The 144179-nt window shown below is 33.8% G+C and overlaps 8 protein-coding genes and 3 long non-coding RNA genes across 17 annotated transcripts; 3 read left to right on the forward strand and 8 right to left on the reverse strand.

The window, feature by feature from the left end:
* Positions 1-11566: 11566 nt before the first annotated feature.
* LOC148772694 (uncharacterized) lies at positions 11567-12815 on the reverse strand. Its single transcript, XR_016032470.1, has 3 exons — positions 12728-12815; positions 12086-12198; positions 11567-11977 (listed from the first exon to the last, which is right to left on the reverse strand). It is a non-coding gene; the product is annotated as an uncharacterized LOC148772694 (long non-coding RNA).
* A 1591-nt stretch (positions 12816-14406) lies between these two features.
* On the reverse strand, positions 14407-15489 carry LOC148772695 (vesicle-associated protein 1-2-like). Its single transcript, XM_088820753.1, has 4 exons — positions 15289-15489; positions 15102-15172; positions 14929-15010; positions 14407-14621 (listed from the first exon to the last, which is right to left on the reverse strand). Exons 1-4 carry the CDS (start codon positions 15338-15340, stop codon positions 14407-14409), a joined length of 420 nt encoding a protein of 139 aa, XP_088676879.1. The 5' UTR covers positions 15341-15489.
* A 13105-nt stretch (positions 15490-28594) lies between these two features.
* LOC148772696 (uncharacterized) lies at positions 28595-29350 on the reverse strand. Its single transcript, XR_016032481.1, has 2 exons — positions 29274-29350; positions 28595-28910 (listed from the first exon to the last, which is right to left on the reverse strand). It is a non-coding gene; the product is annotated as an uncharacterized LOC148772696 (long non-coding RNA).
* Positions 29351-60924: 31574 nt separating this feature from the next.
* Positions 60925-63202, reverse strand: LOC105963334 (vesicle-associated protein 1-2-like). Its single transcript, XM_088821074.1, has 5 exons — positions 63120-63202; positions 62930-63000; positions 62762-62843; positions 62342-62454; positions 60925-61087 (listed from the first exon to the last, which is right to left on the reverse strand). Exons 1-5 carry the CDS (start codon positions 63169-63171, stop codon positions 60992-60994), a joined length of 414 nt encoding a protein of 137 aa, XP_088677200.1. The 5' UTR covers positions 63172-63202; the 3' UTR covers positions 60925-60991.
* Positions 63203-73108: 9906 nt separating this feature from the next.
* Positions 73109-73765, forward strand: LOC148772697 (uncharacterized). Its single transcript, XM_088815870.1, has one exon. It carries the CDS (start codon positions 73109-73111, stop codon positions 73763-73765), a length of 657 nt encoding a protein of 218 aa, XP_088671996.1.
* A 7406-nt stretch (positions 73766-81171) lies between these two features.
* LOC148772698 (uncharacterized) lies at positions 81172-84886 on the reverse strand. The gene is made up of 11 exons (XM_088821075.1): positions 84234-84886; positions 83599-83776; positions 83411-83509; positions 83227-83304; positions 83113-83142; positions 82770-83011; positions 82438-82662; positions 82243-82335; positions 82083-82166; positions 81626-81963; positions 81172-81512 (listed from the first exon to the last, which is right to left on the reverse strand). Coding segments are annotated over exons 2-11 (1353 nt in total). The 5' UTR covers positions 83762-83776; positions 84234-84886; the 3' UTR covers positions 81172-81511.
* A 2169-nt stretch (positions 84887-87055) lies between these two features.
* LOC105949753 (uncharacterized) lies at positions 87056-91611 on the forward strand. Of its 3 annotated transcripts, none has more exons than XM_088818861.1 (4): positions 87056-87343; positions 87584-89871; positions 90027-90489; positions 90625-91611. In XM_088818861.1, exons 2-4 carry the CDS (start codon positions 87599-87601, stop codon positions 91396-91398), a joined length of 3510 nt encoding a protein of 1169 aa, XP_088674987.1. In that variant the 5' UTR covers positions 87056-87343; positions 87584-87598; the 3' UTR covers positions 91399-91611. The 3 variants fall into 3 exon arrangements, with proteins under 3 accessions (XP_088674987.1, XP_088674992.1, XP_088674983.1); XM_088818866.1 differs by lacking the exon at positions 87056-87343 and having other exon boundaries at positions 87355-89871; positions 90625-90814; positions 91049-91611; XM_088818857.1 differs by lacking the exon at positions 87056-87343 and having other exon boundaries at positions 87355-89871.
* A 574-nt stretch (positions 91612-92185) lies between these two features.
* Positions 92186-94178, forward strand: LOC105949770 (uncharacterized). 5 transcript variants are annotated; one of them, XR_016031498.1, is made up of 5 exons: positions 92186-92482; positions 93269-93386; positions 93525-93803; positions 93894-94049; positions 94125-94178. It is a non-coding gene; the product is annotated as an uncharacterized LOC105949770 (long non-coding RNA). The 5 variants fall into 5 exon arrangements; XR_016031500.1 differs by having other exon boundaries at positions 94133-94178; XR_016031497.1 differs by having other exon boundaries at positions 93525-93606; positions 93678-93803; positions 93894-94178.
* A 3800-nt stretch (positions 94179-97978) lies between these two features.
* Positions 97979-100284, reverse strand: LOC148772699 (vesicle-associated protein 2-1-like). Its single transcript, XM_088821076.1, has 7 exons — positions 100060-100284; positions 99847-99917; positions 99652-99733; positions 99383-99495; positions 99080-99154; positions 98657-98769; positions 97979-98372 (listed from the first exon to the last, which is right to left on the reverse strand). The coding sequence occupies exons 1-7, from the start codon at positions 100103-100105 to the stop codon at positions 98144-98146; spliced, it is 729 nt and encodes a 242-aa protein (XP_088677202.1). The 5' UTR covers positions 100106-100284; the 3' UTR covers positions 97979-98143.
* A 2967-nt stretch (positions 100285-103251) lies between these two features.
* On the reverse strand, positions 103252-106968 carry LOC105963331 (uncharacterized). Its single transcript, XM_012987723.2, has 4 exons — positions 106753-106968; positions 106123-106641; positions 105022-106038; positions 103252-104940 (listed from the first exon to the last, which is right to left on the reverse strand). Exons 1-4 carry the CDS (start codon positions 106966-106968, stop codon positions 103252-103254), a joined length of 3441 nt encoding a protein of 1146 aa, XP_012843177.2.
* Positions 106969-113150: 6182 nt separating this feature from the next.
* On the reverse strand, positions 113151-113798 carry LOC105963384 (proteinase inhibitor). The gene is made up of 2 exons (XM_012987779.2): positions 113694-113798; positions 113151-113536 (listed from the first exon to the last, which is right to left on the reverse strand). Exons 1-2 carry the CDS (start codon positions 113710-113712, stop codon positions 113343-113345), a joined length of 213 nt encoding a protein of 70 aa, XP_012843233.1. The 5' UTR covers positions 113713-113798; the 3' UTR covers positions 113151-113342.
* Positions 113799-144179: the final 30381 nt, after the last annotated feature.

Below are 144179 nucleotides of genomic sequence, written 5' to 3' on the forward strand. Positions count from 1 at the left end.
ATGTTTAATATTTTTAATTTCAAATTTCTATTTTATATCACATTTATTAAATTGTCTAATATTGACCAAAATCTTAAAAGCAATAAATCTAACATAATAATCTAATTTGAACTATTTTAATTTTAAGACATACATCCTAAATATTTGGACGATTATTATTTGTTGAACATTTATATTTAATTGCATTACATATGGCACGTAATGTTTTGATTTTTTTTATTTGAATATTATTGAACAATTTATATTTAATTTATAAAAATATAGCATTGTAACAACTAATAAAATATTAAAAAAAAATTAAAAAATATTTAGATGGATGACCCATCAACCAAACCATCAACTGACTCACTAAATTGATTTCCAACCATCACCCAACCCATGTAAATTGGGTCGATAACGGTTTCCAATATTTACTAATTAAAGTTGGTTGGATGGGTTGAGTTGGTTTTATGGCGGGTTTTTAACCAAACCAACCAACGCACAACCCTAATTATCGGACGCTATTCATCAGTTGACATGTGGAGACATTTAAGTGAAAAATAAATTATGAACTAATTATTTTCTTTTCCTTTTATTGTTTTCTCTCCCTCCTTTTACCCCTTTTCATTATTTTTTTAAATATATATTTTCTTGCACTTTGACTCATCATCTTAACTTAGTTTTTCAATACTATTTCTACAAAATTAATGTGTAATTTTGAAAAGAATCTGATATTAATGATGAACATTTGCTAAACTGATAAGTATGGTTTCACTGGAAAACTAATATATGTATTAGTTAAATGTTAGATTAGTTTTATGGGTAAAAATTAGAACGAAGGTTTCGAATCATGTAATTTCGATGAAAAAAATTCCAATTTTGGGACAATAACTTTCATTCAAATCTCTAAAAAATTCATTGTCGGATTTTCAGTTTTTCTTTTATCAGAACATATATGAGATTCCGATTTTCGATAAATTTGAATTTCCACAATAATACTAAAATTCAAAATTACACTTACAATGCATGTTTTCATAATATCAAATTTATTATATATTTCATGTTATAGGTGAATTTTTTTTAAATTTATTGTTTTCACGTGAAAATAATTCTATTAACTAATAAAAAGATTATAAATACAAAATTCAATCAATTAAGAGCCTGATTTTGTAAAGGGGTGCCTTGGACCCTAATGATACAATGCATATTCATGTGCCTAATTGAACTTTAACCCAAAAAGCCCAAGAGGCTCATTAAAAGAAAAAGCCCAATACAAAGGCATTAATTAAGAACTTTATAAGAAGCTCATGGGAAGAAAGCTAATGTTTTTTGTCCCATATTGGTTTTCTACAAGAAAATCATATCAAACTCCACCTATAAGTATGTGTTATCAATCACATAACAAGGTAAGTACTATTTAGGCAATTAATTAATATTATTTGCTTATATTGTGATAGTTTTCTGACTTGAGCGTCGGAGGACAATCGCCGGGCCACCCCGGCGTGTCACCTAGTGTTTTCAATTGTTTTGTAGGTTAACGAGTGGAGCGATCCCTTCGACTACCTCGGACACGTGGCAAGGACTCTCGGCATTCCCGATATTGGGCTTGAAGATTCCCGGACTTAGGAGACCTGTGGGCTTCAAGACCATTGGGCTGATCCAACATTTTGGAGCAACATCATTTTGGCGCCGTCTGTGGGAAAGCAAACAAGATCGCGTGTCATGAACGGAGGTGGTCAAGGCGATCTCAACCAGCTTCCTTGAGGAAGCGACGGAGTCTCAGAGCCGCCTCGAGGTAGCGGCAGAGTCTCAGAGCCGCCTCGAAGCAAAAGAACTATGAGAGCGGCCAACGAAGAGGTCAAGGCAATCTCAACCAGCTTCCTCAAGGAAGCGACGGAGTCTTAGAGCCGCCTCGAAGCAAAAGAACTACGAGAGCGGTCAAGACGATCCCAACCAACCGCCTCGAGGAAGCGACGGAGTCTCAGAGCCGTCTCGAGGTAGCGGCAGAGTCTCAGAGCCGCCTCGAGGTAGCGACAGAGTCTTAGAGCCGCCTCGAGGAAGCGAAGGAGTCTCAGAGCCGCCTCAAGGAGCGGTACAGTCTTAGAGCCGACTCGAAGCAAAAGAACTACGAGAGCGGCGAACGAAGAGGGTCAAGGCGATCCCAACCAACCACCTCGAGGAAACGACGGAGTCTCAGAGCCGCCTTGAGGTAGCGGCAAAGTCTTAGAGCCGCCTCGAAGCAAAAGAACTACGGGAGCGGCCAACGAAGAGGGTCAAGGCGATCCCAACCAACCGCTTCAAGGTAACAGCGGAGTCTCAAAGCTACGGATAAGGAAAAGAACTACGGAAGCAGCCAACGGAGGTGATGAGGGCAATCTCAACCAACAGCCTCGAAGTAGCGGCAGAGTTCCAGAGTCGCCTCGAACGAAAAGAACTACGGGAGCGGCCAACGAAGGTGGTCAAGGCGATCTCAACCAACCGCTTCAAGGTAGCGCTGGAGTTATCGAGCCACCTCGAAGGAAGAGAGGCCAACCTTGCGGGATCTTCAGCGCCAGTCATCTAGATGACTGCAGAAGAATTACAAGCCTTAATGGAGAAGACGGCGGCCAAAGTAGCATCTTGGGCAGCGACGAACGCTGTAGCTCAGTATATCACTGCTCAAAGCACATCTGAGTTTGAAGAAACTATTCATATGGGAAGCGATCCTACGGATTCCGTGCATGACCATACCACTCCGCCAATTGTGGAGCTCCATGACTCAGATGAAAGAGTATCGCTCGACGGCCAAAGTTATTTCTCCGAACGGGCTCATCGAAGATACGATCACCACCACATGCCTCAGTGTAGCGCATCCTCAGACCGTGAGCCTCGAAGATACGATCACCACCACTCGCCTCAGCGTAGCACATTCTCAGACCTCGCGCCTCGAAGAAACACTCACCGCCACTCGCCTCAGCGTAGCACATCCTCAGACCACGCGCCTCGAAGATACGCTCACCACCACTCGCCTCAGCGTAGCATATCCTCAGACCACGCGCCGCGAAGAAACGCTCACCGCCACTCACCTCGGCGTAACACATCCTCAGACCGCGCGCTTCGAAGGAAAACTCGTCGCCAATCACAGCGTCCACTAAGGCAAAGAGCCCGAGCCCCTTTAAGGGAGAGAGCGACGCAAAGCCGCGGTTATTCCCGATCGTATGACTATCGTCAAAGGCCTCGAGGCGGGCGACACCACGAATATGCGAACCGCCGCGAAAACTCCCCTCGAAAATAACTCAGAAGTAGAGCTTCCCGGCACCAATAAGCAAGAAGGCATCGACTGGGCTCCGACGACTGCAATTAAATGAGTCATCGACGAGAAGCCTCGAGGTCGACGGCCGCTCACTTTGGGGCATTGTCCACCCGAATTACCCATTTATTCGTGCTATTATGGAAGAAGTGTTGCCTCTCGGATTCAGGATCCCAATCTCCCCCAATTCGACCAAATCGGGGATCCCAAAGATCACTTAAATAATTTTTACGCCAAGATTGACCTCTACGGTCTTAATAACGCAGCTCACTGCAAGATTTTTCGGACCACGCTAGCTGATCAGGCACAAATTTGGTTCATCGACTTGCCCGGATGGTCCATAGACAATTTGGACCAACTAGCGACAGTTTTCCATCACCAATACTCTATAAGCAAGATATACGCCAAAACTGGCCGTATATCTTCAAGGTCATACAACTGGACGGAGAGTCGCTCATGAATTACCTGCAACGATTTGTCAAAGCAGTACATAAAGTGCCTCTCCTTAATCATGAAATGTTAACCAACATACTGCAACACAATTTGAAGTATGTTCGTTTCCAAGAGTACATCGCAGGCCGGCCCTCTATGACCCTAGAGAAGCTCACGAATCGCACTGAGAAGTACGTTCGGATTGAGGAGACTGCAGAAATGGAAGCCACAACTATAATAGAAAAGAAGAGAGGCGTCCCGCAAAAAATCGCACATTCGAGAAGTTCTCACCTCTCAAGGATAAGCTTGTTGACATGATGATCATCGCCGAGCAGAAATGAATTCTACAACCACCGAGATGGATGAAAGAGAATCCAGAACGACAAAATTCGGATGATTAATACTGTGAATAACGCAGAGCTCGAGGTCACACTATTGAGTAGTGTTTTCAGCTTATGCGAGCGCTCAGAAGAATTGTCCTAAATGAGCACTTGAGGAATTCCTAGAACAATCGCAATCGTGAAGAAATACTTTACTTAGTATTTACTATTGCCCCACGCGGGCCCCATGTAATTTATTTTCAGCAATAAGTCGGTGGCATACCGCCCCCCGCACAATATTTTCAAGGCATACCGCCAGTCGCATGATTCTTAATAAACTATTTTAGTCGGTGGGATATCGCCACCGTTATTTCTACATCAACCATTTGTCTTCTCTACGCGTTTTCGTTCAAGGCATCTACAATCGATTTAACAAAAAATCAATAGACTCAAAAAATAGTTAAAGGAAAAGATACCAGGGATCACAAAGGGTCTGGCCAACCCGAACCTTGGTTTCTCGCTCTCCAAAGCTCCAGAAAATAGAGCAACTAAAGCTCAGGGGAGTCTTACCCGCCCCAAAAAACTTAGGTAAACGGGCAGACTTCCTACATAAAAAACTTGAGGGTCTGATCAACCACCAAGTGTAAAAATATGGACTTCCCACTAGGCGTTAAAGCCAAGGGATACCGTCTTACCTGAAAAGATATAGTAAAAGCTTATTCTTTACGAGAGTCGAGCCTCCCACTAGGCGATATAGCCAAGGGATACCGTCTTACCGAAAAAGATGAAGCATAACTCATTCTTTACAAAAATAGGGACTTCCCACTAGGCGTTAAAGCCAAGGGATACCGTCTTACCTGAAAAGATATAGTAAAAGCTTATTCTTTACGAGAGTCGAGCCTCCCACTAGGCGATATAGCCAAGGGATACCGTCTTACCGAAAAAGAGGAAGCATAACTCATTCTTTACAAAAATAGGGACTTCCCACTAGGCGTTAAAGCCAAGGGATACCGTCTTAGCTAAAAAGATAAAGTAAAAGCTTATTCTTGACGAGAGCCGAGCCTCCCACTAGGCGATTTAGCCAAGGGATACCGTCTCACCGGAAAAGATGAAGCATAACTCATTCTTTACGAAATGCGTGCTTTCAACTGGGCAATAAAGCCAAGGGATTTCTCCCCGCTAAAAAGATAATGTAAAGCTCATTCGTTCCGAGAGACGGATCCCCCACTAGGCGATATAGCCAATGGATACCTTCTCATCGGAAAAGTTGAAACATAACTCATTCTTAAGAAAATACGCGATTCTCACTAGGCAACAAAGCCAAGAGATATCACAACTTCTTCCAATAATTTTGGCGACTGATCGCCGCCGTACAACAAATGGGCCTCCCTTAAAAAAATATCATCGCCTAACTGCAGCGCCCGCCTCTGCGAGATTCCTGTAGCCGACTTCAAAATGCCCTCCTACCTTGAAACTCAAGGAAAACAAAAAAAAAAATTCGTCTTCGAGCGACTATTCCTAATTACTCCCAGGCAGACCCACGGGCCCGTGGCTCAACCTGGGAGTGGGGGGCTTAATGATGTGCCTAATTGGACTTTAACCCAAAAAGCCCAAGAGGCTCATTAAAAGAAAAAGCCCAATACAAAGGCATTAATTAAGAACTTTATAAGAAGCTCATGGGAAGAAAACTACTGTTTTTTGTCCCACATTGGTTTTCTACAAGAAAATCATATCAAACTCCACCTATAAGTATGTGTTATCAATCACATAACAAGGTAAGCACTATTTAGGGAATTAATTAATATTATTTGCTTATATTGTGATAGTTTTCTGACTTGAGCGTCGGACGCGTGGCAAGGACTCTCGGCATTCCCGATATTGGACTTGAAGATTCCCGGACTTAGGAGACATGTGGGCTTCAAGACCATTGGGCTGATCCAACATTTTGGAGCAGTATCACATATGATGGGGTTCCTCAAATAATCCACCTTTTCGAAGCAACATTGGTGAATCCACAGAATCAACATTCCTGTTAATCTTCTGATTATCAGAATGGAGGAAGAAGAAGATGATAGAGAGAAGAGGGAAAAATCTTGTTCATTCAACAGAAAAAATGAAAGTTACCGTTACAAGAGATATGAGTTGGATATTTATATCCAACTATACAAAAGCGTGTTTTTAACTAAAGGGAAGAAGTGCTATTTGGAAAATAACAACTTCTATATGACATGAAAGTAAAACTAAATCTACATTTATCAATATGAAATATATATATATATATATTAACATATATATATATTAACACCCCCCCCTCAAGATGGAGAGTAAATATCCTTAACATCCATCTTGACCATAAGATGATTGAAACTTGAAGATGGTAAAGCCTTGGTGAACAAATCAGCCAATTGATCTTTGCTTGAAACTGGCATTAGTTTAAGAATGCCAGACACAACTCTTTGTCTCACAAAATGGCAGTCAATTTCGATGTGCTTAGTCCTTTCATGAAATGTTGGGTTGGAAGCAATGTGTACAACAGCAAGATTGTCACAGAATAGAAGAGAGGACTTAATAGGTATGTGGAAGTCTTGAAGAATCTGAAGAATCCAGATGATCTCACTGGAAGTCATGGATAAAGCTCTGTATTCAGCTTCTGCAGAACTCTTGGACACAGTAGCTTGCTTCTTGGCTTTCCAAGATATGAGAGAATCTCCAATGAAGACACAAAAACCTGTGGTGGACTTCCTAGTGTCTGGACATGAGCCCCAATCTGCATCTGCAAAAGCTTTAACAGTAAGAGATGATTTTGCAGAATAAAAAATGCCCTTACCAGGAGCAGACTTGAGATATCTCAAGATGTGATGAATGGCATGAAGATGAGGCACCCTAGGCTTTGCAACATACTGACTGAGCTTATGCACAGCATAAGTAATATCTGGCCTGGTAATGGTTAAATAAAGTAGCCTGCCAACTAATCTCCTATACTCAGAAACATCCTCCAAAAGATCCCCATCTTCATTATTGATCTGAGCCTTGGGATCCATGGGCAACAAGGCTGGCTTACAGCCCAAATAACCAGCATCTTCCAATAACTTAAGGACATACTGCCTTTGAGAAAGAACAATGCCAGTAGAATTCCTAGCTATCTCAATACCAAGAAAAAATTTGAGCTTGCCCAAATCCGTGAGTTTAAAAAATGAGTGCAGCTGAGTTTTAACCTGCTGTATCTCAGTGGAAGAGGGACCTGCAATAATCATATCATCCACATATACAATTAAAGCAATAAATTGAGAAGAAGAACCTCTAGTAAATAATGAATAATCAGAAGGAGACTGAGAAAAGCCAATGGAAGTCACTGCCTCAGTGAACTTTTGATTCCATTGTCTTGAAGCCTGTTTCAAACCATATAAGGACTTGTGCAACTTGCAAACCATTCTAGATGTAGATAAAGCAACAGAGGAATGCTTATAGCCTGGAGGAATATCCATAAAGACTTCTTCCTTAAGATCCCCATTCAAAAAAGCATTATTTACATCTAATTGGTGAAGCTCCCAATTATTAATAGCAGCTAAAGCCAAAAGAATTTTAACTGTAACTAACTTAGCAACAGGGGAAAAAGTATCAATAAAATCTACCCCTTCTTGTTGAGTAAAACCTCTAGCAACCAATCTGGCTTTATATCTATCCACAGAGCCATCTTGCTTTCTTTTAATTTTATACACCCATTTACAACTTACAGTGTGTTGATGAGCAGGCAATGGCTCTATAGTCCAAGTATGATTATCTTCCAAGGCTTGAAGCTCAGCATCCATGGCTTGGATCCACAAAGGATTCTTCACAGCTTGTTTATAAGTAGATGGCTCAGTTTCAGCTGAAAACTGCATAATATAATCAAAATGATCTGCAGAAAGCTTATTATAAGCAACATGACTAGAAATAGGATAAAGAGAATTGAATCCAATAGAAGAATTGCACTGAAAATCAGCCAAATAGGCAGGAGGCTTAATGGCTCTGGAAGACTTCCTAGTCTGAGTAGGAACTGAGCCATTTGCCTGAACTGAGCCATTAGCCTGTGGAGCAACAGAACTAGGGAGATAATCAACATCAAGAGCAGAGTCAGTAGAAATGGGCACAACAGAAGGTGGAACAGAATAATCAGGAGCTGAATATTTATCAAAATTCATAGTTTGATCACCAAAAGGAAAAATGTGTTCATGAAACACAACATCCCTAGAAATGATGACTTGATGAGACTGCAAATCATAAAGTTTGTAACCTTTGATGCCAACAGGATACCCCAAGAAAATACAAGGTTTGGCTCTAGGCTGAAATTTTGACCTCTGAGCTGGTAAGGATGAAGCAAACACTAAACACCCAAAAACCCTGAGAGAATTATAATCAAAGAACTTACCAGGGTACAACAGCTCAAAAGGAGAGAGATTATCAAGCTTAGCTGCAGGAGTTCTATTGATCAAGAAAACTGCAGTAGAAATACACTCATTCCAAAAAGTTAGAGGCATATGAGACTGAAACAATAAAGATCTGGCAACATTAAGAATGTGTTGGTGCTTTCTTTCAACTACAGCATTCTGCTGAGGTGTATAAACACAAGAAAACTGATGAAGAACACCAAGCTTAGCAAAAAGCTGAGTGAATTGTAACTCATGAGCATTATCAGACCTGAACACCTTAATAGTACAATTAAATTGAGTGTGAACCATATGAAAGAAAGAAGGAATGACAGTTAAAACATCAGATTTGGACTTGAGAAAATGAACCCAAGTAAACCTAGAATAATCATCAACAAGAGTAACAAAATATTTGTATCCATTGTGAGATTCAACTCTATAAGGCCCCCAGATATCACAATGAATAAGATCAAACATTTTTGAAGAAACAGTAGAACTAATAGGAAATTTCAAACGTTTTTGTTTTGCCATAGGACAAATATAACAACAAGAATTGCTCTTAGGCTTATCCATGCCTAAAGAATACTTAGTAGACAAAAGGTCTAACTTCAACTGAGGGATATGCCCAAGCCTATTGTGCCAAACAGTGGCAGAAACTTTATTACAAAAAACATCAATAGACCTAATGTGAGGCTGAAGAACATATAAACCATCAATTTTGCTACCCTTGCCAATCTTCTTCAAGAACTTGTCCTGAATAAGAAAAGAATTAGAATAAAAAATAACTGTGTGAGGCAAATTGTCAAGCAAGGCACTGACAGAGATTAAGTTGAACTTAAAAGAAGGAACATAAAAAACATTTTTCAAAATCAGATCATCTGACAAACATACATCTCCCATATACTCAACAACAACTAAAGAACAATCTGGTAAGATAACTCTAGCAAAATTTACTTTATGAAGAGAAGAGAAAAGAGTTCTATCATTACAAATATGACGAGAAGCCCCAGAATCAATGATCCAAAAATGAGGCTGAAAAGATGCATGAAGAGAAGCTGCTAAACATATACCTGACACACAAGAAATGTGTGCAGCTTCAACCTCATCACCCTGAGACTGTTGAGCAGAAACCTGTTTCTTGGCAGCCATTTGATTAGAGAAATATGCCATCAATTGCTGACATTGAGCAGCAGACATGTTAGCCAAAACAGGATCAGAGGAAACAAAAGAAGGATGAGAAGTACTCCCTGAAGATGTATAATCAAGTGGAGACTCCATGGCAGAAACTTGATTAACAGAGAATCTGCTTTGAGGCAAAGCAGAATATCTTGGCTTGGCTTTATAACCAGGTGGATATCCATGTAACTTGTAACACTTATCAATTGTATGCCCATAGATGCTGCAGTGAGTACAAAAACCCCTTTCCTTCCTCTTAGGCGCAGAGGTAAAAGTGGCTTGATTATGCATAGACCTCTGGGCAGACTGATCACCACGAACGGAGAAAGCTAGTGAGTTCTGCACCTCATTATGTGAAGAATGAATAGACCTCTGCCTCTCTTCTTGGGAAACAAGAGCAAAAACCTTGTTTAGAGGAGGCAGTGGATCCATGAGGAGAATTTGACCACGTGTGGAAGTCAGAGACTCATTCAACCCCATGAGAAACGCCATGACATGCTCCAAATTGTAATGTTCATTAAGCTTCTGAACACCACCACAAGTGCAGGCTCCACAAGTACAAGATGGCCGGAAATTGGATAATTCATCCCAAATAGCCTTCAATTTTGTAAAATACACATTAACAGACTGCGTATCTTGAGTAAGATTAGACAATTCCCGACGCAATTGGAAGATACGCGGACCATTAGTTTGTGAAAATCTGGTATTGAGATCCTTCCACATCTCGTGAGCAGAATCAGAGTACATGATGCTGGCCTGAATATCTTTCGACACAGCATTCAAAATCCAAGAAATAACAATACTGTTATTTCGAACCCAGGCGTTGTGAAGAACCGCTTCTTCCCTACTCGGTTCAACAATTGTGCCATTGATGAACCCTAACTTGTTCTTCACCGTAAGCGAAATCTGCATCGCTCTACTCCAAGAGGCAAAGTTATCTTCAGAGAGTAGCTGCGAAACGAGAACTAACCCAGGACCATCAGACGGATGCAAATAGAACGGACTGGAAACATCATCAACTCGCCGATTTGCCGCCATGGATATGAGAAATCAAAAAAAAACTCCGAGACGATCGAATGAAGGAACAATTAAAGAAATTGATCGCGATCTGATCAATTGATGAATTATGCGGAAGCGAAAATTCAAAAAACCTAAACTGATACCATGTTAATCTTCTGATTATCAGAATGGAGGAAGAAGAAGATGATAGAGAGAAGAGGGAAAAATCTTGTTCATTCAACAGAAAAAATGAAAGTTACCGTTACAAGAGATATGAGTTGGATATTTATATCCAACTATACAAAAGCGTGTTTTTAACTAAAGGGAAGAAGTGCTATTTGGAAAATAACAACTTCTATATGACATGAAAGTAAAACTAAATCTACATTTATCAATATGAAATATATATATATATATATATATATATATTAACATATATATATATTAACAATTCCCTAGAGTTCTTGAGATGCTAGGGGATGTGCCTTGGACATTGCCAACAATTTCAAAATCATTCATATCTCCCTCAGAGAAAACAAATTACGTGCCAAATTGTTCGTTTACATAATTTATTGTGTCTTTAGTCAATGCGTTTGGGTGCTTCGGTATGTTAATTCTCACATTTCTATTTCTCTTTGTCTTCACCATCATTGAATCCAATCCTCCATTGTTGAATTACCAGAAACCTTCAAATCTCAATGCGCGAAATTTTAGGGCTCATCCATTGAAGAACAACGTACAATTTGGATTAGGAATCGAAGATAGGATTGTGTATAAGTAATCGGAATGTCAGAATCGAGAATCACATGAATAAATTTCGTGAAGAACAGTTAAAAATCGAGCAAGAAAATTGAGTAGGAAAGTGGCTATGTGTGAGTGTGTGTAATCGCACCTAGTGAAATGAGCGCTTAATCGCACCTAAAAAATAGCTTTACTAATATATCGAGAAAAACCAATACAAATCAAACAATTATTTTCAAGATATTTAAAAAAAAATACAATTATTCTCAAGTTGGCAATAATACAATCTATTTGACATAAAACATAATTAAACGTAGCACACTGTAAATATTTACAATTCACCACAACATTATTACAAACGAACGAGGTGCCATAATTTGGAACTCACACCAAATGCAAAACCCTCCGATTTGCCTTTCAGCCTCGAGTAATAGTGCGTATAAAATACGGAAACGCCATCAGAATCAGAAAACATATACAATCATTTGTTCAGTTAGCTCATCCTCGCCCAAATACAGTCGAAAAGATATACAACAAAGGAAAGAATAATATTCAGTATCCATTGTTCAGCATTATCTGAAAAAAACTTCTTCCCCAATTTCACTACCAACACCGTCATCATAAAAGTCAAACTCCTGCAAGACAAATGTTATTTTAAATACATTAAATTTTGAAGAAGTTGATATTTTTAAATGTTAAAAAATCAACAAAAAAAAAAAAAAAAAAAAAAAAAAAAAAAAAACCATATGAGTGGCAGAATCTTCATTGCGAGAAACCCAATGATCAAACATAGCAAGACAATAGCAATGCCTTTCTTCAACCAATCAACAACATCGATTCCATTTTCGCCATGCCCCTGTATTACATTACGTGTCATAAGTTTAAATGTATAATAATGCACGTGTAAGAATATTAAAGAATAATCCAACTATAGTTTCAACAAGTGTAATATTCTAGATTATCTATAAGTCAAAGAATAAAGGGTAAATTACGGCCAACCTCTGAGATAAATTCTATTTATAAAAAAAAAAAAACCGATCATGTTTGGGTAATTACAAACTCTCATCAACTATAAATCTTCTTACATATTCACACTTGTGGTGTTTAATTTAGTGGAATCTTTAGATTATGTAGAATATTCTCCAGTTTGTACCCGTTTACCCCATTCGAGCTCCAAATTTTGAAACAACATGATCGTAAGACTTAAATCCGTTTAATTCCGGGCAACACTTAAATCTATTCGATCAACCTTTGCTAGAAATCGATGACATAAGCAATGATTGGATTTTCTTAATTTGTGGAGATAAAGAAAATGAATGAAGAGGATAAAATTGTTTCAGATAATTAAGTAAAATAAACGACCTCAGTGTTTATTTAAAATATACCTGTTGCGAAGTCGATGCATTTGGGATAACATACACCACTTTCAAACTGCAACCTTCGTCCTCACGTACTTCTTTATTGAACTACAATCAAGAAAATATTTTTCTTAATATATTAATTTATTTAGAGTAAACTGCAAAAAGTACCCCTGTGTAATCTCTAAATAGCGAAACCCCCCATGATAAATAAACTAGCAAAAACCCCCCTGTGAAATTATTTAAATAGCACACTCGGCCTATTTATCATTTGAGTGTTGACTTCATATAAAAAGACACAAATACCCCCGGGATTTTGCAATTAATAAATTCTTATATTTTTAAAAAATATTTTAATTATTTTATTTTTGTTATATCTTAATTATAATTATAAAGGTACAATGGGGTCTTTAATTAATTTTTATTTTTATTATCACATAATTTTTGTATATATTTTAAATTATTGCTACATCAAAAGAAAATTTAAATTCCGTTATTATGTATTTAAAAAAATATATACTTTAATTAACAAATTTTTAATAATTTTTAAATTTAATTATTTACTATTTTTTAACAATATTTTAATTTCTAAACAATCAAATTAAAAGGAAAATATATATACATATAAATACATTTTTAGGGTCAATTTCGTCATTTCACGTCCAAAAACTTACTACCAGTCGCGCAACCCGCGAGTGAGCCACACTTACGTCAACCGGGGGGGTTTTTTGCCTTTGACTAAATTTCACAGGGGGGTTTTTGCTAGTTTATTTATCACAGGGGGGTTTTTGCTATTGGAAGATTACACAGGGGTACTTTTTGCAGTTTACTCAATTTATTTATGATCGTCCAAACAAACAGATAAATGGAGTGCAAAATATTCAAAAAGTGCCAAGAATTTCCAAACAAATCTTTTATTCCCATTTCATTACACTATATCACACAAACATTCCAAGGCTTTGTTTGGGAATAAGAACAGGACTTAGGCCTCGTTTGGTTGCCGAGATAGGATTAGCCAGGATAAGATTAAATAATTTAATGAAAACCGAATTATTTTATCGGATCCCGAGACATCCAACAAAAAAAACTCCCTAAAAGGCAAGATAAGACATGATAACATACTATTTCCGAGTCGACCTAGGAAGTTATTAGGTTTACCATCAAACAACGTCCAATTATTTAGTTAATCACGGGTAATCTACCCAATCAAACAAGGATATAGGTGTAGTGGTGATACATAAATTTTGGGTGGGAGACTAAAAACACTTAAATTAGATGAATCGGTCGGAGATGCTCTAATAGACTATATAACCATGATGTATCAAATGTTTGGGGTTTTGGGTTTGAAGCCCGTGATTGAAAACGAACCCAAGAATTTAATCAAGAATATGAATGATTTTGAGTTCTGCCTCTGCTTCAACCCCTATTATTACACAATTCTATGAAGGATATTATTATCCCATAGAAGGAGGCCTCGTTTGGTTTTCAAGATAAGACTAAATAATCTAATAAAACCCAATTATATTATTAGACCTTCGATGATCCAATAAAAAATATACCTAGACGGAAGATAAGTCATGGTAACATAATATTTACGGGTCGATCCGGTAAATTATTGGTGTTACCAAATATCAAATAAAATCCAATTATTTAGTTAATAAGGGGTAATCTCCCCAACCGAACGAGGCCTTATTATATTTATTACTTTATGATCTTCCAAACAAACAATTAAAGGAGTGCAAAACAATGACCATTATATTCAGCATGATTTCAAAACGGGCCCGAAATTTAATCAAGCATATGATTACCAGCTCATGTGCGTTTTCTGGCGTGTGATTAGGCGTTGCAACAGCGTTTCTTATCAGAAACTTATCATTACACTCCATGTTATAAGGGATCTCTGTCGGGCCCTGCATAATTACTGCAAAACACAAAACAGACACACTTAAACCTCGTTTGGTTGCCAATATAAGATTAGCCAAGATAAGATTAAATAATCTAATGAAAATCCAATTATGTTATCGGACTTAGAGACGTCCAACAAAAAAACTCCCTAAAAGACAAAATAAGCCATGATAACATAATATTTGTGAGTCGACCCAACAAATTATTGGGGATACCAAACATCAAACAAAGTCAAAATTATTTAATTAATCATGGCTAATCTCCCTAGTCAGAGACAAAATTCCTGGAAAAAAACACACACACACAGGTTGTTTCTTGAGAACCTGTAATTTCAACACATGATTTGGGCTTAAGAACTCCAACATTGGGTCGAGCACCATATATCTGAGGACTTGTCGTCAGAACCTAAAATAAAACATTGCATCATCAGATTAACATGTAAATGCAAATAATTGAGCAATGCCCATAATTATTACAAAAAACACAAACATGTTACCTTAAAAGCAACATGCTCTTGGGAGTTATTAGATATCTTAATTCTGCAAGAAGCTTGTCTCCCCAGCTCAACTATAAAACCCAAATACAAAACCCCATTAAAAAAAAGTCTAAATAGATAAACAAACAAATAATCAAACAAAAAAAAATTATAAAAATGTACGGTCAAGATTAACGTAGAAACTTACAGCGAAAAGCTAGCGGCTGAGGATCGATATCGAGAAGCTTTTGCGTGCTCATAACTAAAAACCCTTCAACAAAAAAAAAGAAATGAAGAATTTAACAGTATTATGGCATTTAATTCAAATTAAAGAAACCTTTTTTTTTCTTTTCTTGGGAATTTCGATATTGGCAATGAAAAATTGAAGGAGAAATAGAGAAAAATTCAGGGAAGGCGGAATCAAAGACATGGCAACATGAAGAAAGAAAGGGCAAATTACGGCCACCCCTGAGATATGGCCAAATTACGAAAAAACCCTCTTGTTTGGGTAATTACAGTCATCCACTTCTTTTAGATATTTTTACATAAAATTTATGTAATTAGGTTATTTACCAAACCAAATCGTATATTAAGTTCGGTAAGCAGTATGAAATATTGGCGTATCGAAATTTCGATTCGGTTTTACCGATTTAACGTTTCTAAATTTACATCTGGAGGGGTATTTTTGTAAGATAATACATAGTTGAGGGGGTGACTGTAATTATCCAAATCGGAGAGGGGTTTTCGTAATTTAACCATAACTCAAGGGGTCACCGTAATTTTCTCAAAAAGAAAAGGACACAATTAGTTTTCTAATCAAATACAAGAGTTGACAACTTAAAATTATATAAATCAAAATGCAATTTGCAGTAGAATTGAGAAGTAGCCAATGAAGGGAGGCAAGGAAGAACGAGACAGGAAGAAGAAAAAGGAAAGGCTGTAATTTTTTATGAAGTCTATATATATCTTTTTTTAAAGACTTTGGAGAGGAAAAAGTATTTTGTCCCAATTTTAAATGCTTAAGTACAAATAGTAAATAATAGGGGTTTTGTGCATTAGTCCCTAACCTAATCATCTTTATTATTTTAGGTTTAGAGGTTATATCTCTTTCGCCAATAAACCTATCTCTTTATTATTTATTATAAACTAGTAACTTGACCCGTGCGATGCACGGGATTGAACAAACAAACATAACAATCATTAAAAAAACATAAATAAAAATATATTGAATATTTAACTGAAAAATCTAATAAAAACTATATATTGAATATTTTATTGAAAAATATAATAAAACTCTATCCACCAAAGAATTAATCCGGCCACCAACAGAGTAGTTGTTTTCAACTCTTGATCATATGTCACCTGCACCGTAGGACAAAATGAAAGAAAAAAGAACTTTTTATAAATTGAAAATAAATGTTACAAAGCTCATTTATAAAACTTTGAAGACAAAAAAATCCATATATAAATTTAAACAAATATATAAATAACTTACTTAGCTCAGATTTTGGAAAACTTCTTTATAAACGACGTTCGTAGTAGTATTGGAGGTGTTCCCGTCGTTGTCACAAATAAGTATCTTCAAGCCTCTTCGACTCGTAACTCTTGAGATAGCAACATATAATTGTCCATGCGAAAACACTGGTTTCTGAAGATATATACCCACATGTTGAAGAGATTGGCCTTGACTTTTATTTATCGTCATTGCAAACGAAAGAGTTAATTGTACATAACTTATTACAGCAACAATACCTTGTTTGATGCACCACCTAGGAGTTCTGAAGCACTTTGTCCAATTAATTGCATGACAATACGATCAAACATTACGAATGAAGTCGATCAAGTACTATCAATGGCACTCACCTGAACTCTGAACCTGTACAAAAATATATATTTTATATAAAAATTTCGAATACCAAGAGGAACGATGGTGCAACAATTCAAATGAACTTATTTCGTAAAATATTACCAAATCAAAGTATAATTACCTTGGTACAGCAGGAACAAACCCGTCACACTCTTCGCACCAATATTTCTTTTAGACGGGTTCGACCTTCTTCACACAATTTTTACATGAAGCATACCACCAATTAGCTGCCGACTCGATTTCCATAATTTTCGCCAGCACGGATCCAACACAAACCTACAATATATATACAACAATCGATTCTTAAGCATTATATTTGTTCATGTAAAAATATATCAGATATATGTTCAACAAATCAACGTACCTTTGTACTCTCAACGCACTCATCTATGGTCATTCTATCTGCCTGGAGTGGATCGTACGATCGAGTCAAAGAAAGTTGGGACGATAATTGACTAATTGATGGGACATAGACTTCTTCGCTCAACGCAAGCCTGTTAATTTACAGGTATTAAAATATATAACGAATGATTATACTCAAGGTTATATATATATTAAAAGTTGAATGATCAAATGTTAGTACCTACACCTGTAGTCTAAAACTTCTTTCAAATTCGGATCGATCAGTAGTTGTGATCCATGTCGAACATTTGACAAACTCGTGGTTCCTAAGTATGATTTCAGGTGAAATAATATACAAAAATATGCATCAATATTTTAACAAATTCCTAAATATGCATCAATATTAGGGTATGTAAATATTAACACGCACCACAATAAGTTTTAGCCCTGAAACACTGAAGTATGACCACAGTAGATCCATTTTGGTCAGCATTCGTTACATATGCATCAATTTGTTGAGCAAATGCTTCCCATAAAGTACATTTAATTGTATTTTTCCTGTAATGTAAAATAAATTACTAAAAATATTATAAGAATAAATCCATATAAAAATTGTAAAAAAAAATATAATATTTAAATTACTCTAAATCTTGCAGAATAACATCCAAAAGCTTGCTTTTCTCTCCTTTTGTAGTGACCTCCTTTATATGCCCCTTCTCTACCACATGGCCAATTACATCTGTACAAATAAATAAATTAAATCAAATGTACCAAAGTTATATACTGAATCAAATTGCAACATTATTTTGATTACTGAGGATTTCTACATAACCCTTGTGATACGGACGACACAAATATATTAGTGATTAACGGTAAGACAGAACAAATATTTACCAAACTAAGTTACATGAAAAACTTGCGTAACCATTCTTCTTTATTGTGTCGAAAGAAACGAACTTGAAGTTGGTTGTCGGAATATTTTCGGCTACTATATTAGTAACTACAGTCATTCCGACAAAATTGAGGTTAAATCTGTACGTAGATACTCTAAATGGTAAATTTGAATCACCCACCAAGAAATTTTGAAACATATAAGTTTCCCCTTCTTTCACCAATTCCTTAAATTTCATAATGAGATTCTTTTTTTATGGTAGCATGAATACGCATACCCTATTACAAAATCAATAAAATAGTTAGCTCCTAAATATTGGAAATATAAAACAAAAATAAAAATAAATAAATAGAAAAGAATCCGGCACTAACCATAGATGAATTACCCGTACAATTATCTTCCAATTAATACTGCTTGTATCAATTTCATGAAGCAATGAAACCTGTGTAGTTGAAATTCGTGGAGCCATAACTGCTTCAATGAATAAAAATCCTTTATCCTTCAATCCTTCAATGAAACAAAAATCAGGATATTTAAGATTTGGGTGAAATTGGGCAAACGAACTGAGACCGAAGCAAGTGAAAACAGATTAAAGAACAGGGACCAAAGCAAGGGAACGGAAAAAAGAACAGGGCTTTCTTTACCTGAGGTGTTGGAGCAGCAAATACAGGGAGAGATGGAGAGAGATGCAGAGAGAGGTATGCTTATAAAGAGTACTGAGACCGAAGCAAGTGAAAACAGATTAAAGAACAGGGACCAAAGCAAGGGAACGGAAAAAAGAACAGGGCTTTCTTTACCTGAGGTGTTGGAGCAGCAAATACAGGGAGAGATGGAGAGAGATGCAGAGAGAGGTATGCTTATAAAGAGTGCTTATAAAGAGTTTGTGGGGAAAACCTAAACGATATCCACGGATCTTCTATATATATATATATATATATATATATATATATATATATATATATATATATATATTAGAATATTGTTCCCGATAACTCTTTGGGGAAACGTGTGATAAAAAAATAGAGGAACCGTGTCATTGAAAAGTTGTGGATTTAAAATGTTGAAGCATTAGTAGAAATTAATATATAATTAAACGTGCGTGTCATTGAAAGATTTGATAGATTTATGCCAATGTTTAGGAGAGTAGTTGAAGGATTAGTAGAAATTAATATTTAATTACGTGTTTAATTAGTAGATTATATGAAATTTAATAAAATATGAAAAAATAGTATTAGAAAATTAATTTAGATTTATGCCAATAGTTAGGAGATTAGTTAAGGGATTAGTAGAAATTAATATTTAATTACGTGTTTAAATATTAGATTATATGAAATTTAATAAAATATGAAAAAATAGTATTAGAAAATTAATTTAGACTTATGCCAATATTTAGGAGATTAGTTAAAGGATTAGTAGAAATTAATATTTAATTACGTGTTTAATTATTAGATTATACGAAATTTAATAAGATTAGAAAATTAAATTAAATTTAATTATAAGATATCCTCCAAATGAGCGGGAAAAATTGACCTTAGGGTTTTCTAGGGTTTCTCCAGGAACCTTTCTTTTGTTAATAAGATAAAGGAAAAATTCATGTATATGACAAACTTACCCCCAACTCTTTACACCCAATTCTTAATTGTAACCTCAATTTAATCAATTTTGACCACAAAATCCAATTTTGACTTTTTTTTTTAAACTTTTTTTTTTCAAAAAATATTTTTTGCCGCCGGATTCTGGCATTGACTATTCAATTATTATTTTTATACGCCCGCCGCTAAACGTTGACCGTAATTGTGCTGTCATTAACGGTAATTATACTGTCACTGACTAATTAATGTAATTATACTGTCACTGACAGTACATTAACGTAATTGTACTGCCGTTGACAGTACAGTTAGAGTCAACGACAATATTGTTATTTTTTTTGTTATATTTTTTTTTGTTTGATTTGTTCACAAGTCAACGTAATTATATTTTTGTCGTTGACGGTAAAATAACTGTAAACACAATAATATTACTGTCAACCACATCAAAATTATTAATTTTTTTTTTGGTTATTTTGTTTTGTTTGAGTTATTCACGGAGTAACGTAATAATATTACTGTCTATTATTATAATATTACTGTAAACACAATAATATTACTGCGGTTGGCGGTAATATTACTGTTGTTATAGTAATATTACTGTCAACCATACTAATATTAATTCCTTTGGCTTTTTAATATGTTTACATATGTTGAATGGTCAACACATTAATATTACTCTATTACACAATAATAATGGCTTTTGTTGTGTTAATATTACCGTGCTAGGGATTAATATAGCAATATTATTATGTTAAACGGTAGTATAGTTAATTTTACTGTGTTTAACAGTAATATAGTTAATATTACTGTCACCCACAGTAATATTGTGGTTTAAACGCGGGGCAAAAAGATGTTATAAAAAAAATCGAAAAAGTCAACGCTGCAGACCGGCGAAAAAATCAGGAAGAAAAAAAATTAAAAGTCAACGCCGGAGACCGGCGGTGACGAAAGAAATTGTCCACAAAATTGTGTTTTGGGTCAAAATTGAATAATTTGTGAAATTTAGAGTCAAATTGAAGTTAGATTAAATTAAAGGATGAAATTGGAACATATTAAAATATGAGAGGCTATTTTAGTGTTTTACAAACCTTTGGACCATATGTGGATTTTTTTGTAAAAAAGTTTATTGTCTGGACCTATTTATGAATAAATACCCATTGATGTGTTTATTTGTAAAGTCCCCTAAATAATATTCAATTCAAATAGCTTGTACGCATAAATTAGGGGCAAAAAATGTAAACAAATTTTATAATTTATCTCGATTCACATGAAAAAAATTTGAAGGCCTAATCTCATTGATGGTCCTTCATTTTAATATTTTCACGTTTTGGTCCCATCTTGGTTTAATTGTCTTATTTTCATCCTTTATTTCTATAATCCATCTCATTATAATTTTTGGGTGTATATATATTTTTAATTTTGACGGAATCTCTTTAAGATTGGATGGAATATTCGATTATTAATCACTTTTGATCAATCATGGAAAAAATAATAAATAATTAATTTTATAATTTAAACTTATATTTTTCGACCAAGAAAAATATAACTTTAGAAAATTATACGAAATATTAATTGATATTAATATTGAAATAATTATTTATATTTATTTTCTTCATATGAGTTTGTAGACACGTAAATTTAATATAATTTATATTATATTAAATTGAATTCCAAGATCATAATTTATCTTGCAAAATAAGTGATGGAGATAATTATCAATTAATTATTGGCCAATAGGATTGTTTATTCTCTTTCAAGTTATAAGAGATAAATATAAATTTAAAGATAGCCAATCAAATCGCGCCACATCATCAAGAAGACTTTATGTAGGACTCTTATTCTACCACTATAAATAGGGACCCTCCCTACACAATTCTTGACACAACTCAAGAAGAATAAAAATCGTAGGAGAAAATTCTCTCTACAACATTCAAGTCATCTTCATCAAATTCAAGGCGTTCTTCATCAAAACGAGGGCGTTCTTCAACAAATCAAGATCGAAGGAAGATTGAAGGGCCAAATCCATCAAGATCTTCATCAAATTGAGGGCGTTCTTCAACAAATCAAGATCGAATGAAGATTGAAGGGCCAAATCCACCAAGAACTCCAAGATCTTCAAGTCAAAACCCGTCAAAGTTCAGCGTTCGATCTGAGATTCAAGTCGCAAGACCCTCGGAAAACGTTATTCAAATTCAAAATCAAATCCGGAGAAGATCAAGTCAACGACCCGACTCCGAAATTCAAAGTCAAACACATATTGTTCTTGAGAGAAGAATCAGAGGATTAAATTAGAGTTTGTAACCCGCAATATTTATTTTTAATTCAATAAAATTGTCTTTGTGCAAGTTTTTCTTGTTTGTTTAAATCGCAGATAAGAATTTGTTGCTACAGAGTTGAATTTAGGAACACATCTAACAATTGTAATGTATCATATATATATATATATATATATATATATATATATATATATATATATATATATATATTCTTTATTTAAATTATTTTTATTTTTTATGATTTTGATGCTAATATTTAAAGAACTAATTAGAATATTAGTTATATTTTTCTATTTTTTCTATTTTGTTTATAGTTTATTATAAATAATAATTTTGTTAAGAATGGAATATTCTATCCAATAAATAAAAGATTTCGTTAAAGTTAACCAAATTATAAACTGAAGAACTGTAATGTGATAAATTATAAGGTTGAATGATGAAAATGGGACAATAGAGACATGAAATACTAAAACGACACTAAATAATAAGATCATGGATTAGTAGTGAGATTTGACCAACACTATATGTCTAGTATCAAAACACATCTGATATGCTTAATTGGGCCAGCCCAATAAGTCTACATTTTCTCTACCTATTGGGCCACGGGCCCGATTTAGAAAAACACTATTACAAAAATTCAATTACCTTCAAATAAGGTTTGGGCCCAACAAATCAACCTTGACCTAATCGACAAGGTATAAATAACGATTTAATTAATTACGCCCTATTTATCTGAATAAGACTACAAGTCATATTCTCTCAACTATTTTCCTACAATCCGCACGTCTGACTTGAGCGTCGGAGGGGTTTCCGCCGGATCAACCCCCGGTCTAGATCACATGTTCTCTGTTCGCAGGTATCTCAGGGACATCTAGCACGTGAGCAGTGATCCACTTTGCTCTCCCAGCTCCCCCAATCTCAACTACTTAAGGTGATCTATTTCTAGCATCATCATAATGGCGCCGTCTGTGGGAATGCATACCAGATCACGTAGCCTGCAAGATGCTCCTGAGTCATCCACTCGGAGAGAGAATGACACAGCTAACAACCTCCCAATTCGCGGAGACTCTGGCTTGTCACCTCCTCCCCGTGCTCCGGATCCACCTCGCGAGGTTCAGGTGAATCCCCTTCGAGATCCATCACGCCGATCCTCCACTACCTGCTCCACCGCTCCCTACTTCCCGAACGGTTCAAATAACCGAAGAGGCCCTCCAACACATGATTGCGGAAGCCTCAGCTCGTGCTGCCTCTGAAGTAGTGGCACAATACATCGCCACAACGGGAGTCAACACTCCCCTTGCATCTTCACCCGTGCCACAATAACCTCCACCGCCAGCGGATACCGCATCCACCTCAAACCTTAGGTCTCAAATGCAACAATCTATTCATCGCCAGGATGCACGAACTGGGCGACAAGACCCACGTTCACCTTCAAGAGGCAACGCCTCTCGCCAACGAGCTCATCCGGAGAGGATGAAATTAACAGTCGGCTATCTTGCTCAAATCACCTTCCCCACACAGGTAATCCCATTAGTGGAAGGGCAATACCTCCAATAAGGCGCAGTCCCTTCACTGTCGCAATAATCAATGAGATACTACCCCAACGGGTAAAGATCTCGAGTCTACCGCAGTTCGATGGAACTAGCGACACACATGAGCACCTTGAAAAGTTCTACGCCATGGCAGATCTATATGGCCCTTATGATGCAGCGATGTGCAAGATGTTTCGCACAACGCTCTCCGAACGAGCATTGAGCTGGTTCAACTCATTGCCCACTGGGTCAATTAAAGCTCTCTCCCAGCTAACGGATCGTTTCACCCACCATTTCGCTATCAACAAAGAGTACGCTGAGACTCCCGCGTACCTCTTCACTATCACCCAGAGAGAGGGCGAGACCCTCCGCAACTACATTCAACGATTTGTAGAGGCAGCTCACAAAGTTCCTAACGTGGGAGGAAGCATGCTCGCTGGAATCATTCAACAAAACTTGAAGGAAGATAGATTCAAAGAATCTATTGCAGGAAGACCTCCAACCACTATGGAAGAGCTACTAAGTCGCGCTGAGAAACACGTGCGCATCGAAGAGTCTTCAGCCGTCCCTCTTCCCAAGAGGAAAAGAGATGAAGATCACTTCAACACCCGGCAACGAGATGGCCGACGACAATCGTCGACATCTCATTGAGAATCTCCTTCTACATCTTTGGACTTCCAATGATGTCAATGACACTTGGAATCTCTCGAGCCCATAACATTATTAGTGATCGCATCATCCTAAACTGGGGGGCTATCTTACCTTAAGGATGATGCATCCCCTCACCTCTCGACATCAATTGGACGAAACATCTACATCATCTACTTAGTACAAGTTTAGTTATTTTGAGCGATTCGCTCCCTACTTGTTTAGTTACATTCGCCTCAAGTAGGCTTGTAACCTTCACATTTTCAAGCAATGAATAAAACAAGTTATTTCCCTTACACTCGGTGTTATTGCTCTACAACTACATAATTATTATCTCAAGTCAACATTAACCGTGGGAACACTTAGATTTTATGATAATCTATATAGCCTGGCCAGCTTGATTTTATAAACTTCTCTATCTGTCTTTATAGGGTTCTACATTTAAATCGTGGCCACGGTCCTAACATAGTTACGACCCATGAGTCTCACAAGGGGCACGATCCCATCAAAAAATCTTGATAGACTGATCCCCTAATCAAGTACATCACGCACAATGCTAAATGTAAACACATACAAGCAACGCGTCAAACCAATGACAATGTCATAACTATAAACGTCAAATCAAATAGTAGTGGGCAAACCCATTTACTCCAAGTATGAAGACAAAATAAAGAACCTACAATTTAACGCCTCTCGAGCCACGTGTCCTTAAAAAAAAAAAAAAAAAAAATGCGCGCACAACACTCGCCAATGCTGAAAACGCGCGCCTCGGTGCGCGCGCTTGCAGAAAAACAAAAAAAACAAAAAAACGCGCGCACAACACGCGCCAATGCTGCAAACGCGCGCCTCGGTGTGCGTGCTTGCAGAAAAAGAGAAAAAAAGAAAAGAAAAGCAAAAAAACTGCAGAAGATGAACAGTACGCGCGTGGATTCCACGCACAGTATACCCAGTCTTCCCGCGCGTGCATGACACGCGCCCTGCTCTATCTCTCATGGCGCGTGCAACGCACGCGCCTGCGCTCCCTCTCCCAGCGCGTGCAGGACACGCGCCCCGCGCGTCTCCCAAAGTTGTCACATCGCGCGTCTCTCTCTCTCTCTCTCTTCCACATCCAATCGCGCGGTTCCCCATTCCTTTAAATCGCGCATCAGCATACTTACTCCGCGCGAATTTCAACGCAAATCAGCCTTCCCCCCAACCACCCAATCGCGCGGCCCCCTCTCCACTCTATTCAATCGCGCGTCAGCTCCCTTCCACATCAAATCGCGCGCAAATTTCAACGCGCTCCACCAATTCGCGCACGAATTTTTACGCGCTTCACCAAATCGCGCGCGCTCTCCAACGCGCCTCACCAAATCGCGCGCGCTCTCAAATGGATAAATACAAATTATTATTTTTCCACGCCACGCTAACGACAAACGTAACTATACAACACCGATCTACTCTCGACACGATCCGGTACCCTTTTCGACTTGGCTCCCACATCAACTCGAGAGTGGGGGGCTAATGATATGCCTCATTGCGCCAGCCCAATAAGCCTACATTTTCTCTACCTACTGGGCCACAAGCCCGATTTAGAAGAACACTATTACGAAAATCCAATTACCTTCAAATAAGGTTTGGGCCCAACAAATCAACCTCGACCCAATCGACAAGGTATAAATAACGATTTAATTCATTAATTAAAGGTACTCCCTATTTATCCGAATAAGACTAGAAGTCATATTCTCTCAACTACTTTCCTACAATCCGCACGTCTGACTTGAGCGTCGGAGGGGTTTCCGCTGGATTAACCCCCGGTCTAGATCATGTGTTCTCTGTTCGCAGGTATCTCAGGGCCATCTAGCACGTGAGCAGTGATCAACTTTGCTCTCCCAGCTCTCCCTATCTCAAGTACTTAAGGTGATATATTTCTAGCATCATCAACATCAATTACATTATATAACTTCAGAAACTACTTTTACATCAAAAAGTAATAATTGTTTGTAATGAGGGAAACAATATTTTACGTTGTAGGAAATCATGTTAAAAAATATTGGGAGAAAGGTATTTTGAAAGATAATAAATTGTTTGTTTGTCTTTAATTAAAACATTTATCACTCTTATTTAGACAGTCAAATTACGTATGAAAGAAATACATGTTTAAATTTTTCTTTTTTCCAAAATTTTGACATCAAATTTCAAAAGCATGAGAAAATATTTAAAACCGGACCGAATATAACCATGTATGTTCTAATAAGCCACGATTAAGGATTTAAGAATTACGAATATACAAAAGTCGAACAACACCATATGAATTGCAGCATTTTTCGTGACGAAGGTACCGAAAGATGAAACACGACAAGACAAAAGTTATGCCTTTCACGAACAAGTTGCCACCATGCCTTCGGTTTATGTTTTGGCGCTGCATTACATGTCGTAATGTTAGACAATATAACCAACTGAGAAAGCATGAACAAAGTGATAATATATATATATATATATATATATATATATATATATATATATATATATATATATATATATATATATATATATATATATATATATATATATATATATATATATATATATATATAAAACAATCAATAATATTTAAAGTTGCTTAATAGTTCATTTACAAGAACTGAAAAATTAAAACTTATTAAACAAATACAAAGAACTTATAAAATATTTAGATAGAAATTGATATAATCAACTTAATTATAGGGTATATTTAAAAGCAACAAAATAAATAGTACTAATAAAATTATAAACAAAAACGTTTAGCGAGTAATTAATAGTGTTTTGTCCTGTGTCACTGTGGGTGTGTATAGTATATACCATCACGGTCCGCATGGGTGTAGCTCAATTGGTTTCGGGGTAGTAAGTTTAGACACGGCCACGGGCCGGTTTTGGGCCCGGAACCGGCCCGAACCGGCCCGTTGACGGCCCAAACCAGCCCGTTGACCGTGTGAACCGGCCCGGGCCCGTGAACCGGCCCGTCCCACCCGGGACGGACCCGGTTCTGAAAAATGATGAACCGTGAACCGCCGGGCCGGCCCGGCGGTTCACCCGGATTAAAAAAAAAAAAAAAAAAAAAAAAAAAAAAAAAAAAAAAAAAAAATTCAAAAAAATTCAAAAAAAAAGTGAATAACGGCCGGTTGAACCGGCCCGAACCGGCCCGGGTGAACCGGCCCGGTGAACCGGCCCGGGTGAACCGGCCGTTATTCACTTTTTTTTGAATTTTTTTGAATTTTTTTTCCCCCCCAATTTTTCCTATAAATACCCTCACACCCCAATTTTGCTTTTTTTTGAATTTTTTTTGCCCCCAACCCCCCCAATTTTTCCTATAAATACCCTCACACCCCAATTTTTCCTATAATTTACTTATTCATCAAATATTTCAAACTTGTGCTTCTAAATTGACTTTTCATTTATTTCCTTTTCCTTTATCTATTTAAAAGTATTTCTTTTAATTTACTTATTCATTAAATATTTCAAAAAAAAAAAAAAAAAAAATTCAAAATTTCCGGGCCGACCCGGAACCGGCCCGGTTAGGCCCGTGAACCGGCCCGAACCGGCGGGCCGACCCGGCCCGGTGAACCGTGCACGCCACGGGCCGGTTCCGGTTCCGGAAAATGTGAACCGTGAACCGGTCCGAACCGGCCCGGAACCGGCCCGTGGCCGTGTCTAAGTAAGTTGGTACAAAGTACTATGATCGAATTCTGGCAGTCGTAGTGTGAGAATTTCAACTCTAATGAGGGTTGGTTCCTTGTGGGCACCAAGTCCAGGTCCGCTACCCTAACGGGCCGTTGAGTTACCATGATTTAATTTCCTCCTTCAAATACTTATCGGGCCAAGGGATAGGGTCCTGAGGGCGGGAGATTTCGCCTTTTGGTTCAAATATATACCATCACCATTGTTGTACATAATTCTTATTTTAATTTATGTTCTAGATTTAGAGTCATTCTATATTAAAACATACATGATAAATAATATTGTCATATTAAGTGCAATTTTTGAATTTTTTTTTTTGGGATTGGAGATATTTTCAAAAATTAAAACCGCATCAGAATTCGGAATCTAATGTGTATTCCAATACTGTTCCGGAAAGAGAACTAAAAATCCCAACTTTTGGAATTCAAAACGAAAAATATTGTTTCAAATTTAGAACTATTTAGATCAAAAATCGACGAAATTCAGAAATTATGTTGCAATTCCTCCCTAAGTTTCCACTTAGTTCAAATAAGAAGGCATTTATTTAACGTACACTAGAAACACATAATTTCTTCGTTACGAAAAACAAATCTAGAATTTTCAAGGTTGTTGTGTTGTGTTTTACTATTTGCAATTTTTAAAATGAAAAACTAGAAACTATCTAAATCATCATAAAATCAGAAAAAGGTGCGATTCGCCGTTTACCTCGTCTAATAGTTCGTATAAAATACAGAAACGTCATCAGAATAAAAAAACATATACAATCATAAATGAAAGCCCCTTTTGCAGAATATAAATCGAACAATATTTTAAAATTGAGAACCATTGTTAAAGCAACCTCACTCCTCGACTGCAGACAATTAAAACGAAATGAACACAAACGTAAAGAACAAACTTCTTTATATAACCAATCCAATTTTCAGCTGAATATGGAAGCAACTTCTCCGCCAATTGTACTATCAACACCATCATCCAAAATTTCAAACTCCTGCAAAACAAATGTTCGAACAAATAAAATTACTACCCAACTGAAAAGAAAAAAAAAAACTATTAAGATTGATCCTCCAATTTCACATTTGGTCCCCATGTTCACAAAAAACACATTTGGTCCCTCATATTTTAATAATTTGACACTTTTGGTCATGTCCGTTAATTTACCGTTAATCTGTCAGCTACGGTAGTGATGAGAACACGGTTGATTCCATTAGTTTTAACGAAAAATTGACGGAAATGACTTAACGTGTTGAATTTTTAAAACATGAGGGAGCAAATGTGTTTTTTGTGAACATGGGGACCAAATATGAAATTAGAGCAAACTTGAGGGATGAAAATCAAACCACAGAAAAGATACCATATGCGTGGCAGAATCTTGATTCCAAGCAACGGAAAGATCAAACACAGGAAGACAATAAAGATGCCCATGAATTGCGCACGTGTCATAAAGGTTAAACAAATTATTAATTATGCACGTGTGACAACGTTAAAGCAATTATAATATTTTGGATTACCTATAAATCAAAGATATATCCCATTACATATATATAAACTAGGGCGAATGGCAAAAAGGCCCATCACATAGGACTTAAATGTACATTGGTTAAAAAAAAAAAAGTCTCTCAATTAAACACATCCCCATGTCTTTAGTTTAAAATACCCTCCATAATATAATTCTTATCAATTTCATCCATTATGCTCTAACTTTTTTAATATCATACATTGACCCCGGATTTAAACAAATATATTACATTAATCCCCAAAATATTTTTTTTTTCAAAAAATAATTATGTTTTTTTGGGCCAGATTCCGGCGTTGACTTTTTTTTTTTTTTTGAAAACTTTTTTTTTACTGAATTTTTTTTCCAGACAGTCAACCACCGTAGACCGTCAATCTCCGGCGTTGACTTTTTTTTTCGAATTTTTTTTTTCGTAGAAAAAAATATTTTAATTAATATTATTGTCTTGACTACTAAATTACTGTCTCAGACAATAATATTACTGTTTCGGACAGTAATATTATGAATATTATTTTCCCGAACAGTAATATTATTAATGTTATTGTCCAAAACAGTTAAATTACTGTTGGAGAAAGTAATTTAGCAGCCAATGCAGTAATATTAATTAACAGTTAACAGTTAAATTACTGTCTCCGACGGTTAAATAACTGCTGGAGACAATAATTTAGCAACGAATACAGTAATATTAATTAAAAACTATTTTTTAAGAATAAAAAACTCAATTAACAGGTAAATTACTGTCTCCCACAGTTAAATAACTGTTGGAGACAGTAATTTAGCAGCGAAGACAGTAATATTAATTAAAATATTTTTGAAGAAAAAAAAAGTCAATTAACAGTTAAATTACTGTCTCCGACAGTTAAATAACTGCTGGAGACAGTAATGTAGCAGTCAAGACAGTAATATTAATAAAAATATTTTTATTTAAGAAAAAAAAATTTATTAAAAAATAAATAAAATCAACGCCGGAGACCCGGCGGTCAACGACAGTTGACCTACCGGAAAAAAAAAAGTCAACGCCGGAGACCGGCGGTCAACAGTGGTGGCGGGTCAAAATTGAAATTATGGTTAAAATTGGTTAATTGATGAAATGGGGCTAAATTGGGGTGTAAATCATGAAATTGGAGTTGAATTGGGTTTCAATGAATTGGGGGTAGTTTTGGTATATATAAAAGGATTTTCCTTATTTGCAAATAAGTTTGAATGAGCTGGATTTATTTGAAAGACAAAAAAGTTGGATGTCTATCTTTTAATTAAATGTCCTTGTCATGGGCCTATTTGTCATTTGCCCTATAAACTATGAGTAATAATAGATAGCAACATTGAAATACTAAGACATCGTTTGGTTGTGGAGATTAATCATTATTAACTAAATAATTGGACTTTGTTTGATGTTTGGTATATTCCCAATAACATGTCGGGTCAGACCCGCAAATATTATATTATCATGGCTTGTCTTGTCTATGTTTTTCATGGGATCTTCCAAAGTCTCATATAATTGGGTTTCATTAGATTACAGGGCAAATTACGGCCGTAAGGCCTAATTACGAAAAAAAACCCTCCTATTTGCATAGTTACAGCCACCCCCTCAACTATGTATTATCTTACAAAAAAAATCCATCTTGTTGGTAAATTTTCGAGCGTTCATTCGATAAATTATACCGAAATTTCGATACGCCAAAATTTCATACCGTTTAGCGTTCGTTTCTATAAATAACTGAATTGCAAAATTTTTATCAAAAATATTTAAAAAATGTTTTTTTTATTAATTTAGTTTAAAAGTTAATATTACACACACACACATACATTTATTTATATATATATATTATAAAATAAAATAAAAACTGAATATCACACCAGATTAAGGGTTCGGTAATCGCTATGTACCGAGTTCGTTCGGTTCAATTGGATCGGTTAACCGACCGGATGAACACCCCTAGGTAAATTTGACATTATAAGGGTGGACGTGTAAGACAATACATAGTTAATGGGTGGATGCAATTATGCAAACATGACATGAGGGCTTTTTTTTTCATAATTTGATCTTACCTCGTGGGGGAGGGGTGTCCATAATTCGCCTTCAGATTATTTAATCTTATCTTGATAACCAAACGAGGCATAAGCGAAATTTCGAAAATAGTCCCGAACTTGTCAATTAAAACATGTCATTTTCATCTTTCTGCACTCTATCGCCTCTGATGTTTGGTGTAATTATAGGTTAGACCCTCATGTTTTAAAATTTACACTTGATTTATTTAGGTAAAATCACAATCAAAGCTCAATATATGAATTTTTTACACTTGCTAAAATATTTGTTCTTAATGGTATTTTACACTAACATCCCTCTAGGTTATGTCTAGTAACATTTAGAGCCCTGACAAATCACTTGAAGTTTAATTCCGGCCATCACTTAATTTTATTTTGATACTTTTTCCTTCAAATATATTTTGGTGAACACAAACAAGTTGCTTAATGATTTTAAATTCAGTTGTTAATGATTAAAATTAAACTTACCAGTTGCGAAGCTGCTGCATTTGGTGAAACATACACCACTTTCAATCTGCTATCTTCAAACGCATGTGTTCCTACACTATTGAACTACAAGCAAGAAAGATTTTTTTTATGCCTCGTTTGGTTGACAAGATAAAATTACTCAAGATAAAATTAAATAATCTAAACAACACCCAATTATTTTATCGAACCACAGGACATCCAACAAAAAAGATGCCTAAAAGGCAAGATAAAGCAAAATAAGACAAAGCTAATTGCAAATACTACTCCTGTGTTATCTCTAATTGTTAAATACCCCCCTGTGAAAAAAAAACTCACCAACACCCCCTTGTGTTATCAAAGTCAGAGCATCAAGACCCCTGGAGGGAAATCGTGTCACTCACTCGCGGATTGTGCGATTTTTAATTGTATAGAATAAAAAATACCCCTTGTTGGTTAAATTAGAAATAACCTAAATTTATAGGGCCAAATTGTAATTTCCAGAATTGTAATTTATATGAAAAATATTGTAAGTCATTAAAAAAAAAAGAAATTCACCGTCTTCTTCCCGTTCCCCACCCCCTAACCCCAACCCCAACAACCCAACCTCAATAAGAAAAGATGAAGTTTGGCACCACCACCTCCTCTTTTGCAATTCACATACCAGATCCGAATTCGCGCAACCCGAGGCTAACCCAACCTCAATTACAGCAATGACCTATCTAAAATATCTCCAAACGATTTCTATCGACGGCGGCGAGTTTGACGGCCGAAAGTATTAGGTCCAAAAATTGTATCGTTTTGTTCTTTTCTCTTCTCTTGCTCGCCTTATTGCTGCCATCGCCGTCAAAATAGGATATTGTGGAAAGGTTTGAGGTACACGAAAATTTTATTGGTGGAAACTCAAATTTCAAAAATGTTGTCGGCGATGGATCTGGAGAAGATGGTGGTGGAGAAGATGGTGGTGGTGGTGAAGGAGGGGTGAGATGGTGGTGAGCAGCGGCGGAGCACAAGCGGCAGTCGGGTGAAGAAATGGTAGACGACGGCTGTGAATTGGGTGGGAGGGCGGGGGTCTGGAGAAGAAGGGCCTTTTTTTGTGTTTTTTTTTTTTTTTGTTTTCTTTATTTAATGTAGAAAGTAAAAAATATAATAGAAAACATATATAAACTATTAATATTATAATATATAATATATATTTCATTTTGGTTTAAATATATTTTTTTATTATTAATATTTACAAAATAAAAAAAAAACATATAATATCTATAAAATTATAATATGTTTTATTAATTGCTGAAAAACCCCAATAGGGTATTTTTGTCACTTTACCTTCGGTCAAAGGCTAAAATCGTAAAGGGTGCAGTGTGCTTCGAAAATGTTAACACAAGGGGGTGTTGGTGAGTTTTTTTTTCACAGGGGGTATTTGACAATGAGAGATAACACAGGGGTGGTATTTGCAATTAGCTCAAATAAGACATGATAACATAATATTTACGGGTTGACCCGGCAAATTATTGGTGTTACCAAACATTAAATTAAGTCCAATTATTTAGTTAGTAATGGTTAATCTCCCCAACCTAACGAGGCCTTAATATATTATTTTATGATCTTCCAAACAAACACACACACACACACATGATTTTCAACATCATTTCAAATTAAACGGGCCCGGAATTTAATCAAGCATGTGATTACCAGCTCATGTGCATTTTCTGGCATGTGATTAGGCGTTGCAACAACACTTCTTATCATAAACTTATCATCACACTCCATGTTATAAGGGATCTCTGTCGAGTAGAGCATAGTTACTGCAAAACAAACACATACAAACACACACACGATTAAGAAAATGTTTGCATGTGGAATACAACAGAAACCAAAATGAAATCATCATTTAACAATAGAGTAAATTACAACTACCCCTGAGGCTGAGGCAGGGGCGAGTCCACCGGTCCACCCTTAGGCAAGGGTGGACTCAAGCCCACCCTCATTTTGCAATTTCCCCCCTATATTATACTATATTTCTATTTAGCCCACCCAAATTTTAAATTAGCCCACCCAAAATTTCAATTAATGCAAAAGAAGCCCTATATTTTAATAATTAGCCCGCCCAAAATTCAAATTAATGCAAAAAAAGTCCCAAATTTTATTAATTAGCCCACCTAAAATCCAAATTAATGCAAAAAAACTCTAAAATTTGTTTTTTTTCTTTCTTTTTTTTTCGTTTCTCCTTTTCCTATTTTCAAAAATCCTAAAAAATGTCGGGGGCGCTGCCCCCGAACCCCCGAAAATTGAGGCCCACCTTGTACCGAATTCCTAGATTCGCCACTGCCCTGAGGTATAATCAAATTATGAAAACCCCCATTCTGTCTGCATAATTACAACCATCTCTTAACTATAAATCTTCTTACACGTCCATCCTTGCGGTTTCAAATTTAGTGGAACCTTCTAGATTATATGGAATATTCTCAATTTTGGACCCGTTTTATCGCCATTCGAGCTCCACATTTTGAAACAAGATGATCATAATATATAATTTTTTGGCTTGCATAATATATCAAATTGTGGTGCATCAGAAACTGAATTTTTACACAAAATGAGTACAAATTAGAGCACATTCCACAAAAACTAGATGATTATGTTGAATTTAACACCATAAATGTGGAGGTATAAGAAGAAAATCATAGTTGAGGGGTAGATGTAATTATCTAAATAAGAGGGTTTTTTTCATAATTTGACCATACTTCAGGGAGGTGGTTGTAATTTATCCTATTATTTATCTAAGCAAGATCAACACGAGCCCACACACACAAACACACAATGAACATTTCTAAACATTCTTCGGGCGAAAGAACTCCGGCTTTGGGTCGAACACGGTATTTATGAACATTTGTCGTCATAACCTGAAATAAAAAAAACATAGCATCATATGAGTAACATATATATATATATATATATATATATATATATATATATATATATATATATATATATATATATATATATTACACATAATTAAAGGATTTTTTGCAAGAACCTCTCATGTGTAATCTCTAATTGTTGAAAAAGTCCTCGTGTTAAAAAAACTAGCAAAAACCCCTCTATGAAAGTTAGTCAAAGGCGTTAAGCCCCCTGACAGCGAATCGTGCGTTGCACGCGCGAATTGTGCAACTGAGGTGCGTTTTTTGACCTAAAACTAAATAAAGACCCTTTCTCATAAATTTCAAAAATTACAAAATCACCCCGAAATTTTTAAAAGTACCAAAATGAAGTTTTTAAAATTTCAATTTAGTCCATGGCATTTTCGGATAAGCCCTCTTCTCCATCAGACCTAAGCTCCCCTTACCACCTCGGCTCCGCCGCCCCGCCTCGCCACACTACGCTGCTGTCTACGACCGTCCACACTCCGTCATGTCTCCGCCGATCTCACCAAATCCTAGATCGCGTCCTGACCCTCCCTCAGTTCCTCCTCCGCCAATAGCAAATGGAGCGTCCACACATTTAACAAAGATTCCGATAATGGATCCTAGAGATTCAAGAGTACATGTTTCTTCAACTGCCGTTCCTCTTTATTTTTTTCCTCTTAGAATTGATGAAATGAAAATAAAGGGTAAATAATTGATTTTTTTTAAGATTAATGGTTGGCATGGGGCAATGGTGGAGATAGCAGAGTATATATCGGTGGTGATTGAAGAGATCAAATTAATGGCGGAGACTCTCGTTTTTTCAAGAAACACCGTGTATTAAGTTGCAGGTTGGTGTTGTGGTTTGCAACTTGGGGATTTCATCGGGGGTGAGGACTATGTTCTTGAAGTGAAATGAGATGGTGGGCGTCTCCGATTTGCAGCGGCAGTGGCGGAGGTTGTGGTGAGAGATGAAGAAGATGATGACGTGTTTTTTTAAGTATTATTTGTATTTCTAATTAAGGGTAATTTAGTTATTTGATCTAAGTCAACAGAATTATTTTGAATAGGGAGCAGTGGGCTAAATAAAACTCATCATAGGGGGTCAATGCTAATTGTTTTAACATAGGGACTTTTCTCGTAATTAGATATTTCACAGGGGGGTCTGTGCAATTAACTCAAACATGTTACCTTAAAAGCAACATGCTCTTGGGAGTTATTAGATATCTTAATTCTGCAAGAGGCTTGTCTCCCCACCGGCCACCTCAACTATAAAACCAAAATACAAAACCCAATTGAAAAAAAAATGTCTAAATAGATGAACAAACAAAAAAATATTTAAACGATAAATTGCAAACAAAAAAAAAGAATGTACGGTCAAGATTAACATAGAAACTTACAGCGAAAAGCTAGCCGCTGAGGATCGATATCAAGAAGCTTTTGCATGCTCATAACTGAAACCACTTCCACAAAAAAAAAAAAAAAAATTTGAAATTCAATTCAAATTAATGAAACCATTTTTTTTTTCTTTTTCTTGGGAATTTTGATATTGGAAATGAAAAATTGAAGGAGAAATATAGAAAAATTCGGGGAAGGTGGAATCAAAGACATGGATAACAATATGAAAAAGAAAAGGATACAATTAGTTTTCTAATCAAATAAAAGTGTTGATAATATAAAATTATACAAATTAAAATTCAATTTGCAGTAGAATTGAGAAGTAGCCAATGAAGGAAGGCAAGGCACAGTGGCTGTAGTTTTTGGTTAAGTCTATATATATCTTTTTTAAAAGACTTTGGAGAGGAAAAAGGTATTTTATCCCAATTTCAACTGCTAAAGTACAAATTTATATATGGCAAATGGCAAATGGCAAAAAAGGACGAGAGAAGAGATTTAAATACACATTGGTTCACAAAAAAAATAATCTTTCAAATAAATATCCCTATGTCTTTACTTTAAAATATCTTCCATAATATAACTTTTAACAATTCCATCCATTATACTTTAACTTCCTTAATATTATACATTAACCCCGAATTTAAACAAATATATCACATTAACCCCCATTTTAATAATTTTTAGAAAAAAAAAATAATTTTTTTTCTGAAATATTTTTTTTCCAGCCAGATTCCGGCGTTGACTTTTTTTTTTTTTTTGAATTTTTTTTTTCCGGTCGTTCAACCGCCGTTGACCGCTGGTCTCCGGCGTTGCCTTTTTTTTATTTTATTTTTAAATTTGTTTTTTCCTAGAAAAAAATATTTTAATTAATATTACTGTATTGTCTGCTAAATTACTGTCACATACAGTAATATTACTGTTTTGGACAGTAATATTATGAATATTATTTTCCAGAACAGTAATATTACTGTCCCAAACAGTAATATTATTGCATGAGACAGTAAGATTATGATCGGAGACAGTAATTTTACAGTCTAAGACAGCAAAAATGCAGGCCAAGACGATAAAATTAATACATACAGTAATATAACTGTCTCAGGAAGTTATATTACTGTTGGAAACAGTAATTTAGCAACGAATACAATAATATTAATTAAAACATTTTTTTTAAGAAAACACACAATTTCAAAAAAAAAAAATAGGAGTGAATTTAGCAGTTAAATTATTGTCTCCGACTGTTAAATAACTGCTGGAGACAGTAATTTAGCAGCCAAGACAATAATATTAATCAAAATATTTTTTTAAGGAAAAAAAAAAGTCAATTAACAGTTAAATAACTGCTTGAGACAGTAATTTAGTTGCCAAGACAATAATATTAATTAAAATATTTTTTTAAGAAAAAAAAGGGTCAATTAACATTTAATTACTGTCTCAGACAGTTACATAACTGCGGGAGAGTAATTTAGCAGCCAAGACAGTAATATTTGTTAAAATATTTCTTTTAAGAAAAAAAAATTAAAAAAATTAAGAAAAAAAAGAAAGAATCAACGCCGGATATTTAAAACATGATGAATTCCATAATTAATTGCTTGATATTTGACAATTTCAATTGATGACATGTCATCAATTTCATTTCACGTTGCAAATTGGTCCGTAGAAATAAATCATCAAAAAACAAATTATCACTACTTATCATATTTAATTATTTCCATGTCATTTATTTTATTACCTAAACAACTTCAAACAATAAACATATTTTTTTTAGGGTGTAAATTGGGAGCGGATGGCCTGAAAATTCAATGTTATCGAACGCTATTCGTCAGTTGACACGTGCAGACATTAAAGTGAAAAAATAAATTGTGAACTAATTATTTTCTTTTCCTTTTCTTGTTTTCTCTCCCTCCTTTTACCCTTTTTCATTACTTTTTTACGGAAAATATGAGATACACCCCTAGTTTTGAAAATATATAGAGATAGGTCCTATGAGTATTTTTCTTCTAGTCAAAAACCCAAATTTTAATCTTAATTTGGCAGACACCCCTGGACAATATGAAGTACCAATTATACCCCTTGCTGTATAAAATAAGCGTCAGTTCTACTCACCCACGTCTTCAACCCACAACCAGCCCCCCCTGCTCTTTCTCTCTCTAGAGTTTTCTCACGATGCTCTCTTCTTCTTCCCATTATTTCCCTTTCTATAGCTCTCTCACACTCAGCCTCTCTTCGCCGTCCGATCCATCTCGAAGTTGCCGCCGCGAGATCCGAGGCCAAAGTAGATGAAGCGGAAGCCATACAAACCCTAAATATCGTTCTGACATTTCTCCGCCGCCGCTTCGCCGCTCCGAATTTCCGCCGCTCGAAATGTTCTGTTCCGCCACCGTCCTCATCTTCAGCCACCCGGTCCTCTGGCGATGTGATCCAGCGATTCCTTCGCTCATTTGACATGGCGACATCCTTTCCTCTGATCCACCCTCCAAGCGCCGCTCCTCCTCCGTCAAGCGCCGCTCCCCTTTCTGCCGCACCTCCTTGTCTGAGCTCAGCCGCCAACTGCTTCAACCCGCCGCCCCTAGATGAGAAGGTAAAGTCAGGGAAGGGGAAACCGCCGCCGCCGCCGCCGCCCTAATATGAGATCATAGCCAGGAACACCACTTTTCTCTCAGTCGGAGCAAAAATTACGGATCTAGGGTTTGAGTTTGAGAATAAAAGTGTGTAATGGACGAAAGAGAAATCGAAATTCATGCCTTCAGTGAAGATGCTGAAAACGGGGTTGGTAGCATCACGATTTGAGATTATGAGGAGGTAGCTGCCATTACTTTTGATATGGTTGAATTTTGTTGGTGATTTAACATAATATTGGAAATTGTGATGTTAATTGTGAACGGAATAGTTGTTTCGTAATATTTATTTTTCTATTTAATTTGTTTTGCAGTACATGAAGCAGCTCAATGATTTTCTCGATTCTCCTTTGCTGTAAGTACATAATCTATGTGTGCACATATTAAATTATAAAATCACATCTTAGTAGATGAAATTGCCAAATGAAACTGCATTTAGTCATTCTGCATTTATAGAGCACTTTCTCTTTTGTGAATTGTCGAATCAGAGCTCTATTCATGTGCTGATTAACTAGATTCACTTGGTGTAGCAGAGACTTTTCTGTATGTCGATGAAAGAAATAAGGGAGAAATAGCTTGCTCGGCAACTTGTTGAGGCAGTAGATTATGTGTGCAGCATGCTACATTAATCTAGACTATGTTACCGTATAGTCTACATTAATCTAGACTATATGTTACCGTATAAAACTATATATGACTATAGATAACTGTAGCCATATGTAGTAACTAGAACTTGTATTCTACTATAGTCATTTGTAGTCGACTTCATTACAGTAAATTTATCAAAAAAAAAATTCGCATGTTTAGAGATTGTTGATTGAAATAGTGGGAAATTGCTATTTTGCTCAGATGAAAGATGTTCCTTTTGGTAGAATATATATACCGGTTTTTTTTTTCTTTTTTCTTAAACCAAATTAATTTGAAATTCATCTTAGCAAAACAATATATAAAATAAAAGTAAATAAATAAATTAAAAATTTAAACTCACTTGAACATTTTTGGCAGGGACGTACGGAGTGTCCCCAAATGGAACCTTGTGTGCCACGAGGAAGGATTCAGATCTGGTTCTAGATGCTCTACGAGGCTTAGTAGGTGAAATCCGGGTAGCCCATTCACGTTTCTTTCATCATTTTTTTTCCTTGAGAGAGAAAATGGAGGAAGAGCCTTCAAATTGAGATTTTAGAGAGAGGCAGACGAAAGAAGTGAAAGCAAGGTTCGTTAATTTTCGTTCATTCAAAACAGTTCTTTTGCGACCGATAGATCGAAATTGTTGTCGTGTTGAAAAGTGGTATTTGAAGCTAGAAATATAAACTACACTACACATGACTATACTCATATAGTCACATGTGGTCATATACATGTAGTCATATATAGTCACATATGGTCATATACATGTAGACATGTAGTCATATATAGTCACATGTGGTCATATACATATAGTCATATATAGTCACATATGGTCATATACATGTAGTCATATATAGTCACATGTGGTCATATACATATAGTCATATATAGTCACATATGGTCATATACGTGTAGTCATATATGTGACTTCACATGTGGTCATATATAGTCACATATGGTCATATACATGTAGTCATATATGTGACTTCACATGTGGTCATATATAGTCACATGTGGTCATATACATAGGGCCCCTTTGGTTCGAGTTATTACGCTTGATGGGATGAATAGTCCCTCACTATACGGTATTTGGTTTGGCTGTTACAAGCTCTCGTGATATGTGGTCCCACTTGATTTATCAAGCAAATGATTTATTATTAGTCAAGCCAAATTTGGCTTGACTAATTAACACGTGATAATCCCTACATCCGAGTGTAGTGTACAATGTCTAAGTTGCCCTCAAGAAATGAAAAATTTACAAATATATTACATATATATACGAACTTTCTTCTCAAATTCCCCGTTACTTTGCTGCCCTAATTTTACCCAGCCCCAACCAGCCCCACCTGAAGAGCAGACTCAAATTCACCATATTTCTCTCAATCTAAGCTTCCTGTTCAGCTACACCCAACATTTGCGGAAAGGTTATATGAAATTGCAGGTTCTTTGCATTTTTTTAATTTTTCGTTGACATCATTCACTACGCCTTCTCCCACGTTTAAATGAAGCTTCCAATTTAATATCATACAGAGTTAGGGTTTCGTTCTTCAAGAGACTCCATCGGGGTTTCGCGTAATTGTACATCGGACAGTCTCATCAACGGATTTCAAGTGGAGGATACAGGTACTAACCCAACTGGTATATGTATCATTTGGGTCATCCGAATGTTTAGTATCTGCTAGTACTCTGTTAATTTACATTTACTATTGTCTACTGGATGTTTGCGAAATTTGTTTCAATTTGTTTGCGTTCATCTATCTGTTATTTTCACATATTATTTGAGAGTTTGGTGTTCTTTGTAATGCGCACGTCCCAATTCTGTAAACGTGTTGCAGGAATCACGATTGGGCTATTTTGGTTAAACAAATTTGTGAATACATTTTGTAGGAACTTCTTGGATTAGGATGGCTTTGTCAAACCAAGAAGAAGAAATAATAGTTGTCCTGCATCAACTAATGTTTAACTTGAGGATTTTCTTCTTAATGTCGATGCATATTATTCCCAAATTTAAGCGTCGTTGTTTGAGGTCTGCGCATAGCTATAATCAAACTTATAGTATGATAGGAATAACACCTTCACAACTCGTTTATTTGCATTCTATAGTTGGGTTGAACTATGTTGCATGTCGTGATAATCTTAGAATGAATATACAAACCTTCTATCGTTTGTGTTATGTTTTAGAAAATGTTAGTGGTCTTAGACCAAATAGAAATGTCACCGTACCCGAGCAAGTTGCAATGTTTCTTCAAATTTTGGCTCATCACACCAAAAATGTTGTTGTTAAAAGCCATTTCAATAGATCAGGGTACACTGTTAGCAAGCATTTTAATCAGGTACTTGTAGCCTTGTTGAAGTTACACAAAATGCTTTTAATAGCCCCTAAGCCGGTTGGCGAAAATTCAGAGAACGACCGTTTTTCATACTTTAAGGTACTAATTGTATATTGACTGCAATTACTTTCATATTATAATTATCACTTAAAATTGTTTTAAATCACTGTCCTCGTCATCAATAAACTATTAGGGTTGTCTTGGTGCGCTAGATGGAACGTATATAGATTGTCGTGTACCTTGTCTTGATAAACCAAGATATAGGAATCGCAAGGGCAATGTGTCTGTGAATGTGTTAGCCGTTTGCGATGACAATATGAATTTTATTTACTTACTAACCGGGTGGGAAGGATCGGCAGCCGATAGTAGAATTCTTCGGGACGCAGTGACTAGAGACAATGGTCTACGGGTCCCCACGGGTATGTTTGTATATGTATAGGGTAACAACGAAAATATTTAATTACAATTCACTTCATTCTTACACCCAATTAGCCTCTTTTAGTTGTAGTAAACGCGTGCCCTATTCCACAGGTACTTACTATTTGGTTGATAACGGTTACACGAATGGTGAAGGGTTTTTAGCACCTTACAGAGGTACTAGGTACCATCTTGATGCTTACGGTCAAGGTCCAAATGCCCCGAGAAATTTTAGAGATTTTTTTAACATGAAACATGCAAAGGCAAGAAACATCATCGAGAGGGCATTTGGTCTTTTGAAGTCACGTTGGGCCATTCTACGAAGTTCCTCATATTATCCCATCAAAGTTCAAAATAAGATCATAATGGCTTGTTGTCTGTTACATAATTTCATTAATTTCATACGATCAACCAATGACTTTGACCCCGAAGAAGAAACATTAGATGATTTTTTCCGTAAAAATCCAGGAATAATTAGTGGAGAAGACTATATTAATACGGTTGAAACTTCAGAAGAATGGACTACTTGGCGGGATACAATTGCAACGAACATGTACAATGACTGGCTAGTTTCGCGTTAAACAATATTTTCAATGTGTTGCTTGTTGTTCAGTTTACTTGTTTAGTTTAATTTATTTGTTTTCCCTGAATAGAAAATGTATTTGTGTTGTAAGACTCGTTACATTTGGTGCACTGTACTTGTTTAATTGCATGTTTATTTGTAAGAGTTGTTTTTTCTTAACATTTTGACGTCAAAAAATTCAGGAATCATGGAATCTAATGCTGGTTCGAAAAAAGGTACAATTAATAAGAATGGTGTCATCAATAACAGACGTAGTTGGACAGTTGTTGAAGAGCAGACTTTAATATTAGGGTTGAAAGATATTGTTTCGAGAGGATGGAAATGTGAAAACGGTTTTAAAACTGGGTTTCTAGGAACTCTTGAACAATATATGGTACAAAAATTCCCCGGTACCGACCTCAAAGCAACCCCACATATCCATTCTAAGATACACGTGTGGAAAAAACATTATGCATCGCTAAGCACAATGTTATCGAGGTCGGGATTTGGCTGGAATGAAACAAACAATACCATTGAAGTCATTGACGAACAAGTTTGGCAAGAGTACGTAAAGGTAGATCACACTACTAAATCCTTTTTCATAATTTATGCGGTTCAATGCACTGATTTTATAATACGCATCATTAAGTATTTCATTTTTTGCCATGTTTACTTAGACGGATGCTAATGCCCGTTCCATGAGGTACAAGTCATGGCCATTTTACAAAGACTGGACTACGGTCTTTGGAAAAGATCGTGCAACAGGTGAACATGCTGAAACGTTTGTCGAAGCCATCAACGATTTGGTCACCAACTCGAAAGGGAAAGAACCTTGTTCCAACGACGACGAATACGTCCCACAAGTGGATCCTTCACGCTCCGATAACTATTCACAATACATGTCATTCAGCCGAGTTGACGAAGCAACTTCTGCAAAATCTAAATCCAAATCCAAGAAGCGGCCACGTGTTGACGCCATTGAAAGTGGGTACATTGAGATGACGTCTAAGTTTTTTGAGAAAATGGAGTCCCAAATGAATGAACTTGTGAGCCGTATGGGCTTCGAGAAAGATGTGTCTATTGCACGGAAACAAGTGTTTGATGCCCTAGAAAACTTGCAACATCTCACTTTCGAGGAAAGGCTCAAAGTCACTTCCAGAATTTGTGACAATAGCAAAGACCTAGACATATTTTTCTGTTTGAGTGAGGACCACAAAGCAAATATGGTGGAATTGATCTTAGAAGGGCGTTATTAAATGGTTATTTGGATTTTAATATGACATATTATTGTAATGGTATATTCGTATTTTGCTGCTTGTGGTGAACTGTATTTATGTACGACATTATGTTTGACCCAACTTTTGATGACACACCACTATATTTTCCCCAATATGTTGCTATATTTTATCAATTGTATACGGTAATGTGTTTTTAATTGAAAAAACAAAGCTTATAAAGATCGATTTCAAACACATAGCACTAACAGAGACAATACCAAACATTTTACGAACACAATATATATTGGCATAGAAGTACCCAAACAAGCATAACATATTGTCTACAAATACCAAAACAGACATCAGTTTGCCAACCCACCATAACAAGGAAACTTTATAGTTAATGCAAATATATTACGTACTATTTTACAACACAAGCACGTAACCTATGGCACATGCACAAAACAAACATATCTTATCATTCAAAATAAAAAACCATGTCCTTTTTCATATAGAAAACCCAATTACGCAAACCTTCACATTCCATTGTTTTCGGGGGTATAAAATGCGCCCAACGGTGGCTTGTTTGAAGCGGTCGAGCTCTTTGGAGTACCGAAAGGCATGAATTTGTTTGCACAATCATCCCTCGATCTCAACATAGAACTACCCTTGGCGTAAGGTTCATCCACAAAACGTGAGTTGGCCGTGCTTAATTCGGTGTCCTTTGAACCCTCGGAATCGGATACGTAGTTTTGGTAAGGCATCATATCGAAGTCACCATCGCCCGATACACCCGAAGAAATGTTGATGACCGTGTTGGCATCGTTAGGGACAACATTTGCAAACTCCTGTTGAGCCAATAGGTCAAATGCATGAGCATTGACTCCAAATCGGTCCGCTTCAATTGCATTTGCTACACCGCCGATATTCATTTCGTCATTAATTTTTGGCTCATCCACATCGGAAGACAGAATGATAATCTCCTCACCGTCATTTGGGTTATCCACGGGGTCACTTCCAAAGATACACTTCAGGGCATCATATCTTAGTTCGCCAACGGGGTTGTAAGCTCCGGCATAATGACTGGTCTGCAAAAAAAAAAATGTTATATTTAATTACTTAATGTTTGTTAGGAAAATAATACTAAGTAAATTGTCTTACGTACAAACCTTTAATATATGATTCCACACTTCTTTGGATACAGAGATGATGTTAGTGGTTGCATTATATGCTACCCCTTCTTGTGACAATATCCAATGAAACGTAGTAAACCTCTTTTGTAATAACATCATCTTCTTATTCAAATGCTTGTATGAGAACCACTTGTCGAACTTGTGCTGAATCGCCTCTTGACAACTCAACAGGGCAAGAGTATTTTCCCCATTACGGTCGAAATTGCGAAGACTAGATTCCAACCTCAGTAACTCGACGAAATAGTCATCGATTGCATCAGTCCACTCTAACTCGTACAGAAAATCTTCTTGCCTACAAATCGGTTTCTTTTTTGGAGCCATGCAAACTATATATTTGAACTTGCAAGAGTTAGATTTGTTTCACTTGTTATACAAACACTCGGCATATATAAGTAAATCAAATAGGTCATTACTGCAATTAGGTAATGGGCTTAATGTATACAATTTCGGTAGCACCAATATGAATTGAAATTATTAACACAAAATTTTCTCGGGGTGCAGTGCAGATTTGGTATTATTTATCATGTCATTCGATCCCATCATTGTCTTTCGATTGTCATTTGTGACGTTTTTTAATCAAAAAAAAGGTGGTTTAATGGAATTTGCAGGACTACAACTACTATTGCAAATGACAAGTCGAAGGATCTTAAATTCTTCTTGAAGAAAGTAGGGAACAATTCGAATAGACAATGGTTAGGTGTGCATTAATAGCTCTCGTGAACAGTGATTAATCATTTCATTTCAGGCTAAATTATTATCATGCATTAAACACACACTACAAATACATTGTATTGAAGTGTACATCAACCGGCGAATATGACCGATTGGTTCAACCAATCAATGTCTTTACTTTTTTCCATTAAATTCCTTTAAGAGACCATTTAATTTTGGTACGATTTGTGGAGTTTGCGTACACATTTGGAAACTCAGAAATTGCACTCGTTGTTTTCATCAACTTTGTAAGGTTTGAATAATTTTTGGTTTTTATTTTGTAGTGACATAAATTATATATTTGTTAATCTTCGTTCGGTGTAATATGTTTCATCAGAGTAATCCATGTTCCATTGTTTAGGTGTAATGTCGAGACCGAGAACCCGTAATCAGGTTCACTTGGCAAGGATGAACACAGAATCGTGGCCCGTTGCATTCGATGAGTGCCTAATGAATGCCGCTGCCAGATTTTCACGCTCCGTGGATACGTTGCAAAACGAAGAGGCGTACGAAGACCTCCTCTTCGAAGTTATCATGACAATGAACTATCATTTCTCAAGAAACTTTGAGGAGGTTGATATCAAATGGAGAATGGAATGGTTTCGAAAACGTTTCTTAGCATTTAAGCGATACATTGCGCAAGACGGTGTGACGTTCATCCGCTCGAAAAGGAAGGTGACATTGGATAGGAGTTTGTGGCATTTGGACCGTCGTGTAAGATTTTAAATTTTTTTCTTTTTATGTGCTTCATTTAATATATTGTTAATAAATATAATGCCGATTCATTATGCATTCCATTTGTAGGAGACGGAATGGGAGAGGGCTTTTAGGGTGAATGGATTTCGGTTCTACGAACAATGCAAATATGTGTTCGAAGACAAACAAGCTCCGATAGTCAACTTTCGAGGTTTTACCGGATACCATCGTGATAACCCAATCATCATTCACGGAGGAGATGATGGCCAGATTGTTGATCCTGAACAGGTTCCTCCGGAAAATCGTGCACTCATTCCATTTGCAGGTGACATGGCTCAGTTTGAAGTAGTCCAGTATCGCTCCCCGTAACTAGAACGTTTTATATTTCGGTCTATGTAGAATCTGCTACTATGATGTTTATGCAGTATTTCGTTATTTTGAACACTTTTTTTATTTTCTTGTTTTAAGTATGTGTTAAAACCGCGGAACTAAGATTCCGAATTTTGGACTAGTACTTCACCTTGTTGGAAGTACTATGTTGCGTATGTTCAATCGGATGGTTATATTTATTATTCATATGGTTGTTATTTCATATTCTTCTCCTTTTCATAAGTCATTTAAAACACAATCCAATATTACGACGTAGTCAAAAAAATTGAAATCTGAAATATTTGTATCATACATAATACGCAATACAAATGCTGGTACTGTCAATTGTTTTGTCAATACAAAAAAGACAACCTAATTACATACAAAATTATATAAAGTAGTGGTTAACATACCATTCGTAATGCATTATGACCAAAAAAAAAAACTCGATTCAATTTTATGCAGTACACATATGATTTCATCTATGTACGCCTTATGTTGAGCAAAACAAGTTACAACACAACCAGGAAATAAAAGAGTAAAGCAGCCACAGATACCGAAGCCGCCCAGAAAACTAAACGGGCCGACGTAATAGTTACCCGGTTCTCCCCATTCCCATCACTGTACTGCTGCAATTGGGATTCCAAATCCGATATTTTGTTAACCAACACGGAGACTTCCAATGGAATCTGCGCCTCCAAATAGTTTATTCTCTTGAGCAAGCCTGGTATAATTTGCTTCGATCTATCACACATTTCAGGATCACACCAATTAAAAAAACGACAACCATTAACCTGAAATTGTATGTTCAATTCATTAGCATCAAACATATTGTATGAATATGAACTAAAAAGTAAAATAATTCACTACATTACGAACTAATGTTTAAATTATTCATTACATTACGACACCAGATTAGCGGCGTTGAAATTTTCAGTTGTAATAATTAAGAACAAGGCATTTAATACGACACCAGATAATTCATTGCATAAACCAAAATCTTAATATATTGTTTCAATATTGAAGAACCACTTAATAACAGTAACAAACAATCGCGATAGTCGTTCTCTGGTTTTAACTTGTAACCCAACACATGCCCAACATGAAAATCGCATTCATTAAGGTTGAGTAATACAAAAACCTAATTAGTTAAAATAAAACCATAAATTTTGAGTTAATGGGAAAAGAAATTACCCCGCTTTGAGGGCAAGCTACGAACCGTCGTCCTGGGTTTGTATCTGTCCATGAAGTTTGTACGGCGACCATGTACCCGCAATCGCAATATTTTGGTATTTCCCGATTTAGCTTGACTCCGTTGAAATTATTGCTGCCCGTTTTCCGGTGAGAGCTACTACTACCAGAACTCATGATGATGTAACGAATTCAACGATTCAACTCGATTCAATGGCAGATTTATATTTCACCGATTACCAATTTAGGGTTGGAAATTATGGCAGGAATTGCAGATGGTTGGAGCTATGTGAAAACAGAAGATGAAGCAGAAAATCGATATATATATTATACAATATGTCAAGGGCTTTTACGTAAATTACCAATTAGTTCCACACTAATCAACTATACAAAACGGCGTATTGTTGGTCTCGGGATTATCAGTACCGAGATAATACCACGAACCAAATGTCATAGTAAGTGCAACTTGTCAACACTCCTATCTCAATATTAACCATCCCATCCATCTCTATATTTCGAAGCCCTCCAACCAAAGAAGCTCATATAGTCATATATAGTCACTTGTGGTCATATACATATGTTTTTAGTATACACAACGAATTTATTTGGTAATATATAGTCACGTGTAGTAACATGTAGCGATATATAGTTATATATAAATTATGTGTTTTTTCTGATGTATAGTGATGTTGATGATTGTGTTTTTCCAATTTTTTGTTTTGTACTAATTGATGATGATGATGATTTGTTCTTTGTTGAAGATATGCATGTCATTGTGTATTTCGATCTATATTTATACAAGTTGATTTATAATATCAAGATTTAAATTGAGATTTTTGTGGTAGGTGTCGACTATATATATAACAGGTAAAGTACAGGATAATATATAATTTTGGAAAAAAAAAGAATGTACATGATTATATGTAACTATACGTGACTATAGAACATGTAATGTATCTGTAGTCAATTGATGTACACGAAACTTATTGAAATTTTATTTTTAAAAAATTAAAAAAATTAAAAAAATTTAAAAAAATTTAAAAAACCAAAAGAATTAAAAAAAATTAAAAATTAAAAAAAATAAAATAATAAAATAATTAAAATCATTTATAAAATAAAAAAATAATAATAAAATAAAATTTTATATTTTTTTATTAAAAATTCTGAAAAAATGATAAATGTAGGTCTAAAATTTTTTAATGCAATTGGGTGAAAATTACAAATAAGGGCACAATAGTATTTTTGCATCTCCAGGGGTGTATCTCAAAGAAAGAATTTTAGGGGTGGACTTAACCCTATATATTTTCCATTCAAATGACCCCTTTTTTTTAAATATATATTTTCTTCCACTTTGACACATCATCTTAATTTAGTTTTCAATACTATTTCTACAAAATTAATGTGTAATTTTAAAAAGAATCTGATATTAATGATGAACATTTGCTAAACTGATAAGTATGGTTTCACTAGAAAACTAATATATGTATTAGTTAAATGTTAGATTAGTTTTATGGGTAAAAATTAGAAAGAAGTTTTCGAATCATGTAATTTTCGATGAAAAAATTCCAATTTTGGGACAATAACTTTCATTTAAATCTCTAAAAATTTCAATGTCGAATTTTCAATTTTTCTTTTATCAGAGCATATATGAGATTCCGATTTTCGACAAATTTTAATTTCCAAAATAATACTAAAATTCAAAATTACACTTACAATGCATGTTTTCATAATATCAAATTTGTTATATATTTCATGTTTTCGCGTGAAAATAATTCTATTTAACTAATAAAAAGATTATAAATACAAAATTCAATCAATAAAGAGCCTGATTTTGTAAAGGGGTGCCTTGGACACTAATGATACAATGCATATGATGGGGTTTCTCAAATAATCCCCCTTTTCGAAGCATCATTGGTAACCCGTCGTGAATCCACAGAATCAACATTCCCTAGAGTTCTTGAGATGCTGGGGATGTGCTTTGGACATTACCAGCAATTTCAAAATCATTCATATCTCCCTCAGAGAAAACAAATTGCGTGCCAAATTGTTCGTCTACGTAATTTATTGTGTCTTTTATCAATGCGTTTGGGTGCTTCGGTAAGTTAATTCTCACATTTCTATTTCTCTTCGTCTTCACCATTATTGAATCCAATCCTCCATTGTTGAATTACCAGAAACCGTCAAATCTCAATGCGCAAAATTTTAGGGCTCATCCATTGAAGAACAACGTACAATTTGGATTAGGAATCGAAGATAGGATAGTGTATAAGTAATCGGAATGTCAAAATCGAGAATCACACCAATAAATTTCGTGAAGAACAGTTAAAAATCGAGCAAGAAAATCGAGCGGGAAAGTGGCTATGTGTGAGTGTGTGTAATCGCACTGATGCGATCTCTTGAGTATCATAAGATTTCTGTACTAAACGTAAGAAAACTCTTCTTTATTATTTCTCTTCATTATCAAAACCCTAGCACAATACGACTATTTAAAGAGAATAAAACCCTAGAATCCTAATCTAACTAGGAAAGATAATTACCTAAACTAATTAAATACCTAATAATCTCCTAACCATTACTAACTCACGGCCATCTATAACCCTAAACAACTATTCTATTTATTTAATAATTAAATAATGACTAACTAATAATTAACGATATATTAAATAATAATATATCGTATCAAACCACCCCTCTTGAAATGAACCTTGTCCTCAAGGTTCCAATAATTGCAACTCTCTCTTTTGCGCTTCCACCTGTGTTTGACTACATCGAATTGCGTCCCGAGTGAATCCGAAAAACATGACGAACGATCAAGATTTTTACCACATTGTTTAGGTTGATCGAACGAACTCCTCAAGGCTTTTGGAAAAATTCTCAATATTTTTCCCGATAAATAAGCCTCTTCAATTACCTTTTCAGATTCCGGTTCATTCACAATCACCAATTCTTGTTCGTCTTTTTTCCTTTCAACAACATGGAAATCTCCCAATATCCATTGTAGTTCTTCATTCTCATCTGTGGTTAATTCCTCATCTTCGTCCCAAATTATCTCCGTTAACTCCGATTCTTCTTCTTTCGTCTCCTCGTCCCACTTTATACCAGTTGAATCTGATTCTTCTTCTTCCGGCGAACTCACAAAAAATTGGGGTTCTTTGAAAAAATCACCGTCGTCCTCTTCCTCTTCCTTTTGCGGTAGGCTTGGCATTGGCGGCGGCGGTGGATCTTCGAAAAAGTCATCATCATCCTCGTCCTCTTCCTCCGGCGATAGGCTCGGCGGCGGCGGTAGTGGTGTTGTTGGTCGGCGGTGGCGGTCTCTTCGGCTCTTATGTTGGCGCCGTCCTTGACTTTGTTCGAGCAGTTTTTGGAGACCAATCCGTATCTCCTCCACGGATTTTTCCAATCGCTCTAAACGTTTTCTCTCGGACGACATAATTTCGCAAAGTGTTGATGTAATCTCAACTTTGCTCCAGCGTAGCTTTGATATAATCTCTGCCTTGCTAACGAAGCGTTGGTGTTAATCGCAACTTCGCTCTGATACCAATTGATGCGATCTCTTGTGTATCATAAGATTTCTTTACGAAACGTAAGAAAACTCTTCTTTATTATTTCTCTTCATTATCAAAACCCTAGCACAATACGACTATTTAAAGAGAATAAAACCCTAGAATCCTAATCTAACTAGGAAAGATAATTACCTAAACTAATTAAATACCTAATAATCTCCTAACCATTACTAACTCACGGCCATCTATAACCCTAAACAACTATTCTATTTATTTAATAATTAAATAATGACTAACTAATAATTAACGATATATTAAATAATAATATATCGTATCACGCACCTAGTGAAAAGAGCGCTTATTCGCACCTAAAAAATAGCTTTACTAATATATCGAGAAAAATCAATACAAATCAAACAATTATTTTCAAGATATTTAAAAAAAAAAATACAATTATTCTCAAGTTGGCAATAAGACAATCTATTTGATTGTGTGTTTTTTTTTCCTGCAATCCCAAGCATGACATAAAACATAATTAAACGAAGCACACTGTAAATGTTGGGAAAATTGGTTAAAAATTGAGTCATGAACAATTTTTTATCAATGTTATTGTACGGTCTAATTGAGTATATAAATGAATTTTGGATTAGAACCAATTTTGTGGTGAATGAAAAAAATTACTAGTCCAAAATATAAGGAAAGTGGGATTTGAGTTATCCCACATTGGAAAAGTAGAGAAGTACTGAGCTGTATGTATATCAAAATATTGGGACGGGCCAAAAACATTAGGTCATGGGTTTTTAACCCATTGGGCCCTTATTACTCGAAGCCCATCTCGATTGGTCTGACTGGTCTGAATTGGTGCGGCCGAACCAATGCAAACCATTCGGCTCAACTCGAAATGGTGCAACCACTCCCAATTGGCTCAACTCGAAATGGTGCAGCCATTCAAACAAAAGGTACATTTGAAATGGTGCAACCATTCAAACAAAGGTACCTTTTTGCTCCAAAGGACACTACTTTTCGAACCTTATAAATAGACCCTAACTTTCCCACAATTCCTCACTTCAATCCAAAAAATAAGCCTACTGCATATTAAGCCTACCCTTCACAGATTCTCTCGAAAAGTTCTACACAAAGTACAGTTCGTCGTACTTGGGATTTGGAGTGCTCCTATTCCAAGCCTTGCCGTTGTATCTTGGGAGACGATTTCCATTTAATCCGTTAGCACCGTTGCGGGGAAATTTCGTCTTAAGGAAAGAGTCAACTCGCCTCGGCAAATTTACGTTCATTGCAGATAATCTTTTCGTATTTTCACTAATTAATTTGTTCAACCAATTTACTAAATTCACTACCCGTTTTATGTATCGGGACCAACAATCTTAAGACGAAAATATTGTGATTTAGTAAATTGTGTTTTCTGCACACGTTGGTAAACGGGATGGAGAAGAAGATAGTCTGTCAAAAATCAAGAAGTTACAAAATACAATTGGAGAAAGTTCATTTTCGGACAGAACATGAAGTCCACAGTCCTGCCCCATTTCGAAGGTGTTAAAGTCCGAATATGGCAAATTAACATTTCACAAAAGTTGTAGATAATCAAGTTAGCTTTCCAGAACATGTTAAATCATCACAATCAGAGCTTGTACGAAGAAGTTATGACGAAAATATGAAAGGGTGGCAGAACTTCCGATGCACCTTTTCATATACAACCGTTCGTGACCAATGCGACTTGTCGCATATTAAATGCCTCACAAATGTCCAATGCACGAAATTTTGTTGAAAGAAGACTGAGTCGAAGAATAATGATCAGGTTTTACATTATTTTCGATCCATGAATATTATTTAATATTTTTTTTTGTGGTTCCATTGTAGGTGCATTTTTAGAGCACACCTATTCAGACTTCGAGGCTTATTTTAATCATGATCTAATCCGAATCTCAGAAAACGTAAAACATAAACGTTGTAGATAATTTTGTTGGCTATTCGGATCATATTGAATCAACATAATCGGACTTCATACGGAAGAGATATGAATAAATCATTCAGCACTGCCATAATATTGACACGATTTGGTGCTACCCACAAAATCTTGAATTGACGAACATATAATTTATCGGGTACGCTTTTTAATTATAAGATATCTATTTGTGAAATGTTATATGATATAATGGTGGATTATTGCATGATAGTTTAATTTTCTATGTGGAAGCATGGTAGACCATATACAATATATATACTTAATGGATGTTCATTATGTTTGTGTATGTACATTAATAATAGAAATATTTTTATCCCAAATAAAATAAAGTGATAGCGTATGTGCTAATTATTTGAATAAGTTTATCATAAACCGCATGATAGGTGCTATACTAATGACTTTTCTCATGAAAATGCAATATTTATTTGCATAAATTGCTTATAGTTTGATATGGGATTAACTTTCTCCCAATTTTCATTTGATGTGGAACTGTCCGGTTGATTGATTTTCGAATATGTGAGTACGTGATCTTATTAACGTTTTTATTATTGTCTCGTATATTAAGTATGAGTTACTTAATAAGAGGAATATTATTATACATATTATTATTTGCGTAAGCCATACTAATTCCTTAGAATTGTGTTATTGCATGGACATGCATTGATTACGTGCTATAAAATTTTTATCAATTCATTATGTTGGACATGAATTTATTCATGCCATGAAATAGTATGTTCAAATTTGATGTTATTATATACTCGTGTGTATACTATGTATATGTTGATATAATATGCTTGATATATTGTTTCTTTCTATGATCAACTAGTATGAAAGTCGTGCTCACATGTCAAATATTATGTTTATTATAATATTGATGTACATATGTTTTATATATGAATCATACTACGGTTTAATTAAACACATGATTTGAAATAAAATAGAAAGAAAGAGAAGCTCAATTCATGAGAGCACATGAGTAGTTCTTGTCTCAAGAACATAAAAGAAGATCGAATCGTTGGTTTGATTTGATTTGATATCACATTTGCAAAATAATGATCTACAATGTGAATGGATGAGATCGGATTTTGATTTTTCAAAGATCCGAAATAGTTGTTAACAACAATGGATGTTTTGTTGAAATAAAATTCAAGCAGTTTAATTAAGAGCTCATTTTGTAGAATTAAATCGTTGGATTTGACTGAATTTTGAACAGCATGTTTAGGACATACAATCCTAAATTATGAATGATTAAGATTAGAATTTATATATTCTAACTTTAATGTTGAATAGTGGAGATCAACCACCATTTGAAGAGATTAATATTCTCTTGTTTATTGACAAGATTTAAGTATCTTGACGAATTTTCTCTTTTGAGGAAAAGGAAGAAATCTTACTATCTCATTTGTTGACAAGATTTAAGTATCTTGAGAAGATTTCTCTTTTTGTGATCGATTTCTTGAAATACAATTTCTTTTGTAATTAAATCATATTGGTGATCCAATATATTTCTCTAACTAAAGAAGAAATGTATTTTGTTACATTGTGTATCCTTATTGATAAATAAAAATAAGGATTTCAAAGCATTTAAATGCTATCTGAATGAAAGTTGGAAAATGCAACTTTGACAAATGAATTAAAAAATGAGTATTGAAACTCTTGAAAAAAAAAAAAAAAAAATTATGGATATCATAATGATAAATTCTAGAATACATACTCTAGAATTTGTGGGGAAAATTAGATATTCCGAGCTAACCACATTAATATTTAGAAATGTGGGGGTCTTTAGGCCCTAAATACATAAATTAGATACCCCGAGCTAACCACATTAATATTTAAAAAAAAAATGTGGGGGGTCTTTAGGCCCTAACCAGTAATCACATTAATATTTAGAAATGTGGGGGTGTAAGGCCTAGTATAATTAAGTGGATAAATAATGATTGTGCACAAGATAGTCACTCTTGATGCAAATTGATTATATTGTGTTTTCTTGTAAAATAAGAAAATAAATAAGTTCGTAATAAAAGAACTTATAAATGTGTAAGTGGTAAATCATCAAAGTGATGAACAACCAAGTTAATATATGTGTGAGTGGTAAATCATCAAAGTGATGAACAACCAAGTTAATATATGTGTGAGTGGTAAATCATCAAAGTGATGAACAATCAAGATACAACAAGATGGCAAAGAAAATCAATACGTTTGATTTTGATTTGATTTTATTAACTTATGAGTTATAAAATGAAACGATGGACAATTGTCTTCTTTCAAGTAGTAAACCATTAAGGTTTAGATGGACTATTCAAAAGAAGAATTAAAATGGTGGTCCAATTAAGCTAAATTAAATAGCTATGGAAAATCTTGATTATTTATAACAAGATATTGAAACTCGTTAAGTGATTCTAAAGTAATATTTGATAAAATTGTGTTATCAAATAGTTCTCGTAATAACGAGTGTGACCAGTGTGTTTATATTAAAAGCACATGGAAGTGTATGTCCATAGACGACATTATAATCATGAGATAATGATCATGATATTATTTTGAACGTTGAGAAAATATTGAAAATAAAAATAAAATTATGTTTGATGTCAAAAGACGAGGGTTTAGACGATGTAATCTTATAGATTAAAGTCACTAAAACAAAGATAGTCTTATTGAAAGTCTCATGTTGAGACACTACTAGAAAATTGATCTAGTTGTCTAAAAAACCAAGTGTTTACCTTGCCAAAAATAATGATGAACAATGGTTCAATTACAAATATTTTGGATAGCTTGGCAGCATAATGAATTGCAAACTAGTAAATATGTAATTCCAAAATAAATAATCATTCAATGATATTATAAGGGTTCTTAGGTAATCTAAGTATCGCCTTTAAATGGATTACATTAAAGAAAATTTCTTATTGTATTAGGAAAGTACATTGGATATTTGAGTCCACTAAGATTATGTATCTTGGAAATCCTCAAACAAAATTGAATAGCTCGATTCATGGACGAATTCGAATGTATAACTTGAGATAAGGTTAGAAAAGAAGTTGAATAAATTTCATAAAATTATTGGAGGATGTTCCGTGTTGGACTTAGTCGGTGTCTACAATTATGAATAAATTGTGATAACCAATCGGTTACGTTAAGGGCACAAACGACATGTATAATGGCAAGTATCGATACACTCGTACACATAAGACTATTAGGCAATTGATCTCAAAAGAAATAATATTGATTATGAAAATCAATGGTTAATAGCGGATCCGCGACTAAAAGTCAACTAAAGAGATCAAACATATTGCCTATCTAGGGGAATGGGATTAAAACCCATAAATTAAGGACAATCTTGGTGGTAACCCAACCATGCTGACTGGAGATCCCAATAACTGGTTCAAAAGGGACAACTAAGCTAAGAAAGTTCAGTTGAGCACTAAGGAACTCATTCCTAACTCATTCCCGCGAAAGATAATAGTGCTACCTGCAGAGAGGGTAAAGGATAAGCGAAAGCTTTTAATGATTCCAAAACCTTGTAACAAAAGGTGAGGTATTGGCAGGATACCTTTAATAGGAGATCACCTATGTAAGTGTATGAAGTGAGGGCCGCTTCAAAGAATTGACAAACACTTATGAATCCAAGATGTGTGTCCATGGCCAAAACGGACACAATCATGAGAACTAAGGAAATGTGAGAATAGTATTGTGTGGGTTGCATTGTCTTGGTTTACACGAACGGCTGACAGTTCAAGACATCGCGTTCACTACTCAGCCTAGTAAATCCGATGTAACTCCACTACGGAAGGTTCAAAGCTATATGCTACCTATCCCGATGCAATACTATTCGTGGGAACTCTAGAGAGAATCGACGCCCTCGTTTTCATTCATGTGGGGGATTGTTGGGAAAATTGGTTAAAAATTGAGTCATGAACAATTTTTTATCAATGTTATTGTACGGTCTAATTGAGTATATAAATGAATTTTGGATTAGAACCAATTTTGTGGTGAATGAAAAAAATTACTAGTCCAAAATATAAGGAAAGTGGGATTTGAGTTATCCCACATTGGAAAAGTAGAGAAGTACTGAGCTGTATGTATATCAAAATATTGGGACGGGCCAAAAACATTAGGTCATGGGTTTTTAACCCATTGGGCCCTTATTACTCGAAGCCCATCTCGATTGGTCTGACTGGTCTGAATTGGTGCGGCCGAACCAATGCAAACCATTCGGCTCAACTCGAAATGGTGCAACCACTCCCAATTGGCTCAACTCGAAATGGTGCAGCCATTCAAACAAAAGGTACCTTTGAAATGGTGCAACCATTCAAACAAAGGTACCTTTTTGCTCCAAAGGACACTACTTTTCGAACCTTATAAATAGACCCTAACTTTCCCACAATTCCTCACTTCAATCCAAAAAATAAGCCTACTGCATATTAAGCCTACCCTTCACAGATTCTCTCGAAAAGTTCTACACAAAGTACAGTTCGTCGTACTTGGGATTTGGAGTGCTCCTATTCCAAGCCTTGCCGTTGTATCTTGGGAGACGATTTCCATTTAATCCGTTAGCACCGTTGCGGGGAAATTTCGTCTTAAGGAAAGAGTCAACTCGCCTCGGCAAATTTACGTTCATTGCAGATAATCTTTTCGTATTTTCACTAATTAATTTGTTCAACCAATTTACTAAATTCACTACCCGTTTTATGTATCGGGACCAACAATCTTAAGACGAAAATATTGTGATTTAGTAAATTGTGTTTTCTGCACACGTTGGTAAACGGGATGGAGAAGAAGATAGTCTGTCAAAAATCAAGAAGTTACAAAATACAATTGGAGAAAGTTCATTTTCGGACAGAACATGAAGTCCACAGTCCTGCCCCATTTCGAAGGTGTTAAAGTCCGAATATGGCAAATTAACATTTCACAAAAGTTGTAGATAATCAAGTTAGCTTTCCAGAACATGTTAAATCATCACAATCAGAGCTTGTACGAAGAAGTTATGACGAAAATATGAAAGGGTGGCAGAACTTCCGATGCACCTTTTCATATACAACCGTTCGTGACCAATGCGACTTGTCGCATATTAAATGCCTCACAAATGTCCAATGCACGAAATTTTGTTGAAAGAAGACTGAGTCGAAGAATAATGATCAGGTTTTACATTATTTTCGATCCATGAATATTATTTAATATTTTTTTTTGTGGTTCCATTGTAGGTGCATTTTTAGAGCACACCTATTCAGACTTCGAGGCTTATTTTAATCATGATCTAATCCGAATCTCAGAAAACGTAAAACATAAACGTTGTAGATAATTTTGTTGGCTATTCGGATCATATTGAATCAACATAATCGGACTTCATACGGAAGAGATATGAATAAATCATTCAGCACTGCCATAATATTGACACGATTTGGTGCTACCCACAAAATCTTGAATTGACGAACATATAATTTATCGGGTACGCTTTTTAATTATAAGATATCTATTTGTGAAATGTTATATGATATAATGGTGGATTATTGCATGATAGTTTAATTTTCTATGTGGAAGCATGGTAGACCATATACAATATATATACTTAATGGATGTTCATTATGTTTGTGTATGTACATTAATAATAGAAATATTTTTATCCCAAATAAAATAAAGTGATAGCGTATGTGCTAATTATTTGAATAAGTTTATCATAAACCGCATGATAGGTGCTATACTAATGACTTTTCTCATGAAAATGCAATATTTATTTGCATAAATTGCTTATAGTTTGATATGGGATTAACTTTCTCCCAATTTTCATTTGATGTGGAACTGTCCGGTTGATTGATTTTCGAATATGTGAGTACGTGATCTTATTAACGTTTTTATTATTGTCTCGTATATTAAGTATGAGTTACTTAATAAGAGGAATATTATTATACATATTATTATTTGCGTAAGCCATACTAATTCCTTAGAATTGTGTTATTGCATGGACATGCATTGATTACGTGCTATAAAATTTTTATCAATTCATTATGTTGGACATGAATTTATTCATGCCATGAAATAGTATGTTCAAATTTGATGTTATTATATACTCGTGTGTATACTATGTATATGTTGATATAATATGCTTGATATATTGTTTCTTTCTATGATCAACTAGTATGAAAGTCGTGCTCACATGTCAAATATTATGTTTATTATAATATTGATGTACATATGTTTTATATATGAATCATACTACGGTTTAATTAAACACATGATTTGAAATAAAATAGAAAGAAAGAGAAGCTCAATTCATGAGAGCACATGAGTAGTTCTTGTCTCAAGAACATAAAAGAAGATCGAATCGTTGGTTTGATTTGATTTGATATCACATTTGCAAAATAATGATCTACAATGTGAATGGATGAGATCGGATTTTGATTTTTCAAAGATCCGAAATAGTTGTTAACAACAATGGATGTTTTGTTGAAATAAAATTCAAGCAGTTTAATTAAGAGCTCATTTTGTAGAATTAAATCGTTGGATTTGACTGAATTTTGAACAGCATGTTTAGGACATACAATCCTAAATTATGAATGATTAAGATTAGAATTTATATATTCTAACTTTAATGTTGAATAGTGGAGATCAACCACCATTTGAAGAGATTAATATTCTCTTGTTTATTGACAAGATTTAAGTATCTTGACGAATTTTCTCTTTTGAGGAAAAGGAAGAAATCTTACTATCTCATTTGTTGACAAGATTTAAGTATCTTGAGAAGATTTCTCTTTTTGTGATCGATTTCTTGAAATACAATTTCTTTTGTAATTAAATCATATTGGTGATCCAATATATTTCTCTAACTAAAGAAGAAATGTATTTTGTTACATTGTGTATCCTTATTGATAAATAAAAATAAGGATTTCAAAGCATTTAAATGCTATCTGAATGAAAGTTGGAAAATGCAACTTTGACAAATGAATTAAAAAATGAGTATTGAAACTCTTGAAAAAAAAAAAAAAAAAAATTATGGATATCATAATGATAAATTCTAGAATACATACTCTAGAATTTGTGGGGAAAATTAGATATTCCGAGCTAACCACATTAATATTTAGAAATGTGGGGGTCTTTAGGCGCTAAATACATAAATTAGATACCCCGAGCTAACCACATTAATATTTAAAAAAAAAATGTGGGGGTCTTTAGGCCCTAAATATTTAAATTAGACTTAAATCCGTTTAATTCCGGGCAACACTTAAATCTATTCGATCAACCTTTGGTAGAAATCGATGACATAAGCAATGATTGGATTTTCTTAACTAGTCAAGATAAAGAAAATGAATGAAGAGGATGAAATTGTTTCAGATAATTAAGTAAAATAAACGACCTTAGTGTTTATTTAAAATATACCTGTTGCGAAGTCGATGCATTTGGGATAACATACACCACTTTCAAACTGCAACCTTCGTCCCCACGTACTTCTTCATTGAACTAAAGGCCCCGTTTGTTTGGCAAGATAAGATTAGTCAAGATAAGATTAGTTAAGATAGGATTAAATAATCTAATGAGAACCAATTATTTTATTGGAGCTTGAAACGTCCAACAAAAAAAATTCATTAGAAGGCAAGATAAGCCAAGATAAGTCATGATTATATAATTTTGGCGGGTCGACCCGGCAATTTATTGAGGATACCAAACATCAAATTAAGTCCAACTATTTAATTAATCTTGGTTTATCTTGGCAACCAAACGGGCCATTAATATATTAATTTATTTATGATCGTCCAAACAAACGATAAATGCAGTGCAAAAAATATAAAAAGTGCCAAGAACTTCCAAACAAATCTTTTATTCCCATTTCATTACACTATATCACACAAACATTTCAAGGCCTTGTTTGGGAATAAAAACAGGACTTAGGATTCATTTGGTTGACAAGATAGGTTAACCAAGATAAGATTAAATGATTTAATGAAAATTCAATTATTTTATCGGATTCCGAGACGTCCAACAAAAAAAGCTCCCTAAAAGGCAAGATAAGACATGATAACATACTATTTCCGAGTCGACCTGGGAAGTTATTAGGTTTACCATCAAGCAACGTCCAATTATTTAGTTAATCACGGGTAATATACCCAATCAAACAAGGCCTTAATTTTAGGTGTAATGGTGATATAGGAATTTTGGATGGAAGACTAAAAACACTTAAAGTAGATGAATCGGTCGGAGATACTCTAATAGACTATATAATCAAGATGTATCAAATGTTTGGGGTTTTGGGTTGAAGCCCGTGATTGAAAACGGACCCAAGAATTTAATCAAGAATATGAATGATTTTGAGTTCTGCCTCTACCTCAACCCCTATTATTACACAATCCTATGAAGGATATTATTATTCCATACAAGGAGGCCTCATTTGGTTGTTAATATAAGACTAAATAATCTAATAAAATCCAATTATATTGTTAGACCTTCGATGATCCAATAAAATATACCTAGAAGATAAGATAAGTCATGATAATATAATAATTACTAGTCGACCAGACAAATTATTGGTGTTACCAAACATCAAGTAAAATCCAATTATTTAGTTAATAATTGTTAATCTCCCCAACCAAACGAGGCCTTATTATATTTATTACTTTATGATCTTCCAAACAAACAATTAAAGGAGTGCAAAACAATGACCATTATATTCAGCATGATTTCAAAACGGGCCCGAAATTTAATCAAGCATATGATTACCAGCTCATGTGCATTTTCTGGCGTGTGATTAGGTGTTGCAATAGCGCTTTTTATCAGAAACTTATCATTACACTCCATGTTATAAGGGATCTCTGTCGGGCCCTGCATAATTACTGCAAAACACAAAACAGACACACTTAAACCTCGTTTGGTTGCCAATATAAGATTAGTCAAGATAAGATTAAATAATCTAATGAAAATCCAATTATTTTATGAGACTTTAGGACGTCCAGCAAAAAAACTCCCTAAAAGACAAGATAAGCTATCATAATATAACATTTGTGAGTCGACCCGACAAGTTATTGGGGATACCAAACATCAAACAAATTCCAATTATTTAATTAATCATCGCTAATCTCCCCAATCAGAGACAAATTTCCTAAAAAAAAAAAACACACACACAGATTGTTTCTTGAGAACCTTTAATTTCAACACATGATTTGGGCTTAAGAACTCCAACATTGGGTCGAACAACGAATCTCTGAGGACTTGTCTTCAGAACCTGAAATAAAACATTGCATCGTCAGATTAACATATAAATACAAATAATTGATTAATGATATATTACATAAAACTCAAACATGTTACCTTAAAAGCAACATGCTCTTGGGAGTTATTAGATATCTTAATTCTGCAAGAAGCTTGTCTCCCCAGCTCAACTATAAAACTCAAAAACAAAAGAAGTCTAAATAGAAAAACAAACAAATAATCAAACAATAAATTGCAAGAAAAAAAAATTCAATTAAAATGTACGGTCAAGATTAATGTAGAAACTTACAGCGAAAAGCTAGCGGCTGAGGATCGATATCGAGAAGCTTTTGCGTGCTCATAACTGAAAACCCTTCAACAAAAAAAAAAGAAAAAGAACTTAACAGTAGTATCGTATTTAATTCAAATTAAGGAAACCCTTTTTTTTCTTTTCTTGGAAATTTTGATGTTGGAAATGAAAAAAGAGAGGGAGAAATAGAGAAAAATTCAGGGAAGGCGGAATCAAAGACATGGCAATATGAAAAAAAAAAAGACAAATTACGACCACCCTGATTATGGCAAAATTACGAAAAAACCCCCTCTTGTTTGGGTAATTACAGCTACCCACTCATTTTAAATATTTTTACATAAAATTACTGTAATTATGTTATTTACCGAACCAAATTGTATATTCAATTCGGTACACGGTATGAAATGTTGGCGTACCGAAATTTCGGTTCGAATTTACCGATTTAACGTTCCTAAATTTATCTCTGGAGAGGTATTTTCGTAAGATAATACATAGTTGAGGGGGTGATTATAATTATCCAAACATGAGGAATTATTTAATAATTTAACCATAATTCGGGGGTGACCGTAATTTACCAAAAAAGAAAAGGAAATAATTAGTTTTCTAATCAAATACAAGAGTTGACAATTTAAAATAATATAAATTAAAATGCAATTTGCTGTAGAATTGAGAAGTAGTCAATGAAGGGAGGCAAGTAACAATGAGATGAGGAAGAAGAAAAAGAAAAGGCTGTAATTTTTGGTGAAGTCTATATATATATATATATATATATATATATATATATATATATATATATATATATATATATATATATATATATATATATCTTTTTGAAAGACTTTTGGAGAGGAAAAAGTATTTTATCACAATTTTAAATGCTAAAGTACAAATAGTAAATAATATTCAATTCAAGCTGTACGCATAAATTAGGGGCAAAAATTGAAAACAAATTTTATAATTGATGTCGATTCACTTGAAATTTTATGAGGCCGAATCTCACTGATGGTCCCTCATTTTAATATTTATTGATGTTTTGGTCCTTCCTGTCTTAACTGGTTTTTGTTTAATATTTCATTTCTATTATTCATCTCATTTTTTTTTTAATTTTAACGGAATCTCTTAAGATTTGATGGAATATTGGATTATTAATTATTTTTGATAAATCATGGAAAAACTAATAAATAATTAATTTTATAATTTAAACTAATATTTTTCGATCAAGAAAAAATATAACTTTCAAAAATTATAAGGAATATTAATTAATATTAATATTGAAATAATTATTTATTTTTATTTTCTTTATATTAGTTGAATTTAGGAACATATCTAACAATTGTAATGTATCATCTATATATATTCTTTATTTAATTTTATTTTATTTTATTTTATGTTTTTATCTTAATATTTAAAGAACTAATTAGATATATTTTTCTATTTTGTTTATAGTTTATTATAAATAATAATTTTGTTATCCAATAAATAAATTTTTTTGTTAAAGTTAACCAAATTATAAATTGAAGTGCACGTAATGAGATAAATTTTAGGGTTGAAGGGTAAAAATGAGACAATAGACATGAAATACTAAAACGAGACTAAATAATAAGATGAGGAATTATTAGTGAGATTAGGCCAAAACTATATGCCTAGTATCAATACATCAATTACATTATTTTTACATCAAAAAGTAATAATTGTTTGTAATGGGTGAAACAATATTTTACATTGTAGGAAATCATGTCATAAAATATTGTGAGAAAGGTATTTTGAAAGATAATACATTGTTTGTTTGTCTTTAATAAAACCATTTATCACTCTTATTTAGACAGTCAAATTACTTATGAAGGAAAGACATGTTTAAATATTTATTTTTTCCAAAATTTTTACATCAAATTTCAAAAGCATATCAAATACATTTTTATAAGGGACTATTAGTGAAAACGCCCTCTAACATTTTTTTAATAATGATGGATCTAATCACTTTTTCTTTATTAGTGATAAACCCAACTTTTATTTTTTCTCAAAAAAAAAAAAAAAACCCAACTTTTATTTATTATCAAATTTACCCTTCCCTATTATTTGTTGCATATACCTTTTTTATTTATTTTCTATTTTCCATTTTAATTTTCGTTTTGTTTATTTAAAAAAATAGTTTTTAAAATAATTTTTATAACTATTTTTTAATAACTAAAAAATACTATTATTTTCAACATTTTTTTAGTTTCGTTTATCCAAAATCAACTATAATATTTTCGAAATTGACTAATTTTTTTTCTGAAAATCAACTAAAAGATTCGATTTTTTTTTTCATATCATTTATTTTGAATCCAAAACAAATTTGTTTTCCAACTAATTTACCAAATTGACAAATTACTACATATTATTAAAATAACTATAAAAAATCAAAATCAACTAAATATGTCGAAAACAACTAAAAATACATCAACTAATTTTTTTAATTCATATTTTTGATTTTTATTTTTCCAACAGGTCATATAATTTGATAAAAAAATAAAAAATAAAAATCAACTACCAAAACTTGAAGATCAACAAAAAAAGTCAAAAAGAACTAAAACTATCAAAAACAACTAAAAGAAATAGCAGGATAACGAAAACATCTATAATAGCTGAATAACAAAAACAACTATATTGCTGTAAAAATACCTAACATCAAAAGCATCACAAAAAAAAAATCAAAAAAATCAGAACGATGGCGACGACAGGGCAGAGGCGGCGGCGGCAAAGTCTCCATATCCGGCGGTGGAGTTGAGGGGTGGAGGTAGGGAGGGATTTTTTTAGTTTTTGATGTCGTCTTCTACCCTTAAATCGAGATCGGAGCGATGGCGGCGGCGGCGGCGGGACGAGGACTTCAGATCTGGCGGCTTGGACATCAATGTTGAGGGAGTGGAGATGGGATACGAGCACGTCCTTGAGGGTGTTCCTAAAGTCATCGGCTCATACTATGCTTTTCAATGGTGGGTGGTGGAGGCTACGATGGAGTGGTTCTTGCCTGCACCATTGATTTATTCAGGAGAGATAGAAAATAGACGGAATGGGGTATGGAGAGAATGACAAAAATCAGAGAAAAGAAGATGGAGGCGGTTGAATGGCGTAATAAAATTAAGGCAGATGTGAAATAATATAACATTAATGGCAAATTAGATATTATTCATAGTAATTTTAAAAAGAATAATTAAATTTAATAATTAAGGAGGGTTTGACTAATATTGAAAAAAAGGTTATACCCACCCTAATATATGTAAATGATGGGGGGATTTACACTAATTATCCCTTTTTATAAAGGGGAACGAGTGAGAAAATATTTAAAACCGGACAAAATATAACAATGTATGTTCTAAGCCACGATTAAGGATTTAATAATTACGAATATACAAAAGTCGAACAACAAATAAGTATACCATATGAATTGCAGCATTTTTCGTGACGAAGGTACCGAAAGATGAAACACGACGAGATAAAAGTTATGCCTTTCACGAACAAGTTGCCATCATGCCTTCGGTTTCTGTTTTGGCGCTGCATTACATTTCGTAATGTTAGACAATATAAGCAACCGAGAAATCATGAACAAAGTGATAATATATATATATAACAAAAAGCAATAATATTTAAAATTGCTTAAAAGTTCATTTACAAGAACTGAAAAATCAAAAGTTATCAAAAAAAATACAAAGAACTCATAAAATATTTGGATAGAAATTGATATAATCAACTTAATTATAGGCTATATTTAAAAGCAACAAAATAAACAGTATTAATAAAATTATAAACAAAACATTTAGCGAGTAATTAACAGTGTTTTGTCCTGTGTCACTGTGTGTGTCTATACCATCACCATTATTGTACATAATTCTTATTTTAATTTATATTCTAGATTTAGAGTCATTCTGTACTAAAACATACATAATAACTATTATTGTTATATCAATTTTCGAATTTTTGTTTTTGATTTTTTTGAGATATTTTCAAAAATTAAAACCGGATTGGATTTCGGAATCTAATGTGTATTCCAATACTATTCCGGAAAGAAAACGAAAATCCAACTTTTGGAATTCAAAATGAAAAATATTGTTTCAAATTTAGAACTATTAATATCGGAATAAACGAAGTTTAGAAATTATGTTGCAATTCCTCCCTAAATTTTGCACCTAGTTCAAATAAGAAGGCATTTATTTAGCGTACACTAGAAACACACAATTTCTTCGTTACCAAAAACAAATCTAGAATTTTCAAGGTTGTTGTGTTGTGTTTAGTACTTGCAATTTTTAAAATGAAAAACTAGTAACTATCTAAATCATCGTTAAATCGAAAAATCTGCGATTCGCCTTTTACCTTGGGTAATAGTGCGTATAAAATACGGAAACGCCATCAGAATCAGAAAACGTATACAATCATTTACACTCATAAAATAAAAGCCCCTTTTGCAGAATACAAATCAAACAATTCTTGAAATTTAGAACCATTGTTCAAGCGACCTCACTCATCGACTGCAAACAATTAAAACGATAAGAACACAAACGTAAAGAAGAGTCTTCTTTATATGATCAATCCAATTTTCAGCTGAATACGCAAACAAATGCTTCGTCAATAATATTATCAACACTATCATCCAAAATTTCATCATCCTGCAAAACAAATGTTCGAACAAATAAAATTACTATCCACTTGAAAAAAAAAATATTTAGATTGATTAAAAAAACAAAAAAAAAAAGGAGGAGGAGGAATGGAAAAGAATAGTTATAACTTATAACTAAGAACTATATAATCGAAAAGATACCATGTGTTTAGCAGAACCGGAAAGATTGGAGGCAACCGAAACCGAAATCTCAAATACAGGAAGACAAAAAAGATGCCGCGCTTCAACAAAGCTATTCCGATTCTGACCTGCCCATGAATTGCGCACGTGTCATAAAGGTTAAACAAATAATTAATTATGCACGTGTGACAACGTTAAAGCAATTGTAATATTTTAGATTACCTATAAACCAAACGTATATTCGATTATATATGAACTATGAGTAAGAATATATAGCAACACCGAAACTGCATTCACATTCAATCATTCCATGTTTGGTTGGAGAGATTAGTCATTATTAACGAAGAGGAAATGCGCAATACATTGAGTTTATTAGCTTTCCCACACACCCAAACTTCAGTTTGAATTTGTGAGATCCCTGAACTAGTGTGAGAAGACAAAAATATATCATCAACCACTATAACCCTAAACTCTAATTATTGCCTTCATCTCTCTCACTTTCGTCTCCTCTCTTCTCCATCTAATCTAAATCCATCCACTCTCTTTCTGCCTCCATTCATGCCGCCGAAAAAAAATCCGACCTTCCCCAACCGCCATTGCTGCCGTCGCCCTCGTCTCCACATAAATCTCTCTTTATCGTTAGTTGTCTTAAGTTGTGTCTCTCTCTCTTTCCTTTTTTTTTTCCAGATCTGTACACCATCACCGTCGCTGCTTCCCTCACTCTCTATTTAGTTCACTGCCGTTGTTGCCTCCTCCATCTCTCTTTTGTTATCTTTCTATCTCAGTCTCTCTCTCTCTCTCTCTCTCTCTCTCTCTCTCTCTCTCTCTCTCTCTCTCTCTTTGTTTTCAAATGTGAAGGCATATAGTTTCTTTCTCTCTCAGGTCGATGATGTTGAAGAATATGGGTAAACAACAAACCAATTGAAGAGAATCAACTATGTAGTCATCTGTAGTCAGATGAAGTCATATATGGTCATGTATAGTCATATAAGAGATTTGTAAAAAAAAATTAATAATGCGTTGACGAATTTACACATGTGATTTTTTGGATATATATTGTGTGATACAAGTTGACTTGTGATAACATGAATCGATTTTCTTTTTATGTGAATGTTGATTGGATATATTTCGTATATAATAATCATTTTTTTTATATAATTTGATAGATATGAATGACGGTACTACACTATATAATTGGAAGTATACAATTTTAAGTTGAAAATATAAAAAATGGATTTTATACATAAGTCCCTCACCAACCATCTTTATTATTCTAGGTTCAGAGGTTATATTATATTTCTTTCGCTAATAAGTCAATCCCTTTAATATGTATCATAAATATAGGCAAATTTAATGTATATGATAAAATTACATCCAACCCTTTAAACTCAATTTCTAATTGTAACTCCAAATTTAACTTCAATTTCATCAATTTTGATAACAAAAATCTAATTTTGACTTTTTCTTTTTAGATTTTTTTACTGCCAATTTTTAACGTTGACTTTTTTTTTCTTTTCTGTCTGTTTTTTTTTTTTGCAATCGGTTTCTGCGTTGACTTTTCCCGGTTTTTTCCTTTTTTTTACGTCGCCGTTCCAAGGAGCTTACCGGCGGTCAGCGTCAGTTTCAAATGCCGACTTTGTTTTTTTTTCTAAAATTTTTATCCATTTTTTTTACGTCCGGCGCAGAACGTTAACCGTAATTGTACTGTCGTTGATAATACTATTAATGTAAACACAATATGTCAACAACATCAATATATATATATATATATATATATATATATATATATATATATATATATATATATATATATATATATATATATATATATATATATATATATATATATATATATATATATATATATATATATATATATATATATATATATATATATATATATATATATATATATATATATATATATATATATATGGTAAATTACAAACACCCCCCTAGGTATGGTCAAATTACAAAACCCCCCTCTTGTTTGGATAATTACATCTACACCCTCAACTATGATTTTTTCTTACACCTCCAACCTTATGTAGCCAAATTCAACATAATCATCTAGATTCCGTGAAATGTGCTCTAGTTTGTATCCATTTTGTGTAAAAATACAGTTTCCGATGCACCACAAACTGATATATACAAGCTAAAATCACATATTATGATCATATTGCTTCATAATGTAGAGTTTGAATGGGATAAAACGGGTACAAAGGTGATAATATTCCATATAATGTCGAAGATTCCACTAAATTTGAGGAGTTGAGGGGTTGGTTGTAATTATCCAAACAAGAGGGGTGTTTTTGTAATTTGACCATACCTCAGGGGGTGTTTGTAATTTACCCTATATATATATATATATATATATATATATATATATATATATATATATATATATATATATATATATATATATATATATATATATATATATGGCCTTTTGATTTTGTTTGAATTGTAGACAGATTAAAATAATAGTATTATTGTCTTTTATTGTAATATGTAAACAAAATAATATTCTTGTGGTTGACAGTAATATTATTGTCAACCACATCAATGTTTATTCTTGTGGCTTTTTATTAGGGCTGGGATTGGGTTGGTTTTTATCCACCAACTAACCCATTATCGACCATATTTTTAGGCGACTAATAATTTTTTAACCGACCCATTGGACTGGGTCAAAAATTTCAACCAACCCAACTATTACAGGTCGGTTGGACGTGGTTTCTAATATTTCAAAAGTTGGTAGACAGATAATTACCGGTCAGCCAACTATATTATTAAAAAAAATATTAAAAAATATGAAATAAATGGTGGATTTTCTTAATTACATTGAAATTTCTTGATATAGTTTTTGTCAAATTGCTAATAATTATTTTGAAGTGATAAATGATGATTGCGCAGTGACATTTCGCAGAATGCGTATAGTTTTACTCCAAAATTTGATTTTTTTTAAAGTGAACTAGGTGGCAGGTCTAACCTATCAACCAACCCATTTGGGAACCAACCATCAACCGTCCCACAAATGTTGGCTCGGCAACTGTTTTCAAATTTGAACAAAATTGGTTTGTCGGATGGGTCGGTTTTTAGGATGGTAGTCAATCGGCTCAATCGAGTTCTTTTTATTTTGTTTGCCTTTAATATTAATATTAATATTACTCTATTACACAGTAATAGTTATTTTGTTGTCGTTAATATTACTGTGCTAGAGAGTAATATCAATATTATTGTGTTAAATAGTAATATAGTTAATATGACTATCAACCACAACGATATTATTGTTCAAACAGGCAAATATTGTTGAAGAAAAAAAATTGAAAAAAAAAAAAAAAAAAAACAACAACAACAACAACAACACCACTGGTTAGCGGCGACAGAAAAAAGGAAAAAAGATAAAAAAAAAAAGTCAACGGCGGCGACGGACGAAATTATAGTCAAAATAGTTTAGGGGTCAAAATTGAATAATTGGTGAACTTCGAGGTCAAATTGAGTTTAAATGAATAAAATGATGAAATTGAAGCATATTAAAATGTGAGGGGGTATTTTAGTCTTTTACACACCTCTTGACATTGTCTGGATTCTTTTAAAAGAGTTTTTTATTTGAACCCATTTATGAATAAGTATCCCATGATGAACTTATTTGTAATAGACCTTATAAAAAACGGTAATATGAAATAAAAATACGACTACAGTTGACTATAGTCATACATATAGTCAGTCATATTCAAAGAAGTAAACTTTCGGGAAAAAAAATCAGAGAAATATTATTTTATATTATTTTTTTTAAATAAAAAAATATTGAAAATATGAAAAATAATAATAAAAACGAAAATATTAAATGTAGTGTAAATAATGATACACGTGGATTTATGTAAGAAAATGGTATTTTCGGTAGAAAAACTGCTATAAGTGTTTCACTAGGGATGAATTAGGGGCGTACTTAATTCTATTTAGGGATTATTTGTCAAAAGCCCCTCATTACACAAGTCTAATTATAATAGGTCCAATTTTTTTAGAACTTTTTGAGATAAATCCATTTCAGCATTAAATAATAAAAAATAATAAATTATCACTATTATACCCTTAACTTAAAAGTAACGTATATTTTATGATTGGAAAAAAAAAAAAAAATTGTAGATTTTTTTCCTATTATATCGTAACAACATATCCTCATATAATCCTCAAGCCCATCAATTATAGAGAAACCGTTTCAACGGGTCATCACAGCCCCTCTTATGCCTCTTCCAATCTGGAGCGATTGCACCACCGCCAGCGACAAAATCCAATTAATGTTTGATTTATATTCATCTGTAATGGTTCTGTTGTAATTTTTGTGAAGATTCTGTAATGTAGTCGAAATCGAACCATCAAACCTTGGGATTTGGTTCGGAAAGAAAAAGGTCATCGACATGGAACTCATTGTTGGATCGCGATGGCTCCACAGGTAATTTCTTTAATTTAATCATCATTCAGGCATGCCAATTTGCTTCTGTTAATTAAGTAACTTTATATCGTTTCTCGTCAAACATAACACAGGATGGGTATTTTTGTTCTAATGTTATGTTTAACTAATATTATTATTATGCAGGAGAGTGTTGAGAGAATATATTGAACTCCATCAATATTATGTGGCGGTTCATGTTTTGTCAAGTATGGGGAGGACTACTTTATATGTACATGACCCACTTCAATGTAAGAGTGGTTTTTGCACGCAGAGTGGTTTTCGCACGCAGAGTGGTTTTCGCACGCAGAGTGGTTTTTGCACGCATAGTGGTTTTCATTAATTCCATAGTCGTTTTCGTTAATGATAAGTTTTTTGTGGATTTTTGTAATGAAATTTGTTAATTACATAGTGATTTTCATTAATTACAGCGTGGTTTTCATTAATTACAGAGTGATTTTCGTTAATTGATAAGTTTTTAGTGATTTTTTGTCATGGAACTTGTTAATTACATAGTGGTTTTCATTAATTATATAGTGGTTTTCGTTAATTGATAAGTTTTTAGTGAATTTTTGTAATGAAATTTGCCAATTACATAGTAATTTTCTTGAATTTAAAGAGTGGTTTTCATTAATTATAGAGTTGTTTTTGTTAATTGCATAGAGTTTTTCGATAAACTTATAATGTATTTTTGTAATAGAATACTATAATCACATAGTGATTTTTGGTAAGTTATAGTGGATTTCAGCTTGGCTATGGTTAATCAGCATGCACAAAGATCAGCCCGCGGATCGGTTTTTAGTTGCGTCGGTTCTTGCATGGAAGATCTGGGAAAGACGAAATAAGGTGATTAAAGCAGATGAAGCCATGAACCCTCACGGCCTCGTGGGATGGTGTTCGAACTATCTTGCTGTTTTCAAGAATGCACAACTTCGGCCAAGCTCGAAACTTCAAATGTCCCATCGAAGCGATTGGGTTCCACCATCACCGGGCGTTGTCAAGATAAACATAGATGCAACGATTCCAAATGGAGGAGAGAGCTTTACTGTTGGAGCTGTAGCAAGAAACGAGGAGGGAATTTGCTTAGGATGGAAAGTGGTGAAGATTCATGGCCAACTGAAACCAGTCGAGTGTGAAGCAATGGCGGCTCTCAAAGCTTTAACTATGGCACGTGACAAGGGTTGGCTTGATGTTATTATCGAAGGTGATTGTCTTCAAGTAATCACAGCCCTACAAGAAGGAGAGAGAGACTTATCATCGTTCGGTACATTGGTTGAAGATTGTTTATGGCTTGCTCAAGATTTGTCTAGTTGTTCTTTTAGTTTTGTTAAGCGTATGGGAAATAAACTTGCCCACGCTATTGCTCATCTGTCCTATACCGATTCTATAGAGGGATCTGTCTTACCTCCCCATTTGGCTATTTAGCCTGCTAATAAAAGTATTTTTGTTTCAAAAAAAAAAAAAACAGTTTTTTTTTTTTTTTTTATAAATTTAACTTAAAAATGGATTATAAAAGAACCATTTAAAAAGAAATTGATAAAACTTAAACATAAATAAAAAGAAAATCCCAATTAATTAATTAATTAATTGAAGGAGAAAGAGGCGTGATACATGAGAGGATAGAAGGATGGTGAGTAGAAAATAGGGGGATTTGCATATCTACTAAGAAAATAATGGATTTTTAAAAATAATATAATATGGTAATTTTAAGTAATATTAGATAGGGGTATTTTGGATAATTCCACTCAATTGGATTTATAACAAATATCAATTAAAAAAATTGGATTTATCAAGAAGTCAAAATTGAATGAGGGGTGTTTGACAAATAGCCCCTTCTATTTATTAGCGAAATAAGGGGTAAATAATTGTAATTTGATTGATGTGTGGTATCTCAATAACTTGTCGCTTGTCTTGCCTATGGCCTTTATGGCAAATTATGGTCACCCGTTTGGTAAAGTTTAATTATGAAAAAATACTATTGTTTGCATAATTACAAGCACCCCCAACTATGTATTATCTTACGAAAAAAACCCTCTATTTGGTAAATTTAGGGGCGTTCATTTGATAAAATTCTACCGTAATTTCGGTACGCCAAAGTTTCATACCATTCAGTATTCGGTTCTATAAATAGTTGAATTACCAATTTTTTTTATTGAATCTATATTATTTATGACTTTTTCATTATGTTTAATTATTTTAGGTTTAAATACTATATTACATATATAAATATATACATTAAAAAAAATTGAATATCACACCGAATTAACGATTCGGTAATCGACATGTACCGAATTTTCGTTCAGTTCGATTCGATCGGTTAACCGATCGGATGAACACTCCTAGGTAAATTTAACATCTTAAGACGGATGTGTAAGATAATGTATAATTGAGGGGTGGTTGTAATTGTGCAAACAAGAGGTTTTTTTTCTCTTCATAATTTGACCTTATTGGGTGTCCCTAATTTGCCCTAAGCGAAATCCTGAAAATAGTTCAGAACTTGTCAATGAAAACCAGTCATTTTCATCTTTCTGCACCACTCAGAAGTGCATTTATTACGTAAACTACACTCTATCGCCTCTGATGTTTGGTGTAATTATAGCTTAGACCCTCAAGTTTTAAAATTTACATTTGATTTAGGGGGATCACTATTTCAAATCCCAACTTTTGCTTACTTGAATACCAAAAAAATAAAAAATAAATAATTAATTGTAAATTACTTTAATACCCTTAATGAAATTAAAACCAAAAAAATATTACAAATACTATTTTTCTTTCTTAAATACCAAATAATCAAAAACTCAAAAAAACCATTTCCCTCCTTCTCCACCTCCTTCTTCTCCCTCCCCAAAAACCCTTCTAAAAAATCTTCCTCACAACAAACCCTTCTAAAAAATCTCACAACAAGCCCTTCTAAAAAATATCAAAACTAAAGAAATTAAAACCTCACAAAACGTATAAAATTGAGTTATAAGACAATAATATGGTAGTATATATGAAAGGAGAACACATTAAGGTAAGTATCGATGTCTTTTTTGAGCTTCGAAGTCGATTTTGAAGTTTTTTTTTTTTTGAAACCCGTCGGCAATTTTCGACACATACAGGTCGATTTTTTGGTCAATTTTCGACACCAACGTGTCGAAAAAGAGCAAAAAAAAAAAAAAAAAAAAAAAAAAAAACCAAATTTCGACAGGTATGTGTCGAAAAAATACTGTTGGTAAAAAAAAAAAAAAAAAAAAAAAAATTTTTTTTTTTTTTTACCAATAGTGTTTTTCGACACATACCTGTCGAAATTTGGACAATTTTCGACAGGTAGGTGTCGAAATTTGGTTTTTTTTTTTTTTTTTCTTTTTCGACACGTTGGTGTCGAAAATTGACCAAAAAATCGACCTGTATGTGTCGAAAATTGCCGACGGGTTTCAAAAAAAAAAACTTCAAAATCGACTTCGAAGCTCAAAAAAGACATCGATACTTACCTTAATGGCCTCTCTTTCCACATATACTACCATATTATTGTCTTATAACTCCATTTTATAAGTTTTGTGAGGTTTTGATTTTTTGAATTTGGAGATGTTTTGGAGGATTTAAGAAGATGAAAAAGATAGGGTTTAATTGGGTTGTCGCGGCAGTTACAAGCACGTACGGTGGCGTTCGGCGGCGGCGGCGTCGGCGGCGGCGGCGGCGTCGGCGGCGGCGGCGGCGTCGGCGTCGGCGGCGGCGGTGAGGGTTGGAGAGGAGAAGAAATGGTGGAGGTTTTTTTTTTTTTTTTACAACAAAGGGTTTTTTTTCTTTTTTTTTTATTTGGTTTTTGAATAGGTAATTTCTAAAAAAGATTGATATAATTGATATTTTGTATGAAAGGGTGTTTTTGTACTTTTCTTTTTATTTTGGTATTAAAGTAAGAAAAAACTGATAAATATGTACTCAATTTTGGTTTTAAACTTGGTAGTATTCAGGTAAGCAAAAGTTGGGATTTAAAATAGTTGCCCCCTTTGATTTATTTAGATAACAAAACACGGTTTATAAAATGCTACACTGGGTAGATATTTATCATCCATGTACACACAAACGCACACACACCAACATTGGTGTGTGTAAATCGACGATAAAATTAAAATTCACCCAGTATAACCTTCACCGGATCTAACATAAAATAACCACAAAACACAATCAAGCTCAATATATGAAATTTTTACACCTATTAATATATTTGGTCTTAATGGTAAATTACACTGACGTCCTTCTAGCTTATGTCTAGTAAAATTTAGACCCCGTCAAATATGAAAAATCCCTTTGAAGTTTCATTATGGCTTGGGATGACAATGGGACGGGTTTTATGAGTTGGTATGTCCATACCAACCCCGTAAAATCTCCACGTATACCCGTGGGGACCCGCCCCACAAAATCCCCGAACATTTTTATAGAAAAATGCAATTTACTTATAATTTAAAGACTTACAAACCCATCCCCATTCTCATACCATGCGGGGTGGGTATACGGGGCAGGTACCTACAAACCCATCCCCATTCTCGTACTCGGGCAATTTTATTTTTTCAATCCCCATCCCCGCCCCGCATTTTCTTGGGGCGGGGGTAATACCCGAAAATCTCAGGGCGGGGAACCATGGGCGGGTCAAATTGCCATCCCTGATTCTGGCCATCACTTAATTTTATTTGATACTTTTTCCTTAAAAATATTTTGGTGAACACAAACAAATTTCTTATTGATTTTAAATTCAGCTGTTCATGATTAAAATTAAACTTACCAGTTGCGAAGCTGCTGCATTTGGTGAAACATACACCACTTTTAAATTGCAATCTTCAAACGCACGTGTTCCTTCACTGAACTGCAAGCACGAAAAATTTCCCTTCATATTTTTTTTTCCAAACAAACAATTAAAGGATGTACCGAAGAATGTTTGGGGTTTTGGGTTCGAAGCCTAAGATTAAAAACGGGCTCCAATTTTATTTAGAGGGTGTTTGGCTAAGCTTATAAGAGCAACTCCAATGGAGAGACATCAAAACGGAGCATTAAACATTCATTTGATACTTAATATAATACTTTGATACTTCTAGAAAAAAAATTCACTCCAATCACAAGTATCAAATAGATTATCAAATTTTAAATATATGAATAATTATATTATTAAATGCCACGTGTCAAAGAGTGATAGGTTAATGGAGTGGTTACATTTTTTATACCTCATTTTCCAGCAAGTATTTTTGCACCTCGGGGTGGTTGAATATCAAAGTAGTACTCACTTTAATGCCTCCATTGGAGAAGGATTTTTTTAATTTTGGAGCATCAAAGTGTTAGTTTTTTAGTTTGATACCCCATTTAGTTCCTCCATTGGAGTTGCTCTAAGATGTTCAAAGGAGCTTATAAGATATTTTAGAGCTTATACGCTCTTCCAAAATGTTTGGTAATTTTTTTTAAAAAGATCTTATTTTTTTAAAAAATAAGCTGTTGGAGAGTAAATAAGATCTTTTTAAATAAGTACCTCTACCCCACCTTTTTATTTAAGATCTTATCATGAGTAAAAATAGGAAATAAACTTATTATCCAAACACTCTAAAAATTAATCCTAAAAATAAGATGTAACAGCTTATCAGCTCTTAAAACATCTTATCAGACGTAAGAGCTTATCAGCTGTTTAAAATAAGCTTAGCCAAACACCGTCTTAATCAAGCATGTGAATGAAATTGTCTAGTCCAACCTCAGCCGCTGTTATTACACAATCCAACGAAAAGGTATAATCCATTGTTTGGTATCCTCAATAAATTGCTGGGTCGACCCGCAAAAAATTATGTTATCATGATTTATCTTGCCTTTTAGAGAGTTCTTTTGTTGGACGTCTCAGAATTCGATAAAACAATTGAATTTTCATTAGATTATCTAATCTTATCCTGCCAACTAAACAAGACCGAATTGTATAATTATAAATAACAAACATTAGATACTCACACATTGAATTAACAATGTGGGATAATTACACTTTTGGTCCCTCATGTTTGGCCCGATTTTACTTTTGGCCCCCCTTGTTTCAAACTGAACAAAGTGCACCTCCAAGTTTCAATTTTGAACACTTTTGGTCCCCCGCCGTTATATGTCTGTTAGCAAGTAACGGAAACACTATTTTGGAGCGAAAAATAAAATTTTAAATTTTTTTGGGGCTGAAAACTAATTAGAAATTTAAATTAGACTACTTATAATTAAACTTTTAATAATATTAAGTATTATGAAATTTATGTAGTTAATTTTTTTTATTATTAAAAAATAATCATAAGTAGTATAATGAAAACTAATATTAAATGCACAATAATTTAATTAGTTTTTTTTATTATTAAAAAATTAGTTATAACTAGTATAATTATAATACTATTAAGTATAATTATACATGACATGTTCAGCTAATGTTTTTATTATTACTATTTGTTTTTATTATAAGTAGTATAATGAAAAATACTATTAAGTATAATTAAAAATAACTTGTTTAGTTAATTTATTTTTTATTATTAAAATAATAATTATAAGTAGTACAATTATAATAATATTAAGTATAATTAAAAATAATTTGTTTAGTTAATTTATTTTTTTGTTATTAATTTTTTTTATCATAAGTAGTATGATTAAAAATAATATTAAGTATGATCAAAATAATTTGTTTAGTTAATTTTTTTTTATTATTAAAAAGGTAATTATAAGTAGTATAATTATAATAATATTAAGTATATTAAAAAATAATTTGTTTCGTTGATTTTTTTTTATTAATTAAAATTATAAGTAGTCTATTTTAAATTTATAATTATTTTCAGCCCCAAAAGATTTTAAAATTTTAATTTTCACCCCAAAATAGTGTTTTCCGTTACTTGCTAACGGATATGTAACGGCGGGACCAAAAGTGTTTAAAATTGAAACTTGGAGGTGAACTTTGTTCACTTTGGAACAAGGGGGACCAAAAGTGAAATCGGGCCAAACATGAGGGACCAAAAGTGTAACTATCCCTAGACAATGTAAATCACATCCAATTCAAATAATATTTAGGGTAAATTACACCTACACCCCTGATATATGATAAAATAACCATGTGGTATTGATTATTACAACTACCTCCTCGAAACATTGTTAGAAACTCTAATGGATAATGCATTGGATATGTTATTCCAATGGATTATTAGTTTCAGGAAGTGGTGGAGACAACATATATATAATTACGAAGTGACATGACCACCCAACAGTTCTTAAATCATCCATTACTATATGTTGTTTCCACCACTTGCTGAAATTAATAGTCAATTAGAATTCTAACGGAATAACTTATCTAACGTATTATCCCATTCGAATTTCTAACAATGTTTCAGAAATGATTGTAATTACTGATACGACATGTATCTTAGGAGTGTAGGCCCTAATCTTTACCATTTTCATCAATATTCCCAAAAACGAGGCCCAAATGGATGAATTAGCACTTGACACATATGATGATGATGATGATGATGATGATGATGATGATGATGATGATGATGATTATTATTATTATTATTATTATTATTATTATTATTATTATTATTATTATTATTATTATTATTATTATTATTATTATTATTATTATTATTATTATTATTATTATTATTATTATTATTATTATTATTATTATTATAATAATGAAAACCTCGTAACCAACCATATAGGTGCACTGGGTAAACATATACTCTCGTATAATAGCTTGCAAAGTAGATTTATTGTAGAGTATATGATTACCAGCTCGTGTGCGGTTTCTGGTGTGTGAAGAGGAGTTGCAACAACACTTCTTACACTACAAGAAATACTAGTTTTAGCCACCAAAATTCTAGCGACAACGGCGAAATGGTCGCAGAATGTGTATATATAGCCACCAATCATAATATGGTTTCAAAAGTGCAGTTACTTAAATTTCTTTGCGACCAACAAAGATTTGGTGGCTATAAATGGTCACTATTGCTTGTCAAGTCTTGAGCGACCATGAATATAATCTTTAGCGACTTCTTTTAAAACGGTTGTTGTAAGTAATGTTAATAGTGACCAATCTATAGCAAAACATACAATGGTTGCTATAAAAATTTTAAATGCCATTAACGACCAATTAATTCGGTTGCTAACAGTATTTTCATAGCAAGAATGTAGCTACCAAAAATTAATTGGTTGCAAATAGTCAGTTTTATATTTTTTTTCCGACCAACTGATATTTGGTGACTATCAATGGTCACTATAATTTAACAATACTCGGGTACTAGTATAGTGACCAAAGTTGCAGCGTTTAGCGAGAATTGTATTTGGTCGCTGTAAATAAATATCAACATTGACCAATTTAATAACAAAATATCGAATAGTTGCTACAAGTCTTTAAAGCGATCTTTAACAACCACTCATCTGGTTTCTATAATATCTTTTTACAGCGTTGCTAAATAAATATTTATAGCAACCGAATGAACATTGTCATTACTCTATATTAAAAAAAATATCCAATTGATGTTTTTTTCATCAATAATAATAATAAAATAATAATAATATTTTTTTCCCGGAATAAAGAAAAAGGAAAGGAAAAAAATCTTTCAAGGTTTGTACTCATTGAAACCATTGTAGTTTTCTAGAGAGAGACAGAGAGATGGAGGGAGATGACATGTCGGTTTACTCTGTTGTAGAAGGGGATAGTGTGCTAACATAATTAGGAGTTATTTCTCCCTCATAATTCTGAGTTATTTCCATTCATATTTTGTGTGTGCTAACAGTTTAATATGAGAAAAAGTTAAAATAATACGATAAATAAACTAACAAGCATAATTCTCTGTTTTTAATGTCTTTTCTCCTACATAATGCAAACTTCATTTGCTAAACTAGAACATTTTTTCAATTTTCGAATAACAAGGAAATTACAAACCTAATTCTTATCCAAGTTAAAGAATTAACAAACCAACATTAAATAAAGCAGATAATCATATCATAAAACAAACTCATAGTATTAAAAAAAATTATTGTAACTCAAATCCAAATTAAGACAATGACCCCTATGAAACATTCCGACAATGTAAACATCAACTGAATTTAAAAATTTAAATCATAATTTGCCTATGGCAATAATGCGTCCCATCAACTAAAACCCACATCGATCAAATTACTTCTTCATTTCTTGTTAGCTCTGCATTATAAATTATAAAAATAAGACTAGCTTGAACAAGCGCAAAATTTTATTTACAAATAAATATATTATTAGTAACATCATATTTGAATTTATTCTAGTTACGAACTCACCAGTTAGGTACATTTATAATTTCAGAAAAGCTTTTGCCAGTCATTTGCTCCATAAATTTTACTACCGCTTCCACAGTAGTTTTTTGAACAGCCAACTGAGACTGAGTGTTCGCCAACTCAGACTGTGTGTTCGCCAACTCTTCTTCTAATCGTGCCCGACTGCTAGAAGCTTCAAAAGTTGAAATAGCATCAACTCCCGATGCTTTTCGATTAAGGCCTTTTGACTTGGCATATGATGAATTTTCCCCTAAAACTTCGATGCAAATTTCTTCTGTGCTCATTTGATGAACGCTATCTGGCAAAGCTCTTTGTTGTTCTCTCAATTCTTTCATTCGAACCTATTTCCAAATACGAGTAACTATATTAGCCATTTAATGGATACAATATTTACTTTTATCACACTAGTAAAATTGATGAAATGAACTAACAAATAAACTAAAATATGAATTACACTTACACTATTAGCCTCAAAGTTTTTATGTGCCCATCCATTTTTTGCATTATGATATTCAACCTCATACATATCAATATCATCGAAACCCTTTGAGTTAACAACTAAAAGGTTAATTTATGTCTACAACCAAAAATTTCAATGTAAGAAAAAAAAAATGACTAACTTTCTCATGTTGATGTGCTGCACGAGACTTAGTTCCCAATTTATGACTATATGTCAGGTTCTTCCTATTGTTTTTCTGAGTACTTGAAATTTTCTGCAAATATTGATAAATAAAAAATAATAATATAATGAAACATTTTTCTAATCAATAAATATCGATTTATTATAACAAAACTTTTATAAAATAATAAAGTACCTTAAATTTTGCTGTCTCCCAAAAATCGCACAACCAAAGCCAATCGTCACGACGATCACCAAGTTTTTCATATATATTTTGCCTAGCTAGTGTCACACCACCTCCTTCTTTCCATTTTAAATAATATTTATGAGCATTTGAACGGAAAGATGAATATTGTTTGGCAAAAGACTTCCAAATGCATTGAACAACATGAGGTTCCTCCAGTTCATAGCTGAGCTTATTCTTTTTGACATTTAGAAAATTTGAAACATTCGAATTAGGTACTATTATATGGCTAAATATAGAGTTAAAGAAAATTAGAAATAAAGAAAATTAAAAACATCACTTACAGTCAACTTTCTAAGAAGATGATCTTTTGTTTCATCCGGGATCTTTGCCCAACCCTCAACTTGCATTGGAGCCTCACACCTAATTAAGACTCCGATCTCAGTTGCATGTTTAGAGCTATGCTCTCCAACGGGCCTGTTTAATCCTTTTGCAATAGTGATTTTTGGCTTCTCCGCCCCGGATTTGCGTTTATATTGTTGGGTATTTAACCCTCTAGTCAGTCCACGACCTCGTTTTTTATTCACTAATCCATATTTAACATAAATAGATGAAAAGACAAGTCAATTATTTATTGTACCAAAGAAAATAGATGAAAAGACAAAGAAAAGAATGTCATAACATTACCATTTACGGCATTTTCTTTATCCACTGTATCTGTGGTTGATTCAAGAATTAATTTTGTTACATACAAGATATAAGTAAAAATAAATACCAAAAAACTATTTTAGATAACAATACCTGTAACATCAACTCTATTGTGCTCATTTGACGCATTGGTCATGTGTTGTACCTGAAGATCTTTTGTATGCACTCTAACTGTAAATATTGATGAGATTTTTACTTGAGTTGAGGTAATATGTAAACCTAAAAATTGAATAAACATAGTTTATATATATTTACCCAATTATATAAAAAGAAGTACCTTTATCGCTAGTTTTGGGGTTTATTGCCGGTTGTCTAGTTGAAGAGCTAGAAATATTTGATTTAGTCGGGGGCAAAACTCTCTTATTTTTACTTGAAACTACAATATTCAAAGTACAAAATGTTAACTTAAACTGCCTTTTATATATAAATGCAACTAAAATAAAACAAAATGTCAATATCACATACCATTTAAAGTTCGAAGTAAGGAATGCTCAGTTGGCTCATCAGCTATATCATTTGTTGCAGTTAAAGCACCGGCTAACTCCATCTTGCGTTTCAAATTTCCAATATTGTTAGTTGTCTTCAATGCTCTTGATATCTCCATTCTACGTTTGTGATCCATACTCATTATTAGACTTGAGATCTGAAAATAATTAAGATATTGAAATCAATGAAAAAAACTTAAAAAACATGTATCATGTAAACCAATATGACAATGGAATCTTATAATGAGAAATTTATCTGGTACAAACAAGCTAAACTTTTCTTTCAGCAAAAAAAAAAAAGAACGGGTCTTGAAAATTTGAATACAACAATTGCTATTGAAAGGAAATAATTAGTAAATCTTTCTTGTTCGACCTGCGAGTTGAGAGTCTTTGTGCATCATAATTTCGTGACCTCTGATACAGTAAATTACCATCAATACATAATTCCTTCAGTTACTAAATTTATAAAGATAAATCATATATAAAAACTTGCCAGATATCTAAAAACAATACGAACAAAGAACAACTATATATGAAGAGGAAATCTGTCTATTCATCTCCTACACATAGTCCTATGTATAAAATTGTGGTGCGCAAAGATGAATCACAACATACCGTTAAAAGTTTTGTGATGCAATGGAACGATTTATTACTCCAGTAGGTGAAAGCACCCGACTTCTTGGTCGCCCGAAAATTTGACGGAAGATCGCGTCCTTGTGTTCCACTGCCCCTTTCCTCTGTTATGTGTTTAGAGCATGTGAAAGAGAGATATATATATTGTGGTAGTAGATTACTGCAAAATTAGAGAAGTTACCTTATCAAATAGTAAATTGCCGCCAATTCCCCTCTAAAAAACACCCTTAGCGCCAATCTTCTTGAGTATTGGATTTGTCGACGGTTCTTTATTATTCTAGGTTGGATTGATGATTTGGATTCTGATTTTTTTTCCATTTTGATGTGAGATTTGGGGGTATTACGGTTTTTCTCTTCCTAAAGAATAGGAATTAGGGCTGGCTTTAGGGATTCTATTGATAGTGATTTCTGAAACTTGGAGATAATTACCGCCAACTCTTAGCGCCAATTCTCCTGTGAAAAGAAAAGGGGGCCTTTCATCCAAAATACCCTTCGATTTCATTCAATCTTGTTCTTGCACTTATATTAGTGTATGTATTATTTTATTATATTATAATATTATGTGTGTCTCTGTACATTGTAATGACAAGATAAGGGGTGTTTACTAAGAGATTTAAGATTTGTTATTTTCTAATATAAAAAAATAAAAATAATATACCACTCGAAATTTTTAAAGGTACAAAAATATGGAGAAACTTTTTCAATATTTATTCTGAAAAAACTTAGAATGAATTTTTATATGTAAAAACTTTTTCAATATTTGAATATAAAGTTATAAATAAAAACATGCCTCTAGTATTTACATATAAAAATTCATTCTAACTTTATATTTTCAATCTTTTTTTTCCTTTAACTACACATGCTCGTAAAAATTATTCAATTTTTGTACGTGAAAAATAATTTAAATATTTTTTATACAGTTCTTTGATTTATGATTTAAAAAAACTATCAAAACTTTATGTTTTCATAAAATTTAGAAATTGACCAGTCTTAAGTCTTAATCGAGACCGATCGGATACATAATCCCACCATCGCAATCTAAGCTTCATGTATTTCGTTCATATATTATAATTTGTATATATATATATATATATATATATATATATATATATATATATATATATATATATATATATATATATATATATAATATGTTATTAAATCCAGGTTACTTCATATCATTTGGTTATGGGTGATGTTTTACGGGTTTTGTACGTTTGATTGCTCTGCGATTTCAACCACCTGTAGAAATTTATTCACTCTAACTAAAAAAATGAACTGTAATTTATCTTTTTCAATTATTGATGTGAGTTTATTATTGAATTTTATATTAATTACAATTAAACTAAAAAAAAAGTAAAATAAATAAGTAAAGAACGCGAGCCAACTCGCGAGCTCACGAACAATTAAGAATGAGATCAGGATCGACTCGTTAGAAAGCCGGCTAGAAACAAATTGAGTTCGAATTCGAGCTTTCGTAGAGCCGACTCACCGACCTCACGAGCTTTTGCCCCAATCATCCTTCTCATCCATACATTTGACTTTACAAGCTATCACATTTCTTAGACAAGTAGGGGTGTACACAGGGCCGGCCCTGGGGTGGGGCGAGCAGGGCCCACGCCCAGGGCCCAATTGGCTAGAGGGGCCCAATTTTTCATTTTTTATATATTATATATTTTTTTATATATAAAAATTTATTGTTTTATTATTAAAAAAATCATAATCTTTTATTTAAAAAAAGATCTTCTATTATTATTTTTAAATTTAGTATTAAGTAGACATAAAATTTTAATATTTTATTAAGTCAAACAAAAATTTATTACATATTTCTCTAACATTTGTTTAAAAAAAAAAATCGGGGCGTTTCTCTTAAATTCCCGTATTATTAGTTATACAAATTTTATTCTCGCCCAGGGCCCCCGAATACGCCGGACCGGCCCTGGGTGTACACGTACCGATAATATCGGTTTTCCGTATTTTAAGAACCGAACATGTCGATTTTTTTCGGTTCGGTGTTAGTCGGTTTTTCGATTTTCGGTTAACGGTTTCGGTATCAATTCGGTTTATTTTTTGTTTCGGTTTCGTCTATCGGTTCGATCGGTTTGGCATAAAACCGATATTTAATTACCAGTGAATTTGGACTTTCATTACACTTGTTTTAGTAAAAAAAAAAAAAAAACATAAATCCAAAACTAACTAATAAAAAAATGTCACATGGAGGCGTTCGAAGTACAGAGGCGCGAGAGGGGAAGACGGTAAATATTTATACTATATATGAAAATGACGTTGTTTTGTATAAATCGGTTCGGCATTTTTTTATTATGCATACACAAACCGATATATTCGATTTAAAAAAAAAAAATTTACCGTATATGCGATTTTAAGTCGGGACGGTGCGTATCGGCTCGGTTTTTTCGATTTTTGGCTTTTTTTCTCACCCCTAAAGACAAGTATTAAGTTTACAAATGGAAAAAAAATATATATATATATATATATATATATATATATATATATATATATATATATATATATATATATATATATATATATATATATATATATATATATATATATTAACTTTTTAAGTTAATTACATGTTACAAATATATTAGATTTTTGTTCGTTTTTATATTATAAACTAATTTAATTAATGTTAATTAACTTTTGGTGTTTGGACAAAAACAGTTTCCATAAAACCAAAAGAAAAAGAAAAAGATATATGCTAGCAATTTATAACCAAATACGGGCCATCAAACCAATTAGCTTCTTTTTCTTAAAAAAGAAAAAACAAAAAGGAAAAGAAAAGAGAGTTAAGACTCTTCATCATCACAAGTCGCAATAGCACACAGCCAAATACCCTGCATCTCGCACCCCCACCCTACACCAGAGTCTTCTCAAAACTGAAATTCTCCTCTAAATCATATTTTGGAACACAAAGGGCATCACCGTTTAGCATCCCAAACATGTACACAATTAATTCACACTATTAGGAGTCATTGGCAGCTGCGATTAGTCGAAATTGTCAGCAGTGGTTGGGTCAACACAGCAACGAGGGTTACGTTTTTTATTGGCACACTACTTTAGCTATACGGGTACGAATAATTAATTTGCAAGGATTGTTTGTTTGAGTAGTTTGTATAAGATTTGGTTTGTTTTTTGGATTATCTATGATTGTCAGACTTAAATTGTGATTGAAATTAGGGGCCCTAAATCTTTGTCTACCATAAACTTGAATAATAACTGATTGCTTCGGTTTCTAAAATTCCAAATACCGACACAACATGTTTTCGGCTATGATTTGACTAAGTTTATCACATTGTTCTTTTTTTCAGTATAAGAAATTGTAAATGGATAAGAGCTGGATTAAGCTCAACGATGTTACTTCAAAAGATTTTGTTAATGGAGTTAAAAGTTTCATGAGATTTGCTCTGCTGCATATTGGGGATAGAAAGGTTATGCGTTGTCCATGTAGCAACTGTCTGAATCAGATTTTGCACCCACCCGACTTGGTCAAATTGCATATCCTCACCAACGGGATGGACATCGATTATGATGAATGGGTGCACCACGGTGAAGATCCCTATGAACATGTGGAAGATGACATTGTTAATGATGATGTAGATAAAACATTCGAGGAAGAAGAGTTGTTAGAAGATTTGAACTTTGGGATGCATAATTTTATTGATCGTGAAAATTCATTGGAGCATCCTGATGATCTCAATGGTGATCAACCAAATATTATGTTAGATGATGAAGTGGAAAATTTTCAGAAATTGTTGAAAGATACACAACGTAAATTATATCCCGGTTGTTCGAAATCGTTGTTATCTTTCCTCGTCAAATTGCTTCATATAAAAGTATTGAATCGGATGACTAATAAGTGTTATGACATGATTATTGATTTATTTAAACAATATCTGCCGGAGGAAGATATAATTCCGTCGTCGTTTTATGAGGCCAGGAAGGTATTAAAAGGGATTGGGTTGGGGTATGAGTTTATCCATGCATGTAAAAATGATTGTATTCTCTTTTGGAAAGAACATGAGCGGTTAGATAGTTGTCCAGTATGCAAAGAGTCTCGATGGAAGGTTAATGATGGCAAAGGAAAGCAAGTTCCTCACAAAATTTTGCGTTATTTTCCTCTGAAGCCAAGATTACGAAGGCTGTATATGTCAAGAAAAACAGCATCTGATATGAGATGGCATAAGGATGGGAAAATTGAGGAAGATGATATGATGATTCATCCTGCAGATTCTAAAGCCTGGAAGGATTTTGATGAGCAGTACCCTTCATTTGCTAAAGATCCTCGAAATGTGCGTCTTGGGCTAGCTACTGATGGATTTAATCCTTTTGGTAATATGAATAATTCTTACAGTATATGGCCTGTGGTTTTAATGGTATATAATTTACCACCTTGGCAGTGCATGAAAGAACCTTACTTGATGATGTCCCTTTTGATTCCCGGTCCTCGATCACCTGGAAGAGATATTGATGTCTATTTGAGACCTTTGGTCGATGAGCTGAACGAATTGTGGGAATTCGGAGTGAGAACAAGAGATGCAAAAATTGGAGAATTTTTTCTTTTGCGTGCTGCAATTTTATGGACGATAAATGATTTTCCTGCATATGGTGATATTTCTGGACATCGAACAAAGGGATATTATGCTTGTCCAAGATGCAGCATCCATACTCCTTCACAAAGGCTAAGGAGTAAGATTGGTTATATAGGTCATAGACGTTATTTGCCTCGATATCATCCTTACCGAAAAAGTCTTAAATTCAATGGTGCAGCAGAACAACGATCCAAGCCTATGGAGATTTCTAATGATGATATTCTTTTCCAACTAAAAGAAGTAGAAAATGTCGTGCTTGGCAAGCATTCTATAGACAAAAAGCGAAAACGTCCTTCCCAACCCTCATGTTGGACCAAAAAGAGTATACTTTTTGAGTTGCCGTATTGGTCAAAACTTAAATTACGGCATAATCTTGACGTAATGCATATTGAGAAGAATATATGTGATAATGTGATGGGAACTATATTAGACATTGATGGTAAAACAAAGGATACGGAAAAGGCTCGTTTGGATTTGGAGGATATGGGTATCAGGAGTGAGTTACACATAAGATCACTAGAAGGTGCCAAAGCAAATAAAGATGGTAAAGTAAAGTGTTTAAAGCCGCGAGCACTTTTTACATTATCCCTAAAGGAGAAGAAAAGTTTTTGTGAATTCTTGAAAGGAGTAAAATTTCCGGATGGATATGCTGCGAATATCTCTAGATGTGTGAATATCAAAGATGGTAAAATAACAGGGTTGAAAAGTCATGATTGCCATGTGTTATTGCAACGTTTACTTCCCGTAGGATTGCGTGGTTACCTTCACAAAGATGTTCTTGATGTTATTACCGAGTTAGCCAGTTTTTTCAGACAATTGTGTTCTCGTAAACTAAACATTGCAGTCCTCGATGATTTGGAAAATAAGATTCCTGTGATATTAAGCAAGTTAGAAATGATATTTCCACCCGCATTCTTTGATGTTATGATCCATCTAGCAGTTCATTTGGCACAAGAAGCAAAGATGGGAGGACCAGTTCACTATAGATGGATGTATCCTATCGAGAGGTAACATATTTATTGAGTTTAATTTTTTTCTCAAACTTTTTCTTTATATGTTGAAGTTAAAACATTATCTCTTTGTTTCCGTTGTTAAATGTGTCTTCGTACTTCAATATTTTCCTATATAATAAATGTTGAAATTCCTTTCGATATTATTACAGGTATTTAAGTAGTCTAAAAGGGATGGTTCGAAATAGAGCTCGTCCTGAAGGCTCCATTGCCGAGGCCTATATTGTGAAAGAGTGTTTGACTTTTTGCTCGTTGTATCTCCATGGAATGGAGACGAAATACAACAGAGATGAAAGAAATTATGATGGCGAGGCACATCTAAGTGCAAAAATCTCTGTTTTCAGAAGTAAAATACGGACTTTTGGAGAAACGGATTTTTCACAGATGTCCTCTCAACAATATAGTGAATTGCATTGGTTTGTCTTAAATAATTGTGCAGAGATAGAATTATATTTGAGGCAAGTGTATTTTTATTATTATTACAATAGCATTTTAATATTATTTAATTTAGTTATTATTTCTTTCAGAGAGCATGAAGAGAAGTTGAAGCAAGAAAATCCTATTGGTTGGGAGGCTAGGCAAAAGAAGGAGTTTGCTAAATGGTTTGATAATCGAGTAAGATTTCTAAATTATATTTTAATTTTGTTCATTAAATTGTTGTTACTTTTTTTTTAACAGTAATATTTTTTTTTTGGAACAACTGTAGTTCTTTATCGAATGTATGTTAATTTACATTATTTTGATATTTAGATTAAACAGCTACGGAGTATAAAATCTATCGAAGCTACCGATGAACTTCTTGCACTTGCATCTGGGCCTGATTATCGTCTTAGTAAGTATAGTGGGTGTGTTGTAGAAGGAGTCAAGTATCTAACTAGCAAAAGAGATTCTAGACGAGTGACACAAAATAATGGAGTGTCTACAGATTCTGTTCACAAAGGTAAGATGATCAAGTTTTATGGAGTCTTAGAAGATGTGATTGAATTAAGCTATGTTCATGGTTATCGATGTGTATTATTTAGTTGTAAATGGTTTGATTTGGATCGTCATAAAGCAATAAAAATAGATGGTGATCTTACTAGCGTAAATGTGGGGAAGCTTTGGTACGAAAATGAACCTTATATATTAGCGAATCAAGTATCCCAGGTCTTTTACGTCAGTGATACAAAATTAGGTGGGAATTGGAAAGTTGTTCAACATGTACAACATCGACATCTTTTTGACCCATCACTCATCCAATTTACTGCTGGAAAGGAGCCTGATGTGAGTGATGCATATCAACAAGAAAATTGTGCTCATATTGAAGTTCAAATTCATGCTCGAGAGATTGGATCGGTGGTTCGAAACGATGAAGCTCCTCTAGAGATTGAAATTGCTGAACAGATAATTAATTCACGTGAAAACATTCACAATGATAAAGACGAAGAAGTAGATGAAGATGAAGAAGATGACACGGTGGTCGAATATTTGACTAGTGATGATGAAGTTGCATCTCATGCTAATATGGATAGTGACTTGGAATAGTGAATCGATTTGTGAACGTGATCACAAGAATCATAGATCTCACATTGTCTGTTTTTTTTTTTACACCATCAACTGTATAATTTTTTTTTCTCTGACTTGTGTGAGCAAAAGAGAGCAAATCACTGTTAAGGTCAGGCTATGGGAAGAATTTTTTACCTTATTTTCAATTACTAATGATTTTGTGTTATTGTATTAATAGTATATATAGTTATAATTTAGTATATACTGCACAAATTCACCCATAATATCATTTCCTTTAAACTTAAATATCACACATTAATTTATTATATTTTAAAGACTAAAAATATATTATAGATATTTCCATAAGTTGTATCAAATAATATTAATAGTAATTAAAACAGAAATTTTAAATAACATAATAAAAATTGGAAAACTGTGATAGGTTCATAAATGGAAATTTGCTTGAACTTTACAAGCTGTTAGTGTTAAGTTTTAAAGAATGAAAAAAGTTATATTTAACTTTATAATTAGTCAAATCATTATTTGTGCATGAAACCAAATTAATTATATACAAATAAATAGAGTACAAACTAAATTAATTGTATATTAAAATTAATAGATTATATTTTTTTTCCACATGTTTTCTTAATTTAAATTTATTTAATCAGTATTAGTTTATGTTGTTTACAAAAGAAAAAAAACGAATTTTCAAAGAAAAATGAAAAAAAATACATGCTACTAATTAATTAACCTAAGAAGGGCCCATCCAATCCATTAGCTTTTTTTTTCTTATAAAAGAGGGGGAAAAAAAAAGAGAAAGAAATTAAAATCAAAGACTCTTCCTCATCCCAAATCACAAATAGCACGCACACAGCCAAAGACCCTGCATCTCGCACCCCCACCCCACACCAGAGTCTTATCAAAATTGAAATTCTCCTCTAAATCATATTTTGGAACGCGAAGGGAATCACCGTTTAGCATCCCAAACACGTATACAATTAATTCACACTATTAGGAGTTATTCGCAGCCGCGATTAGAATTGGCAGCAGTGGTTGGGTCAACAAAGCAACGAGGTTTACGTTTTGATTAGCACACTACTTCGGGCGTACATGTGCGGATAATGTAAGGATTGTTTTTTGTAATAGTGTATTTAAGAATTTTTTTTTCTTTGCTGATTGTTTAATTGTCATATTTCTATGAATGAAAATTAGGGCTTTAATTTCACAATTGCCAAAAACAGGACGACGATGGGATTGATTTTGTTTCTATTAATCCAAAAACGAACACAATCGGTTTCATTTGTTGAGCTTTGATCGGTTTTGGTTTCGGTTTTTCAGTTTTGGTCTTATTTTTGTTTAAATTTCTGATTTATTTATTGAATAAGTATTTGGAACTGGTAAAATAAGATAGATAGGATGATAAATTTTTGGCTAACAACTAATGAATTAGGTGACAGTTGCTACATTTAGCTGTGAAGAAATCAAAACACAAATCTCAGTATATATGTTTTGTTAAAGTTAGTAATAATCTCAATGTTTTGTCCTTTTTTCTTTTTTATATTTTTTTGATTGTATAGAGTAGACAACTATTAAAATTTCATCAAAGCCCTCAGTCTATTTCTTATAATCGAATACTTTGTTTTAATTAGCTGGAATTGGAATTGGAATTGGATTATTTTTATGAATGATACACCTATGAATTTTTGGTATCATATGCAGTAACCTTGAATATACCTTGAACAAGGTGTTAAATACATGAAATAGAAGATATTTTCAAAGATGTGCAGTATATATGGGAAACCTGATCACAATAGAAAAGGTTATTATATTTTGTATTGTGATAGCACTTTAGATGTGTTTTATTCTGAATTGAAGAAGACGCCGTTGCTCCTTTTTTTTTTTTTTGCAGATTACTCTGAACAGTTGAAGGTCTTCATATGTTGGGTGATAGATTATTTCAAAAATAATATTTGTTGAAGCAAAAAGTGAAGTTCACATACTGGGTGAATTGAAATCACATATATTGTGTATTTTCATTTGTCTTTGACCTCTTTCAAGAATTGTGATTCTTCGAACTCATAAGCTTCTAGTACTTTCAACACTTTGGTGTGTCTTTTCTTCTTTGTTGAAAATTCACATAATTTTTGTGGTTTATTTTGCTTTAGTAATGAGGGCGTTCTACAATCAGTCAAGGAAATCAGAGAAGTAATCAAAGAATAGGAAGGGGTCAAAGAGGATCTAAATCAGGTAGTGTTACTAGAAAAATGTTGGGCTTCTATCAAGTATATAAAGGTTGAACGATATTGTTGTATGTCAAGCTTGTCATAAACTTCCATTGGGGGCTCTAAGGAGTTGAAATGACGAAATGTTGAACCAAGCAGACTACCGAGCAACTGTAGAATCATGCATATGGTGTGTGGATGGAGACAACAAAAGCAAAATAGGTAGAAATATTTCTCTGGTGGTAATTGGTTGTTGCTTCCAAAAAGTTCAACTAAAAACATTTATTGACTTCATTTTTACCTAATATGCAGGGATTTCTATGATCCACCGTTACCGTTGTTTTTGTGACTCCCTGTTCTTATCCTTGCTCCTTATCAGCACAAGACTTCCCGTTGATATGAAGGGAAATATTTCAAATATCCTGCAAATAGTAGTCACTCTATTGCAACTGGATTATTTTTAAACAGGTAATTTTGTATTTAACTTATATGTATATTAATCACTTATAGAAAATAGTGTTTCTACCATTATTTGACTTGCAGAACTACAGGCTTTTTCCAAAATCTTTTAATACAATCCGGCAACTTCATCCACTTTTGGTTTTTGTGGCTGCTCTTTGAGTTGGAGCTCCACTTGCTATCAACGTGAAGTCATTGATCCTGATGTTCCTATCCGGAATTGAAGTGTTGTGATTTAGTTTTACTAGTTTTGGACGATGGTTATGAAATGTATAAATGAACAAATATTTTAATCTTTTTACAACTAGTGTTCGTTGTTTCTTGTATAAGTATTAGCAACTTGTTCGAATTGTTTTTGCAACTATATTTTGGTTTTCAATATGTATACATCAGATATTACGTTAAATCTATTGCAATTAATTGCTTGGTTGTTAAAGAAATATTATTTACCAACCAGAAGGATGTGGCCACTAAATGTATAGTTATAGCAACAATATTAATATTATATTGCAACCATCTTCTCGGTTGCTAAATAAATATTGTTTACCAACCAAAAGATTTGGTCACTATATATACAATTACAGCAACCATGGTAATATTTATTGCAACCAACTTCTCGATTGCTAAATAAATTTTATTTACCAACCAAAAAAATTGGTCACTAAATATACAATTACAACAACCATAATAATAGTATATTGCAACCGATTTCTCGGTTGCTAAATAAATACTATTTACCAACCAAAAGGTTTGGTCACTAAATATACAATTACAGCAACCACGATAATATTATATTGCAACCAACTTCTCAGTGGCTAAAAAAAATTATTCACCAACCACAAAAATTGGTCACTAAATATACAATCACTGCAACCACAATAATATTATATTGCAACCAATTTCTCGGTTGCTAAATAAATTTTATTTACCAACCAAAACAATTGGTCACTAAATTTGCAGTTACAGTAACCATGTTAATATTGTATTGTTACCAATATTTTGGTAGCTAAAACAAATATTATTTACCAGCCAAAACGATTGGTCACTAAATGTAGGTTACAACAACCATTTTAATATTATATTGGAACCAATTTCTTGGTTGCTAAATAAATACAATCACATGAATTGGTCACTAAATATATAGGTATAGCAACCATATTAATATTATAGGGACCATACTTTTTAACATTAGCGAGTAATTAATTTGTCGCTAATAAATTCATCTTTAATGACCATGATTACCTGGTCGCTAAATAAAGAAATTTAGCGTCCAACTATTTGACTCGTCACTAATACTTTTAGTAGCCACTCTGTTGTGACCACGAGTGACCAAGCTTAATTTGGTCACTGTAGGTTTTAACGACCATTTTATTGCTTTTAGTGACCATAACAAATCGTCCCTAAATCCAGTTTTTCTTGTAGTGTTATCAGAAACTCATCATTACACTCCATGTTAGAAGGGATCTCTGTTAGGGTTTGCATAGTTACTGCAAAAGAAACACACACGCACTTGCGAGTTTTTAGCACCGAAAGAAAATAATGTTTGCAAACTAAATTCAGTGAAATCATTATTTATAATATTCATGTAAGCAAGAGCAACACACACAAACACACATGTGGATTGTTTATTGAGAACCTGTAATCTCTAAACATTCTCCGGGCGAAAGAACTCCGGCATTGGGTTGAGAAAAATATTTATCAACATTTGTCGTCATAACCTGAAATAAAAACATAGCATCATCTAATTAACGGTTTTGTAGATCTACACCTGGTGAAATACACCGAGCTAGTGATCTTGAACCGTTGATCGACACATAATAACACACTCCAATGTGTGTTTGTGTTTAGTGGGTAATTATTTATTTTATAATAAATCTACGGATTTGAGCAGTGCCCATGAAATATTACATAAAACTCAAACATATTTATTACCTTAAAAGCAACATGGCCTTGGGAGTTATTAGATATCTTAATTCTGCGAGAAAGTTGTCTCCCCACCTTAACTAATCAACCAAAATATAAAACCCAAGAAAAAATTCTAAATAGATCGATGAACAAACAAATAATCAAACAATAAATTGCAAAAAACAATAAAAATAATGAAAACAAGAAAAAAAAAAAAAAAAAAAAGAAACTTACGGCGAAAAGCTACCTGCTGAGGATCGATATCAAGGAGCTTTTGCATGCTCACAACTGAGACCTTTTTTTTTTTTTTTTTTTTTTTTTCCTTTGTTCTTTGGAATTCGGATATTGGAAATGAAAATTGAGGGAGAAATAGAGAAAAAATCGGGGAAGGCGGAATCAAAGACATGGCAATATGAAAAAGGAAAATGACGGAATTAGTTTTCTAATCAAATAAAAGAGTTGAAAGTTTAAAATTATATAAATTAGGGTAAATTACAAACACCCCCCTGAGGTATGGTCAAATTACAAAAACCCCCCTCTTGTTTGGATAATTACATCTACCCCCCTCAACTATGATTTTTTCTTAGACCTCCACCTTTATGGTGCCAAATTCAACATAGTCATCTAGATTCCATGAAATGCGCTCTAGTTTGTACTTGTTTTGTGTAAAAAATACAGTTTTTGATGCACCACAAACTGATATATACAAGCTAAAAATCACATATTATGATCATCTTGCTTCATAATGTAGAGTTTGAATAGGATAAAACGGGTACAAAAGTGATAATATTCCATATAATCTCGAAGATTCCACTAAATTTGAGGAGTTGAGGGTGTGGTTGTAATTATCCAAACAAGAGGGGTGTTTTTGTAATTCGACCATACCTCAGGGGGGTGTTTGTAATTTACCCTATAAATTAAAATGCAATTTGCAATAGGATTGAGAAGTAGCCAATGAAAAAGAAAAGGCTTTTATTTTTTATCAAGTTATTCTTTTTAAAGACTTTGGAAAGGAAAAAGTATTTTATCCCAATTTTAAATGATAAAGTACAAATAGTAAATAATATTCAATTCAATAGCTTGTACGTGCATAAATTATTGGCAAAAATTGAAACAAAATTTCCAATTTATGTCGATTCACATGAAAGTTATTGACCAAATCTCGTAATGGTCCCCCATTTTGATATATGTTTTGCTAAACTTATAAGATATTAAAAAGAATTTATAAGATCTTGAAGAACTTATAAACTCTTCAAAAGTATTTGGTAGTTCCTTTAAAAGAATATCTTATTTTTTTCTGAAATAAGTTGTTGGAGAGGAAATAAGATTTTTTTTAATAAGTACCTCTACTCCATTTTTTTTATTTAAAATCTTATAATGAGTAAAAATAGCAAATACACTCATTATCCAAACATTTAAAATGTAATTGTAAAAATAAGATGTAACAGCTTATCGGTTATTGAAACAGCTTATCAGACATAAGAGTTTATCATTTGTTTAAAATAAATTTAGCCAAACGGGCCCTTCATGATTTGGTGCTTTGATGTCTTAGTTGTCTTATTTTCATCCTTCATCTGTGTATTTTCTACTCCTTTCTTGTACTCAATGGTGTAAGCGAAGCCCATGAACTTGGCCTATGTAATTTTTTTTTGTCTTTAATAAATGCATTTATCACTCTTAGGCGGTGAAATCATGTATAAAAGAATATACGTTTAAATTTTCTTCTTCTAAAATTTTGACATCAAGTTTCAAAATCGTAACACATACATGTTTATTTTGAGAAAAGACTGCGAAAATATTCAAAATAGGACCGAACATAACCACATATGTTCTATGCAGAGACTCAAAAGGTTTGTTCTATACTACACTGAGTGAAATACGTTGGATTTTATCACCAGAAATGCACACAGAAATACAAACATCCACATTGGTATGTGCAAATAAACGGCAATCATTTACTTAACCTTGCCATTTACTTACCTTTTGAGTTCTAATATGTGCATTCATCTTCTTGAAAACTATTTTCAAGTAACTAGTGCATAAAATACATGGTACTTCACAATTACATCAAAAAAATGAGAAACATTTACAATCTTATATGCATGTTCACAAAACTACCTAACTAGATAGAACACTAATATTTACATGATCCGGCCATTATTATATTCGCTATTTAATTCAACATTTCGAGCTAAGATTTATCTTTGTCGGAAAACAGCGGAGAGAAAACGAACACATAGCTCATAAAAAGTTTCGCAAGAAGCTGCAACGCAGTCTATGCATCGGTAAAGAAGAGTCTCCAAAATAACGGGAAGAAATTGAATGCATAGGTAAACAAGAGTATTATTTATCCATTCTTCAATCGAATCTGAAACCCACCTCTTCGCCATGTTTATTACAAATAAAGCAATCACAAAAACAACAGTCCTGCAACAGAAATTTTATCCAAGTGAAAAAAAAACCGAAACCATCTTATGAATATACTATTAGTTGTCATTTCAGGAGATTAATGAGTACTTAACCCTTTTTTTATACCAATTTTACCCTTTATCGAAAATAGACACGAGAGTAAAGATAAGTGTGTCGTGTTAATTAATGCCGAAATAATCTTGTAGGAAGGGTAATTTTGGGTTTTCTTGTCAAAATGAAGAAAAGGAGGAAGCACGATTAAGGACATGATAATTACAAATATATAAAACTCAAATAATTACCATATGAATTGCAGCATCTTCATAACGAGGTATCCGAAGATGAAACAAAGCAATATAAAAGTTATGCCTCTCACGAACAAGTTGCCATCATGCCTTTGGTTTTGATTTTGGCGCTGCATTACATGTCGTAAATTATGTGAACATTATTATTGCTTTAAAATGGAATATTAGACAACTTAATTAATAGTACGAAAAACAACATGGGAAGTAAAAGAAAACAATCCCGAAAGATTTAACGATCAAAAAACTAATATATGAGCAAGATAACGATCTTCCTTATATGTGAGCCAAGACCTACGCGTGTGCGCGTGCACTATTTCAAATTTCCTTTTGGTCGAAATAAAGCTAAAAAATATGTTTTTTTTTTTTGCGGAGAAATTATAAAATAAGGAATAAATAATTTCAGAGGAAATATTAAACAACCTGAAAATTCGATGATTGATGAACGTACACCACATCCAACGGGTGAAATTCAACTCGACCGCCTCTTTCCTTGAACTATACGCAAGAAATATTAAAGCCCACATGTTAAATCTATGATCATCCAATAAAAAAAAAAGAAAAAAAAAAAGCAGTAACAAAAATACGACAATCACAATCCACAACCAAAACATCTTGCATTTGGAATATATATGTTTACAAAAGTATATAAAAAGAAAAAAAAAAAAAAGGAATATCGATTTTGCGTAGATGAATAAATTAATTTTATTTTAATTTTACGATTACCAGTTTCTTACAGCTTTCTACAGTGTCCCGACGAGTTGCTACAGCACTCTTAATAGAAATCTCATCCTTATATTGCATGCAAGAAGGGATCCTTGTTAGACTGTGCATAGTTACTGCAAAAGAAACAAGAGACCATTTTTCAGGAAAAAAAAATGGCATCTTTTATAAACACAAACATCGTATTTATCTATAAATTTTCAATATATATACACATTTCGTACATTTATTAATGTTTATTTACATATCAATCTATAGCGTGTTCATGAAACCTTTAACATGACAACTTGATCCGGGCAATAGAATTCCGTAACTGAATGAACAGAAGTACTTCTCCGGATTCTTGGTCGAAACCTTAAATAAAACATAGGATCTGTAACAAATATATATAAATGCATAGACTGACATATAGATATATAGATACGCATGACCGCATCCGCAATAGAAAAAAACACAAAATTGTTCACCTTAAAGGCAACATACTGATCGGTGTTATTCCACAGTCGAATCGTGCAAGAAGCTCGTCTCCTCAGCTCAACTAATCAAACAAAAATATACAGTTTATAAAAATGATAAAAAGTAAAAAAAAAAAATAATATAACCAACTAATTAAGCAATCATGAATAAAGTGATAATTAATAAACCAACTAATATTTAGAGACTAAAAAAAAAAAACTGACAACAGAAAGTGAGTTGTTTCGGAGGTTCGACTTCGAGAAGCGGCATACTAAGAAATTAACGCCTTCACCACAGCTAATTAAAAGGGAAAATAAATCCCCTTTTGGTTTTTTTAGGGTTTCTGAATGGGGAATTGAAAAAATTGGGGGAGAAATTGAAAATAATTTGGGGAAGGCTGAATCAAAGACATTGAAATGGTCAGATGAAAAGACCCAATTATTGGTCTTTTTTTTCTATAAATCAAATAAAAAAGACTTGACCTCGCGTTTGAGTGTATAAAATAAATTAATCTTGGTGGAAGAAACTTGTGGATTAAGAAATGGCAATTGCAGAAGAGTGAGAGGGAAGAAGGAAGGAACGCGCCAATTTATAAGGTAAAAGTTTGATTTTTTCAAACATTTAGCGCGTAATAAATAGTGTTTTTATCCCATGTCACTGTGTATATACTATATAGTATACGTGTGCATAAATTGGGACCCGCCCCGTGTTGAGTGTAGATTTTACGCTCAATACGCTTACTTAACGTGGTTCTTTTGTTTAGATTTAATTATATTTGTGCTTTAATTGATTGATTTTGTGTTTAATAGGTGAAAAACGAGAATTATGTGTTCTTGAAGGAAAAAAGATCAAAAAGAAAGGAAAAAGTTGCAAATAAGGAAATAAATCAAATTGGAAGAAGGAATCTCGCAACAGCTTTGGTAGTGTCCACCATTTCGAGCACATCTCTCTCATACGAACTCCAAATCAGCTGATTTTGGCGGCATTGGAAATCTAATTTCAAGGGCTACAATTCTTATTTACGCAACATTCCAAAATTCGGACTCCAACATCACGCAAATCGAAGAACAAATCATGATGGGGGAAAGTGGCGGAAATTGATTCCTATTAGGTTTCCACTACTTCCTTATCAAGAAAAGCCTATAAAAGCAACAAGTCTCCACACCATAAGCACGAAATTTTACACCACAATACGTGAGGAACGAAGATCAACGAAGACTCAAGCATAGTTTTTCTTATTTAATTTATTTCTTTTATTTTCTTTATCATAAGAATCACGAGTAGCTAAGTCTTTAGTTTCTAGGATTTTATTTGGAACCCTATGTGGGATTTATGAACCTTTTTCTATGATTTTATGCAAGTTTTAATCCCGGATTATTTCTTCTACTTGTTTTATTAAGTGCATGAACTTGATCACCCTATGTGCTTTTATGTTATTGTTAATCGCATGAATCGAAAGATCGGGTTAATAATTAGAACTGTGGTAGAAGAGCCTTTGTGGTATTAACATAGGAATATAGTTAATCTCTTAGGTAGCCATTATTGAGATTTGTGCTTAATGTTGTGTTCTAGAATTAATTGCATAGGAATATAGTAATTGAATCTAGAGTATTAGAATCGTAATACATGCGGAAGCGGGTTATGATTATTTTAGCATCTCAGGTTAATAATCCGGGTTAATTACTTGCATACTTGAAGGAATTGGGGGAATAATAATCACATAGGGGGAAGAATAAAATCCTAGGCTTGTTTACTCTGATTAAACCTTTGTTTTTAACGGATTAGATAATTAAATATTCCCTGTGAGTTCGATATCCAGACTTTTAGTCCACTATATTACTTGTACGATACGTGCACTTGTGTGTAGGTTATCGGCCAACACCCCGGACCCTGCTCCGCGTCCCCTTAGGTCGGTTTTGGGCCTCCTAAAATTGGAACTGGCGGGTCCCGCCCTGTGGCCGATTATGAGTTGCGGTCTTTCCCCACAAAAAAATTTCAACCCACCAACCATAATTTTAATTTTGAGTAAATTGCTAACACCACCACTGTGTAATAGTTAATTGCTAAAATAATCTTTGTGTTATAAAAATTAGCAAAACCCTATGTGATTACAAGTCAAAGGCGAAAAAGTCCCTTGAAGCTGCTCGTGGTAGTCACGCGCGGGTTGTGCAGTTCTTTTTGTAATTTGGTGAAATGACATAAACACCCAATTATACATAAATGTGTGTTAAATTTGATGTAATTATAAATAATTCAAATTCAAAGGACCAAATAGCATTTTTCAAAATCTTAAAATCCTGACCATCTTCTTTCTCCCTCTCCCTCTCAACTCCATCCTTTGTAAAACAAAAATTCCAGCACCTTAAGAAAAAATAATAATGGTTACGCCGTCTCAGATCTGCCGAAAGACAAAGGAACTTCACGTGGATTCAAACGACGAACATGGGTTTGGAGCTCGTCGGCGGAGTCGAAGTAGGTGAGGGTGGCGTTTGGGTAGAATGCCCCTCACAGGAAAATCATGGTTCTTTGGAACGGGCTTCTCTCTCGACCACCCGTACCAATCGCGCGCCTCTCAAAACTTCAAACTTCCATTTTTCTTTCGATTTATTTGGTGATTGTTGTATGGTTTCGTCTTTAAAGAGATCGCCTGAGGTGGACTTTATTGGATATATCATATATGTATTTTCAGTCGTGGCAGCGGTGGATTTCGTGAAGAAGGTTGGTGGCGGATTGGTGATTGACTGATTGATGATTGCTGGCGGCGGCGAGGTTGGTGGTTGATTGGATTTTCAAAAGGTTGGTGGTGATGGTGTGCGTAGTGCGTGTTTCAATCTAGGTTTAATAATATTTTTTGGAAAATTACAATTCAGTCCCCTAGTTTAAGTCTCAGAAGTTTAGTAAAATTGCAATTTGACCTCTATTATATATTAATTCTAATATTTTTTTTAAGAGAACGACACCCGATGAGGGTGGGGGGTTTAGGCTTGACCCCCTACCTGTTTATAAAACAAAATTTAAGAAGTACATAATGAGTTTTGTTCAAACTGCTACTGCCCAACATATGGCTACTAATAGAAATTGACAAACAAAAGACAATAGCTAACTAACAAAACGTTAAGAATACGGGCAAAACAGGTGGTCCAAATAATAAAAAGGACACGGGTGGGAATGATCATAGAAGGTCGGGGAAGACCAAGGTAGACCGTTCGCCTCACCACAACAGCCGAGGCCACTTATACTTTCGCAAAAAATGGGCGAAACAGGTATAACGGCTGCGAAATGTGCGGCACCATTCGACAAACAGTCTAGTCTTGATAGACCCAGACAATCCATAATCACCCCAACCCTGCCTAACATGTAAAGTTCACGAAAATGCCTAAATTGCCAATAATATAAAAATGTGGAATGCATGGCACCTATGTGCGAGACTGTTGTCGAAAGGATGGATATCCAAGCTGGTCCATCCGAATCATCTGCTGAATAGGTCGGGGAATCTCCGCTGTTGTGAAGGTAAGAGCCAACTCGGTCTGACACCCCAAATTAGCTAATACATCTGCGACTGTATTGCCCTCCCGGTAGATATGTATAATTCTGTACTCCAAAGTAGAAAGAGAGTTACGGATCGCCGTGAGAAAACTCTGAAGACTCCAATGACCTTTGTCCGTGTGCAAAAGAAGTCGAACAGTGACTTCTGCGTCAAGCTCGATCCAAACTCTAGTGAATTGTCTCTGAATAACAAATCTCAGCCCCGAGGCAAGGGCAGCAAGCTCGGCTGCAATACTGCTCGAGACTGAGATCCTCTCGTGAAATGCAAGTATGGCATCAGCGTCCGAACCTCTGATAATCCCACCAATAGCTGCAATCTGGGTGGATGCTCTACGGGCTCCGTCTGTGTTTAGCTTCACCCAACCCGGATCCGGTGGAAGCCAAACAACTCGATGAGGTGTGAGAGTTGGTGTTCTAACCCGGTAATATAGGCCAAGAGACTCAGCCACGTGGGGAATGCCAGTCCAGCTGTCCGCCGAAAGTAAGTTGGTTTGATGAAGAATCCTGATGTGCTGGATGACCCTGTAAATGATGGAAGAAGCGCGAACCATGATATCCTTGTGATTTCTATCATTTCTTGCAATCCATAAGAACCACAAGATCAAGCAAGGCACAATGGTCGTGATGTGTGTGTGGTGTGTGAGTGTGTGCAAAGTGAAGTGCTGCTGCCAATAAAGTAAAATCTGGGGTATGTGCGTAGTGTGTGCAGGTGTATAGCCAAAAAGATAGAAAAAATGATGCCATACCCTCTTAGCCGTCGGGCTCTCCACGAAGATATGATCGATCAACTCAACAGAAGGAGACCCGACAGACTGAGATACAAGACTCGACACAGGAATAGATGGATCTGGACAACAATAGCACCTCGAGGCGAGAGAGGTGCCTCGAGACTGAAGTTTAAGATCCACTGGAAGACGCTGAAGAAGGAGACGCCAAAGAAAGATAGAAATTGTACGAGTAAGACAAGATCCCAAAAATATACGAAGAAGAGGGGTAGGGGTATGTTGTTGTCGTATCAAGGCCCAAGCCGAGGTCAAGAAAAACTTACCATTCGAAGAAGCTCTCCATATAGGCAAATCAACCGAAACACCAGAGATCGGGACCGAGCAAATCCTATCAATCCACTCAAAAGGAATATCCTCAGCTAGCTTGTTTCGATCCCACTGACCATTAACCAAATAATACTCCACACGAACTGACGTTAGCCGACCACCATCAATAATGCCCGAAAGGGGACCATCGCCAAACCAGTGATCGTGCCAGAAATAAACATGACTTGGACCAATTCGCCAAAATATTTGAGCTTGAACACGCTTTCGGACACGGCACATGCGCTTCCACACAGTGCTATAGAGTGAAGACACAACGGATGAACCTGGGAACCGATTCCGGGAATACTTGTTTTGGAGAAAACGGGCCCAAAGAGAATCCTGAGCACGGAATCGGAACCAGAGCTTGTAAGTGGAGGCGTCAATCACATCCGTCAAACGCCTCAACCCCAAGCCACCCTCACCAACTGGCCGGCAAATCGTCTCCCAAGCAACCCAATGAGGCTGGCGCTGATTACCATAAGATCCTCAGAGAAATCGGGCCATGCACTGCTCAATCTGCTGAATAATATACTGCGGAGGTTGAATAACCTGAACAAGATGCGAAGCCATAGTCGAAAGCGTACTCCGGATCAAGGCAAGACGGCCCCCGATAGCCAAAGCGGTCCGAGCCCAACCCGAAATCCTGGCATGCATGCGATCAAGCAAAGTCCGAAACAAAGTGCCCCGGTCCCTCCCCTTGTATAACGGAGCTCCAAGATAAATGATAGGAAGATCATTTCTCAGATAACTGAAAATCCGAGAAATAGTGTGAAGATGACCATCAGAACATGCCCTATCAACTGTGAAAGTGCTCTTGTGCACACTAATCAACTGACCCGAAGTCCGACAGTAATGATCGAGAAAATCCCGCAGCTTCTTCAGGCCAAAATTATGGCACGAGGTACATATCATCACATCATCCGCATGGGCCAAGTGGGAGATAGGGATGCCTCCCTTTGTAGAATAAAACATGCCCGGGCAACGGCTGTATAGTGCATCTAGACCTCTCGAAAAATAATCAGCCGCAAGTACAAAAAGAGTCGGCAAGAGCGGATCTCCCTGCCCTAAACCACGAAACGAAGTGAAATACCCCGTCAGCTCCCCGTTGATTAGTAAAGAGAACTGGCACGAGGAAACACATCGCCGAATAATATCAACCAAGTTCGCCGAGAAACCCATCAGCTCGAGTACACGAAATAAGAACCGCCACTGAACCCTATCATAAGCCTTTGCCATATCCAGCTTCAAAATAAGATTCGAATTTCGACAACGAACTGATATCGAGTGGACCATCTCTTGTGCTAATAAAATATTGTCACTAATAAGACAACCCTGAACAAACCCACTCTGAGAAGGAGAAATAATGTGGGGCAAATGAGGTGTCAATCTATTCGTAAGTAACTTAGTGATAATTTTGTTGGTCACGTTGCACAAGCTAATCGGGCGGAAATCTGTCAAAGCCGTCGTAAAGTCCACCTTTGGAATAAGAACCAAGGTGGTAGCGGCGAAGCTCGCATGCATAGATCCACCCTCGAAGAAATCCCAAACCGCTTCAAAAATATCACACTGAATCAAGTCCCAACAATGCTGATAAAATAGCGAAGAATACCCATCAGGACCCGAAGCACTATCTCAACAAATCCCAAACACTGCATCTTTGATCTCCTCAACCGACGGACAAGTAGAGACTGAAGTAAAGTCCCTTTGAGGAGCGAAAAATAGGGACTCATCAACCGGAAGCAAACTAAGCATATCATCGGTAAGAAGCTTGCTAAAGAAATTAATTCCCGAATCCTTGATCTCCTGAGCAGATGTGAGAACCGAATCACCATGAGAGATAGAGTGGATTCGATTAACACATCGCTTTTTCTTCACTAATGAGTGGAAAAACTTAGAGTTTCTCTCTCCATCAGTCGCCCATCTACAAGCTGCCTTCTGCTTCCAAAATTCCTCCTCAATATTGAGCATGAGAGTAAGTTCAACAGTGGCCTTTTTCAAATTTGCACGGTTCTCGGGAGATCGATCCAAGTCATATATGTGCTCGGCCTCTAGAACAGCTGCCTCGGCCCTATCTTTATTCTTGAACACGTCCCCGAAAACATTCCAATTCCACCACTGAAGCTTCTGTTTCAATCGTCTCAACTTCGTATGTAATCGAAGCATCCCCGTCTGAGCACACGGAAAATCCCAAACCTATTCCACAGTCTGACGAAACGTAGCGTGACGGATCTACATATGCTGAAACCGGAATGAAGCAGGAGGCCTAGACGAAGAAGCAACCGATGAAACCAAAAGAGGAGCATGATTCAACCAGGTCCGTGAGAGGTGGGTAACCAGTGTATAAGCCAGTAAATCTAGCCAAGCAGAGTTATATAGAATCCTGTCCAAACGCTCCAAAAGACCTGAAGGGCTCTCCGAAGTATAGCAAGAACTAGCCCCAGAGAACCCGACATCCGAAAGTCCACAATCCAAACCCATAGCACCAAACTCAGCCATATCTAGTCTCCTATCCCAAACCGATCTATTTCGTTCTGACTCAAGTAAGATTGAGTTGAAGTCACCCCCTGAAATCCAAGGAGTGTCACAAATCGTCTAAAAAATGTCGCAGAACGAATTCCACAAAACACGGTGCTCGGAACGAGAGCAACTAGCATAGACTGCAGTAAATACAAAAGAAGCACCAAATAAACCAGATATGCATCTAACATGCAATAATTGTACCTCATCCCTAAGCAACTCCACTCGAAAATTGTGATCCCAAAAAATCCAGATCTTCCCCGCACAATTAGACAAACCAGCAACGAAACCCGAACGACGGCAATAGTAATCATGCAGAAACTCAGTCATAGGTTCAGAAATAACCAATAAATTAACTCTATGTTGGTGACAAATAAAGCGCAAGTGGGATTGGGTCGCCTTATTTTTTACCCCCCTTGCGTTCCACACCAAGAATTTACTCGACATCAAGAAGAGGGGGAATGGGACCCATCTGAAGATTTCCGATATGTGACAAAGAATGAGTTACCAATAAGGTGGGCCTCCTCCGCATGCAACGTTCGGTATTCTGCAAACGCCAACGCTCAGCATCAATCAGGCTCGATCGCCACGAGGCCGAAGGTTCATCAGTGATAGAGCCCGGAGTAGCGTGATCAGCTAGGCGTATGCTCGTGGCTGGGCTCAAGGGCTCATAAGGGATCATCGCAAGGTGATTGAAAGGAGGCGTGTCGGCCAAATTTTCCTCGGCCATGGGCCGGACCTTGGTCACATAGTGTTCGCAAAATAAGGCAGCCGACGTAGGTGTAGTCGGATCCGTACCCGCCGAAAGTCCTGACCCCTCTCGTCCGTGTACCCCATGATTAAGGGGAAGATCCCTGACCACCGAAGTGGCCGAAGATGATAGAGAGGGGGTTGAGAGGGCTGCCCCCTTTGCGGTTCGGGAGCTAGAAGCTTGATTTCTGTTCTTTTTGGAGGGAGACACGTGCTGATTTTTTTTGGACATGGATAAGGCCTCAATATCATCCAAATCAGCTGTTTGATCATCGGCAATAGTAGCTATAGGGTCTGGACTCATCGGTTGTTAGGTGTTAAAAGTATTTTTTCGGCCCTTTTTCGAAGATTTTGGAACATGATTGGGGGCAACATCCGGTTGAGTATGAGCAGCCTCTATATCCTCTTCAACCCCACTCTCCAAAAATTTAAAGGGGTTGTAATGCTCAAAATCTCCTTCATTAATATTATCGGCAGTAGTCCGCACAATAGCTTGAGAAAAACTAGGATTTTCATTTGATTTTGTCCGCGATGTTTTAGGAATATCCATGTTATCAACAACAACATTTTTCCTCTTCTCAACTCGTCGCCAAACTTGTTCCTTTGGTGGGGCTGTGGGTTTGGGAATTCGTTGTGGCGGTGGTGGAAAATTCGGTTTTTTAGCATTTCCATTCATATAACAATTTTCAATCGAGTGACCCAGGTGAGAACAAAACGTGCAGAATTTTGGGACGTTCTCGTAGTTTACCGGCAAGGAAATCATTTCAATATCATCATAGCCGGTCATCACCGGAATTTGTTTAACCCTCGGTTTCAAGAGATCAATTTCGACACAAAATCGGGCAACAGATAGCTTCTTTCGATTGGCTGTAAAATCATCAAACTCAAGTGGATTTCCAATTGAAGAAGCAAGGAAGAATATAGCTTCCCGGTTATACATATAAGGAGGAACTCCCAGCACATTAACCCAGACCGGTGCTATAGAAGTTTCGTTTTCCAAATTAAAGCTTGGAGTATATTTAAAAACATGCATGGGCAGATCATCAATATAAAATATCGATCTTCTCAAAAGCAAAAAATAATCATCTAATACCGAGAATTGAATCAACACATACCGATAATTCAATTTATGCAACTCAAAGGAACCGCGGGGCTTTAAATCGTAAATAAACTTCTCCATAACTTTGTAATGAGCTATCCCATGAGAAAACTTACCAATCAAGGTGTACTTTAACGGCTCAAGCATCTTATCAACCTCCTATTTCGAGAAATAGAGCACATTCTTGCCATCTATCACTTTAATTGCCCCAATTGGAGCGATTTCTTCTCGGTTGAGCAAGTGACGACGACGATCAACCTTAGAAGGAGCAATTGGAGGTCCGAGATCACCGTGTACAGCAGCAGCAAAGGATTTGGTCGGGGATTGGGATTTTGGGGTTTGAATTTCGGGATTAGGGGTTTCAATTTCGGGATTAAGGTTTTTTAATTGGGGATTTTGGGTTTGGAATTGGGAATTCGGATTATGATTGTCCAATTCAGAAATATGGATAGAAGTATCATTTTTCGTATTTGAATTGGACATAAGACCAGCTTGGGCCACAAGATTGGGGTTTATGTGGTCCGTTTTAGGGTTTTGGGCTCGCGTTTGAGTGATATTATCGTGAGCCGATTTTAGAGTGGAAGATAGGCCTTTCTTAGGAGAGTTAGGGGCTGAGATGGGCTTAGGGGCCGGTAGTTTGAGGCTAGAAAAATCCTCATAGGATGGTGATTTGGCAAGTGGTGTAAACTTGGCGAATTGTGGTTGGCTGAGGTGAGGTATTCTAGCCAAGTCAAGGGGTGAGGTGGAACGGGCGGGAAAAGTGGTTGGTGAAATTTGAATTGTGGAGACCTTGCCTTATGTAGAAGATTCAGCTTCCACAATCAAAGAAGATTGATTGGTGAAATCTTCCATAAATACCACGTCCGAAAAGAAAGGTCCTGATTTAGAATGATCTTGATTTGCTACACTCATTAAAGGAGGAACCAAGACAAGATGAGAGTCTAGATTCATGCAGGGGCACAAGCAGCAGCTACCCACTCAAAGATCTCCACCCAGAGAAGGCGGAGATACGACGGAGACACGAAAAAACCGATGACAAGACACGAAACAAAATAAGGACGAAACAAACCTCCACTAAAACTCAAATTAAAGAAGCACAACGAGCAAAAAAAACGCCCTAAAATGGAAGCAAAAAACGAGGCTGAGATCACAAGGAATGAAAGCAGCCCCAAAACCGAACGAAATGAAGGAGAAACAACCAAAAAACGACACAAAAACACAAGAATACGGCTGACCCAAACACAAACGCGAAAAAAACAAGGAACACTACCGCATTTTGAGAAATTATATGCAAAGAGCACGAAAACCTCAAAACCAATGGATAATTGAAATAAAATGACAATAAGAAACGATTGTCAACTAACCAGAAATGAATGAAATGAAAAACGAACATATGAATGGCTAAAATCGATCAAAGTCTTCGTAGGAATGACACAACATTCTAGAGAGAAGGCAGAGCGTTTTTTCTAGAAAGACAAACATTTTTTTTTTAACTTTCCTTTTGGAATTTAATTCTAATATTATATTAACTAAAGGATACATTTGTCTTTTCATCTTTGTTCAATGACTAAAATCACAATAGGTGCAATAAGCTAATAAACAATCATATAGCGGATTTTTCGCAAAGTTTTATAACACAATGACTTGTTTTAGCAATTCAGAATTATACAGGGCTAGTTTTTGCAATTTACTCTTTTAATTTTTAAATTACTTCTAGTTAAAAAGTCTATTTTACCCTTAACTTAGTTACTTCCATTAACCACCATGAAATGTATCTCATTTTCTCTTAAGACAGATGTAAACAAATTTTAAATTATTTTTTCTTATTTTAATTTGTGTAAATGGCAAATAGGCACATAACAAGTGAACTTAATTAAAAAATAAACATTCAACTTTTTTGTCTTCCAAATAAATCCAGCTCGTTCAAATTTATTTGTAAATAATGAAAACTCTTTTATATATATATATATATATATATATATATATATATATATATATATATATATATATATATATATATATATATATATATATATATATATCAAAATTACCCTCAATTCATTGAAACAACTAATTCAACTCCAATTTCATGATTTACACCCCAATTTGGCCTAATTTCACCAATTAATCAATTTTGACCCTTATTCCAATTTTAACCTCATTTTTTACAGCCAACGCCTATCTCCGGTGTTGACTTTTTTTTTTGGTTTTTTGGAAAAAAAATTTCTAATTTTTTTTTCCAGCACCAGGTCAACCACTGGTCTCCGGGGTTGACTTTTTTTCTTTTTTTTTTTTTGAAAACTTGTTTTTTTTTTTTTAAAAATCTTGTTTTCTCTTAAAAAAATATTTTAATTAATATTACTACTGTCTTGGCTGTTAAATTATTGTCTCCAACAATAATTTAACTATTTGAGACAATAATATTACTGTCTGAGCCAGTAATTTTACTCTCTTAATTAACATTATTGTCTTGGCCTACAGTTTTGCTGTCTTCGACCGTAATATTACTGTCTCTGACCGTATATAATATTACTGTTTGGGACAGTAATATTACTGTTCGGGAAAGTGATATTCATATTATTACTATTCGAAACAATAATATTAATGCTCGGGACAGTAATATTTAGGGGTGGTTTCGGTACGGTTGCTGGATATTTTGATCAATACCGTGTACCTATCAGATCATATGGTATTGGAAAACTTGATACTGTTATCGAACCAACAATTGAGGTATACCGTTACTTTCGGTACGGTATATCAGTATGTGAACTCTACCATTAATTTTAAATTGTTATCCTTTGAATGATATAAATTATAATAAGACGATCTTTATGTAAACACAATAAACGATTTTAACGCTTTAACCAATAACTATGGTTATTTATAGGATTATATTCAATTTCTCATACCTCTCCCAATATTTATCAAACTTCAACTTCATTTATTTAGCCAAACTGTGCAAAATAGAATTAACACAGTCATGAATTTCCTTTTCAATTTTAATTTGCAGCCACTCTATTTTAGTGAAAATCAAATCAGATGTACATTTTTTTGTTGCACTAAAATTTAATGTTGTTTCGTAAAACTTTTTTTAGGAACTTTAACTTTTTAAGTTTTGACCTATTTATTTTATGTAGTAATTTTAACATTTGCTAATTATTAACCAATATAAAATAATATATATTAGTTAAATTATAAAATTCAAATTTGTCGATATTACCGTGTTATTAAAAATACAATATCTCTATTGTACGTATACCAGTGGTACGATACCAGTACCGTACCAAATGTAGTGGTAACCGAAGTTTCGGTCGGTATTATTTGGTAGGTATACCATGATATTCGGTAGGTGGTTATTATTTTTCAGCCCTAGTAATATTAGGAATATTACTGTTTTGGTATTCAATATTACTATCTCAGACAATAATTTTTTTGTTAACACGGTAATTTAGAGAGGAAAAAAAAATTTCACAAGAAAAAAGTCAACGTCGTAGACCGGCAGTCAACGGCGGTTGACGGGCTGGAAAAAAATTTCAGAAAAAAAATAATAATAATGAAAAAAACAAAAAAGTCAACGCCGGAATCTGACCTGAAAAAAAAAATCATAAAAGAAATTTATTTTCAGAAAAAAAATTATTTTTTCAAAAAATTATGAAAATGGGGATTAATGTGATATATTTTGTTTAAATCTGTGGTCAATGTGTAATATTGAAGAAGTTAGAGCATAATGGGTGGATTGATAAAAATATATTATAGAGGGTATTTTAAACAAATTAAAAGTTGTGTGAATGGATTTATTTGAAAGACTTTTTTTTTTTTATCCGGACCAATGTACATTTAACTCCTTTGTCATGTACGTCTTTGCTATTTGCCCTTGTTTAAATAATGAAATAATTTACATTCATAAAATGCTACTCCGTCCTTCCCATTTCAAATGTTTGTTTTAGATTTTGCACGCATATTAGAAAAAACCCAATAAACATGAAGATTATAGCAAAAAATAAAGTTAATAATTGTGCTATCTTAGTTACTAACTGCATGTCAGCGGATTATCTGTCAATTAATTTGGAGTCATACAAGATAAAATTGAAATAATATAATTAATGCTTTATTGTAATTCTAAAGTGCCAAATAATTTGGAACCAACAAAATTTTCCAAAGCGACAAATTTATGGATTGAATTTTTTAATTAATTAATCGATTTTCATTCTTCATAAACTAATTACTATTCAACACTTGGATCTACCAGCCCACAAAAAAATCAATTTCACGTAGGTACTTATGACAATTATGAGTATTATTAAGATCCAAATTCATGAATAAGAAGTAATTTATAAAGGAACAACATCTTCTACATTTATTGACATAAAAACACATACAAGATCATACATAAGTACTATATATCTTCATTAATACACCCATTAATAGTTTTTATTAGTAGTTTCACACCATACATACATACATGATGTTTTATTAATTCCAACCCCAATAATTATAATAATAATTAACCAATAAAAGGAACGTCTTTAACATTGCCATTGTCGTCGACAAACACCCACACGCGATCGCATCGAAAATCAGTAATAACAGAATTTCCAGGTGGTACAATAACCGCATTCACCAAAGGGTTCTCCCTCTCAATTGTTGCTACAGCGACATTTCCAGGTACCCCGACCAACTCGGGCCACGATTCTTTACCTGCATATATATTTTATATGTATATAGCCAACAAAAAATTGCATTAACTTAAAAAAAAATATTATTCTACTTTATATGATCATCTTTATTTTCATTTTTGCTCGATCAAAAGATTAATTAGTAAGTAATTTAACAACAATCTTTTGTGTTTAGTTACCTTTGCATTCATCAGACATCTTCGTAAGTACTTTTGTTTTTGGTGTGTGTGTGTGTGTGTGTGTGTTGGTTTTCTTGTTTGTATTTGTGATTGGCTAGATGATTATTAATTAATTACTTATGTGTGAATTTATAGACAATTATTTCAATACTTTTTGTGCAGTATAATTTTGACTGATCATATAATATATGAGGCTGAAAAATATTAAATGATATAATTTAAAGATGAGTTGGCATGGATATCTTAATTCCAATCTATGGCTGCCTACTCTTCTTTCTTACCTATCCAAAATTATGGCACTTAATTTCGGGTGAATATCATTTTGCACCCCATAAATGATCTAAATTGGCACTTTGATCCCTAAAATTTAAAAGCTGGCAAAGTTCACCCTTAAATTATATATCTTACGGCACAATGCACCCTACAACCTTTTCTAATGATATTTTAGCTACAAACTCAGTGTATCGTGATATTTTAATTTTTGAATTGTTTTTTGGTGGTCTTTTTCCCGATTTTTTTTAATAAACAATTTTAGTTTTAATTTTCTCCCGGTTCTCTTTTCGAATCTTAATTTAAAAAAATAATTCATACGAACTCCCCAGTGTCCAAAAAATAAATAACATTTTTCTTATAATTACCATCATAAATCATGTTTTTTTTCAAAACAAAATCACATTTTTTTTTTCTTTTAAGAAATGCTAATTGGGGTAGAAATTAGATAAATTCGATCAATTAGTCTTATAAAAATACTACGAAACTAGACAATTATTAGGAATTGTAATTAAAATAAAATACATGAAATACATAATAATTTTGATCATATGCATCTATATAAGTCTAATTTATTTCCCGAAGAAATCATAATTACTTAAAACTGAATCAATTTTTTGATGTATACATAATTTCAATTTTGATCTGAAAAACTAACAGAATAAAATTCTTATTTGCTCTTTTGTATATTTTGTACTTTATAATAATTAATTTTGTTTTTTTTTTAACTACCATGAAGAAAGAAATCCCATAAAAAATCAAAATATCGCGATACATTGGCGACATTTTAGTTAAAATCTCACCAGAAGTGGATGCATTGTGCGCTTCGCCGTGAGATATGTATAATTTGAGGGTGAACTTTGCCATTTTTTAAATTTTAGGGTGCAAAGGGCCAGTTTAGATTATTTACGGGGTGCAAAATGTAGTTCATCCCATAATTTCATTTTTGAAATAATGTCACAAAAAAAAATCACTTTTTTATATAAGTAGGTACTATTCAAAACTATATGCTAAGTCAAACTAATACAAATGAATATTGAAATACAATTTATACATTATGGACATGTGAATGCGGATGTGTGTTTGTACACAATTATATATATATACGCGTATAATTATTTGACCGGAAATATGTAAATGAATTCTGAAAGATTAAAATGATATATATATACACACATTAATTTATATACATATATATAGTTGAACCACTTTAATGGACCATTTAAAGATTAAAGGTTCGTATTAACCGATGACGTGTATACATTGTACGAACGCTGAAAATCCTATAGATTAATATTGCTAATTAATTATGAATTAAAAAAAAAAAGGCTGCGGCTATATGCGATACTAATTCCACTTGTGCAAGACCAAATTAAAGAAAGATTCCAAAAGATTCCATTTTATTAAGATGAAATGACAAATATACCCATAAATTAAATGACTTTTAATTTGTTTGCTCATGCAAGACCAAATAAAAAATAATAAAAAATATGAAACAACTAAATTTCGACATTACAGTGTCGAATATATGTCCATAAATTCGACACCTTAATGTCGAAATTTATTATATTTGGACTAATTTGCTAATAGTTAAATTTCGACACTAAGGTGTCGATATTTTACTCCAAAATCGACATCTCAATGTCGATTTTTACTTATAAAATTCGACATGTACATGTCGACTATGTGTGCGCGGGATTTTTTTTTTAAATATGAAACAACTAAATTTCGACATTAAGGTGTCGAATATATGTCCACAAATTCGACACCTTAATGTCGAAATTTAGTATATTTGGACTACTTTGCTAACAGTTAAATTTCGACACTAAGGTGTCGAATTTGTACTACAAAAATCGACATCCTAATGTCGATTTTTGTCTATAAAATTCGACATGTACATGTCGACTGTGTCTGCACGGTATTTTTTTTGCAAAAACGATATTCTAGCTAAAAAAAATACATAAATGCATATTTTCTTGGGTTTTTCCACCATAGATTCTTCTATTTTGATATCTTCTGACTCCATAGTTACCATCTTTGTAAGATTTGTTGAGTTTTGATGATTTTGAATGTTTAGGTTTTGTGGGTTTGTAGATGAGGAAGGAGAAAGGTTTTGATGGAGAAGATGAGAGTTGGTCTTGTGGTTTTGTAAAAGTTTTTTTTTTTTTTTTTTTGAGTTTTTGGTATTGCACATTTTGAATTTTTTATTTTTATTAACAAGTAAGGATATTATAGTATTTATACATTAAAAAAAATATTTTGGTCTTGCACAAGTGATTTTAGTTTTGTATATAGCTGCAGCCAAAAAAAAAAATAGGGTAAATTGCAGTCACCTCTCGGACATGTAGAATTGGTAATTTTAAGGTTTTTATAGTTCTGATACTTTCAAACACTCCCTGAAACTAATCAAATGTTAGAAAACCTAACATCACGGGGTTGTAATGAATACCACTGGGAATTTTAAAATTATTATATCATATCATCTTATGTGGTTAATTTTACATTTTTAACTATATTTAAATAATTAAGAAAAACAGTTTTTTACCCCTCTTTTTAGTGTTTGCTCCAAGTAGTAGCGAAATTCCTCGTCCCTAGGGCCACCATCCATTGATTCGACAAGTATTTGATGGAGGAATGTAAATTATGGATGGAAGAATGTAAATTATGGTAACTCAACGGCCCGTTGGGGTAGCGGGCCCGGATCTGATGCCCACAAGGAACCAACACTCATTGGAGTTGTGAAATTCCTACACTGCGGCTGTCAAGATTTGGTCATAGGTCTTTGCTCCAACTTACCACCCTGAAACCAGTTGAGCTATACCCCATGCAGGGCTTTTTTTTTTTAGTCTTTGATGCACTAGTGGTAGTTGTAATGAACTAAAAAAAGAAAAATTGGTCCAAAAATTAGATTTTTTTTACAATTTAAAAACATTTTAAATATTACATTACCCTCCTAAGTCTTGATATTCGTAATTATCACCATCCCCTAGCTACCGTTCGCTAGTTTTAACAGGGTGGTTTGTAACTAACAATGCCAAGGACTTTAAAGTTACTATGTTAATCACAAGGGGTTTGGTTGTAATTTACTATTAAAAATAGGAATTTTTACAAATAAGCTCATCAATGGGTACTTATTGATAAAGAGATCCAGACAATAAACTCCTTTACAAAAAGGTTCACACATGGTCCAGATTTTTGTAAAAGACTAAAATAGCCCATCATACTTTAATATGCTCCAATTTTATCATTTAATTTAATTTAACCTCAATTTGACCCCAAATTTCACAAATTATTCAATTTTGACCCAAAACACATTTTTATGGACAAATTCGTCCGTCAGCGCCATTGACCGTCGATCTTCAGCGTTGACTTTTTTTTTCTCCTGATTTTTCCACCACCGGTTTCCGGCGTTGACTTTTTCGATTTTGTTTGTTTCTTTCTTTCTGTAACATCTTTTTTTTCGTTTAAACAACGATATTGCTGTGATTGACAGTAATATTAACTATATTACTGTTAAACACAGTAAAATTAACTACACTACAGTTTGACACAGTAATATTGCTTTATTAATCTCTAGCACAGTACTATTAACACAACAAAACTCATTATTATTGTGTAATAGAGTAATATTACTAAGAGTAATATTACTAAGAGTAATATTACTATGTTGACCGTTCAACAAATGTAAACATAATAAAAAGCCAAAAGAATTAATATTACTGTGAGTGACAGTAATATTACTATAACAACAGTAATATTACCGTCAACCACAGTAATATTACAATAATATACAGTAATATTATCACGTTACTCCGTAAATAACTCAAACAAACAAAAAACCTAAACAAAATAATAATATTGATGTGGTTAACAACAATATTACTATAACAATAGTAATATTACCGTCAACCACAGTAATATTATTGTGTTTACAGTAATATTACAATAATAGATAGTAATATTATTACGTTACTCTGTGAATAACTCAAACAAAACAAAAAACCCAAAAATATAATAATATTGATGTGGTTGACAGTAATATTATTGTGTTTACAGTTAATTTATTTTCAACGACAGTAATATAATTACGCAGACTTGTCAACAAATCAAACAAAATTAAAAAAAATAGCAAAAAAAATAATAATAATAATATTACGTTAATTTACTATCAACGACAGAACAATTACATAAATATATTGTCAACGGCAATACAATTACGTTAATGACAGTATAATTACGTTAATTTACTGTCAGTGACATCACAATTACGATCAACGTTTAGCGGGGGACGTAAAAAAAATAATAAAATAAAATAAAATAAGAAAAGAGAGAAAAAACATTAAAAAGGGTCAACGCTGGAATCCGGAGGCAGAAAAAAACAGACCAGAAAAAAAAAATCAACGCCGGAATCTGGCGGCGGAAAAACAGACCAGAAAAAAAAATCGAAAAATCAACGCCGAAATCCGGCAGCAAATTCTTTTTTTTGAAAAAAAAAGTCAAAATTGAATTTTTGTAGACGAAAGTGATTAAATTGAGATTGCAATTAAGAATTGGGTATAAAGTGTTGGGGGTAATATTGTCATATACATGAATGTTTTCTTTATTTATAATAAATATTAAAGAGATAAGCTTATTGGTGAAAGAGATATAGTGGATAAACCTAAAATAACAAGGATAAATAGCATTAAACCACCTAAACTTTTTCAGTTTTTGCGGATCACCACCTGAACAATTTTTTTTTGCATGCGTTCACCTGTATTTAATAAATTGTGTCACTTTGTCATTTTTTGCCCGTTTTCAGGTCAAAATGACCGGTTCTCAACCCATGTGCGTTGCACATTACAAATCTAAGGCTATTGACGTCTTTTCCATTTTTAAAATGGAATAAATAATTTTTTTACGGTAAATGGTATAAATGTTAAATAAAATAAATAAATAAAAAAAAAACCTTCACCTTCTTCCCAATCCCAGGAACTATCCATTTCACGCACACCACCCCACTCTACTCACCCAATTCACAATTTTCAGCCGTCCGCCGCTCACCACCAGGAACCAGCTCCACCCTCTTGCACAACCACCAAACTCACCACCATCAGCACATCTTATTCACATCCGCCGCCCACAACCCAGCTCCGCCCTCTTGCACAACCACCATGCTCACCATCATCACCACCACATCTTCAGATCCGCCGCCCACAAACCCCAAACGAGATGTTTCGACAATGAACACAATACATTCGAAAGTTTGTATTTTGAACACATTTAATCCGAGCCCATTTTAATTGAATGAAATTGGTCCTAAAATTACGTCAAAAATGCCCATTTAATTTCTCCTTTCCCCAATTCAGGTTATATAAACACTATTTTCTCTCGATTTCTTCCTCCGAATCAAGTAGATCATCTTCCAACAAATAGAGGATTAGATGATCATCTCACAATTGAGGCCGCGGCGGAAGTGTGCGGCGCTTGGCGGTGAAATCGGGCGTGAAATCCTCTGCTTTCGCAACAAACACACTACCACTCCAAAATGATAAAACCACCACCAGTTGCATCAAAATTCGTCCCCTCATTTTCACCAAGATCATCCCACTTCAATTCAAATGAAAAATAAATTAATTTTTTTTATTAAAATCAACTGATCTGAAGTGGGATTCAATCAAAGAATCAAATATTCGATGAAAAAAAAGTGAAATACAAACGTACCAAGTTAATTCAGACCGATTAAATTAGTGAAAAACGGGAAAGAATATGTTGTGTATGTGTATGTGTGTGTGTGTGTGTGTATGCGAGAGAATCTTTCTTCAAAACCTGTGTTTGTTTTTACTTAGCCGCTGCAACTGCAAGTGGGTTTTAGCCCCTGAATATGTATGTATAATGTATGTATATATAAAAATAATTAATTAAATAAAATAAAACTGACATGTTTTTTTCTTTTAATTATTCTATTTTATATTTATTCCATTTTCAAAACAAAAAAAACAATTATTCCATTTTAAAAATGGAAAATACATCAATACCCTTGAATTTGTCATGTGCAACGCACATGGGTTGAGAACCGGTCATTTTGACCTGAAAACGGCAAAAAATGGCAAAGTGGCACAATTTATTAAGTACAGGTGAACTCGTGCAAAAAAAAAAATTGTTCAGGTGGTGATCTGCAAAAACTGAAAAAGTTTAGGTGGTTTAATGCTATTTACCCAAATAACAAAGATGCTTAGTTAGGGACCTATACTCACATACCCCTTAAAAATATTACTACTTGAGAAAATAATCAAATATTGAGTATAAAGTTTCCCCAGTTGTAAGACCAAAAACATGAGTATTTGGATAGTAAAAATATAAATAAATAAACTGAGAATGACAATAAAAGGCAGTATTCCCTAAAAGACTGTAATATTTAATTGAGCTAATTGCACATAACCCCCTGTGAAATTTCGAATTGCCGAAAAAGTCTTCGTGTTAAAAATATTAGTAAGGACCCCCCTATGTTGTGTTTTACGAAGCACACTGCCACTTACTTCAAAATTGATGGTTGACTTTTATGAAATGACTAAACTACCCCTAATATGTTTTTTAGTAATTTTCATTTAAAAAAAAAAGAAATAAAAAAAAAAATTATCACACAAAACGGAGCAAACCACCTTCTCTCATCTTCATTGCACGTCTAGGAAATAAAAGCATGGTTGCTGACAATGGTGGGTGGGGATTGTTTTTTTTTTTTTTTTCTAATCCGAAGAAAAAAAGTGTTGCAACGGCAATTTTCGGTACACGGAAATTGTGGATTCAGAAGCTCAAGTAGCGGTGGTGGCATTGAAAGGCAGTGGCGGGGCGTGGTGGAATCGGAGAGTCGGCAAATGATTCTTCGAGTTTGACATTCTTCTTCTTCTTCTTCTTCTTCTTCTTCTTCTTCTTCTTCTTCTTCTTCTTCTTCTTCTTCTTCTTCTTCTTCTTCTTCTTCTTCTTCTTCCTCCTCCTCCTAAGGTACGAATTATAGTTTTCACAAATTGAAAGAAAATGCTATGGAAATTGGAAGAAAGTTCTTTGAAGGGTTTCGTATATTTTGTTGTTTGGGCAGGGATGTGCGGAAAAATTTGGAGGCGCCGTTTATCTTCCCGTTTGTTTTCTTGGATTTCGAATAGAAATGCACTTCATGTTCAGATATGGATTTGGTTGATGGTTTTTGTTGGAAAAAATCATGGTGAAAAAATTGGAGGTTTGCGAAGAAGATGGCTTAATTGAAAATATAAAGGACTCAATTGAAAATTTTAAAAACTTCATTTTGGTACTTATAAAATTAAAATGGTTGCATTTTGGTATTTCGTGTCAAAAAACGAACCCCCACTCTCATCCATGGCGGGTGAAGTGCACGGTGAGCTCTTAAGGGCCTTATTGCCTTTGACTAATTTTTATAGGGGGGTATTTGCTAATTGTTTTAACACGAGGTCGTTTTCACAGGAGTGATTTTTGCAAAAAACCCTATTTAATTCTAGAACAGGTCTTATGATTTATGGAAGTTTAATTTTTAGGGTTGCCACTCGGGCATTTTCTTCCAGATCTCTATAGGCAGAATAAACAGGATCATTATTCGACAATTTGATGTTATGATGCCGACATAAAATCAAAATTTCAAAGGCTCCAAAGTCCAGATATATATGGGGCTGGGGCACACATGATGGCAAAGTAAAACCCCTTCGTGCCAGCGATGATAAAACCACACAAAAAATATTCAATCACAAATATATTCTGTTTCGGAGTACATAAACTAAAAAATCGTCGATCTGTCAAGGTAAATATTATATGTTGTGACATATAGTGTGTTTATGTGTGTCTTATACTAATCTTTGTAGCTCATTAGAAAAATGTACACAACCAATGAAATTTAAATTATATATACACTTAATCATCTATAAACTAATAAAGTTGGATCAACTAAATTATATTAATTTAGTGGCATTAATTTTAATTTTTTTTATAAGCTTGTTGTCCTGAAGTTGGATCAGGAAAAAATATTATTTAAACGAGACTATCAATTTTTCGATGTTCTATTGGATGTATGTAGGTAAAGAATCGTGACCTGAGCTAGTGGGGATTTTCTGGAAAAAATGCTGTGAAAATCATTGAGTGTGGAAACTCTTTAAGTCACTCCTATCATAGTGCCACCATATATCACAACCGTTAATTATCCCTTTCGATTGCGGCCGTGTATTCGTTTTAACCGATGATGAGGGCATTGTCACAAGGGTTCTTATAATTGGATAAGATTAATAATTTCTGTTGAATTTTGAATGCAGAATACAACCTAATTCTTGTGTTGTCACAGTAATAAATCTACTAAAAGCAGAATAAAGAATATAACCATTTAATGTGGTTCGGATACAAACGTACCCTACATCCACGAGGACTTGCAAAACTAGTTCAGATTTAAGTGTACATTAATAGGACTTAATAAAAACACTAAAGACTCCCACTTTATGTAATATGGCGTTCTTGCACACGACTCGAACTTGTTGATAATCAAATCAATTCCTCCTCCGCACTCTTGGACTTCCTCGAATGTTGAACTTCCTTCAAACGGCGGATCGACCTCTCCCGAGATCTTGCCGATCTTCTTTATGGTCTGTTAGAAGAAACCTGTTATGTTGCCACACCTGACGTGCAGACAGGGCTGCAGCACGGGCTGCACCCTTCAAAGCTTTTATGCTGGCATTTTTCTTATTGAAACTCCATCGGACTCATATGAGGTTGAGGGCCTTATATAGGCACAAAATCTCCACCCTAAACCTAACTTGGGCCCTATGAAGTCGATTTAACTAGGTAATAGAATCCTAGTCGATTTCTACTTCTATTCTAGATAAGTACAAAAGATACCTAACTAGAATATAATACATGGAAATAAATCTAAGTCCTAATAAAAATATTAAAAGAATAGGACTCTAATTAATTCCAAAATAAACATGGAAAACAAATCTTTGTCAATCTTTAGTTTCTACGCACGGCGGATTTCTTCAATCTTCACAAACAGAAATCTGGTGCCAACAATTTCAATAAGCGCTCTCGAATAAGAGTTTCAGTAAATTACAAGTTAGGATTCGAAATCTATTGTTTTCGAGTCTTTCTTGTGCTATATATATATATATATATATATATATATATATATATATATATATATATATATATATATATATATATATATATATATATATATATATATATCGAAATGGTTATTATTTTTTTTTTTCCATTTGGTTTTCGTCTTAACAATGTGGCAAGAAAGGGTCTTGCTCTTGCATGTATCCTTTCGATCTTTGTTCACGTAGCACGTAATGTAATAATATTGTATCGAAATGTTATATTATGAAAATTAAGATCCAAATTCATGAATAAGAAGTAATTTATAAAGGAAGTAAGGAACGACACCAACATATTCCACATTTATTGTCATAAATACAAGATCATACATAAGTACTATATATATCTTCATACACCCATTATTAGTTTTTATTAGTAGTTTCACACCATACGTACATGATGTTTTATTAATTATATTCAAACCCTAATATAATAATAATTAACCAATCATAGGAACCCTCCTAACATTGCCATTGCCATCGACATACACCCACACACGATCGCATCGAAAATCGAGGATCGGAAAAGTTCGAGGTGGCAAAATAATTGCATTCACCGAAGGGTTCTCCCTCTCAATTGTTGCTACAGCGACATTTCCAGGTATTCCAACCAACTCGGGCCAGGATTCTTTACCTGCATATATAGATATAATAAATAAATATAACTAACAAAAAATTGCATTAACTTAAATTAAAACACATTATTCTACTTTATTATGATCATCCTTTTGTTTTATTTGCTCGATCAAAATAAATTAGTAAGTAATGTGTTTAATTACCTTTGCATTCGTCAGACATCTTCGTAAGTATTTTTCTTTTTGTTGTGTGTGTGTGTGTGTGTGTGTTTTGGTTTTCTTCTTTGTATTTGTGATTGGCTAGATGATTATTAATTAATTACTTATGTGTGCATTTATAGACAATTATTTCAATATTTTTGTGCAGTATAATTTTGACTGATCATATAATATGAGGCTGAAAAATATTAATGATATAATTTAAACGTATAACACATAAGAAGATGAGTTGGCATGGATATCTTAACTTTATGAAACCTAATTTCATTTTAAAATAATGTCAAAAAGAATAAAACAATTTTAAATATATAAAGAACGTGTACTATTCAAAACTATGTGCTAAGTCAAACTTATACAAATGAATATTGAAATATAGTTACACGTTAGGGGCATGTGTGTTTGTACTTTGTACACATTTGTACGTGCATGCATATATGGCTGGAAATACGTTGAAAGTCATACTAGATTATATTGATGGATATACTCGAATTTACGAATATTACTATTTGAAATATATATTAAAAGAAGGAAAAATTAGCAAGAACTCGATCTAGGAAATATAGTTAAAGAAAATTCTGTTCCAAATGTAATTAGAAAAAAATCCTTAGCTAATATTCCATCCACATGCTATTTTCAACAAATATACCCTTAATTGTCCAATACACTCTTTCAAAACCCTAATCTAATTTTTCATTTATCCCATCTCCTTTCTCGTTTCATTCTTCTATCTTCTTTTCTCTGTCTTTTTTTTTCACTATTTTCTCCGGCTATAGCCTCAACATTGGTCACGAGGGCCGCCGCTTCCACCGACATGTAGAAGAAGAATCAGCCGAAGAGAAAGAGCGAGCGCAGTGGGGACTACGTCCTTCGGCTCCAACAAGTCGATCCGGAAGGGAGGGGAGTTGAACCATCTACCGTCGGTTGAAGTTTCCTGATGTTTTTTGAAGATTAGATTGTTGTTACGGTTTATATATCGATGGTTGAGAGTGATGGTGCAGTAGGCAGCGGATGCGAGAATTTATCGAAGTGGGGTGGTGATGGTGTGATGTGGCGGCGGTGTGGTGACGATGGAGAGCAGATCTAGAGTTGTTTGGTAGATTGGGCGGATGACGGCGCGAGTAGAGAAATTCGCGCAGGCTGGACCCTTAATTGGCTATGCTTCATCATAGTCGATTAAGTTAATTGACTATGCTCTAATAATCGATTAAAGTGTTAATGGACTGTTTTGATAGTCGATTAAGGTTACTCAATTTTATTTTGTAATTCATTCTTTTGTGTGTTGATTCCATTTTGTATAAATCAATTACAATTTATGTATATTATTTGTTTTGTATAAAAAATATTGCCTTTCGTTTTTATGTAGTTGTGTTTTTTTAGTTTTCAGTAATCAGTTCCTTAATCGACTATGTTTCATCATAGTCAATTAATATACCTGATAGAGAAAAAAAATTAAAAACGAAAAAAAAAAACGGCTGATGGGTGGTGATAGTGCTGATGAGGTGGCGTGGGCATAATTGAAAAAATGGATGGCTGAAATTAGGAGTAGACTTTTCTCAAATAGTACAAAATAGTTTGAACATCTCCACTACACCAAAAATGGCATTTTCTAACAAACTATAATCGTTACAATAATTATTACTAACGGCGAAATTCCGTTAGAAAACGCATGTTAGAAATTCAGAGGTTCAGATTACTAACGGAAACTGTCCGTTAGAATAAATAATCAAACCCGGTAGAAAAATAATTAAATGTAACGGTTATATCCTTTAGAAGTTATATTGTAACGGTATTGATTGTAACACTTCTGTTATTTGTTTTAACGCATATTTCCGTCAGCAAATTAATTAGCTGTTAGAAAAAAAATTACTATTGCTAACGGTTAGATTCGTTAGAAACAAAAAATACACCGTTGGAAACGTAAATAATACTAACGGTTAGTTGTGTTAGAACATCAATTGTAACATATTGTGTTGTAACACTTGTTAATTTGCTAACGGATATAATCGTTAGAAAACGCTTAGATTTGTTATAAATAAATTAGCTTTTCAAAATATTTATTTTTTTGGCAATTAAAATTATTAAAGCCTCGACATCATTATAAAAAAGACGAGCTTGGGCAGAATATGACACACATGTTTCCACTGAACCTGTATTACATCGTTCAAAGTAACAACAATTCCTACGATGTACATCACAAATATTCATAAATAAAAACAAAATCCAAATCTCTAATAAAACATAGAATGTAACCATCCATCAAAATAATGAATTATCATAAATAAACTGTTCAACTCAAGTTATCCAGAAAAACAAAATAAAACAAAACAAAACAAAAGTTAATGGACCATCAACTATTAGAACAAATTATCCACCATTCCAAGTTAATCGTTTAAATAATCCATATAAAACTAAATTATAAACTCAAATATTTACTAACCAGCTCTCAAACCAAATTACAAATCCCCCTGAGATGAAGCCTGCCAACGTATCATAACCCCCTTGAGGAGGGTCCCACACACGAGGATTAGGATCAAGTACTTCTTCAATATAAACTTTCTTTTCCTCAGGTCTAACAATTTTGAAGTGACACACCCTGGCCCCCCTATTAAAAGAAGTATCGATGAAGTTATATCAAAGTGCCATTTGAAACAAATTAATATTTATATATTCATTTGAATCCTTTTATATCCTAATTAATATGTGGTCCTAGTTGGGGTTTAGTACAACCGAAACCTGGTGAAATATATTATGCAGTTATATTTCAGTGGTTCACACATACTAATACACACTCATGTGAATGTGTGGTTCGTGGTAATTATTTATGTAGATCTACGATTTATAACCACATAATATATTTCACCAAGTGAAAGATCTCATAAGCCGGCTAGTTGGTTAGGGCAACTCCGGCCATAATATTTGTAAAGGAAATAAGAACAACGAATTAACGTTTGCCATAAATGCAAAAAGAAAATAAAAATCAAGATTAAGTATTCAAAGCATTTTTTCCATGAATTTGATGAGAAGATATAGAACTAAGTTACTAACAATTACAGTTTGTGAATATAAAACTATATGTTTATAGAGCAAATTTCACTTTCCCTTTTGTAGTATCACTTTACCTCAGCAAATTTCACTTTCCCTTTTGTAGTATTACTTTACCTTATTTTGCTCTCGATTGTATTGATTTGTCCTCTGTACTTAAAAAATCATCTCAATGTAGTTCTCGCTGTTAGTTGACAGATAGTGATATCAAGCTAAGCCAAAGTACAAAGAGGGAAAGTGAAATTTATCTTTTTTTATATTTAAAATTATCCAGATAAGACCGTTAAACTTCTACAAATTATTGCACCTAGGACGAATAATATTTATTAATATAATTAGAATAATATTAAATAATCGATAAATCAATAGTTATTAACTTTTAGATATTAAATGAACATTTGGATGGAGAAAATTAGGTCAAGAACTAAACAACCAAGTTAACAGACTTGAATTACCGTGATAAACAAGTATAGGAAATCTCTTCATTGTCTTGAAAAAAATAAAACTGCACATATTCTTTATATGTTCTAATGTTCTATGAAGCCTCGTTGAGAAACTCTTAACGTAGCAATAAATTGAATATATATATATATATATATATATATATATATATATATATATATATATATATATATATATATATATATATATAGAACAAGATCGTTTATTATATCAGTAGTATCCTGTTGGGTCTTTTAGAAACACAGATCGGATATTACTGAGGACACCCATAGTCCATAAGTTAACCTGAAAAAAGCTTAACGCCCGAAAACGCCAGCGCCTCACATCGGCATAACGGCAAACAAGGCAAGCCCACATGGTTAACTTATGAATATCACTGGAAACCTCATACCTTCTGGTTAAACCAAACTCTACCTCTGATATCTTAAGTAAAATAATTCTTACACTTCACAAATGCACATGATAGTAAAGTAATGTTGAGTCAAGCCATGATTTAATACAGGAACTTAGCCGACCATTGAGGCGGCGATCATCGAGAAAAAATAAAAGACTGGAAAAAGAAAGAGTACCTTGAAGAACACCAAGAACTTCAAAAACTTAAAAAGCACACAGTAATTATACAAGAGAGAATTTTAAAAGAGAGAGAGAGAGTCTAGAAAAGTGGTGCTTAAGGAGTAGAAAACTCCAACTATAAATAGAAAAAGAAAGAGCCGGACATCAACCCCGGATTTCAAAAAGATAAAAAAGCGTGAATAGTAAAAAGTTGTGAATAGTGTTTTTACTATTCATAAACAGTGCTTGGTCTGCTGGCGTAAGCAATGACGAAATTTAATTTGTCGGGTACTGTAGAAGCATCTTGCTGGAATGCTCTAAGGTTGAACCTTCCTTAAATCGCCATTAAAGAAGCTTGTTTCTTCAGAAGTCTTAGAGTCTTCTTAAAATCATCAAAGGACTGGACAACGAAATTGTTTCTCCGTCTGATCCTTTCTTCAATTAGGAAAAAATCTTCAAGGGCCGCAATCTTCTTTTTAAGAATCTTGAGATAATTCTTATCTGTGATCTCGTTAGATTTTTCATCGAACCTAACATGAAAGGGAACTTTCCAGATGTTCCAACCCGGTGATGAGCTGAAGCGTACGAGATAAATCTCCCAGTCTTCCATCAATCCTTTCTTTTAATTTTCTCTTTAAGAGAAGACTTAAGTAAATCAAAACTTTCTTGTAAAGAAAGATCTTGATAATCCTCATTAGGATCCTGAGCATCTTGGAGATCAGTAACCGAACTCATGGAAGCATCTGATTTTGAATCAGAAAAGTCGATATCATCGAACAAGTCTTTCTTGATATGGTCCATATAAAGATCCATAATTTTATCTTTAGGGAAAATGTCTAAGTACTGCTTGGAGAACTCAGAGAATGAAGGAAGACTATATGAAGTATTCTTAGTAGAGATCTTTTTGTGATCTTCCATTTTGGATTTAATCCTCTGGATATTCTCTTGTAAAGGTGACTCATTGGAGCCAGGAGTGATGACATTTAGATTGTTCCAAAACCTTGTAGTATGGATTCTCCATAAACACGGTGAACCGTTTGTCGTGAAACCGAATTGTGGTTTCCACTTCCAGACCCATGGGATTCCGGAATCAACAAAAAACATACAAATAGTTTTACCACCTGTATTGTGTGTTTTAAGAGAAGAAAAACAAATAGAGTATTCTATTAAGAGAGATTTAATCTCTTCAGGCAAAATGTCTGCCATAGTCCCAAAGATTTCCCACCACGAGAAAAGCCAGTTTGGAATTTGATTCCTACTGATATTATCGCAGATTTTTATAAGCCAAGTATGAGAATGCTTGGGATTCTGGTATAGAAGGGTTTTATAAAAACTCTGTAAGTAATCCCAATAATTATATTGGAAGGCTGACCTGGTAACTTCATTGGTAATGGTCTTTTCAGCAAAAGGGGAAGTACCCCATTCCTGGATAGAGATGATCTTCTTAATAACAAATTTAGAGTAGTTAATAATCTTACTCTTAGGGGGATAGTGCTGAATATCAACACTTCCTAGACTGATGAGGATATTCTCATAGAATCCTCTTGTCTTGTAGGTTTCGACCTTCCAATAATTTGTCGGAAGATATTTATCCATAAGAATCCATGGGGACTCTTTGAATGTTTCATCTTCATTTTCAATGACTAAGATTAACTCTTTCTTAGGGGAGTCAAAGAATTTGTATTCTTTTTGAGCCATTGAAGAATATGATTCTTCTTCTGATTTTGAGGAATTGTCCTCCATTGGTATATTTTTCTCTCTTTGTCTGAGGAATTCTTGGAACTCCTTTTGGAATTCTTTTGAAGAAGAACTCGCACCAGAAATATGCTGGTTAAAAAGGGATTTTTTCCCTTGCTGAACAATGGGGAAACCTCTGCCTCCCCTTCCTCTTTGAGAGGAAAAAGGGTGTCTTCCAGGAAAGCTCATATCTGTCATGAAGAAATATATTCACGAGTTAAGAAGTCTGGAAGATGATTATCTTTCCCTTGTTTATAAACAATGTTAAAATCAAAGTAAGCAAGATGCGATTGCCATCGGGCGAACATCTGTTTGGAAACATTAGGTTCAAAATCTTTAAAGAGCATAAACGTAGCAGCTTTACAATCAGTCTTAATGGTAAACTTTTGATTGTATAAGTCATCCTGAAATTTAAGGACACATTTAACAATAGCAAGAATTTCTTTAGCTGTAGTAGAATAATTCTTTTGAGCATTATTCCATTTACCGGAATAAAATCGAATGATGTATTCAATCTTATTATCAGGGTTGATTTGTTTTAAAATACCCCCATACCCCAGATCTGAGGCATCAGTTTCAACGCATTTTTCCCACAAAGGGTTAGCAAGCATAAGACACGGAATGTTTTTAACTTTCTCCTTAATATTAATAACAGCCTTAGTGTGATTATCACTCCAAGGGGAAGGATTCTTCTTAAGCCTATCATATAAAATAGCAGAATCGTTAGCAAGATTTTTAATATAAGAAGAAACATAATTAAGGCTTCCCAAAAATCTTTGCAGCTGAGTTTTATCGGTAATAACATCGGGAAATTTATTTCCAAATTCAATACTTCTTTGAATGGGAATGATGTTTCCTTTTTCAATAGTATGACCTAAGAATTTTATCTTAGTCTGGAAAAGAACCATTTTAGGTTTTGAAATAACTAAACCATTTTTAATGATTATGTTTTTGAACATATCAAGATGCTTAAAATGCGTCTCAATGTCTTTAGAGAAGACAAGAATATCATCAATATAAAAAATGATAAAATCACTATACGGATAGAAGATGTCATTCATGATTTGTTGAAACTCAGAAGGAGCATTCTTAAGGCCAAAAGGCATAACATTCCATTCGTAATGACCGAAAGGAACATTGAAGGCAGTTTTATACCTATCCGTCTGATTTATCTGTATTTGCCAGAAACCTGATTTTAAATCAAATTTTGAAAACAAAAGAGCATTGACCAATCTGTCAAGAAGATCCTTTTTATTAGGGATAGGGTGTCTAATCCATTTAAGAATTTTATTAAGAGGTTTGTAATTAATAACCAATCTAGGAACTCCACGTTCTTGCTCTGAATGTTTATTAACATAGAAGGCAGTACAAGACCAGGGGGACTTGGAAGGGGAAATAAGTTTCTTTTGCAATAAGGACGATATTTCCTTCTTACATAACTCTAAATACTCTGAGTTCATCTGGCAAGGCCTAGACTTAGTAGGGATTTGACTATCTTTAAATCCTTCTTCGTAGGGAAGAGAAACAATATGTTTTTTTCTATCCCAAAAAGCGTTAGGGAATTCATTGCAAATGTCAATAGAGAATTTATTATATAAAAGCTTTATTTTATCTTGAAGTTTTAAATTCTTCAATCTATCTTCAATAGTTAAAGAGTTAAATTCTTCTTTGAGAAAATTGACCTGACAATTTTTAAAATCAATTTGATCTTGGATAGAGTTAAGAACCTTATGAATAGGTTTAGTGATAAACTTAAAAGAAATAGGTTTACCATTATAAGTACCTGTAATCCCTCTTTCATCAATAAAAGTAAGAGGATAAATCTTATAAAGAAATGGGAGGCCAATAATCATTTGACTAGTAATGTCTTCAGCAATAAGAAAGTCATTAGCAATACAACAACCTTCGATACATACATAAGCATTTTTAAGCTTATAGTTAATTTTTAAAGATCCTCCTCCTGCGTGAGAAAGAGAATGTGTAGTTTTTTCAAAAAACTTGGTGGGAATTTTTCCCATTTGAATAACACTTAGGTCAGCGCCACTATCAATCATAGCAATGAAGTCTTCCTTGTAAGAATTATTAATGAGGAGAGAAATCTTTGTATACCATTTTTGAGAAATAATAATATTAATGGTAGATAAATGATTTTTATTTAGAGTGTCAAACTCATCGGAGTTAATGAACTCTGTAAAAGTATCTTTTTCTTTGCCCTTTTCAATAATAGAAAGACGCGACGAAAATTCAGAATTATTCTTTTGAAGAATCTTAATATCATTTTTAAGATTATAAATCTCTTGACTTAAATCATTGATAGTGATAGGACTATTCTTGATACTCCTAAGTTTAAGAAGGTTATCTAATTCTCCCATGTTGTAATAATTATTATCAATTTTACTAGAGAGACTGGTGCTAGTATTACTAGTAGTGGGACCAGAATCATGTAACTGGTCAATGACCTTATCTCTTAAACTAGGATCCTTAATCTGTTTAAGAAAGTCAAGAATATTATTATTAGTTAACACATTTATATTCAGGTCTTGGAACTGACTCATGAGTTTGTAATATTCATCTTCAACAGGATTATCTGTATCTTTGATGCAATTAAGACATGGTTTACCAAGAGCACAATTATTGCATTCATCACTCTTAGTAGAGATATCATTGGAAAAATCCGATTCTTGGGAGGAATCAGATCTATTAGAATCTGTATCATCCTCAGATTTCATGACAATTTTATAAAGGGTTTCTTTTAAATCATCATCAATATCAAGATTTTTAATCTTATCTTTAGCATAACATTGATTAGCATAGTGACCTGTTCTACCACATTTTCTGCAAATAATCTTGCTAAGAAAATTACTATCCCTTTTATAGGACTTTTTTCTGTGATAACGATTTCTACCTTTGTCGTTATCTTGCTTTTCTTTAATCTGTTTACTATTATCATAATGTCTTCTCCTTTTCCTGTAATTAGGTTTATGATTAAATTCTCTTTTATTTTTATGAGAATCTTTTTTGCCAGGATTGTCTAGGCCAAACTGGTCACAGAAATGACCTAACTGTTTTCTTTCAAGCAGATTATCCTTACGGATCTGATTTCTTAACTTGATTTCATTACAAAGACTTAGTCCTTCTTGAATACAAGTACTGACAATTTGGCCAAAAGTAAAAGCCTCATATGCAATATGATCTGAGTCTTTTCTAAGGACCTTTTTGATCCTTTCAGCAAACAAGTAGGGAAGACCATCAACAAACTTGTTTTTCCAAATATCCTGATTGCATTCAGGAATATCGAAAATGCGTGATAGAAAAGTATCTTTGTACCATCTAAAATCAGAAAGGGTTTTACACTTCATATTTAAAAGAAGAGTTTTGGTGTTTTCAGATTTATTAGTAAATCTACCAGTAAAATGTTCGAGAATGGTAAGAACAAGAGAGTAAACCGCATTAGGTTTAGTTTCACCATCTTCAATTTTAACAGAATTGAAAATTTCTTGTTTATTTAAATTATTTAAATAATTATCCCACCAACCTTTAAGCTGGCCGGTAAACCCAACCGTAATGGCTTGAGCAGTTTGTAAATCATTGTTACCACTAATTCTGCAAGCAGAACCATACATAAGCATGCGATGGCATTGAGTAATAATATGTTTGTCACTACCGCCATCAATATTCCATTCATAGATGCTCTTTCCTGAATAGGAAGTATTGAAGAAGTTTTCTTGTTCTTCATGAAGAACATCCATAGGGGTGGGTCTATTATAATAGAATTTAGAAAGATTGGGCTTATCGGCCCATCTCATTTTATTAATACTTTCAGTATTATCATACTTTGTAGAGCTAGTGCCAGGACTATCTTCTAAATCATCATTTAAAGTAGAAATATTTAATTTGCTGAATTTATTTGAAATAATCTTTTCAAAATCAGAAACAGAAGGTTCAATTTTGAAATTGTCTAATTCAATAGGAGACTGTATAGAAGAGGCAGTCTTAACAACTGTACTTTTATCAAGTAAATCAGACTTAGTCTGAGTCTTAGTATGGAATAAAATTTTGTCAATTTTATCATGTAAAGATATAATCTCCTCCCCTATAATTGAAAGATAAAGATTGCCAAAATTATTTTGTTCAATCATTAAATTGATTTGTTTAACCGTAACTTGTAGAACATCATTTTCAATGATTTTAGAGAATGGAAGAAAATTAAAAACTCTACCATTTTTCTCAATTTGAAAAGGAACATGGGGAGGGTGGATAGATTTCTGTATACCACCAGAGATAATTTTAAAATCTCTTTCAATAACTGAAACATGATTAATGTAAAAAGTTTTTATGAACCAAGGAACATAATAGGTAATTTCATTATGATAAGTGCAGAATTTATAAAAACTGTCAACAAAGTAATCTAAATCGGTTTTTGAAAAGGATTTAAAATACCAAACTCTGAAATTATCCCATTTGGGATCATTAAATTCATCATTAATCTGAGCTCTTATCGAAGAACCCTTAGAGAAATCAAGAAAGGTTTTAAAATCCATTCAAATCTTAAAATTACAATCCGAAATTGTTTCGGGATCAATCTCATCTTTGTGAATGATGTTATTTTCATTAATAACGATTCTTTCATAATTGTTATTATTAAAAGCATCTTCTCTATGAGCAGAAGTGGAAGCTCTAGAGGTACAAGGTAGTTCAACCTCATAATCTAAAGGAGAGATTAAGGAGTGGCTGGATCTAGATCCAGAATAAGAAGTCGAACTTCTTCGAAGTAAATTATTTGAACCAATATTAATGATTCCATCATTTCTTTGAGTGAATATATATATATATATATATATATATATATATTTAATGAGAATACTGAAAGACTTTTATATAACTTTATGCGGAAAACTTAATCAGCAGAATCTTAAAATCAAATTCATCTCAAGAACACAATCACATAATTGGAATTATCGAAATACCGTTCGCCATGAATTCCGATAGAGATGATGAAAAAGGACGATAGCAATCTACAAGCTAAGCCTAGTCAGGTCTCCTTCGAATCTCCTTATGAGAACCTTATCCGTAGCACACCTTCTTCTCTGTATCTCTCTAATATCACAACTCACTAGTGTTCAGTAATTGATGAAATTATCACATTGCGTCTGATGGTTGAGGAGAAGAGCTGTGGAATTCTTTTATAGACGAGAGAAGAGGGCCACGATTGATTTGTAACGGCAGAAGACAAATCCCACCCATCATGTTCTTTTACTGCCATCAACGTTACAAATCAATTATCATAAAATCACCTTAATACCATAATTGAATTACCCACAATTAATTAATTAAATACAAAGGTTAATGGGCCATTAAATAAAATAAAAACCAACACTCTCCCACTTGGCCCATTGAATCGTTTAAGAAAAACAAGTTTAAAAAAATATTTGACTCGGTCGGTTCTTCATACAAAACATTTGACACGTGATCACGATTTTAAAATAAAATTAAGGTGATTACCAATTTACCATAATTGGTAAATAAAGTACTTTAATACTAGAAGTAGTTTGAGTTATTAATGTGAAACATAGCGGTCATATGATTCATTCATCATATTCCCTTCTATGTATCACGGCACTAATAACTCTTACTATTTTAATCCATAATAGCCCCTTTAAATTTGTCTTGTTAGGACAAACCCTGTGAAATCCGAATATAATATGTGCACACATAATTGGAAACAGGAAAACAGAAAAATTTGATTAAATAAATTAAGTGTCAATTACAATCATAACTCATCAAATCATGGATTGCTCAAAAGACCCATTCTAATAACATGTTCCTCATATGTCTTTATAGGCAATCCCTTGGTCAATGGATCAGCAACCATAAGAGTTGTACTTAAATTTTCTATTGACACTTGTTGTTTCTGAACTCTTTCTTTAACAACCAAGTACTTAAGATCCATGTGCTTGGATCCACTTGAATATTTTACATTCCTAGAGAAGAAAACGGTTGTGGTGTTATCACAATATATCTTCAAATTAAAGGCTTAGCAATTGAGTCAACAGCCTTAAGCCCTAAGATAAAATTTCGGAACCATAGTGCATGACTCGAGGCCTCAAAACATGCTACAAACTCAGTCTCCATTCTGGAAGAAGCAATAATACTTTGTTTTACACTCTTCCAAGAGATTGCTCCACCAGCTAGTAGCGATGTGGACTTTCTACTATCTAAACAAGCAGCAAAATCGGAGTCTGAATAACCAATAACCTCTAATTGGTCCGATCTCCTATAAGTAAGCATGTAATCCTTTGTTCCTTAAAGATACCTCATAACCTTCTTTGCTGCTTTCCAATGTTCTATTCCCGGATTATTTTGATATCTACCAAGTACTCCCACTTCATAACTAATATCTGGTCTAGTACAAGTCCGTGCATACATCAGACTTCCAACTGGTGATGCATATGGAATCAATTTCATTTTCTCCTTTTTCAAATCATTCTTTGGACATTGCTTTTCATTTAATTTATCACATTTCGTGATGGGAGCATTAATGGCTGAACAAAACTGCATATAAAATCTTTCAAGAACTCGATTGGTATATCCTTTCTGAGACAAGCATAACAATCCTCGAGATCGATCTCTAAAGATCTCTATCCCAATAACATAATTTGGCTCCCCCATATCACCATCTTAAAATTCTTTGAAATATAATTCTTGGTTTTGTGAAGTAAACCAAGATCACTACTTGCTAGTAAAATATCATCCACATACAAGACTAAAAAGATAAACTTGCTCTCACGGACCTTTAGATATATACACTTCGTCAACACTGCTTTCCTTAAAATTAGCCAAAATTAACGTGTCATGTTCTCTGCGAAATAAAAACTCTTCCATTAATTAGGCGGTAGTAACAAAACCGCATGTAAAATAAAAACTCTTCCATTAATTAGGCGGTAGTAACAAAACCGCATGTAAAAGAAATTGTCGATTTTGGGGAAAAAAGATTTCGATGAAAGATCAGTTCTTACTGCGACATATTAGGGCTCAGGTGAAAGGGGATCCGAAGATTATACCTTTTTATAGAGGTAATTGCAAATACCACCCATGTGTTATCTCTAATTGTCAAATACCCCCTGTGAAATTTTTTTTTACAAATACCCCATTGTGTTAATATTTTCGAAGCACACTGCACTTTTTATGATTTTAGGCATTGACTGAAGATAAAATGACAAAAATACCCTAAGGAGTTTTTCAGCAATTAATAAATTATATTATAATTTTATAGATATTATATATTTTTTTATTTTGTAAATATTAAAAATAAAAAAATATATTTAAACCAAAATATAATATAATTGTAATATTAAAAGTTTTTATATGTTTTCTATTTTTTTTTTACATTCTATATTAAATAAAGAAAAGAAAAAAGAAGAAATAAAGAAAAGCTTCTTCTCCAGCAGATCCCCTGCCCTCCCACCCAACTCACAGGCCACAACACTCATCCACCGTTTCTCCACCCGGCCGCCGCTTCTGCTCCGACGCTGCTCACCACCATCTCACCCCTCCTTCACCACCACCACCATCTTCTCCAGATCCATCGCCCACAACATCTTTGAAATTTTAGTTTCCATCAATAAACTTTACACGTGCCTCAAACCTTCACACAATGTCCTATTTTGACGGCGGTGACGGCCACAAGGCGAGCAAGAGAAGAGAAAAGAACAAAAAGATGCAATTGTTGGACTAGCAGGTTCGGCCGTCAAACTCGTCGCCGTCGAGAGAAATCGTTTGGAGATGTTGTAGATAGGCCGTTGCTGTAATTGGGGCTGGGTTAGCCTCGGGTTGTGCGGATTCGGGTCTGGTATGTGGATTGCAGAAGAGGAGGTGATGGTGCTGAACTTGGGGTCGGGGTTGGGGTTTGGGGGGTGGGGAACGGGAAGAAGACAATGATTTTTTTTTTTAATGACATATAATATTTTTTCAAATTATTATTTTGAATTCTGGAAATTACAATTTGGTCCTATAAATTTAGGTTATTCATAATTTAACCAACAAGGTTATTTTTTATTTTATAAAGGGGTATTTATGATATTTCACCCTAAAAATACTATTAAAAATCGCACAATCCGCGAGTGAGTGACACGATTTGCCTCTAGGGGTCTCGATGCTCTGACTTCGATAACACAAGGGGGTATTTGAGAGTTTTTTTTCTTCACATGGGGTATTTGACAATTAGAGATAACACATGGGTGGTATTTGCAATTAACTCCCTTTTTATATGTAATATTTGTATAATTATTCCTTGTTGTAAGGGCACAGTCGACATATCGCATTTGTGCACAGTCGACATATCACATTTGTGCAGATGATGGGATTATTTGGTGATAAATAGTCAAGCCAATTTTGGCTTGACATGTAATAATTCGGTTGGTTGATAAATATGGTGGGACCATTATTTATCAACATGTGACCAAACCTCCAAATCAAATGTCTCTCTACTTGTTACTATTTGTCCCATCAGGTGTAATATGGCGAACCAAAAGAGACCATAGGGTAGTATACAATCAACCCACAAATAAATCAATTTCACGATATGAGTTATTTATAAGATCCAAATCCATGAATTTAACATTAATTTCAAAGGAATTTATAAAAGAACAACAAAAACAACATCTTCCACAATTATTGACATAAAAACGTTATGAAACGCATTTACAACGTACGTTTTATTAGTAGTTTCACACCATACTGGATGATTTATTGATTATCAAATCCTAATATAATAATAATTAACCAATTAAAGGAACGTCCTTAACATTGCCATTGTCGTCGACAAACACCCACACGCGATCGCATCGAAAATTAGTAATAACAAAATTTCCAGGTGGTACAATAATTGCATTCACAAGAGGGTTCTCCGTCTCAATTGTTGCTACAGCGACATTTCCAGGTACCCCGATCAGCTCAGGCCAGGAATCTTTCCCTGTATATATAGATATAATGTATATACATATAACCAACAAAAAATTGCATTAACTTAAATTAAAACACATTATTTTTACGTTATTGTGATCATCTTTTTGTTTTATTTAATTTGCTCGATCAAAACAAATTAGTAAGTAATTTAGCAACAATCTTGTGTGTTTAATTACCTTTGCATTCGTCAGACATCTTCGTAAGTATTTTTCTTTTTGTTGTGTGTGTGTGTGTGTGTGTGTTGGTTTTCTTCTTTGTATTTGTGATTGGCTTGATGATTATTAATTAATTACTTATGTGTTAATTTATAGACAATTATTTCAATATTTTTGTGCAGTATAAATTTGACTGATCATATAATATATGAGGCTGAAAAATATTAATGATAATAATTTAAACGTATAACACATAGGAAGATGAGTTGGCGTGTACGTACTATTCAAAACTATATGATAAGTCAAACTTATACGAATGAATTTTGAAATATAACACGTTAGGGGCATGTGTGTTTATTTGTACACATTTATACGTGCATGCATATTTGACTGGAAATACGTTGAAAGTCATACTATATTATATTGATGGAAATATTCGAATTTACAAATATTACTATTTGAAAATGATATATTGAAAAAAACTGATATTACATATGCATTTGAATCCTTTTATATCCGAATATATGGTGATATTTAGGGTTTTGTAGAACCGACACTTGGTGAAATACATGATGTAATTTTATTCTATTGATTCACACATAAAAACACATGTGTGTATTTGTGTTCTTTCTCTTTTTTTTTTTTCTTTTTGATAGGAATGTGTATTTGTGTTTAGTGGCGGAGCCAGAAATCCCGATCAGGGTGGGCTTAGAATTTACGAGTGTTCAGGGGTAGTGCCCCCGATTTTTTTTTTCCCGGTTCATTCACACAAAGAGGGTGATTTTCTCTTCAAATGTCTCCAAGCAATTGCTTCACTATACAAAATAACATTAATTTTATGAATATATTTTGGGTTTTGGTTGGTGGGCTAATTTAGATTATTTTGCTGGACTAATTATACAATAAACCATATATATATATAAGCTATATATAGTACAAAATATCAATATTCCACGTGGGCTGGAGCCCACCCTTACCAAAGGGTGGCTCTGCCACTATTTGTGTTTAATAGGTAGTTATTTATGTACATCTGCAGATTAAATCCAGATAGTATATTTCACCAGGTATAGGATCTCATAAGCCTGCTAGTTGGTTATGGTAACTTTGGCCGTAATATTAGTAAAGAAAATAACATAACAATGAACTAACGTTTGCCATGAATGCGAAACGAAAAAAAAATCAACATTTCAAAGAATTTTTCTTCATGAATTTGAAAACTTGTGGAGAAGTTATAAATGAGAAGATATGGAACAAAGTTACTAACAATTACAGTTTGTGAATATGAAACTATATATTTTTATATATTTTTTTTTCCAAATAAGACAGTCAAACTTCGACAAATTAATGCATTTAGAAGTAATAAGATTTATCAATGTTTATATATTTTTGTACTTGCCAACGACATGGCGAGCCGTCAACCGTCATTTCTAGTCTTTTTTTTAGCCGCCCACGGCCTGACAAGCTGCCTACTTGCTAATGGCAGGGCAAACGGTCAACCATCTTGTCGACTAATCGTTAAGTCGCCCACTTTTTAACGAGTTACCTACCTGTCAATGGCATGTTACTTCTCGTTGAGCAACCCACCGCCTCACGAGCTGCCAACTTTTCAATGGCATCGTGAAACATCGTACGACTATTTTTATCAATCGCTAAGTTGCTTACACCATGAACAGTCAATGGCATGCTACTACTCTTGAATTCTCTGAATTCTTTTACCATCTTGAGCTAACTTGAGCATCAATTGGTTTTCGTCAGGACCAAGCCCCAGTGTTCTAACGACTTTTTGTGATACCACGCGAGAAATTAAGAATGCGAGAAAGGAATTGCGAGACGTAGAATAGAATTTGAACCACATCGTTATTGTTGATCTCATCACAAAGCAAAATGAAAAAAAAAATATATTGACAAGAATGTTAAGAGCATGAGGAAGCCATTAGCTACGTTTCCTTATTACTAAACCAAGACAATATTTATATGTTATAAAAATATTTGTGTATATCCCTAGAAGTGATTTATAGCCCATTAATAATATCTTTTCCCTCTATCTTTTTTTCTTTTTTCTTCTTAAATAGCTCAAAACGTCAAAGCTTCTTTTTGTAACTTTTTCCTGGGTAAATATCAATAAACGAACATTTTCTACGTTATTGGGACGGGTTTTTAGATCAAAACAACTACGACAACTCGGGTCCAGTTCCACCGGAGCATGTGATAATTTGATTCAAACAATTTAATTAACATTGATTTAACAACAAGGAATTTATAAAGGAACAAACATCTTCCACATTTATTGATGTAAAAACGATATGAAACGCACACACGATCGTACAAAAGTACGTACTAGATATTCATACACCCATTAATAGTTTTATTGGTAGTATTCACACCATACATACATGATGTTTTATTAATTCAAACCCGGATATAATAATTAACCAATAGAAGGAACCCTCGTAACATTGCCATTGCCATTGACAAACACCCACACACGATCGCATCGAAAATCAGTAATAACAGAATTTCCAGGTGGTACAATAATCGCATTCACCAAACGGTTCTCCCTCTCAATTGTTGCTGCAGCTGCATTTCCAGGTACACCGACCAACTCGGGCCAAGATCTTTTACCTACATATAGATATAATATTTATACATATAGCCAACAAAACAAAATTAAAAAGACATTATTCTACTTTATAATCATATGATCATCTTTTTTTTTTTATTATTTGCTCGATCTAAAGAATTAGTAAGTAATTAATTACCTCTGCATTCGGTAGACATCTTCGTAAGTACTTTTTTTCTTTCTTATGTGTGTGTGACTGGCTGGATGATTTATTATTAGTTATGTGTGTGCATTTATAGACAATCATTTCAATATTTTTGTGGTGTATAATATTGACTGATATTCATATATTGAGGCAGAAAAGTATTTAAGTATAAAATTGAAACGTATAACATGAAAAAGATGAGTTGCCCTTCTTTCTCATCTATCAAAAAATCTACGACACTTAATTTCATTACATACCTACTATTCAAAACTATGTGTTAATTAAGTCAAAATTATACAAATGAATACTGAAAATATATATATAGGGGTTTGTGTATAAGTCCATAACCAACCATCTTTGTTATTTTAGCTAAGTTTATCGGGTATATCTCTTTTGCGAATAAGCACATCTCATGTATATGACAAAAATACCCTCAATCCTTTAAACTAAATTCCTAATTGTAACCCTAATTTAACTTCAATTTAATAAAATTTGACCACAAAAAAATCAATTTTGACTTTTTTTTTTTAACTTTTCTTTATGTGTCTTTTCCGTTGTCGGTCTACGGCATTGACTTTTTGTAATTTATTTTTTTTGCTCTAAAATTTTTATCCTTTTTTTTTACGACCGCCGCTGAACGTGGACAGTAATTATACTGTTATTCACAGTAAGTATATTGTCGCTAACAGTACGTTTATGTAATTGTACTGTCGTTGTCAGTACATTTACATATATGTACTGACAGCGACAGTACAATTTTTGTCAACTATAACAATATTATCATTTTTTTGGCTTTTATTTCTATTTTGTTTGATTTGTTGATAAGTTAATGTAATTATATTACTGTCATTGATGTTAAAATCACTGTAAACACAATAATATTACTGTCAACCACATCAATATTTTTTTTTGTTTTTCTATTTTGTTTGATTTGTTCACCGATTAACATAATAATATCACTGTCGACTATTGTAATATTACTGTAAACACAATCATATTATTGTGGTTGACGGTAATATTACTATTGTTACAGTAGTATTACTGTGGATGATAGTATAATATTACTGTCAACCACATCAATATTACTTCTTTAAGTTTTTTATTATGTCTGTATGTGTTGAAAGGTCAACATATTAATATTTCTCTTTTATAGAATAATAGTGATTTTTTTGTGTTAATATTACTGTGCTAGAGAATAATGTAGCAATATTACTGTGTTAAACTGTAGAACAGTTAATATTACTGTGTTAAATAGCAATATAGTTAATATGACTGTCAACTACAACAATATTAATATTTAAACAGGGTAAAAAGATGTTATAGAAAAAAAATTCAAAAATAAAAAAATAAAATAAAAATATCAACGCAGCCGAATACTGGCGGCAGAAAGAAGAAAATGATTTTTTTTTTGAAAAAGTCAATGCCGGAAACCGGCGGAAAAATCAGGCGATAAAAAAAATGAAAAGTCAACGCCTGGGACCGTCGGGAAAAGAAAAAAAAAAAGAAAAAAAAAGTCAACGGCGGTGACGGACGAAATCGTACTCAAACTTGAGTTTTGGGTCAAAATTGAATATTTTGGGGTCAAATTGGGATTACATTAAATTAAATGATGAAATTAGAGCATATTAAAATAAGAGGTGTATTTTAGTCTTTTATACATCTGTGGACAATGTGTGAACTGTTTTGTAAAATATCTTTTTTATCTGAACTCCTCTATTAACTATATTGCTATTTAACACATTTTGCACGTGAATGCGGGTATGTGTGTTTTGTACACATTTATACGTAAAACGTGCATTGTTTGACTGGAAATTAGTAAATGAATTATATGCGATCAATTAAAATGATATGTATATGTATATATATAGTTGAACAAATTTATAGAACCTCAATCACATGGAGTATCTCCAATCGGTCACTATACTGGTATTTTTTTTAATCTAATTAGGTGTTCTTAGCTTCCTATACAAATTTTGTATATCACCATTACATTTAAAATAGAAGGTTAAAATGGTGTGTACCGGTGAGAAATGAACCTATTTTTCGACCACAAAATATAATATTTGGTGAAACAATGGTGAAACCGATGAGAGATGCTCTTAAAAAGTTGTTAACAAGGAGATAACGTGAAGGCCACGTACTTTGTAAATACGATAGATTATATTCTTGATGGACTCGAATTTACAAATATTATTGTTTGAGAAAATATTAAGTAATTTCATATAGATTAGATATTAGGTGGTTAGGGCAACTCCGACCATAATATTAATTTTAGGGATTTTTATGAATAAGTTCATCATCAACCATTTATTATTTTAACTTCAGGGGTTATATTCTTTTTCGTCAATGAGTCCATTATTTTAATATATATCATATATAAAGGCAAACTTAGAGGGTGTTTGGCTAAGCTTATAAGATGTTAAAAGGAGCTTATAAGATGTTTTAGAGCTTATAAGCTCTTCTAAAGTGTTTGGTAAATTTTTAGAGTAAGATCTTAATTTTTTTTTAAATAAGTTCTTGGAGAGCAAATAAGATCTTTTTAAATAGGGGTAATATGCACCACACCCCTCAAACCAAACTTAAATAGAAATAAGTGACAAACTCAAATAGAATATTT

This window comes from Erythranthe guttata, chromosome 1, assembly GCF_056151865.1.
Source record: "Erythranthe guttata isolate IM_541 chromosome 1, IM_541, whole genome shotgun sequence".
NCBI lineage: Eukaryota > Viridiplantae > Streptophyta > Magnoliopsida > Lamiales > Phrymaceae > Erythranthe > Erythranthe guttata.

Bases quoted from the DNA above. Each gene is read 5' to 3' on its own strand.
- LOC148772695 (XM_088820753.1), bottom strand. From the start codon at position 15,340: ATGAGCACGCAAAAGCTTCTCGATATCGATCCTCAGCCGCTAGCTTTT. The intron at 15,173-15,288 runs GTAAGTTTCTAC...TGGGTTTTATAG, and splicing joins TCAGCCGCTAGCTTTTCGCT to TTGAGCTGGGGAGACAAGCT. The intron at 14,622-14,928 runs GTTCTCAAGAAA...TGTGTTTTGCAG, and splicing joins ATCATGTGTTGAAATTACAG to TAATTATGCAGGGCCCGACA.
- LOC105963334 (XM_088821074.1), bottom strand. From the start codon at position 63,171: ATGAGCACGCAAAAGCTTCTCGATATCGATCCTCAGCCGCTAGCTTTT. The intron at 63,001-63,119 runs GTAAGTTTCTAC...TGAGTTTTATAG, and splicing joins TCAGCCGCTAGCTTTTCGCT to TTGAGCTGGGGAGACAAGCT. The intron at 62,844-62,929 runs GTAACATGTTTG...GTTTTATTTCAG, and splicing joins AAGAGCATGTTGCTTTTAAG to GTTCTGAAGACAAGTCCTCA.
- LOC148772697 (XM_088815870.1), top strand. From the start codon at position 73,109: ATGCACAAAGATCAGCCCGCGGATCGGTTTTTAGTTGCGTCGGTTCTT.
- LOC148772698 (XM_088821075.1), bottom strand. From the start codon at position 83,761: ATGAGTATGGATCACAAACGTAGAATGGAGATATCAAGAGCATTGAAG. The intron at 83,012-83,112 runs GTAATGTTATGA...AATATGGATTAG, and splicing joins TAAAGAAAATGCCGTAAATG to TGAATAAAAAACGAGGTCGT. The intron at 82,336-82,437 runs GTACTTTATTAT...CAATATTTGCAG, and splicing joins GGGAGACAGCAAAATTTAAG to AAAATTTCAAGTACTCAGAA.
- LOC105949753 (XM_088818861.1), top strand. From the start codon at position 87,599: ATGGATAAGAGCTGGATTAAGCTCAACGATGTTACTTCAAAAGATTTT. The intron at 89,872-90,026 runs GTAACATATTTA...ATATTATTACAG, and splicing joins TGGATGTATCCTATCGAGAG to GTATTTAAGTAGTCTAAAAG. The intron at 90,490-90,624 runs GTAAGATTTCTA...TTTGATATTTAG, and splicing joins CTAAATGGTTTGATAATCGA to ATTAAACAGCTACGGAGTAT.
- LOC148772699 (XM_088821076.1), bottom strand. From the start codon at position 100,105: ATGCCGCTTCTCGAAGTCGAACCTCCGAAACAACTCACTTTCTGTT. The intron at 99,155-99,382 runs GTAATCGTAAAA...TCTTGCGTATAG, and splicing joins TAGAAAGCTGTAAGAAACTG to TTCAAGGAAAGAGGCGGTCG. The intron at 98,770-99,079 runs GTTGTTTAATAT...CATGTAATGCAG, and splicing joins ATCAATCATCGAATTTTCAG to CGCCAAAATCAAAACCAAAG.
- LOC105963331 (XM_012987723.2), bottom strand. From the start codon at position 106,968: ATGGCTGAGTTTGGTGCTATGGGTTTGGATTGTGGACTTTCGGATGTC. The intron at 106,039-106,122 runs GTGTTTGGGATT...GACTTGATTCAG, and splicing joins TTGAGGAGATCAAAGATGCA to TGTGATATTTTTGAAGCGGT. The intron at 104,941-105,021 runs GTTATTCAACCT...TATGGTAATCAG, and splicing joins TGGCTTCGCATCTTGTTCAG to CGCCAGCCTCATTGGGTTGC.